Source organism: Dipodomys merriami, unplaced genomic scaffold, assembly GCF_024711535.1.
Source record: "Dipodomys merriami isolate MVZ:Mamm:240054 unplaced genomic scaffold, mDipMer1.0.p SCAF_16, whole genome shotgun sequence".
In the NCBI taxonomy this organism is placed as follows: Eukaryota; Metazoa; Chordata; class Mammalia; order Rodentia; family Heteromyidae; genus Dipodomys; species Dipodomys merriami.
In genome coordinates this window covers 12,672,212-12,793,749 of record NW_027202937.1, presented here as the reverse complement: position 1 = coordinate 12,793,749, position 121,538 = coordinate 12,672,212, and the positions used below count along the sequence as shown (strand labels likewise).

Below are 121,538 nucleotides of genomic sequence, written 5' to 3'. Positions count from 1 at the left end.
AAATGCTATTTTTGAACAAAAAAAAATCAAGGACAGAAACTCAGATGAGACCAGGCCCTGACTTCAAGCCCCTGGACTGGCACGCACACACAAAAAAATAAAAATTCTCTTCCAAAAAGAATATAGAAAAGCATGGCATAGATTGAGGTAGGAGGATTGAGAGTTCAATCTTGTCCAAAAAAAGTTTATACAAGTCTCTATCTGAAAAATAAAAAATAAGCCAGGCACCGGTGGCTCACACCTGTAATCCTAGATACTCAGGAGGCTGAGATCTGACAATTGCAGTTCAAAGCCAGCCTGGATAGGAAAGTCCATGAGACTCTTATCTCCCATAAACCACTAGAAAACGATGTGGCACAGTAGCTCAAGCAGTAGAATGCTTGCCTTGAGCTCAACAGCACAGGGACAGCACCCAAGCCCAGAGTTCAAGCCCCATGACGGACAAAATAAATATATAAATACATAATAAAAATAAAAAAGACAGAAATGAAATGGTTGAGGCATTGCTTTGTTACGGCTATTGACATCTTAAAATCTTAGAAACATTTTTTCAAAATCTTTGTTGAATTATGCCTCTATCATTTTCTAGGCAGGAACCAAGGATTTTGCCAAAAAATTTAAAGTAAATTGTAGAAGTGTTATTTAAACCTGGGCCACCTGAATTTAATGCCTTCATAATAAACATATAAATCCATGTGCCTTCCATAATTTTATATGTTATAATGACTAGTAATAAATTTTTTCCAACGGCTAGTGATAAATTTTTATGTCTAACAATTTAAATAATATTAAGAACAATATAAAATTTCACAGTAATTTTAGAAAGAAATTACTGAAAACTTGAAATCAATAACATTTTTGCCTACTGATCCTATCTCTTCTGATTTGAGTTTAAAGAAAAAACCCAAGTATAGAAATGTCAGATTTTATAAGCATCATTGCAGAGATATCATGCTAAGGTTTAATAGCCAGGATCACCTTGTGAGTTTTTCAAGCAATACCACTAGATGATTTTCAGGAACTCTCAGAAAACATATCCATTTCTCCAATATCATAATGAATGACTGAAATAGCTGACCAAAATCTGAGATTCAATGCCCAGGACTACAGTTAAACATGAAGATAACCACTGACATCTAAGTTTCTAGGAGGCCAACGCTTAGAGGCTCAATGACTTTAAATTTTCCTGTGAGACTTTCAGAAGTACATGACTAAGCTAGCGAAGTGCTTCGTCCCCTGTGGAACTCAGACCAGCAGCCCAGGCAGCACCTGAGAGCCTGGCTGCAGCTTCCTACCCAGCTCTCACTGGGAATCCCTGAATTTTCACAATTCTCTAGACACTTCATATGTCCTTTATAGTTTGCAACCATGAAAACACAAGCCACAAAATCTTATTTTTGCCAACCCACTCTGTCTTTATATGGAAATTTCAGTGATCCCAAATCCAAGTAGCAGAGGAAGAGAGGAAAGGATTTATTTTCCTCATTTGGCATGTCTGTGTTTTCAAAGACGCCACCCCATACCCCCCCCAAAAAGCCTCAACCAACCCTCGTCTCTGGGAAAACAACATTGGTAAAGTCTGTTTGGTTGTAGAAGAGATGTCAGATGTTATGACAACCTTCCATAGCTACCTGTACACCTAGAAGACAAGCGGTGAGTTTTCAAGTCTTGAATGAGGAAGAGGGAAAGACTATGACTAAGTCTTCAAATTGGTTTAGAGAACAAAGACTTTAAATTTTATCCTGAGAGGAAGCATTGCTCACTGAAAATGAGCAAATTTTACAACTCATTATTTATTTCATGTATATTTAGTACACTCATGGGCAATGAATAGAAAAACCTTTAAATTAAGAAGTACTGATATTCATGTGCTTATGCAAGTGAAAAATCTTCCAAGTTCTTCAAAAATATCTCTGAAATCAGTTGGTGGTAGAGAAAAACCTTTACTAGACATAAATTCAACTTAATTATACTTTTGTGCTGAAAGTCTCTTTGTGTCTTTTTAAAAAACCTGTTCAAATCCAGGAAATGGTGGCTCAAACCTATAATCTTAGCTACTCAGGAGCCTGAGATCTGAGGATCATGGCTCCAAGCCAGCTCAGGCAGAAAAGTCCATGAGACTCTTATCTCCAATTAAAGACCTCAAAGTTGGAAGTAGAATTGTGGCTCAACGGGTAGAACACTAGTTTTGAGCACAATAGTTTAGTGACAGTGCCAAGCCTTCAGTACAAGCCCCAGAATGGACACCAAAAAAAATAATAATAATGATAAGAGAAGGAGGAGGAGGAGGAGGAGGAGGAGGAGGAGGAACAGATGTAATAATAGTAGTCATCTTTGTAGTAATCTATATGATATAAAAATGACAGGTTAATAATCATGAGCTACAGAAATAAATGGTGATTACCAAATGGATGGCTTATTTAAATTTGTTTGACTGAGTTTCACATATGATTTCATTTTCCAGGTCCTAAATCCAACTTGTATTTTCCAAATGGCTATGACAAATGAAACAGATATTAATAGATTCCTCCTCATGGGGTTTTCTGAGAATCACAAGCTGCAGCTGTTACAAGCTTGCCTGTTCTTGGTGATTTACCTTTTGGCCTTGACAAGCAACTTCATCATCATCACCATCACAACCCTGGACGAGCATCTCCAGTCTCCCATGTATTACTTCCTGAAGCAACTTTCCCTCATGGACCTCTCCTTCATCTCTGTCACAGTCCCCCAGTCCATTCATAATTCCCTCACAGGCAATGGCTATATTTCCTATGCTCAGTGCATGTTCCAAGTGTTCTTCTTCACGTCTTTGGCCTGGGCTGAGGTGGCCATTCTCACAGTGATGTCTTATGACCGCTATGTAGCCATTTGCTTCCCACTGCACTATGAGCTCATCATGGATGCCAGAAAATGTAAGAGTGCTGTGATAGCTGTATGGGTAAGTGGAGGCATCTCAGGAATCTTGTATACAGCTGCCACATGTTCTATCACACTCTGTAGGACCAAAGTAATTCATCAGTTCTTCTGTGATGTCCCTCAAATAGCGAAGCTCTCCTGCTCCAATGATTACCTTGCAGTCATTGGAGTGGCTGCGTTCATGTCTCTGGCAGCCTCAGCCTGTTTCATCTCCATTGCCCTCTCCTACATCCACATATTCTCCACAGTTCTAAGAATACCCTCTGCTGAAGGCCAGTCTAAGGTCTTCTCTACCTGCCTGCCCCACCTCTTTGTTGTCTCATTTTTCCTCTTCACAGCCATGTGTGCATATCTCAAACCAACTTCAGACTCTGCAACTGCTTTGGACCTCGTGTTGTCTGTTTGTTATACAATAATCCCTCCAACACTCAATCCTATGATCTACAGTCTGAGGAATGAAGCCATGAAGGGAGCTTTAGGGAATCTTCCAACTTTAGCTGGAAGATTCACTGAGAAAAAAGGATTCATGTTTTGTTAGTAGCTATAAAATATTGCTTATCTGGAACTTTTCCCTAATTTTAATATCAATAAAATAAATATCAATAAAAAGTAATATTTTCTGTTGACAAACTATATGATGATTTAAATTATTAAACTCTTCATTCCAATTTCTTTTCCTAAATCACTGAAATCATTTTTTTTCCTTTCAAGGTAAGAAAAAGTTAACAATGGTCACTTTATATAGGCACAGTGCTTCCTAACCATCCCAACACACACACATATATATATGTATCATGTATACATGGACATGCTAACAACCTGAACAGATTTTTTAAACTACAGCATGGATAAATATGTTACATAAACAAGAAAAGGAAGTGATATTTACCACTTATTCCACTCGCTAAAGAAGACAAAATTTTTACAAAATCTTCTAATTTCAAATTTCTATTTTAAAAAATTATATTAATTTTACATATCAATTTTACATATTCATTCATTCCACTCACTATTCATTCACATTCATTTCCACTCACTATTATGTAAAACAACATAACTATTAACTATTCTAATTCTTTATTTAGTATAGTATTTATTATTTAGTATAATTTATGTGACAATAAATTAACAATTTCACATGCACTATTTTCAATGATTTAGTCTTAAATAACTTATAGTAAAATTTAAAATTCATCTCTTCATAATTGGGGGGAATGGGAAGGGGGAAAGAAAGAAAGAGGTAACAATGCTTGATAAGAAATGTACTCAATACCTTGCCCATGTAATTGTAATCCCTCTGTATGTTGTTTTCATAATTTTTAAAAAAAACTAAAAACAACACACACACACACAAAAGAATTGTCAGGAGGGGGAAACAATGCTCAATAGGAAATGAACTCATTACCTCACTCATGTAACTGTAACCCTTCTGTATAGTATCTTTACAATAAAAATAAACATAAAATTAAAAAATTAAAAAAAGAATTGTCAGCACATAGGATAATATTCCTGTGAAAGAACAGAAAAACATAATATACTTAAAATTGGCATCATACTTTTAAAGTATGTATAAGAAGAAAATTTTACTGCTGTGTTATATGAAAATTTTCTTATTTTTATATTTTACTTTCCCTAGATTTTCAATTATATTTTATTATCTTCAAGAACTTGTTCAAAGAAGTTACTATTCAACAAATCAGTTTATATGTACAATACACCTTGATCATTGTCACCCCTTTTATCATTCTCCACACTCCCTCCAAGCCTTCCCCTTTCCCTCAATTTTCTTAGTATTATGTGATACCCCTTAGTAAGCCATGTATTTCTATAGCAACTCTTTCAAATATGTTAAGGATGAATTTTTAACACGTGATAGCATGGCTTACAGTATAAGCTACTAATACTTAACCACAGTTGACAAAAAATCAGATCTTCTACCATCTCAATACTGTAGTTTATAAATTATATTTCAGAATTTTTAATTATATATCAATTAAATATTTTGAAATAGTTTCTAAAATATTTCTCTTATTTAAGTATTATTTCTACACACCCTGATTTTGAGTAAATAAAATGCATAAATTAGTTAGTTTGTTTTGTCAAACAAATACTTGAAGACACATATATCAAGATCCTACCTAGCATAGCAAAAACTGTGAGAGACGACCTTCCTTGTTACCAACTGACTGGTGAATAGAACATATTTTTAAATGCCATAAAATATTTAAATATTGAAGTAATTTTACTACCATAGTCAATAAGAGGAAACTGATGACTAACATTAACTAGATTAATTATAGACCAAAACAAACACATCAATATTATGTATAGGACTTAAACCAAACCCAGCATCATTCATTATAACATTCAGAGCTGATAGACTTACAATTAAACAATTAGGACACAATTCAAAATTATCAAGCTTACAAAGAATCAAACAGCGATGGGTAATAATGTTGTCCAACACCTTGTACTCATAGACTGTTTTGTAGAATGGGAATTTCTTTGTCCAACTACTTAAAGATATAATAATAAAAATGTGAAAAAATAATCTAACAATGTTTCCTTTCAGATTGTAAAATATACAGATGCCAATAATGAGAAAACATAAAGATGTTATTGTCTTACAAAGAATTTAAAGCAATTACAAAATTCTTGAACAAGTAATTCAAAGCATTTATAAAACAGTATTATGATATCTCAGTAAAGAAATAAAATATAAGCTGGATACCAGTGGCTCATGCCTGTAATCATAGCTATTTAAGAGCCTGAGATCTAAGGATCACAGTTCAAAGCCACCCAGGGAAGAAAAGTCTATGAGATTCTATACTCCAATTAACCACAAAAAGCAAGAAATGAAGATGTGGCTCAAGTGGTTGAGTGCTAGCCTGGAGCAAAAAAGCTAACGGTTATCACCCAAGCCTTGAGATAAAGCCCCAGGACAAGCACACACAGACACAAAAACAGAAAAAGAAAAGGAAACACCTAAAAAGGAAATGGGTAATTTAGGACTAAATATGCAATCGTCAAAGTGAGTAATAACTGCTGGATATAAATAAAAGGGAAAATCATATATTTTCAATAGTATCAAGTATCATGAAAGAATATTCTCTTTTTAAAAATGTAATATATTTTGATTTAAAACCTATCTACTATGGCCTGACTCCAATGGCACACACCTGGAACCCTAGATACTTAGGAATCTGAGATCTGATGAGCTTGATTTTAAACCAACCTAGACAAGGAAGTCCATGAGACTCTGATCTCTAATTAACCACCAAAAAATTCTGGAAATGGAGCTGTAGGTCAAGTTGTAGGGTGCTAGCCTTGAGAGAAAAAAAGTAAAATCTCAAGGACAGCACCCAGGGAGTTCCAGCCCCAGGACTGAAGAAAAAAACTATGTATTAAGTACTATAAATATTATTGAAAATAGTAGAAAATTTCGCATTTACTTCTCAGAACACTCAACAACCAAATCTCCAAAACCTGAAATACTAAATGCAATTACAATAAAATCCCCATCACACTTTGTCATTTGGAAATAGAAATAATCTACATGACCAATTAGAGTCAAAATTAAAAGATATGTATTACCTGATTTCAATAGTTAGTGTGTGTGAAAATGAAACTATAAAGGAATGATATCATTAATAAATTATTTGTATCCAGAACATAAAACTTTTATAATTAACTAACAAGAAGACATAATTCCAAACAGATTTGAACTGACTCTTAACCAAAGAATGATGTATAACCAATTTTCACATAGTCACTTTGAAAAATAGTTTAGCCATTTCTGGTAGGACTTAAATAATTTGTCTACCATATGAGCCATTAATCCAACTTCTATGTACTTACTAAAGAGGAATAAAAAGAAATGACCCATGCTACATACATACAAATATATTACCTGCCTGTAACTGGGACTGTTTTGGAGAGTATGGAGGAAGCTAAGGATAATAACAAAATATTGGAACATAAATAATATTGCAGTATATTGTGTCTGTATATGATGATGGCATAAGAAAACTCACTAAAACTGTTTAATACCTGAGGGGTAAAGGGAAGGTGTAATGAAAACACGATGAGAGGATTGATTTAACTAAAGTATAATATATGTATTTGTTATAAATGTGTAAATTACTATCATTAATGTATATTCAACTTTCATGGCATCCATTGGAGAGGGGGAACTTTTACTATTATTTTTACAACAACAAACAAAACCAGTTGGCTCCCACATTGTTAACTAACTTTATTTGGTCACATTCATAATCACTGTTGAGGAATTGCTCATAAGCACAAAGTTAAATTCTAAATCTCTAATCTTAGCAAGCATTTATACCAGTATAAATTGAAAATTAGAGCCATGGTTTACTGATTTGATAGAATCATTCAAAAATGAGGGATTAATAAGTTTGTAAAATATTTCAGAAAACTATTTTACTCTTCAACAGTGCTTTTAATAAATGGAATTTGACTTCTCTGTCTCAGTGTAATGAATGGGTAACTAGAAAAACTCTTAGAAGCTGAGAGATAAATGCCAAGGTACTTACAAAACTGCTCAATAAACAGCAGACCCTTCAACAGAATCCTCAAAGGCAAGGAGCACTCTAGAACAAAATAACTTACCAACCAATTACTACATCTAATAGTTATCCTCTAAAATTGAAAGATAAGGGGCTAGGAAGGTGGCTCAGTGGTAGAGCACTTGCCTTGCATACCTACAGCCCTGGGTTCGATTCCTCAGCACCACATAAGCAAAAAGAAAAAAGCCAGAAGTGGTGCTGTGGCTCAAGTGGTAGAGTGGTAGAGTGCTAGCCTTGAGCTGAAGAACTGAGGGACAGCGCCCAGGCCCAGAGTTCAGGCCCCACGACCGGACCCAAAAATAAATAAATAAATAAATAAATAAATAAATAAAATTGAAAGATAAGGACCTTCCATGATACCTATTCACTAAGGCAACTCATGAGCACTCATCCATCCACTTTTATTATATCTGGTTTTATTGTATTGGTTTGATGAAACCAATATCTCTAGCATTTGGTTATAACTTTCCCAATCCTTATTCATCTGTCAATTCATTTATCAATTACTTACCTCTCATGCTTATGAACATATTTCTTCCTCTTCTCTCTTTGTGTGTGCATGTTCATGTGCACGTGTGTCTCACAAAATGGAACTCAAAACCATTACATTAAGTGAAATATACCAGAATAATATTCTCTAATATGATTAATCTACAACTAAAGAAATGAATAAGGTGAAGGATAAAACAGAACTATCTGGGTATGACAACCAGTGGGAAGGGAAGGTGGGTAAAAAAGGGTGAATTCGAGTTGAATATGATTTTAAAACTTTATACATATATATGAAAATATAATAATCAAGCCCAATAAATGATTATATTTCTTTTACAAACAATCAAACTGATATGAACTTAATTTACTGATGATAATGTTTTATTAAGAAGAACATAAATAAAAGAAGTCCAAAAGAATGATCTAAGTAGTGAGAATAAAGAAACATGATAAACCCAGGGAGATAATTTTTTACATGCAGGAAATAAAGTACCAAGTAATGAAATTATTTAAGCAAATATTACATAAATACAGGCACCATCTCCAGAGGAAGCATTCATGAATGGAACAAGATCAACAAAACATCTAAAGAGAGTAACATTGATGTATCTGACACAGGAAAAATAAAACCTCAATAAGATATACACCTTGGGTCAGGTGCCGGTGGCTCACGCCTGTAATCCTACCTACTCAGGAGGCAGAGATCTGAAGATTGTGGTTCAAGGCCAGCCCTGGTAGGAAAGTCCATGAGACTCTTATCTCCACTAAACCACCAGAAAACTGGAAGTGGCGCTGTGGCTCAAGCGGCAGAGCGCTAGCCTTGAGCTGAAGAGCTGAGGTACAGCACCCAGGCCCAGAGTTTAAGCCCCACAACCAACAAAGACAGAGAGAGAGAGAGAGAGAGAGAGAGAGAGAGAGAGAGAGAGAGAGAGAGAGAGAGAGAGAGAGAGAGAGAGAGAGAGAGAGAGAGAGAGAGAGAGAGAAACAGCTGCTGGTTCTTAATCTAACAAGGTTATTGAGCACAGATAAGTCAAACTACCGGTTATAAGAGAGAATTGATGGCTGCCACTTTCTTCCAATAGTCTTTGCAGCCTCTTTGATGTCTTTATTCCTCAGAGTGTAGATTATGGGGTTTAGCATAGGGGTGACAACACTGTACAATACCGAGATCAGTCTGTCTTTCTCCAATGAGTAAGATGAGATGGGCCGTACATACGTGAAGATGGCGCTGCCATAATAGAGAAGGACAATGAGCAGGTGGGAAGCACATGTAGAAAAGGCTTTGCGTCTCCCCTCCGCAGAGCGGATCCTCAAGATGGTAGTGATGATGTAGAGGTAGGAAAGGACAATACACAGAAAAGGAGTCCAACCAATGAACACTCCAATGCACAGCAATGCTAGTTCATTGACAGAAGTGTCCCCACAAGACAAGACCAGCAACGGTGGGATGTCACAGAAGAAATAGTTGATCTTGTTGTTGCCACAGAAGGGCAGACGGAATGTCAGCACTGTGTGCACCACTGAGTTGAGCAAACCACCTGTCCAACATGAGGTGGCTAGCTGGCTGTACAGGGCCTTGTTCATGATGACTGAATAGTGTAAAGGTTTGCAGATTGCAATGTAACGATCATAGGCCATTGCTGCCAGCAAAAGACACTCTGATCCTACAAAGAAAATGAATGCAAAAAGTTGAGTGACACAGCCTCCATACGAAATGCTTTTCTTCTCTGAGAGAAGATGCACCATCATTTGGGGGACATTGGTGGTGGTGTAGCAGATATCAAGAAAGGCCAAGTTCCCTAGGAAATAATACATGGGTGTATGTAGATGTGGATCAGCCATGGTCACCAAAATGATGAAAATATTCCCTCCCAATGTACATATATAAGTCAGAAAGAAGACAGTGAATAATAAAAACTGTAATTCATTTAGGTTGGAGAATCCCAAGATGATGAATTCAGATAGAGCTGTATGATTCTTTCCTTCCATGTTGTGGCCTGATTTCTTCTGGGGAATTGGGTAAAGAGAAGCATAGATTACAATAATTGTATGCTGAAGTAGCAATCATCTGCAAGACAAGAAAACAAAAGATTGCAAATAAAGTCATCAAAATCCACATCAGATACCAAAATATAAGCGTATCATTTTTATTTTTAAAAAAGCCATAAGCCATATCTGCAGTCCAAGACATATGCAAATACTTTATGCATAAACCAAATGCCTGACCATTTTTAGTTAAAAAGAAGATCCCGAAAGAGTACCATGAATCCTAAGATTCTCTGTCCCTAATGGCTGTGTCCACTTGGTGATGTGTGGATGTGCATTCCAGAATAGTTTCTACAACAAGCTCTCATTCTACAAGGCTTCTTTCAGGCTATCATTTTCTCCTTATCATCTTTAATTTTTCTTCCCTTTTTTTTTTTGGTCGGTCTTGGGTCTTGAACTCTGGGCCTGGGCAGTGTCCCTCAGCTCTTCAGCTTAAGGATAGTGCTCTACCACTTGAGCCACAGCACCACTTCCAGTTTTCTGGTGGTTAATTGGAGATAAGAGTCTCGTGGACTTTCTTGCCCAGGCTGGCTTTCAACCGGGATCCTCAGATCTCAGCCTTCTGAGTAGCTAGGATTACAGGCATGAGCCACGGGTTCACAGCTTTCTTTTCCTTTTGATTACAATATTTTTTGTGTTTTAGAACATTTGGAAAATAAAAACATTTCAAATAATAATTGTTGGTATTCATCAGAGGAAAAAACCCTCTGCTAATGGCTTAATATATGTTACTCAACCAATTTTTCCATGCTTAGGCAAGCAAAATAAGAATGAAGAAGTATATATGGTTTTATTAATCATTAATTTTTGATAATTTACTGTTGCAATAAATATTCTGAAACATGACAGTGTATATAAATGTATATGTATTTTTCATCTAAATACTACAACAAATTTCATTAGATGTGGCTTAACGCTACAGAAATGGATGAAACGTGAGAAGGAATCCATTAGTGATTCTTAGCATCAGAGCATTCAGCTTGACCTAGAAATAAAATAGAACTGCCATTCTGACATTATGTGAAACAGAACATTTTCAGGGGCCTAAGGTAATTTTTTTTAACCCACAGATTGCTTTCACCCCAGTGATAACTACATCTCAGATTCTAATAATAATTCTTTTTCAAGGTTAGAATGCATGATTTAAGAATGCATGATTTTTACTGGACACCGGTGGCTCATACCAATAATACTAGCTACTCAAGATATTGACATTAGAAAATCTTTAAATTTTTGGTGTAGAATAAGGAAGAGGGGCAAATTAAGATAAACAATTAACATATAAAAGGATCAGAATTAAGTTTTGTTTTTAAGATCTCAAAAATTAATTTTCTACACATAGTAGTTGGAAAAAGACTTAGAGGGGTCAAAATAATAGTATGAACAAATGAAAGAAGCACTGAGTCACATGTATAGTATAAATGTAGTGTGATCCATTCTTAAGGAAATGGAAAGACTTAGAAAAAATATATTAAGTAAAAAGTCAGACCCAAAGAAACATAGCTTGTACAGTTTCCTTCATTTATAGGACTCAGAATGTGACTATAAATTTGCAAGTAAACACAATGGATGGAAAAAGACCAAAAAATTTACTTGGACATGATAAATTAAACAGGACTCAATAAACATTCACACAGTGAGACTAAAGGAGAATATTCTTAGGAGAGGATCACAAAGGCTCAAGAGCTATGTGCATATCATCATATAAAATGATATTTATTGAAATGAACTCCAAGAAATGGAAACGAGGTTTTTTGTTATTTTGGAGTTTTGATTTTGTTTTGTTTTGGGGGGGGTTCCCTTCTTTGTCACTGTTTTTAATTTCTGTACCTTTTGTTCTTGTATGGAAGTTTATCTGTTGTGGGGAGGGTAAGGGAGAGCACAGAAATGGTTGGACAAGGGGTAAACAAATGCAGCAATGATACTCACTACACAACATGTTGAAAATGAACCATACAACTTATGAGGGGAGGGTCAAGAAGGACAAATTGGGGGAAAATGAAGGAAGAAGTGATACTGTTCATAAAGAAATGCACTCATTACCTAACATGTAACTGTAACTCCTCTGTACATTACCTTTATAATAAAATTAATAATAAAATAATAATAATAAAATTAATTAATAAAAAATAAAATGTAGTGCAAATATAAATCTTTTTTCCAGTTCTCCATTCTCTGTTTAATTAATAACTTTTTCATCGTGAAAATACCATACAGAGGGGTTGCAATTACATGAGTAAGGTAATGAGTACATTTCTTATCAAGCATTGTTGCCTCCTCTTTTGTTTCCCCTTACCACCCCTGCCCTCTCCCCTCTCCCCTCCCACTGCTATAACTCTTTATAAATATAAGAATGCCAATTGTCTTTCTCCACTATTCCTCGTGAACAAAAAATACTTAACCTTCTGATAAATGTTTCCATCATGAACAAAAGCATTAAGTCATGATGTTGACAGTCCAGGTATCACATTAGGGACAAGGGAAATACTGAATTTTTCAGCTCTATCACCCTTGTAAATCTCTCTCCCAGAAATAGTCTGATACTTTTGATTTGTCACCTAAGATTCCATGCAGTTCTCCTATGCCTTGAGTTTATTTTTCCTCACTCCAATCATACCTTTCCTATGTCCCCATCCATGAAGAAACTGTTATATGATAAATAATTTAAGCAATTAGTGTCTTACTCTACACTAAACTTCATTTGGCTTGAAACAAGAATACATTTGTGTTGCAGAATATGCCTCTTGTTTTTAATTACTTATACCCACTTGACCTGAATAAACGTTTTTCTTCCTGTCCCCATTTCTATCTGCCAATCCTTACTGGATCCAAGCTCAGATTTAATGCTACTTTTCAGTTGAAAATGATATCTTGTCTATCTTGGGCTCTAGGGTCCTTTGTTTTTATTTCAATGATAGCTTCTATATGCCACATATCTATTTGATCGCATACTTTTCCATAAAATTTTAGCATACAAGCTCTTTCTTCTTTAAGTATTCCTAAGAGAAAAAATGAATGTTTGTAATTTAACATCTCAGATCATTCCTGTTGGAATGTCACATGTTTTTGATAAGAAAAAAAACTTACACTTCTCTTTTGCACGTATTCATAATATTACAGAACTTAGAAAAAAGTTCACGTCTACAATATTATTATTCCATAACAGCTATAATTAATAGTTAAGGAAGCTAAAAGTTACCAAAGGATTGCTACTTTGGATGAGGGAAGCGGTGCTGAGGTTTGAATTCAGGGCCTTGCACTCACTGAGCGAGGGACCAGACATTTTTTATCTTAGCTATTATTTGGATAAGGGTTCACATTTTGGCTCAGTGTCCACCTCAGATCACTATTTTCATAACTATGCCTGCCACACAGGTAGAATTACAGGTGTCGACCACCATGTCTAGCTGAGACAGAACTCTAAGTTTTTGCCCAGGCTGGTCTTCCTGTGTAACTGGGCTTACAGACATCAGCCATTACACACAGTTCAACACAGGATTATTTATAAAGTCACATGTATCATAAGTTATATAAATAAAACTAACAAAAAAATTGTCTGGTGACATACACAATACAATATGTTGGAACTGATCTGTACAACTTGGTGGTAGGGTGGGAGAGAGGGAAAGTAGGAGAAAGATGAGGGAAGGAGTCACAAGTGTGACACGAAATGTACTTATTACCTTACTCATGTAACTGTAAACCCTCTGTACATCACCTTGACGATAAAAAATATGCAAAAAAACCTATGAGCCAGCATGCAGCAATCTTAGAGTGACACAAAAGAATGTTTCTAATGAGAATGTCATAGGAGATATTGTCCTGAGACATTATATTTTGCAATTCTGTGGTGGTTCTCTTGCTTATACCATAAAGGCATGTCTTTTATTAAATGAAGAATTCGCAGCTCAGAGAAGTCCATTCTGAGTGAGATAGAAATTAACTGAAATGAAAGAAGGTCTCTTTTCCACAAATGCTAAAGCTACCAGGCCACTTATGGCACGAGACAGTTTGAATTCTCCTTCCTGGGGAACCCCTCATGTCTTTACACATTCATTGTCTCATCCTTAATCTCTCATCCAAAGACAAAGTCAGAAGAGTGTGAATCTGAGAAGAGTGAATCCATAGCTAAGCAATTAAAAAAGTATTTACTTACCTGTGGTCAAAACTGTATAGCAAAGATTACCCGTCAGATGCCTAGAACCTGATGTGGAACTGCTCTTATGAAGACAAGAAGTCATGGCAATGATCCCTGGAGAGTCTGTGTTAGCAAACTCAAGTTCTAGAGACCAAGAGTCTCCCTGAAGGCTGTATGCAACTGCAATGGGTAAGGACAATGCCCTTTAACTGCAGACAATTACTACATCTTGTGGGATACTTTTCCCAGGCCCTGGAGACATACTTCTGTGGTCTCTGAGCTCAGTGGTCCTAAGCTTGAGCATTCCAGTTCCTGCTGAGCCTTGGGCTGTCCTCCAGCTCCTCTGCTTTTCTTTAGAAAATCTCCCATGAGATCAAAATTACTCCATATGGACCATGACCACTTGGCCCACAACTGACTGAAGAAAACAGTCTACATCCTTTCTCCAATGCTACAGGAATATCATTCTCTAGTTTCTCCATATCAGACCAAATTCTATCATATCAGACCAAATTCATCTTTGGATTCTCTTACTGCCTCATTTTTCTGTTTCAAATTAAATTAATTGCAAGTATCTGATTTCCTTCTGGAGGTAAGGAAAACTTAAATAGCACATTTGTTCTTTTTATTCTTGTTATTATTAAGTAGTTGTACAAAGGAGTTTCAGTTCCAGAAGTTAGATTATGAGATGCATTCATCTTGATTAATGTCACCCCTTCCATCCTTGCCCCTCTCCTCCCTACGCTCAAGTTACATAGTTCAATTTTTACATAATGTACATTGAATATAATGACTTCATTTACTCACTCCTCATTCTAGTACACTCATTCTTAACCAAAAAAATTCTTCATCCACTGAATCATTGCCCTAAATATATACCTCTTTGTAAGCTATGTATGACTTGGTAAACTTGATTTCCATGGCTATCTCCTGGGCTAGAAGGGCTCAAACTCAGAAAAGACTTTCTAAAAACAAAGTGGAGGTAAAGCAAAACCAGCATTCAACATATTTAAAATTTTACAAATGTAATCAAAATCTTCCATCTTCCCCAATTGTACCTGTGTCACCAACAGTAGTATGTACATATTCCCTTGTTCATTTGACACAACCAAGCTTTCTAATGTTCTGTCTGACATATACACAGTAGAAGCTGCCTAGCGCTTTGTACATTACTCAGATTTTGCACACCTCCAAAAGACTTCTTTTCAATTCTTTGGCTTACTTTTACTATTGAAAACCTATGGGTATTTTTTACAAATACGTATTTATAGTTTCCCTGTCCTCTTTCTGAAAAATTCTCAGGATTTTTTATTAGACATTATTGGTCACTTCTAGTTTCTGCAAATACATTCGAATGACCTGTCATCTGTGCACTATCTAGAATATGTTTACTAAGAAAAGAACATTATTTATTTTTGTTGTGAAAAAAAATTATGTCTCAGACGGTGGGTTGTAAATGTTGAAATTTTCTTAAAAAGTCTTTCTTGATATGTCAAGTTATTTTATATTAGCTTTTTAGTTTTTTCTGCTCAATTCTAGAATTTAAACTCAAGACATTATATTTGTTAGGCACGTGCTTATCACTTGAGCCAGGCCTCCAGCATTTATTTTTGCTTTAGATTATTTTTCACATAGCATCTTGGACTTTGGAAAGGGGGACGAGGAAGGGAGGCTGAACTAGCCTCAGAACGTGATCCTTCTCTCTATATCTCCTACTTACTGATAATTTACTAGTCATATTAACTACATCAACATGTTTGTTGAGATGGTCTCTTACTAACACTTTTCCCTGCGTAGCCTCAAACTGCATTCTTCCTGCATTTTTCCATTTCTGCCTCCTAAGTAATTGGGATTATATGCATGAGGCTTCCTTCCCAGCTCTTTCAAATTAGATTTATATTTGTGAAGTTCAAGGTATTTTTTCATCAGTCATTTAGACTTCACTTTAAATGACTAAAGATTAAGTTTTCATTTCTAGTGATTGGATTTCATTTTTATACATTAAGCTCTTTTTTGTATACCACTTCTGAATTTACACCATTTGTTCTGGAACCATTTTACTATGCACTAATCTCCATGCAAACACTTGGGACTAACTCTGATATCACCATTCTAATCTGGCCACTGGCTTAAATTTTCTATTAATAGCTCTTACAATGGGCCTTAATATAAGATGTAACAGTTCTATCCTTTATTTTTTTCCAAAATCAACCTAGAAAATTGTGGAAGAACAGCATTGCTTTTGACCAATCTTTGAAAATTCATGTTCATTGCATTGTATTTATAAATAATTTGGAGTGAAATTGAAATATTTGAAGAAAATCACAGGATAAGTCAAACTGTTCAAACCTTTTTTTTTGTGCCTTTTTCAAATGGTTTGTACATAGAACACCAGATATCTGTTCAGTACATAGAGTTCTATGTGTCTGTTAAGCTTGCTCTAGATACTATAAAACTTTTATTTCTGTTACAAATTGGAACTTCTTTACTATACCATTTAGGAAATTTGTTGAGGTCTCCTTAAATAGTGGGTTGATTCATTTCTCTTTGTCTTTCTATATAAAGATTTATAGGCGTGTGTAAACAAAGAAGGTTTTGGGGGTTTTAGTTTTTGGATTTTTGGTTTGTCAGTCCTGGGGCTTGAACTCAGGGCATAGGCATTGTCTCGGAGCTCTTTTGCTCAAGGTTAGCTATTCTATCAGTTGAGCTACACCTACACCTTTGGTTTTTATTGAGGTAAAATGGAGATAAGAGCCTCATAGAGTTTCCTACCCTTACTGGCTTTGAACTGCCATTCTCAGAACTCAGCCGAGTAGCGAGGATTACTGACGTGAGCCATTGGCACCCACCTAACAAAGAAGTTTTATGAATTACTTTTCAACTCTACTAGGTGTTTCTATGTCTTTTTTTTGTGGGGGGGGGGGGTCTGGTCGTGGGGCCTGAACTCTGGGCCTGGGCGCTGTCCCTCAGCTCTTCAGCTCAAGGCTAGCACTCTACCACTTGAGCCACAGCGCCTCTTCCAGCTTTTTTTCTTTTTATGTGGTGCTGAGGAATTGAACCCAGGGCCTCATGCATGCAAGGCAAGTGCTCTACCACTGAGCTACCTTCCCAGCCCTGTTCTATGTCTTTTAAGATACTGGGGGTGAATGCTAACAAAGAATAGTGAGGAGTAAGAAGGACAGTAGAACTCATACTCTACTTACTACTCACCTTATTTCCTGTTCTCAGGAAGTCTAAGTCCTTTCTACAGCTTTTTAGTAGATAACAGTAAGTACTTTAGTTTCATTTTAGTACTTCTTTACTAGGTATTTTTAGTCATAAATATATGTTGATCTTTAACAGATGATATTTGCGGCAATTGAGACAACCATGTTTTCTTGTAGCCTACTAAATATGGTGATAAACTTTTGCTTATTGTCTTGCCTCCTCATTTTGAAACATAGTCTCACTCTTTTTCCCAGAAAGGCTTGGAGCTCACTATTCAATCCATCCTGGTCTTAACGTCATGATCCTTCTAGCTTCACCTCAAGCACTGGGATTACAGGTATGTGGCTCTGCACCATGGACTATGGCTGATCATACCTCTCCTTGTCTAGAGCAAGGCTCTATTGGAAAATGAGTCGACAAATGATGAAAGGAATGGAAGAAGGAATAAACACAGCCACAATACGCAATGTACATATAAGAAAATAGAATTAGGAAACTTGAAGACACGTATGGGGAGGAATGGTGGGGAAAAATGACACTGAATAAGAATGCATTGTACACACAAATGGAGAAACCATTTGAACAACTACTTGAAGATCATTTTTAAAAGAAAAAGAAGTTTTCTCTCTTTTCCTCAAGATAGCGACATCAGAATCATTACCAAAAATTAGTCTCAGTAACTCAAAGTGAGACCAATTCTATATATAATATAACAATTCCCATGGATGATACCAAAGCTAGTCCCCATGCTTACTTAATGTTTTCTATCTTCCATATCCTGCTCACTTTCTTCTAGTTACAGTCTCATTAAATTAAATTATTTATTTTCATACATATCTTCCCTGCAAAATCATCTTGGAAATATACTAGAGATAGTAATGTTGCAGACCTAAGTTTAAGAAGTGCAGAAACTTTAAATTTACCCTGACTCTGTTCAAAATTAACAGTACAGAAGAAGAGGGCAGATTTCTCACAAGTATCCCTTTCCTATCTCATCATGAAAAAGAAATAAAATCTGAGGTATATGCTTGCAGAAGCATAGAACAACTTAATAAACTATGTGAGAAGACCAGTAAGAGGATGGATTATAGATAAAGAAAATGTGTAAAAATAGCCAGGACTCAAAACCTCTAAAAGAATCAATGAAAACAAAACCTTCTATCCAAACATATAAAACACAAACACCTTAACATGCTCCTTCTTCTTTTTATAGCAATTTTTATTGTGATTAAGTGATTACATAAATTTCACAAAATTCATAGTGTTGTGGGATACTGATACTTAAAGTCACAAACACATTCTAACCTTCATGGGGCAAACTGTCTTTCTTCTTTGTCCTTTTTATAACATACACTAGCTTCAGACAAAGACCGTTATTTTCACATTCATTTATTGAATGTTTGCCCCACCAATTGAAAGTTAAGAACGAGGTCTCCATACATAGCTTTATTTTATCGTGGTATCCTCTGCATCTTAAACATGGTTCTCTCAAAATATATTTCAAAGGAAGCAATGAATACACCAGCAGCAACTAGACATGAGACAAATTTATAACATATGAAATGTAGGGAACATTGGTTTTAAGTTGATGAGGAAAACTCATAAAATTATGTGCAATTTGCATTCGAATGCTGCAAATTATTTTCTTCCAAGCAGAGACCTTTAGTCAAGGGGACATTGCCTCCCTGAGAGCATTACAGGACTGGTTCTTCAACAGAAGAAAGCCAATAATAGAGAAATAGGAAAGGACAGTGAAAAGCAGGCTACTATAGCTAAGCTGCAAGTCACAATAGAAATAAGCCACTGATTGATCCTTATGTCTCCACATGCCAATTCTAAGAGGGGTTTGACATCACAGAAGTAGTAATTGAGTTTCTGAGAGTGACAGAATGACAGATGTGCAGTCATCACAGAATGCATCAGACCATAGAAGAAGCTGCTGACCCAGGTCACAACTGCCATCAGAACACACACCTGGGAGCTCATGATGAGAGGGTAGCAAAGTGAGTTGCAGATGGCTATGAATCTATCAAATCCCATAAGGGTTAGCAAAAACGCTTCACTACGTGGAAAAAGTGAAGCTGAGTGATGCAGCCTAGAAGGATATGGTACTCTGCCTGGAGAGGACGTTGGTCATTAGCTTGGGCAGTGTCACTGAGGCATAGCAAATATCCAGACAAGAAAGATTTCCCAAGAAAAAGTACATGGGGGAGTGCAGTCTTGGCTCTGAGATGACAACCACCAATATGGCCCCATTTCCAAGCATGTTTATCACATAGAAGAAACCATGAAGATTACAGCCTGTAGCTCTTGAATGTACGTCAATCCCAGCAAAACAAACTCCTTCACTGTAGTGTTGTTCTCAATTGCTGTTGGAGAAAAGATAAGAGAGACAAGTAATGTTAGTCAGATAGGCATTTTTGTGACAAATACCTCACATAAGCAACCTATTGAAAATGAGTTTATTTGGCTCACAGTCTCACAGATTTCTGTCACTGTAGCTGAGCAGAATATCTCATTTAATGCCAACCAGGAAACATCAAGAAAGATATCTCCACTGAATTACTCTCTCCTTTTATCCTATCTGGACCCTCAGCCTATAGAAGGATCTTTCCTGCATTTGGAGCAGGCTTTTCTCTTGATTCCAACTTCTCTGGAAATGCTATCACAGGAATATCCAGACATACATTTCACTCTTCTCCTAAGTATTGCTGAATCCATCTAGTTGGCAATCAAGATTCACATAATATCTGAAGGATTCAAGGTTAGTTTACAATAAAAATACCTGATCACCTGAGTTCATTGCAGCACTATTCACAATGCCCAAGTTATGAGAAATCAGCCTCAATGTCCATCAAAACTTGAGTGGAAAAAGAAAATATGGGATTCACAAACAAGGGAATATTATTCAGTCAGAAGTAGAATGAAATATGTCACTTGAAGGAAAGCAGAAGAAACTGGAGATCATCGTGTTAAAGCAAAGATAATTTCTATTTTAAAAGACAAATATGTTTTATATGTGAGTCTAGATTTTTAGGACATGAAATCTGAAGGAAGATTATTTTGAGTAAGGTTAGAACAAAGAGAGCATAGAAATAAGCAAGGGTTCTGGGTGGTAGATACAATTAAAATCCATAGTATTCAACTATTAAAATGTTGCACTGAAACCCATTACTTTTTACAATTAACTATAGCCATAACAATCAGCAAATACACTCCACATACAATTTAATTTTAATTAAATCGTGTTATTACCTGGATGATCTTTGGCAAATACTTGATTAGGTACACCAGTGTTAAATTTTGCAACACAATTAAACAAAATGATAATAGTGACAAATTCTAAGTCAGGATAATACTTGATACTTAGATACCAGAAGGACATTCAGAATGCTGACTTAAACAACAACAAAAAACTTGTGTAGTTAAATGTTGATATTCAAAAAGAAAACTTAAGCCAGAACATTACTATAGTCTAGCCTCACCAATACAGTTACTATTAATACATCTAGTAAAGACCTGGCAAAGGTATAATTATGATAATTGAAGTCATTTTCAAATGAAATAATAAGTATGTGTTATGTCTACATGATGGTAGGAGCATGGCAACAGCTGAGATCCAAATCTGCCCATTTCTCCTTAAAAATGGAGCTGAAGCCAAGCACCGGTGGCTCATGTCTATAACCCTAGCTATGTAGGAAGCTGACACTGGAGGATCACGACTTGAAACCAGCCCAAGGAAGGACAGTCTCTGATACTCTTATCTCCTATTAATCTCCAAAAAAGCTGAAAGTGGAGCTGTGGTAGAGCACTAACCTTGAGCAGAAAAAGCTTAAGGCCCTGACTTCAAACACCAGGACTGGTACAAGCACACACACACACACACACACACACACACACACACACACACACACACACACACACACACACACACACACACACACACACACAAATGTAAATGTAGAATAGTGATTACCAGTGATTAGATGGCCAGTGGTTGTTGAGGATGGTAACAGGTAGACTGCAGTTGGTCAGTACACGCTATGCATGTGTGAAATGTCACACTCAACTCCATTCTTATGCACAGCTAATACGTGTTAATCAAAACTTTTTGTAAGCTGGCACTGGTGGCTCACACCTGTAATCCTAGCTACTCAGGAGGCTGACATCTGAGGATCAAGGTTCAAAGCCAGCCCAGAAAGGAATGTACATGAGACTCTTATCTCCAATTAACCACCAGAAAACTGGAAGTGGTGCTGTGGCTTAAGTGGTAGAGCACCCACCTTGAGCTGAAGAGCTCAGGGACAGCACCCAGGCCCAGAGTTCAAGCCCTACGACCAACAAAAAACTTTTTGTAATGGAAAATAAGCTCCCTGTAACCTATAACCTCAAGCTTTACTGAACCTATATTTTTCAAATTTTACAAACTTCAAATAATATGTAGGCAGAAGGAATACAAATCAGCAGAATTTGGCTGAAGAGTCACAAGACAACACCACACCAGTCAGCCTGCTCAGACGGATGGAGGAAGCCACACATGTAGAAATATTAGTAGCAAGAGAACTTTAGACACACAACAGAATAATTAGTCCACTCCATCAGAGATAGAGTATCTCATGGTGTATGAATTTCTTAGGAAAATGATAAAGAATGAGGCATTGCATGGGCTCTGATGAAGGAAAATCAGGTTATTTACTGAGATGAAAGACATAGCCACAAAATGAATCAAGACCTGAGAAGGTGCTTTTTCTGTCTGTCCATATGAACCTTCTAGTAAATTAAGCCATATGATTCAGCTAATTCACATTTAAGCAGTCAACATGAAAACATAAATCCTCATGAAGGAAAAAAATATAAAATCACAATTTCTCAATGGGCTAGTCCTCACCTGAAAACAAAACTTGTAATGAAACAGAGGAAAACTACATTAAGAGTTTCCAAATAGAAGCTATAACTTTTAATAGAATATTAAATATGCAAGAAATAGCAAATTAAAATGCAGTAAAATACCATTTTGACACAAATCAATATATGCCAATACATTTTGCAGGGTACTGATATAAGTTGATTTGATATCTGAAGAGTAATCTGGAAATGACTATCAAAAAGAAAATACTCATGACTTGGAACTAGCAATTCTACTTCTAAGAACTTGTTCTTCAAATGTATTTGTGCACACCAAAATATTATACATGTTCATGGCATTAAGTATTACAATTCAGAGCCAGGCGCCAGTGGCTCATGCCTGAAATCCTAGCTACTCAGGAGGCTGAGATCTGAGGATCTCGGTTCAAAGCCAGCCTGGGCTTTTATCTCCAATAAACCACTAGAAAACCAGAAGTGGTGCTGTGGCTCAAGCGGTAAAGTGTTCACCTTGAGCTGAAGAGTGCAGGAACAGTGCCCAAGCCCAGAGTTCAAGCCCCGTGACCGACCAAAAAAAAAAAAAAAAAAGTATTACAATTCAAAAGATGAGCAACAAACTAAATGGCTATATACTATTCAATCATTGTAAAAATATTTTAAAAGGGAGAAGGGAGAAATATTGAAGTAAAAGATGCAGCCCTCCCCATTTTTAACTTCACCAGTTACATGCACTTTATAACTGTTTATTTATAAACACACATATATAAATGTACATGTTCAACTGTGCTTACATTAAACAAAAAAAAAGATCGATTTGAATGAATTAGGAAAATTTAGTTTGGTTCTACTCTCTTCTGTTCTATCTGCTACCTGGGTCAATTTACCAAAATGATTATTTCTGTCCTTACATACTTTGATATAAATATATTTTGCATAAATAATTTCAAGAATCAGACTAGAGCACATTATCTCTTTGAATAAAATTATTAGAGATTTTTGTGTTGTCCAAAGCTTTATAAGACAACCTTCTTATATCTAAGTGTAACAACAAATGACGAAAGGCTTACTTGCCTTTGTTCCTATGCTGATGAAAAAATAAATATGCTGAATCCCCTGTGACTCTCCACAGTGCTGTCCCAGGCCTGGATGCCTTGGGATTACCTCTCAAAGGTCTTGTTAGCTCTCCTTTCCTCATATCATAAGGTTTCATCTTCATTTTGTGCTAAATTCATGAGAAGGTTTTGTTGGATCTAATGAAATGTTATCCTGAGCTTGTGTTTTTCACTAAAAGGTAAAATGAAAACAGAGTATGAACGAAAGAGAAGATACATTTTTTACCTCTGGGACTTCAACCTACTAATGGACACAAAATACATAATAACTTACAGAAATTTCAAAACACTGAATGTGTTTCGTGCACACGGAAATGTCCTTTCTGGAGGTGGTGCTAGTGCATCTCTACAATCCCTAACTATTCACAAGACAGAGGCAAAAGAATCACAACTCTGGGATCAGTCCTGGAAAAATTAATAAAACTCTATCCTCCACCCCCCCCAAAAAAAAAAGAAAAGAAAAGAAAGGGATGGTAGACATGACTTAAAGAGATAGAGTAGATATCTAGCCAGCAAAAGTCCCAGGATTAATAATCAGTAACAAATATACATACACACAATCCAACTCATAGGATTTGACATGAGAAACACATAACAAACACGCAGAAATCAAGAACTCAACAACAGCAAATATTAACAAATATGTGGGGTAAAGGAAGTCATAAATACTCTAATGGGAATTTAAGTTAGTATAGCCATTATGGAAATGATATAATGCTTCCTCAAAAATGGTTCCTCACAATAAAATTGTGCATATGATTTAGCTATACTATTCCTAGACATATATCCAAAGGAATGTAGACAACATGTAATAGATACACCCGCATGGATTGTTCTGCCCAGGATGGCTTCAAATCACAATCCTCAGCCTCATGAGTAGCTAGGATTATAGGTTTAAGCCATCACCACCGGCTTCTATTTGTCCTTTGAGAATATACTAAAGGTTCTGTGTGTGTGTGTGTGTGTGTGTGTGTGTCTTAAGCCTCCATTGTTTATTTTTCAGTTTTAGTAGACTATTTGAACTAATTTCAATTTAACTTCAACTACATATAAAAGTTATACCAAGAACAGAAAGTTTGTCTTGAGATTCTATATCTCCCAAAGCGAAATTACTCCATGAGTGGCTTCCTAAGTACTATTATTGATGGCAAATCGAAGGTAGAGAATATCTTATTTTACCATCTCCCTGACATCCTGGAAATTATATATACAAATTATAAATAAAATATTTTGAATTGTTCTATCATTTTTAAAAAATCTTCCCCCATGCTATAACCCCTGTTTTCATTTGATTCTGATGCCCTGAATCTTGTTTTTACATTTTTCTAATTTGGGGAGGGGAAGGGAAATAACAATATGCTTAAATAAGGATACAGATTAACCCATTGTAACAATGATATGTGCAAGATACTATGTTGAAAACAAACTTTACAACTTCAGGTGTAGGGGTGGGGAGGGAGGAGTTGGAGAGGTGGGGAAGGAAGGGATGGTAGGGGAAAAACAAAGGAGGGGGTAATAATTATCTATAGGAACTGTACTCATTGCCTTATTCATGTAACTGTGTAATCCCTCTGTACAGTATCTTTACAATAAAAAATTTAACCAAGGGTCAAGCATGGTCACACATGTCTATAATCCTAATTTTAGGAGGCTGAGGCAGGAGAATTGTAAATTCCAAACCAGCTTGAGCTATGCAATGAGTCCAAGATAATCCTGAGCCACTTAGTGGGACCTTGTCTCCAAAACAAAAATTTAAATAAACAAAAACTAACAATAATTTATTAAAGAGCTTTTTATTCAGTTATAAGTAAATTTGAGACTGGTAGAAGTAGAATTTATTATAGATAAATATTTGTTTTCCTTACCACTGTAGTTTAGGCATACACAAATATTCTTTACAAACCTACACAGATGTCTATAAATTACATTTCTATGGCTTGACAAATATCCACATTAAGTTGTTAGCAGAAATTAAGATTGTAACTGATGAAAATAAATGCGGGCAATAAGAAATAGAGAAGTTAAAGTAAAAACAAAGACAATCAAAATACCATGATTAACAAATATGTATGCATAATAATAAATTTATTGGAAAAATATCAGCTCACCTTGTAATTTTGTGCTAGGTACACACAGTACCGTGTGTGAATGTGTATAGATATGTAACTGTATCTAAGAACTACTTGAGGACAAAATATTTGGAGATTTTCCATTATTCATGACATTATTGGTTACTTTCACATCATTAATGTGTGCTGACATTCTTAGGCTATTATAATATTGTGGTAAATGATGTCAAATATAAGGTAGAGTATTATTTCTACTGTAGATGAAAATATTCCAAATTATTCTAGATTTTCTTTCTTATTATTCTTTATGATATAATCTCCTGTTATGTTCTTTTTTATTGGGTGGTTATTTCTGTTGTTATTTTATTCATCTTCATAAATTTAGAACTTCTCAAAATTGAAAATTAAATTTTATCTTTACTTATTACCTTAAAATTTGACTTAAGTAATGCCCAAAAAAGATAAATTATTATCATTAGATTGACAATTTGATAGTAAAGATGAAGTTTTAAAGAAATTAAACTTTATATTAACCTTATTTTATGATCTCACATATTTATTTACCCTGGCACAAAGGGGAATTCATTAATAGAAAGAAATTTTTATCACAAATTATCTTCATTATGTAGAAAACATTCAAATCTGTATCACACCTTTGATATGGTAAAAGCCTACTGCATCCATACCATAGCTATCTCTCTACAGTTAATACAGGAAAATGATCTATGCTGAATCTTATTTTCATACCATATATCTAAGCTCTTAGCAAATTTTAAAAATTCTCTGTTCAAAATACATCCAAAATGCCCTTCATTGTATTTCCATCACTATCATCTTGGTCAAAGTCATCTCCAATTCCTACCTAAAGAATATAGGGGACTACTGTTTTCAACTTTCTCCTCCACTTAATATTTGCAACATGGAATTTACTGTGATACTTTCAGCACAGGACAAGTGACAAGACCACTTATCTTCTATCATTCCCACTGCCCAGTGTTACCCTACATCAATCCTAAAGGCTTCCAAATACCAAGACGTCCATGCCACAGCCTTCTTCACTCTCTGGATTCACCTGCCATTCTCTCCGTTAGCCAATGAACTACAGACATATAGACAATATTTCTTCTCTTATGAACAACAGGTACATTCTGTTTTTTTATTTTTATTATCTTTAAGCAGTTGTACAAAAAAGTTGCAATTTAATAAAGCAGTTGATGAAGACAATATAGCTTGATCAGTGTCGCCCCTTTCAACATTCTCACCCATCCCTTCTCTTCCCACCCTTCCCTTACCCTTCTTAATTTTGGAAGATGAACATTGAATTATTGACTGCAATCTCCCCCTTCTCCTTTTCTTTTTCTTCTCCTTTTCACTCATCTACTCCTTCCCCCTTGAAGTCACCCACCCCTTTCAAATACCTGCTTCCTGGTGTCCGGTTTTGCTGAACCTTGATTTTGCCTTTCTAAGGAATTACACTATTTAAGTTCTTTCTTGACTCTATCATATCTCAGTTAATACATTTGAACATACTTGTATACCACCTAGCATATTTACCTACAAGTTTATAATCTAAATCTAGCTTCCACATACAAAGGAAATCATGCATGTTTTTTTTCTTTCTGGGCAGGCATTCTCTCTTGTTGCTCTTTACCTGATGCTGTTTCTGCAAACATATGCCCCATCCTCACATTTGCATAACTCACTCCCAAATTTCCTTCCTTATCTTGGTCAAGTGCCACTTCTTAGAAAAGCCTTTTACTAATAAAACCATACAAGCGTTGTTCACACTACCTATTTTTACCTTCCACGATACATATTACCTCAGGGAGAGATTTAATGATTCATATGTTTATTGTCTGACTCCTTATCTGAATCATGTCCTCCTGAGTGGCCTCAGGGATTCTTTGCACTGCTGTATAATTGGCAACTTATTATTTTCTCAAAAAATAATCTAGAATGATTATTATAATCAGTGAATGAATGAATGAATAATGATAGAGTCTTAATTGGGGTCATATGAATCAAAACCTAGTTATAAAACAGAACTGCTGTAATAAAGTGTAAGACATGTATTTATTACAGATTAGAAAATAAATCGTAATATGACATAGGACCTCTTTCTTTAGTTGAGTGTCATGAATGATTTGCTTTAGGCAAACAGTTTCAGCTTCCTCCTAAAGACTCTGTCCAGAGCCAACATCACTTCTTTATTTCTAAGGGTATAGATTAGGGGGTTCAGCACTGGAGTGATTGTTGTGTGTATGATGCCCACTAACCGTTGCTCTATAAAAGATGCTGCAGCAGTAGGCGGTATGTAGGTGAGTCCCACAGTACCATAAAAAAGAGACACTACCATAAAGTGGGAGGCACAAGTGGACATCGCCTTCCGGAGAGCATTACAGGACCGGTTCTTCAACAGAAGAAAGACAATAATATAGAAGTAGGAAAGGAAAGTGAGTAAACAGGCCATCATGGCTATGATGCAAGTGACAATAGAAATGAGCCACTGATTGATCCTTATGTCACCACATGCCAATTCTAAGAGGGGCTTGACATCACAGAAGTAGTAATTGAGTTTCTGAGAGTGACAGAATGACAGACGTGCAGTCATCACAGAATGAATCAAGGCATAGAAGAAGCTGGTGATCCAAGCCATAACTGCCAACAAAACACACAGCTGGGAGTTCATGATGAGAGGGTAGCGGAGTGGGTTGCAGATGGCCATGAATCGATCAAATCCCATAATGGCTAGCAAAAGGGACTCGGTACAACCCAGAAAGTGAAAGAAGTGTAGCTGAGTGATACAGCCTTGGAAGGAAATGGTCCTGTGGCTGGAAAGAATGGTGGACATTAGCTTGGGCAGTATCACTGAAGCATAGCAAATATCCAGACAAGAAAGATTTCCCAAGAAAAAGTACATGGGGGAGTGCAGTCTTGGCTCTGAGATGACAACCACCAATATGGCCCCATTTCCAAGCAGGTTTATCACATATAAAATGAGGAAAACCATGAAGATTACAGGCTGTAGCTCTTCAACATAGGTCAATCCCAGCAAAAGAAATTCACTCACTGTGGTGAGATTCTCCTTTGATTTGGGGAGAAAAAAAATGAGGGCCATTAATATTCAGCAGGCTTTGGATCCCTACAACAAAATACCTGCCATAATCAACTTATGAAAAAAAGATTGGTTTTGTCTCATTGCTTCCAAAGTTTTAGTCTATACTGGCAGGGAGGAAGCAGAGAAATATACTTATGCACTAACTGACTCTTCTTTTTCTGCTTTTATACTATCTGAACTCCATGTCTATGGAATTATGCTACTGATATTCAGGTTAAGGCTTTCCCCCTAGTTAATTCTTTCAGTAAATACCTTCACAGACATAGCCAGAGGTAGCTTTACTATTCTAAAAACTTCTCAATCTACTTAAATTGACAGTCAACAATAATTATCACATGGACCTCAAGAATGAAACTTAGCTTATAAGACAAGTGTCTACACGTGTATATTTATTAAACACTCCTAACAGTCAAGTCATGTCAATCTAGAGACCTATCAACGGACATATAGATAAATAAAATGCTATATATGCATGTAGATCTATATCATATCTATGTGATACATACATACATGCACAATAGAATATTAGTCAGTCATAAAGAAAAGCAAAATTAGAGAAAAATTGATAAACTAAAGATCATCACGTTAAGTGAAATAAACCCAACTCAGAAGGAAAAGTACCATAAAATTTGACTTAAATGTATAATCTAGATTTTTAACCAAAAAAAAAGATATGAAAAAAGAAAGGAGGTTATTCCAGAGAGAAGGAAGAAAAGAACAAAAGATTAATTGGGAAGTGAATATGTATGAATTAAATAAGATACATATACAAATAGAAAACATCACATTGAAATCTACTACTTAACTAAAATTAATAAAAATTATTGACCATCACAACAAGTAAATATGTTCTGGCATAAGGTATAAGTAAGTGCATCATCTCAAATGGTAGGAGGATAATCTATGATAAACAGCATGATTAAGAATGGCAGAATTAAACTTATTTATAGCATAATTAAAGAAAACAATAATATATGTTAGATTCTGGACCAGTTTGGTATTCAACATATCAAAGTAAAAAGGATACACAGCATACGGAGTTCAACCAAAAATGGAGCTCTTACGGATTAAAAGCAAATTTTAAGAAAACACACATACAAAAACGAGAGATAGGGATGCATGGATACAAAGTCGCAGGTACAAGTTCAGGAGGATTAGTATACAGTAGAGTATAGATAATAATTATGTTCTGTACATTTCAAAGTGATAAAAGAAGGTATCTTTAAAGTTCCACCTGAAAGAAACGATGAATATTTGGGGAGATAAATATGTTAACTTCATTTAAATATTACAAAAGCATTAAAATGAATGATGTGGTTCTGTGTATGTTACTTAGCATTTTTCTGACATTTAACTTCAAAACACACATATGTAAATGCAACTACTGTATACTTATTTTATTTTTTAAAAAACTTATTGACTACATCAGGAAATTCCCAAATTTTCCAGCTAATGAATATGCCATAAGCCAACTTGTTCTTCCATTTTATAAATTGTAAAATTTTTACAATTTATAGTCAAAGACAATTTTCAGGTACTTTTATTCCCCAACAAAAAAAAACTTCAATCTTTTCCCATGAAAACTATTTCTAATCTAATCTCTTTTTGTTCTATCTGCTATTTATGTTCATTTATCCTTTTGATTTTGTTCTGACATACCTCGGAAGGAATATATCTGTTTTCATAGAAACTTTGAAGAATTAAGTTTTGATGCATTGATTATATCTTTTAATAAAATTAATAGACACTTTGTATCATCACAAAGCTTCATAGGACAGCCTTCATATATCTAAGTGCAGCAACCAATGACAGAAGTCTTGTCTTTGTTTCTATTATAAATGGAAAATAAACACACTGAATCCCCTGTGACTCTCCACAGTGGTGTCCCAGGTGTGGCTGTCTTGGGATTTCCTCTCAAAGGTCTTGTTAGCTCTGCTTTTCTGTCATCATAAATATGTGTTCATCTTATGGTATAATTATCAGAAAACTTGGTTATATTTAATTAAATTGCACTTGCGCACAGCCTTATTTTGTTCCCTGAAAATAGATTGGAAGAGAATCTGCATAAAGGAAAGGACTCCTCTATTCCCCTTGGGAAATCTAACAATTGATACTTACACAATAAATCATCACTTACAGAAACATGGAAAATCAAAAAGAGATAACTTTACTCAGAAGCTTCTAGACACATAAAAGTTATATGAATTAGTTAGTATGGCCATCCAAACCTGAAGTTCCAGCTAGTAAGGACATTAGAGGCAGGGGATTGTGAGGTTGAGATCTGCCTGGGCAAAGTTAACAAAATACAATCTAAAAAAAATTAAAAACCAAGAGAAACATTCTAAAATTCAAGGATGTATTTTCTGGATTCTTCAGTTTCCTTCTTCAAAGCTTCATGCTTTTCAGTGTAAAGGCTTTAAATCTCACTAGTTAATTTTTACCTAGCTAGCATGAATGGAATTGTTCTCCTGATTTCTTTCTCAACCTATTATTCATTGTTGATATATAGGAAAGCTACTGATTTTTTTTTTGGGGGGGGGGGGGGGAGTCCGGGCATGGGACCTGAACTCTGGGCCTGGGCACTGTCCCTCAGCTCTTCAGCTCAAGGCTAGCGCTCTACCACTTGAGCCAAAGCGCCACTTCCAGCTTTTTTTCTTTTTGCTTATGTGGTGCTGGAGAATCGAACCCAGGGCCTCATGCATACAAGGCAAGCTACCACTGAGCCACCTTCCCAGCCCCAGCTACTGATTTTTATATGTTGATCTTATATCCTGCTACATTATCAACTGTTTTTCAGGTGTAAGATCAGAATCATGGTCTTCCAAGCACAGGATCACATCATCTGCAAATAAGGATAATTTGGATTTTTCCTTTTCTATTTGAATTCATTTCTTTCTCTTGTCTTATTGCTTTGGCTAGGAATTCCAACACTACTGTATGTGGCATAAGAGTGAGGAGAGTAAAAACTTTTTGCCATTCCAGATGTTGCCTGTATTGTAGGTCTGTTATAGATAGTCTTTATTATTGTGAGGTACATTGCTTCTATTCCTCCTATGTTCATCAGAGCTTTTTATCATAAAAGGATTGTGAATTTTATCAAAAGATTTTTGTATATCAGTTGAAATGATCACATAATTTTCCTTGACTCTGTTTATGTGTTATATTGATTTAAGTATGTCAAACATCCTCACATTCCTGGATTGAAACTTGGTTGTTATGTAGGTCTTTCTTGTGGTATGATCCTTTAAACATATGTATTGAGCTTGGAAGAACTTTGTTTATCAAAATGATCTAAAGCTTTCTTTATTTGTTGTATCCTTATCAAGTTTTGGAATGAATGCAGTACTGGACTTCATAGAATAAATTTAGTAGTGTTCCTTCCCTTTCTATTTCATGAAAAAGTTTGAGGAATATTGGTGTTAATTCTTCTTTGACTATCTGATAGAATTTGGTAGTGAGTCCATCAAATCTTTGTTGTTGTTTTTTATTAATGCTCCAATCTTATTGCTTATTACAAATCTGTTTATATGGCTTATATTCTCATGGTTCAATTTTGGTAAATCAAATGCGTCCAAAAATTTAATCATTTCTGGTAGATTTTCCAACTTATGTGAATATGTTTTCAAAGTACTCATTCATGATTATCTGTATTTCACTGATGGTTATTTTGATATCACCTTTTATTCTCTAGTTTTATTATTTAAATCTTAGCTCAGTTATGAAAACTGAGTGAGGTAGCTGATCAGGCTTCAGGTTCACCCATACATTACAAGAAATCAATATCTGTATTTGTTTATATTATACTCTGTCCATGATAAATTTTCCATTAGCATCAGCCCTATTAGATCAAGATTTCCTGATTGTTGTTTCATTTTGCTTATTGTTGCAATAATTTCATTCACTGTATCGCTGACATCTGAGACTCTTAATCACATCTCTGAGGAAAGAGCATATCTAGTGCCAATGAGCTAACATCTTTATATTTTCAAAATTGTTTAGGGTTGAAGTTAAAAAATTTAGAGACAGAGACAGAGAGAAAATGAAGAGACAATATCATGACTTTTGACATCAACTACTTAGAATTAAACCAAATTTCATAGATTGAATGCTTAGTCTTTCACAAGATAGCTCTCATTCCATATGCCATCTGCAAGTGTAGGAGCCAGAAGTGCTCAACCCTCAACCTTGAACATCTGGCTACAAATTTAAGGATATCAGGTAACCTCTGAGATTTTATAATTTGTGAGAATGACTCAAAACTCAGGAAAGTGCTATACTTATGATTAAGTTTGGTCATAGAAACATCATACACATTAGAGTCCCATGGAAAGAAACATAGGTAAGTTGTGTGAGGGCCCAAACACAAAGCTCTTTTGTCTTCAAGATGCATAATCCTCCAGAAAATATGGGCAGTATTGCCAACTGAGGAAGCCCACCTGAGCTTTGACATCAGGCTTAAACTGAGGCTTCCTCTCTAAGCATAATTGATTTAATTATTAGTTCTGTAGCTGAAATCAAGTCTCTAGCCTACTTCCCTTCATGAAGTTCAGGCAACTATCACCAAGACTCAAAGCCTCTAATCTCTTTATCATATTTGGGAGCCCATCATGGTTCTTGTCATGAACATAAACTCAGATATGATCCAAATGATTCATGAATGTCAAAAATAATTTTGTCACTTGAGAAATTTTGGTGGTCAGAGCAGCCCCCTGTCAGGAAACTAGGACAAAAACATGACGAGTTCTTATTATATATTAACAGACTCCCATCTCTTTCAATAATCTGTACCTTCTAGCCTCCATAAAAGTTACTATGTACTTTGGGTTTATGTATAATGTACCCCACCACCATAATAATTTTTGTGTTGTGATACAATAGAATTTCTTTTGCTCATTCCTGTGATTCTTGAACCTACTGCACAACCTGATAGGCTCAAATTTTCTAACAGAAAAGAAGAACTTAAGTAAACAAGTCATTTATTACAATGAAATAAATGAATGTCTTAATACAATGCAACATTGTCTCATTTGTCCTCTTGGTGCTGTAGGCAGTCTTTAACGAACTTTATCCCAAATATTTCTTTAGAGCCAACATCACTTCTTTATTCCGAAGCGTGTATATTAGTGGATTCAGCACCGGGGTGACTGCGCTATAGATGATGGCCACCATCCGGTCCTCACTCATGGATGTGGCTGAGGCAGGGCGAATGTATGTAAAACCCACAGGTCCATAGAAAAGACATACCACCGTGAAATGTGAGGCACAAGTGGAGAGAGCTTTCTGAAGAATTCTGCAGGACCGGTTCTTAAAGAGCAGATAGCTAATAATGTAGAAGTAGGAAAGGAGCGTGAGGAAGAAAGCTCCCATGGATATGCTGCCGGTGACAACAGAAAGAAGCCACTGGTTGAGTTCTGTGTTGTTACAGGCCAGTTCCAAGAGGGGCTTGACATCACAGAAGAAGTGATTGAGCTTCCAAGAGTGACAGAAGTTCAGGCGTGCAGTCATGACAGAATGCATCAGAGCATAAAAGAAGCTGATCATCCAGGCTACAGCTGCCAACAGAACACACAGCTGAGGGTTCATAATGACAGTGTAGCGCAGGGGGTTGCAGATGGCCACAAAGCGATCAAAGGCCATGACAGCCAGCAAGATGGCTTCTGTGCTTCCCAGAAAATGGAAGAAATGTAGCTGAGTGATGCAGCCTAGAAAAGATATGGTCTTGTGTGTGGACAGGAGGTTTACAAGCACCTTGGGCAAGGTTACTGAAGAATAACAAATATCCAGGCATGAAAGATTTCCCAGGAAAAAATACATAGGGGAATGGAGCTTGGGCTCCAAAATAACAATTATTAATATAGCTGCATTTCCAATCAAGTTTATCAGGTAAATGATCAAGAATATCACAAAGAAGACAGGTTGTAGCTCCTGAACAGCAGTCAGGCCAAGTAAAAAAAATTCATCCACCATAGTAATATTCTCCATCATCTTGAGGAATAAATGTAAAAATAGCAATGAGGTATATTTTCTGATTTTTTTTCTTTCACCTTGTTATTAAGTGAAAGGAGCTTACTTTTTAGAGGAATCTAGGGGTGAGCTACAGTTTAAAGAATGTTTAGGAACAGTAAAGTTAATTTACTCATGAAAAAATCAAGAAAAACCAATGTACCTGATCAATGCTGACTTGGTAAAATGGTATTAGATTAATTAAAGCAGTGGGAATAGATAAAGAGCACTTTTTATAAGTAGAATAGTAGGAGCATAACTTTCAAAAATAACATTTGCATTCAGGTTTAGACAACTCTAAAACATACAAAGCAAATAGTTGCCCAATTTATGGTTTTAGACTCTGATGTAGTCCTGGTAAATCATTCTTTTTTTTTTTTTTCATTTTACCCGAGATGTTAAAATTCAACAGGAAAGCCACCCATTCCTATTGACAATCTAAAACTTTGGAGAAACAGAGATAAAACCCACAAACCTCAAATATTATGTAAGTAGATGGAAGATATAATAAAATTTGCACTAGTACCACATGGCAGTGAAGCCACAGGTATACTTGAGAGAACTGAATTGGTGATAAATTCTGGCAAGTTTTAAAATTGACAAGAATAAAGAATAGTCAAATTCACAATCATAATGAGAAATTTTAACATACCCCTATATACATAACATCAGCCAGAAAGTCACTACGGGTCTAAAAATCTGAACCTATTTCACAAATTTTTAATACATAAAGAACATCAAACTCAACATGAATTCCTGATATTGCTAATTACCCAAAACACAAAATCAAAAATAAAATGTATCTTTTTAAAATTTTTCAAAAGATTGAATCATTCAGTGTTCTTTGTCACAACAGAATTAGAAAAGAATAAGAAATAGATGTCTTCTTTAAAAACTCACTAAATCCTTCAAGCATTGTATACTTAATAATTCCTAGATAACAGGAGAAATACAAAGAGAAATTAGAAAATATTTTCAATGCTTAAAAAGATAAGATACATTAAAATTTTTGACATATAGCCAAAGAAATAAACAGAAAAATTATTGACCATAATCATTGACCTATGTTAGAAAAGAGGAAATGGAAAACCACAAAGAAATGACAAATATTTAAGTGGCATATGCTAATTACCTTAATTCTATCATCACCTAATATGTTTAACATCATATTATACATAAATATGTACAATTATTACATATTTAGTCAGATGTAAATGATGAAAATAATAATTGGAATCATTAAATGGAACACAAAAATGCAATAAAATTCAAGTTAAAGCCAGTACTGAAAAAGTTTACAAAAGTGGTAAATTCAGTGAGAATATACATTACTAAATTAAAAATAGTATTATCATCCAAGACATGGTCACAAGAGGTTTTTCTTGGTTGTTGTTTTTAATGTACTACATGATTGATTTTTTCTTTTGTGTTTTTCCCCCTATGGTTTATCCCCTGTTGTCACTGTATGTGAGTTTGGTACTCTGGGTATTGTTTATATTTTATCTGAATTAGAGAAGGGAAGGGGAACAACAAAATGGTGAGACAAAGGACAAAGGGAGAACCAATGCAACAGTGATACTCACATGACAATACGTTGGAAATGATCTCGCACAACTTGGGGGGGGGGGTTGGGAAGAGAGAAAGAGAGAGAAAAATAAGGGAGAAATAACAAGTTGGACGAGAAATGTACTCACTACCTTACTTATGTAACTGTAACCCTGCTGTACATCACCTTGACAATAAAATTAAAATTAAAAAATAATATTATCAGATTCTATCAATGTCAAAATTTATAACATCATTACAAACAAATGTTTTGACAATGAACTTGATAATTAAATTTTAAAATTACCTCAATCCCAAACAACTCTTAAAATCTCCGGGTTGAAGAAAGAAAATTTGAATTGTTTGATATTTACATAAGAAACTGAAGCTATTATTTAAAACTTTCCCCAAAAAGGGCTGGATGCTGGTAGCTCATGCCTATAATCCTTGCTACTCAGGAGGCTGAGATCAGAAGGGTCACTGTCAGAAGCCTACTTGGGTAGAAAAGACCATCTCCAGTTAATTAGCAAACACCCAGGCTGAAGGCATGGCTCAAGGGGCAGGGCATTCCAGCAGTGAGCAAGCAAACTGAAGGAAAGCAGGAGGCCCTGAGTTCAAGCCCCATAATCTGAAGAAGAAGAAAAAAGATACACAACAATTACAGGTTTTAATGGTGAAGTCCACCAAATAACAGTAACTTACATAAAACTTCAAAGAAAGAAAAAGTACACACTTTTTAATTTCTTTTATAAGGCAAGGATAGTCTTTACACTTATAAGAAAGAACTTAACAGGAAGAAAAATCACACATAAATATAAATGAGTAAGAACAAGCAATGTCTAAAAGGAAAGTCACAACAAAAGGAAATGTATTTTAAGACAAAAGGTAATTTAATATTTGAATAGTAATTAATAGATACATAATAGATCCAGGCACCCTTGGCTCACAACTGTGATCCTAGCTACTCAGAAGGCTGAGTTCTGAGGATCATGGTTCAAAGTGAGCCCAGGGAAAGTCTGAGACTCTTATTTCCAATTGATCACCAAAAAAGCCAGAGGTGGAGCTGTGGCTCCAGTGGTAGAGCACTAGCCTTGAGTAAAAACATGTCAGGGACAGCACCCAGTCCCTGAGTTCAAACCCTAGGACTCTCTCTCTCTCTCTCTCTCTCTCTCTCTCTCTCTCTCTCTCTCTCTCTCTCTCTCTCTCTCTCTCTCTCTCTCTCTCTCTCTCTCTCTCTCTCTCTCTCTCTCTGTCACACACACACCCACACACAAATCTCCTTGTCCTTTGAGTCAAAGGTTATTTCAAACAGGCCCCATTTTTCCATTTTTCCTTAGCTACTTTCTGCAGTTCTTACCTTTATTAATCATTCTAAGTCTCTGGATGCAAATAGGTCATCTGTAATCCTAGCTACCCAAGAGATTAACATCTGAAGGATTGAGGTTTGAAGCCAACCCCAGGCAGAAAAGTCTGAGAGAGTCTATCTCCAGTAATCATCAAAATGTCAGGCTGGAGGGTTGGCTCAAATGGTAACAAGCCACTTAGGAGCAAGAAAGCCCATCAAGAGTGTAAGGCCCTATATTCACGCCCTTGTACCTACAAAGAAATAATTTTAACACTCTATAACATCAATACCAAGCATCTTAGATTCAAACTACCATCAGGTGACTTTCTCTTTCCAATATTATAGGTCTTACTTCAGCTTCTACAATCAAGTAACCTTTTTATTTAGCCCTCACTATTGTCATGCATTCCTATTTCTCTTTACTCTTCTCAAACCCAATGAAGAATAAGGGTTAAGATTGCTCTCTTGAGAACTAGGAATGTGGCTTAGTTGTAGAGTGCTTGCCTAGCATGCATGAGGCCCTGGGTTCAATTCCTCAGTATCATATAAATAAAATAATTTTTTAAAGATAGCTCTTTGAATGCATCCTTATATCCGCTGGCCAACTTGTGCTTCATGTCCTCACCTGGAAAATCCTTTTAAAAAATAAAGACTATTTACTGTGCATCTATACTTCCCTGATAAGCATGAGTGAAGGAAAATAGACATGCACATTCGTCTCTATTTAAATTCATTAATTCTCATCTGCAGTGAAATCTTGTAGATATTATGGACTCACCTGCTTACTCAGACACCAAACAGGCCTGTCTGAAAATGCTAGCAGCAAGACCACGGCAGGACACACCACATTGCTTGCCAAAAATCTCTGGATGAGCTGACTGAAGATGTTTCCATGTGAGAGCCAATCTTCAAATATTAAAAGCCTATTTCTTCAACTATGTAGATCCCAACAAAGCTAGAAAGATCCCAGATATGAAAGCTTGGAAATTTCAAACAACTGCATATTTCACTTTGTCTTGTTAGCCCATGCCTCTAACTCTTCATTCCTATTCTCTCTTAGGCAGCACATTATGTCTGAAACCTTGAAACAATACAACAGACAAAAGGGAATATCTACAAGTTTCTTGCTGATATAACTACCCATGGCCTTGCAACTGTGCCAGTTATATGAATTACATATAATGATTTAGTTATGTATGAAGATCACTCTTCCACTTGAGTGGAACTTCCTCTGTTCTTGTAAGAACAACTCCCCAATTGTTATCTCCTTCCTGTCCTAAATCATAAAATTTTTCCCTCTGGCCAGGTTCTGGTGGCTCACACCTATAATCTTAACTACTAAGAAGGTTGAAATCTGAGGATCATAGTTCTAAGCTAGCCCTGGCAGGAAACTGTGAGATTCTTATCTCCAATTAACCAGAGAGAGAAAGAGAGAAACAACAACAATAAAAAGAAAAGCCAGAAGTGGAGCTGTGACTCACGTGGTAGAGTACTACCCTTGAGCTAAAACACTCAGGGACAGTGTCTGGGACCTAAATTCAAGCCCAGCACTGGTGTTAAATAAAACTAAATAAATGAAAAAATAAGCGATGACTTACCTGTTTTCTCTCCGCCTTCACTCCCCTCTTTCCTTTATCTTTTCTCTCTTTTTAACACAACTCATCCATCTGACCACTTTATCATTCTCTCTATTGAAGACTCATACACAATCAGACATATAATTACAACATACATGTATACTTAATCACACAGACAGCAAACCCAAAACTCTCAAAAGAGTAACTATATTATCAAACTGAAAGCTTTCTAAACTAATGACTTGTGCCATGAGCCCATATATTATTAGTTCTGTCCTCCTTTTCACAGCTTTGATTTAAATAAGTTCCCAGCAGCTAAGTTTTGTGGCACCTGCCTTTAATCTCAGCATTCTAGAGGTTGAGGACAGGCCAGTCTTGACCTTACCTTATCAAAACCATGTCTTAAAAAAATAGTTCCCCAGGTACACTAACTCACCCAATCCTGTGATCTCAATGCCATTTCATCAGAAATAAAATACTACTATAGATCATTTTTGGCTATTTAAATCAATTTGGCCTTTATTCTTCTCAAAACATACCTTAGAAATGAGTATAACTTTCCACACAATATGGTTATCCAAAAACCTGAGACCCAGATTGTTTTGTCTCAAATAAAATTAACAGAGAGAGTTCTGGATGCTCAAAGTCCCATATGCATCTTTGTTACTAATATCCTGTGTCTATGTGTAATATTGAACCTCAGAAAATCTCATCTTGTATTTTGGACAGAGAAAAAACAGCTGAAAACTTCCCAAGTGGCAGGACGGGCATTATGATCTTGGGATTTCCTTTTCTCTCCATAGAGTTATTCGCTCCATATTTCTCTTCCCCTAAGTATCATTTTATTTATTCCCTTCTTTTGTTCTTGGGAAGCCACTACACTGCTATTAAAAATAATCAATCTTGACAGACTGCTTTGTTGATAATGAGGGGGGAAAAACATCTGAAAGAGAAACCACATCTCGTACCTTTGAGAAATCTAACATTTAGTGAATGCAAAAAGATAATTTAGAGCAACATAATAAAAACTAAAAATAATCAATTATAAGCTGGGTTCTACAGACATTTTGATGGAAAGATTTGGAAAAATTATGGTAAAACAGGGAAGACTGAACAGTAGAAATGAATTTGTTTAATTTATGTGTATAAGATTAGTTTTAGAGACTTTCAGCAGAAGCAACTTCATGTATGTATTAATGCATTGTAATAATGCTATTGTAATAATGCAACACATCTATTGTACTATTGTACTATTATGATTTGTAGTGTTTCCAAATTTAAATAGAGAAAATATTTCCATATATAGGTATTCCAATTCATCAACAACTAACAGTCTTATGACTTGTTAGAATTCCTGCCATACCAGACTTGTTTGCAAGCTTCTAAAGCTGTTTTCCTGTCTTTGGGGTCTTTTTCCTCCACTTCCTCAAATTTCATTGTAATGTGTCTTGGTGTGGGTCTGTTCTATCATTGTAAGAACAGTAAACCCCTGGAGAAGGCCATGAAAAATGTACATTTTTCCAGGTAAACTCACAAATTTTTTTGAGATTTTCCAATCATTCTTAATAGTCTTTATTTTTCGTGGGGAGGGGTACTTGTAAAAAGTTTGGTTTCTTTTTTTTTTTGTCAGTCATGGGGCCTGAACTCTGGGCCTGGGCGTTGTCCCTCAGCTCTTCAGCTCAAGGCTAGCGCTGTACCACTTGAACCACAGCGCCACTTCTGGCTTTTTCTGCTTATGTGGTGCTGAGGAATCGAACCCAGGGCCTCAAGCATGCAAGGCAAGCGCTCTACCACTGAGCCACCTTCCCAGTCCAAAGCTTGGATTTCTTGAGTAATAGCCTGGTGTCCTTACTATTCCAGTATGTCTGCTAATTTTCTCCACTTGTACAACTCCATGAGTCTTCCAACTTATCTATTGAATTGTTGATTTACAAATTTCTTAAGTTTCCAAGATTTATTTTTGTTATTCTAGTATAGAATTTTGTAACATTCTCTGCCTGTTTTTCTCATTTGTTTCTTATCTTTCTCATATGTTTTAGATACTGGGAATAGGTCTGTGGAACTAAGTTCTCCTGGTTCTCTGCTTGCATGATTTCTATAAGCTTGTTCTCACAGCACTTAACTCAGTAGTGACTTTTTATTCATTTTATAACTTCTACTAAATGTGCATCTCCCTCTAGTGCAAGGGTCCCATTTCCCAGGATCTTGCCTTCACTCTTTACTGATTCTTGGCTATCTAGTAGATGGGATGATTATCTGGTCACACTAGATGATGGGCTATAATTTTGGTTGAGACACTGAAATCCCTCAATCCCTTGACATCTTCCTGAGCTCTGATCCTAGAAGCGTCCTCTCATAGAATTCTAGGATATTGGAATAAGTTCCTTTGTATTTAGTGGGATTAAAAGTCAACCATCACAGAGATCAATGGAAGATGAGTCAACATGGCCCAGGGAGAAAAATCCCCTGGTCCCGCCCCATGCTCTCCAAAGCTTTGCTTGATTTCCTTTTCTCTATCTTTACAAAAGAATCCTATACTGAGCTCCTCATGGTTTTGCCTCAGGGGTACATTTTCCTCTCTCCTTACAACACATGGTATTATTACCTGACTCATACTATCTTGTCATCCATAGCTATCATTATTATATTTATTGTAGCATTTAGATTGCTGTCATTCTTTTACTTCTTTAAATCTTTGAAAATATATCTTAGAGAGTATGTGTAGTGCCTACCTAGAATAAATTCCTAGAGAATGAATCTGCATAAAAATGGGAGTATATGTAAATTGTTGATGCTATTTGCAAAAGTTCCTTTCAGAAATATCATTGTTTATACTAGGCACTGGTAGTGCACACCTATAATACCATGATCTAAAGATCATGGTATGAAGCCAGTCCAGGCAGGAAAGTCCATGAGACTATCTCCAATTAACCACCAAAAAAAGCTGGAGTGGAGCCACAAGTGGTGAAGTACTAGCCTTGAGCACAAAAATGCCAGAGCAGCACCCAAGTCCTGAGTTCAAACCCCAGGACAGGTACAAAAAAAATGCATTGTACTCACAAAGTGACGTGTGGAATGGAATTGAAAGCCCTTTGTATAACTACTTAAGGATAATAAGATTTAAAACACAATTACCAATAAATCTATACATATAAAGGGAAACATTTGATAATGAGACTGGAGCATGGTAGACAAGTAAAGACTAGAGTTCAGGGTGTGTAACAATAGCATGGAGCCAATATTTGAAAGATCAGATAGAGGCAAAGAGCTTGGATTTAGAGAACTAAGTACCCTTGACCTAAGAAATAAAAACATACCAGAGCAGTGAACAGAAAGTAGAACAAGAAAAACATCACTTTTGACTAATTCCACCAAAAAAAAATCAACCAGAGCTCTCTCTTATTCTGTTTTATTTATTTATTTAAAATCATTTTTAAGCATGACTTGCTTATCCAAAAGTCATTCTTAGGTCTTAGTTAAGTAGGTAACTTTAGTGTAACGTGAAGATTTTCGTTTGGTAGACTAATAAAAGCACAAACCAAGAGGTAGCTCACCTTAGAAGAAGCAATTTTAACAAGAACAGGTAAATTAACAAATGCCTTCACACATACAGAAACAAGGGTGTCATACAGACGTAAGCTTCTGATTCGCGTTTTAACCTTATATATTAGAAATATTTGATAACATACAAAATCTTAAGAATAAAACAGCAATGATACCAGGCACTCTTCACCCAAATTTACCATCTGCTATTAATATTTTGCCATATTTGTTTTATTATTGAAATTAACGTTTAATTCCTAGGAATTTGTTGCTAGCAACAACTAGATAGTATTACTAAACAAAACATTGTTATTAAATAAGTTATCAGATCATAGACTAACTTTTTTGATAATATACTTCAAGGGAAATTAGATTTGAAAGTAGCTATTTTTTCTGCCACAGTTCTCAAGCCCTTTCTGATGTCCTTATTCCTCAGCGTATAAATTATGGGGTTTAGCATGGGAGTGACAACACTGTATAATACTGAGATCAACCTGTCTTTGGCCAGGGAGTAAGATGAGATGGGTCTTCCATACGTGAAGATGGCACTGCCAAAGTAGAGAAGGACAATGAGCAAGTGGGAGGCACATGTAGAAAAAGCCTTTTTCCTCCCCTTGGAAGAATGGATTTTCAAGATGGTAGAGATGATATAGATGTAGGAAAGGATAATGCCCAGGAAAGGAGTCCATCCAATGAAGACTCCAAGGAAGAGTATTACCAACTCATTAACAGAAGTGTCCCCACAAGACAAGACCAGCAAAGGTGGGATGTCACAGAAGAAATAATTGATTTTGTTATTGCCACAGAAGGGCAGACGGAACGTCATGACTGTGTGCACCACTGAGTTCAGGAAACCACAAACCCAGCAGGAGGCTGCCAGCTGGCTGTACAGGGCCTTGTGCATGATGACTGAATACCTTAAAGGCTTGCAGATTGCAATGTAACGGTCATAGGCCATTGTTGCCAGCAAAAGACACTCTACACCAACCAAGGAAAGGAATGCAAAAAACTGAGTTACACAGCCCCCAAAGGAAATGCTTTTCTTCTCTGAGAGGAGATGCACCATCATCTGGGGCACATTGGTGGTGGTGTAGCAGATGTCTAGAAAAGCCAAGTTCCTCAGGAAAAAATACATGGGGGTATGTAGTCGAGAGTCCATCAGTGTCATCAAAATAATGAAAGTATTTCCTCCAAGGGTACACAGATAGATCATAAGAAAGGTGGTAAATAGTAAAAATTGCAGATGATTTAAGTTGGAGAATCCCATGATGATGAAGACAAAGAAAGAGGTTTGGTTTTCTCCTTCCATGATGTTTAATCTTGAAGACTAAGAAAGAAGCAGCACCAATTGCAATATTCAAGGGCTGGAAGAGTAATAATCTAGAAAACACAAGAAAAATATAGCTGTTATATATGCAAAAATGTTACAGTGAAACTTATTGAGATCCATTAGGGAAGTATGGGACAAGGGAAAAGGAGAAAAAGGATGAGACTTATTGAGGCACATTGCACATTTGGACATGCCAAGATGAAATCTTCTTGTACAGCTAATTGAGGCTAATACAAAAAGGAAATATAGCTGTTGTAAGTAACATGACTATTGTGTATAGCTTTTATACTCCATGACAAATCCTGGTAAGATGTAACATCATTACATTTAAACAGTTTTAATATTTCTGGTGGGATACAACTTTTAAGAAATATGAGAAACTTCATGAGGAAAAATTGACTATTGAGAAGATCACACGCAATGCCAGGGATGTGTGTGTAAATATGCGGTAACAGGCCCTCCCTCCATCCCCACTGCGTCTCAGAGATGATGGATAAAGATCACAATACTCAAAGTCATAGAGTTATTTGAGTCCCTCTTCTTAATGATTATTTTTTTCTATTTTAATATCATCTACTAGGCATTGTGAAGGAGATGGTGGTGGAGAAAGGGAAAAGGTGAAAAGCAATGGAATACCACAATATGGTATCATAGCCTTCAACAGACTTAATAAAACAAATGAAAGTGTGTGTCTTGGGACATATATCTGCCTGCATGAATTTGAGCTCAGCAGTGAGGATGCTATCAATGGGTCTGTTTGCTGGAACCACTTCTATATACTTAAGGAAAGAAAAATCACATTGTTTAACTTCCAAGTTTAGTGACATAACATATTAAAGAGTTTGTCTCATTGTAGTAAGCAGCCTTTCCCAGCCTGTGTTCTTCCTATTATCTAAGATGGAAAGTAAATTTCATCCAAAATTTGAGGTATAATCAAAGGGCAGAACTACCTGGAGCCATGCTAAAAATAAATAAATAATTAATAGTAATAAGGCTAAAGATTCACTCGGGAAGAGAGTGCACAAGCCAATGCAAATTTATGCCACCGATAAGCAAACGATAGAATATATTAGTAACTCATTCAACATTATACAGCAGCATTATGCTATTTTACATCTAGGGATAAATATATCAGAGAAAACCATTTTAAAGTCAAGTTCTCCTCTAACTGGCAAGGTCACCAGTGCCTACTTTGGCCTCTGAACAATTATGATTATGTGGCCAGTAAATTTCTACCTTTTGAATATGCTTCTCTAGTTCTTAACTATATATACTCCAACTCCTTCAGAAACACTTCTTTCTGTCGAGAGCATAGGTGTGACTCAAACCAGGTATTCCAAATCACCATCCCACATTAGTCCCTATAATCAAAAAATATTTACCTGCTTTCTAATGAGTAGCACAACAATAGTGACAAATGAAAACAGTCAAAACAATAATGGGTATGTGCTGACTTAAATTCTTAATTACATAACAATGTCAATAATCTTCATGAAATGGACATTAAGTCATCTATTGTCTGTGGCTTTCCTCCATATTCCAAGTTGCCAGAGTACTTAGTGTTCCTTCAGACTAATTTTCTGTTTGTTGAGTGGAGCAGGATTGTGTTTTTAATTAAATCTATGTTCTAAGTTAGAATACCTGTTGTTTTTTGCTTTACACATACAGAACCTATTATCTACACATGGTCAGATGTAAGAAGAACAATAGAGGAAATATTACAGAAATTGAAATTAAGGCTAAGAATGACAATTTTTTCAGATTGAGGGGTAACTTCACAGAAGTTTGAATCACTTCACAGTAGCCATATATAAACTTTCCATGAAGGAAAACCCTCCAGAGGTCACTTCAGCTTCAGTCCTTGCCTGAATTCATTGTGGTGGAGAATTTATGGAAATTCCAAAGAAATAATATTTACAAAAATTTAGGCCAAATACTAAAGAAAAGCATAAACTGTCCTCCAAAACGTCTACCAACATTGAAAGGAGAAATTTAATTCATGAACACTGAAGTCCCATTTCAAAGAGTGGTTTTACTTTGGTTGTCTGACCCACTGTGATTCACAGAGTATTCAAACTAACAGATAAACAAAAGTCTGTGACAAAGTACTTTCCATTCATCAGTGAATTCTCTAGAATTGACAAAATTACACATACATATTGAAAAAGTCACAAATAAGACAGAAATCCTATAGACCCTGCCTTAAGAGCCTTTATCTGCTTCCCTGATCTCTATCTGCTTTCCAACATCTGAATTCTGATGCACTGCTAACCATGGGTATTTGTGTTCATCACACTGTCTCTCCTGGAACTTAAACTTGAGGAATCTACGATTGCAATTTGGAAGAAACTTGTGGAAAAAATCAAGACCAGCCACTAAAATTCTCCCATACAATTGCTCTGCTAACTGACAATTCAGTCCAACTCTGAACTCTGCATGAACAGATACTATAAACCCTGCAAAAATAGATCATTCTGGGCTGGGAAGGTGGCTCAGTGGTAGAGTGCTTGCCTCATATGCATGAACCCTGGGTTTGATTCCTCAGCATCACATAAACAGAAAAGGCCAGAATTGGTGCTGTGGCTCAAGTGGTAGAGTGCTAGCCTTGAGCTGAGAAACTGAGGGACAGCACCCAGGCCCAGAGTTCACGCCCCATGACCAACAACAACAACAAAAAAATAGATCATTCCATTTATAGATGAGTCCAAGAGTTAGAACTTTCACCCATTATGATTTAATTTTAATCATTGGCAGGATGGCTAAACTCAAAACTCTTCTTCCTACTAGCTTTATCAACACTAAAAATGTCCAAGTTCTCCACCCACTTACCAGCTGTTACTTAGTGGCCACTAACAAGTTGTGAAACTCCTCCTCCCTAAATTAAAATAATGCAAGTACCAGATGTGGTCACTCACTACGTAGCCTTGTGTGTGGTACATAATAATAACAACATGGTTGGTATTGCTATTGCTTCATATTGGTCTCCCTCTGCTGTAAGTAATATTTGTTCCCACTTTGCCATAAAAGATTTGACTTTGTGAAGTTCTGACTCTCCAAACTACACAGATACATTGATTTTATGTTTTTCTCATACGCACAGACTTGATAGCTGTCGTGATACCAAAGCATATCACAGTGGAACTTTTTTAACTTTTTGTTGCCACAAACAGAAAGATTTGTCCCTGCTTTTAAAAGTTCAAATAATTATCAGAGCAGGTTAAGCCAATATGTTGGGAAGACAGACATCTTTCTTATAGCGAAAAGTTAGCACATTGAGGAAAGTGCACAGTTCACACACACATGGCCTGAATCACATACCCAGAGCAAGGACAGACCTTTTGAATACTTCCCTTTCACAGGGCTCCACCAGATCTTATTTTTCTTTCTTCCCAACCAACCATACCTTCCAATTTTCCAAAACCTAGTTGAAGAATAGCATAAATTGGAAAGATAAAGCACATGAAGATGAGCAAAGAGGAGAAGGAGGAGGAAGAAAAGAATAACATCTTGCCTATAGTAGAAATGAGGGCCCAGAAGCAGATGATAGATTTTAAATTCTCAGAGCCTGGTATGGGGCTACTTTATGGGCCATTTTGTTTTATGGAGTGGTAGAACCATTATCCCTACATTTTTATGCTATCAGAAGTACTTAATGAGAGCCAAGCATCCCTAGCTGTGCACCAATGCTCTGAGAGTTGGAGACCAGGACACACTGCTTCAGGGAGTTGAAAGAAAAATCTCAAGTGGCCTCAATGATTCTTCATGGTTTCTTCGTGGAGGACCTAAAATCCTTTATTCAGTCCTCTTCTTATGTTTATTTGCTACCTCCATCCAAGTGCTACTACAAACAAAATGAGGCCTCCATAAAATTTGAAACACTTCAGGGTCACAGAGGGTGAAAGACATCTGTTAGGTAAATGTCTCCCCCTAATCTCACATGCAAATTAGAAAACTCTTCTGAAAACTGAATCTAACAACACATCAAAAAATGTATGCCTCAGAATTTAGTGGCATTTAACTAGGTATGCAAGTTGTTAGTCGATATATACAACCAATAAGTATGACCCATTACTTAACTTCTAGGTGTATACTGCAAGGAAAGGAAATCAGTATGCTGAGATTTCTGCACTCTCATGTTTATTGTAGTACTATCCTCAATTACTAAGTTATGGAATCAACCTAAGGGTCCACCAAGAGATGACTGCATTATATATAAGTAAAATTTATTATTAATTATAAATATGAATAAAAATTTCATAGTAAAACTCACCAATATATAATTTTAAAAGGAGAAAAAAGAAAAATGTGTCATATTTATATAACGAAATATTATGATGTAGCCATGAAAAGGGGTGAAATTCTGTCATTTGTGACATTAGAAGATATGATGTTAAATGAAACAAGCCAAATATTTCATGTTCCTAGTTATGTGTAGAGAATAAAGAAGCTGATCTTTAGGAGTAGACAGAGTGGTTACCACCCGGTGGGAAGATTAAAGATGAGAGGAATTAGGAAATTATTAGTTAATAAGTTCAAAAACATAGTTAGCTAAGTAGAAGAATGCTGTGTACAGTGCTCACAGTAGGATGAATATAATTAACAATAGTTTACTATATTTTTCAAACTATATTTTTCCTAATACAAAGAAACAATTAATGTTTGAAATGATACAGATGCATATTCCTCTTATCTGACCCTTGTACTTTCTATGCATACTTTCCATGCATACATTGAAAACTCACATTATGTCCATGAATATGCACAATTGTCCAATAATTTTTTTAATCTTTCTGGTGTTTATTCAGTAAATACTCAACCATCTTTGTATGAATATATATTATGATTGCTAAATTTCAGGTAAAGAAATTCATGTTTACCATCTAAATAATAGAGAATACAAGAAGAATTTAAATTAAAAGAGTGGATATATACACAGAAAAATAAAGATGTTTTTAGGAAAATTATCCAAAAACTGTTGCTTTTCTTGAAAACTTATTCTGGAGGCAAAAAAAATCATTTAGAAGTTAAAGTTAATGCACACACACACACACACACACACACACACACACACATATGTATATATATATATATATAGGTATATATCTAGAAGAAAATTACTGAGTAATACAGATGTGTTTGTCATCTTTATCGGATGCTGCAATACACTTTTTCAAAGTGATAACAACTGATTTTCTACTAGCAATACAGGAAGGTTCCAGTTGTCCTAAACCCTCACCAATATTTGCTATTGTCCTTTTTCCTTTAGCTATTTTAGTGACTATGTAGTCAGAACATTTCAAACTATTTTTAGAAAGCATTTTCAAATGCAACACATCCATTTTTATATTCTCTTTATAACTTACATGCTTACGTGTTTGCCTATTTTTTGTTTGTGTGGTCTTTTAATAATATTGATACGATTTCTTCAGAACACCACAGATGTGTAACTTGAGAAATATTTAACTCAGGCAACAGATCTGAGGATTGGGGCTGGGAAAGTGGCTGGGAAAGTGGTAGAGCATTTGCCTTGCATGCATGAGACCCTGGGTTCGATTCCTCAGCACCACATAAGCAAAAAGAAAAAAGTCGAAACTGGCGCTGTGGCTCAAGTGGTAGAGTGCTAGCCTTGAGCTGAAGAGCTCAGGGACAGCGCCCAGGCCCAGAGTTCAGGCCCCACGACCCGGCCCCCCCCAAAAAAGAAAGAAAACAAAAAGAAAAAGATCTGAGGATCACTGAGATCATTGTGAATGCTAAATTTTGTCTTGGTGAATCCTAGATGTTTCAGTAAAACAAACCTAAAGTCTAAATGCCATGAAGGACAAGTGCTGCTGTACCTTATTAGAAGACAAGGTAATTTTTTACTGATAACTGAGGTTATTTTGTAATCTCCATCCTTTTCTTAGTAGGCACCTGCCTGTTATACCTCTTTAAGAAGGGAGGGAAGAAAGAGGGAAGGGCTGAAGGGAAGGAAAAAGAAAGAAATGGAGGGCAGAGAGAAAAATAGATGGGTGATATGTTGAAAAAAATGCATGTCATATTTCAACAGTTCTGGAGCTAAACAGAGTTTGAATGATAGTTTCACAATTCATCACAGGACAAAGGGAAATTTATTTAGATCCTTTAAGCTTCAGTTTTCTTTTTTAATATATTTTTATTGTAAAGATACTGTAGAGAGGGGTTGCAGTTACATGAGTAAGGTAATGAGTACATTTCCTATCGAACATTGTTACCTCCTCCTTTGTTTTTCCCCTACAACCCCTTCGCACCCCACCTCTCCAACTCCTCCCTCCCTCTCTCCCAAAGTTGTAAAGTTCATTTTCAACATAGTGTCTTGTACATCTCATTGTTACAATGTGTTATTTCAGCTTTTTATTATTTCCTCTCCTCAATTTAGAAAAATGTATATACAAGATGCAGGGCACTAGAATCAAATACAGTAAAAGCAGGGGTAATATCTGGGGGAAGAACATACAAGAGAAACAAAAACATCACATAGTCCATTGTAAGTACATTAAAAACAACAGCAACAAAGATAAAAACCTCTTGTGTCCCTGTCTTGTGATTCATTTCACTTAGCATCATCTTATATGGTTATATGTACATGGCCTTTGACCTTTTCTACTTGTCCTAGACATATACTAGTTATTGCAGATAAGGGAAACCATGGAACCTATGTTTCTTTGGGCCTGGCTTATTTCACATATATATATATCACATTTTCTTGATCCATTCGTCTACTGAGGGGCTTCAGTTTTCTTATGGTAGGATTGAAATAAAGAAATCTTGTCGCTGGGCTATTCTGAGAATTAAATGTTAGGAACTTAGAACAAAAGCCTACACTTAAAGTACATGTAATAAATGTTATCTATTTGTATTGTGTTTGCATAGACAACAACAAGGAGTGATTAATGTGATTCATATGGAATAAAAGAAGCATCAACAATAAACTATGAACATCTTTTATTATATTTTCATAGATGAAAGATACAGACAGTTGGCCATAGAGTTATTCAGACCATTTTTTATTGTTATTGTAAGAGTGATGTACAGAGGAGTTACAGTTACATAAGTCAGGTAATGAGTGTGTTTCTTTTTTAACAGTGTCTGTCACCTCTTCCCTCGTTTTCTCCCAGTTTTTCCCTCCTGACCTCATTTTCCCACAAGTTTTATAGTTCACTTACAACATGGTGACTAGTGAGACAGAAAGTTTTATTATCTCATGGTTCTAGCAAGAATTGAAGGTACACATTTTTTAAAAAAAAAATCAAACAACATCATGCTACTAAACAGAGAATAATATGTACTTTTGAATCCAAAAGTAGACAAAATAAATCAGGGCTTTAAAAAAAAGTAAACATTCTCTTTATTTTTCTTCTTTCTTTGCTATTCATTAAATCCATAGAAATAAATAAGTAGAGTATTATTAGTATTGTTTTGGTAATGATCAATAAAACATACTGCTTTAATTTTCATTGTCAATTTTCTTTTCCATTTTCAATTTCAAATTATATTACAAGGGAGATAAGAAAATAGATCTATGCTTTTTTTTGGGGGGGGGCAGTTCTAGGGCTTAAACTCAGGGCCTACATGCTGTCCCTGAGCTTTTGTGCTCAAAACTAGTGCTCTTCCACTTGAGCCACAGCTCCATTTCCAGCTTTTCTCATAGTTAATTGGAGATGAATCCCATAGCTGGCTTTGAGCCACAGTCCTCAGGTGTGAGCCTCCTCATTAGCTAGAATTACAGGTATGAGCTACTGGCTCCTATCTCTACTCTTAGAAAGCTCTGCTTTCTTAAGGAATAAAAGGAAAATTGTCTAAGGGAATATAGTAGGTATTGTGCCTTACTCTGCCCATGATTCTCAACTTAAAGAGCAGATGAAGAAAAAAATTGAAGAAAAAAAAAGAAACAGGTGGCTCAGTGGTAGAGTGCTTGCCTGGCATGCATGAGGCCCTGGGTTCGATTCCTCAGGACCACATAAACAGAAAAGGCCAGAAGTGGTGCTGTGGCTCAAGTGGTAGAGTGGAGCCTTGAGCTAAAGAACTGAGTGACAGCACTCAGGCCCAGGGTTCAGGCCCCAGGACTGGCAGAGAGAGAGAGAGAGAGAGAGAGAGAGAGAGAGAGAGAGAGAGAGAGAGAGAGAGAGAGAGAGAGAGAGAGAGAGAGAGAGAGAGAGAGAGAGAGGAACCAAAAAACTCCACAGAGTAATTTTATAAAACTATTTCCTGGGAAGACACCCTGTTTATTATCACAACAATGCTTCCTGGCACCAGGGACACTCTCTCTCAGGATTTTATGACTACAGAACTACAAATCATTAAGAGGCAGCAGATTTTCAGAAGCTGAGGGGGAGGTTTTGGAAGATGAGGAACTCAACCTGAAATTCTAACAAAAGCTACCATTTCAAATACTTTTCTATTATTTAAAATCACTTAGGAGGTTAGATCTGAAAAGTGACCTGATCTCTGTGATTTTGAACACAAAGACAGGTAAGAGGATGAAATTGGATAGCAATTGGTTAGCAATTGCTCATATTTTTTTATTTGTTAATGAATGATATACATGTTCAAAATGGAGATCTGGTTTGCTGTGCTATAATGGACTTCTCATGGTACAATTATGCAAACACTTTACTTCTCATATTTTATTTCCTATATTCATTCACAGTTTAGCATAACTGGTTCATCATTCTCTAAGGGGAAAAATCTGTAACCAACAAATATTAAAAGTTCAGATAAAAAAGCCATGTCACACTGAGGAACATGAGAAAGACTATTTATTCTTTGATTTATTGTTTGGAGTGTTACATATTTTACCCAATAGGGTTTTGGTACAATATTATTATTTGGAGCAGAAAAATAAAAATCTTTGGTTTATCATTTGTACTTTTCCAAATGGTAATTTATGTCATAAAGAAACTGTATGTTTACCAAAGAGTATTCTGAATTGGTTAACAGTAGTCCTCCTGGATAGAAGATAGAGATTAATTTCTCAATATCAAAATTCCCAGCAGCTCTCTAGAGGATTTCCTTTGTTTATTGAATATTTTTACTCAAATCATATGAAACTGATTTCTTCTCTCTTGTATGAATGCTGGAACCTTCAATGATTCATCCGGATTTTAGAACACCCTTATGTCTGTCTAGCTTCAGAGATCTCCAAACAGTTCTCAGCAATTCACACTTTTACAACTTCCCACAAAGCTTTTTGTTTCTTCCCTGCTAAAATACAAAAGGCAATACACTACCTCTCTTATTTTAAAAGGAATAAAGAGAAAGATGTTTGTTGCCATTATGTCTTTTTCTTTCAGTGTCACTAAAAGAGGAAATGTCATTTATTCTTTAAATGATGTTGGAGAAAAAGATTCAAAGGAATTTCCTCTTTGGTCAAGTATCAAATTTCATTGTAATTACCTTATTTCCAATATCTCAAGACTAAACTTTCACTGAACAAAAACATGATTTCAATTCTATGAAAGGAAAGAAATAAAAATTATTGCATTTATTTCATAGAAAACATGAATGTATATAATGGAAAGGAAACTCAATATAGAAAATGCATTTTGCAACTGAAGAGATAGAAACCTGTAGCAACTTTGGAGAACACAGGCATGAAGCTGCCATAGAGACATACCAGCCAGTAACACATTAAAGGATTGCTAAGTGCAGAAGATGGATTTTTCTTGAGGTAGAAAATTTCTTTTTTAAAAAAAGCAACTTTTGTTTCCATTTCAGGAAGTTCATTTAGATAAATATTATTTTCTGTGATTATGTGCACATAGCTATTGAGCCTTTGTGATCCTCTCCTAAGAATATCCTCCTTTGGTCTCACTGTGTACATGTCTAAAGAGCTGCATAACTTATGATATCCCAGTGTTTTTTGTCATTTACTATCCAGTGTGTTTACTTGTAGATCTATAGGCACATTCTAGGTACTACAAATGGGTCTGGCTTATTTCACTTAATATATTTTTTTCCAAGTCTTTCCATTTCCTTATGAATGGTGCAATATCATTCTTTCTGATGGAAGAATAGAATTCCATTGTGTATATATACCACATTTTCCTGATCCATTCTCCACTGAGGAGCATCTGGGTTCATTGCATATCTTGGCAATGGTAAACAATGCTGCGATGAACAAAAAGCAGTGGCAATGCTTTAACCATATGTGTGTTATCAGGCCTGGGGCCTTTCCATCCTCATCAAGGGGAGTGCTGACCTGCTCTCTTTTCATACAGCACTAGAACATTTCTTAATTGCTGAGGAATGCATTTATTTTCCAGATGATAAAATGACTTGAAATGTGTCATAAGAGAAATTTCAAGTGATAGAGGGCATAGATATACTCAGTGATGTAAGAAAGCAACTTGAACTCACTGGAGGCAGAAATTTTCTGATCCAGGAATTTGAGGATATGAGAAAAGACAGTTTCCCAGAGCAACTAGACACAATAGCATCTATCATTAAAGAAGTAAACTTGGATCATATTTGAAGAACATTAAGGCTTAGAATAACAGGATAAAACTAAACTGATCATTAAATATAGTATGATAAAAATTTCTAATACTTCAGATTAATATAGATTAATGTGATCTCATTTTCTACCCAAATAGGTTTCCTGACTGTCCTACTGAGGATGAGGAGAGATGAGTAAGTAAGAGAATAACTCTAGCAAATACATTCAAAGAAAAAGCTATTTGTACTAATTTAGGGCTTTCCTAGTTTTTAAAGATTTTATAGTGTAATAATTTCATCCCTGATTGTTTTTATGAAGTTAAAATTCTTCAGGTAATTTCCCACTAGGAAAATAAATAACAATGGGATATAAAAAAAATACCATGTCATATAATTATCTTAAGAGATAAAAATTATATGAGAATGTAAGTATTCATAGCTAGATAACACAGTGCATGGATAACCTGTTTTAAATCCCTAAAAGAAAGAAAAGTATTCATGGCAAAGCTCATAGTTTTTAAATGGTTGAGTCAAAATTGATAATAATAATAATAATAATAATAATAATAATAATAATAATAATAATAATGTCGACATTCAAATACCACATAGGATCTAAGGTTGATTGTGTAAAAAATAATAGCAATCTCAGACTGGAAAGACTGACCTTCATTGGGGAGAGTGTTGCACAAATTATTTTGACTCTTAAGTGATGGTGAATCAAACCTCAGTCACTGAATTTATCCTCCTTGGAGTAACAGACATACAAGAACCACAGCCTTTTCTCTTCGTTGTTTTCCTCACCATCTACTTTGTCAATGTGGCTGGGAATGGAGCCATCCTGACTGTTGTCATTTCTGATCCAAAACTGCACTTACCTATGTATTTCTTCCTGGGAAACCTAGCTTGTCTAGATATCTGCTACTCCACAGTGACACTGCCGAAGATGCTGGAGAACTTAATCTCTACAAACAAAGCCATTTCCTACTTGGGATGCATAAGCCAACTCCATTTCTTCCATTTCCTGGGTACTACAGAGTCCCTCCTGCTAGCTGTGATGGCATTTGACCGCTTTGTAGCTATCTGCATGCCACTTCGTTACTCTGTCATCATGAATCCTCAGCTCTGCACCCTGATGGCCATCACTGCCTGGACCATTGCTTTTCTCCACGCTCTGCTGCACTCAGTAATGACGTCTCGCTTGAACTTCTGTGCTTCCAACCAGATCCACCACTTTTTCTGTGATGTGAAGCCACTGCTGGAGCTGGCCTGTGAGAACACTGAGCTCAACCTGTGGCTGCTCAATACTGTCACCGGGACCATTGCCTCAGTCCCTTTCTTTCTGACACTGCTGTCCTATTTCTACATCATCATCTATCTCTTCCTCAAGACCCACTCTTGTAGCATGCTGCGCAAAGCACTGTCCACGTGTGCCTCCCACTTCATGGTAGTTATTCTTTTCTTTGCTCCTGTTGTCATCACCTACATCCGACCTGCCTCAGGGAGCTCCATGGACCAGGACCGGATCATTGCCATCATGTACAGTGTGGTGACTCCTGTACTAAACCCATTAATCTACACTTTGAGGAACAAGGAAGTGAAGGGTGCCTTGAACAGGTTGATCAAAAGGAAACTCTGCCTCCAAGAGACCTAAAGAACACCTCTGAGGTATTTAAAAAAAAAAAGCTGATAGGCAATTATATTGCTTCTGAAATTGATAAGAATACATACTACAGAGTAAATTGCATTGGACTTTATAATAGACTTTTTTCTCAAAATGTAAACATATATAAATAAGATCTAGTGATATGAATCAATACATCCTCAGGTAACAAGGAAAGCCTAGGCATGTGGAACATTAGCCACAGAACCCCTATGGTGAATTGGTTTTGGATTACAGTTGGTGATGTTGACTAGTCATACATAGAAATGTCTGTATAGGTAGTATAGAAATGTCTGTACTACCCATGTTCAGAGTCAATGAATAGTATTGAGGCCATTTTCTGTATGATCTTCTTGGCCAATGCATTTTACTGTAATCCACAAAAGTACTATGTTTTTCTCTTTTGAAGAATTTAACTATGGTTACTCAATTGAAAAGGGTAATGCCTCCACTACATGAGTTGTGGTAATTTTAAGAGATGTATCATGAATTTTTTTGTCTGATTTGCTTTGGGATTTTTTTGTCTTAACAGTATATTTTATCAAGTCTATATCAACATGTAATCATACAAAAAATTTTTTTTTTCTTTCAAAGTGTTCTAGATCTAGTTAATACCTTCTTAGTTTGTCCTAACTAACTTCCACATGCTGAATAGCCCCCAGCTTCCTGTCAAGATTAAGAAATCAGGTCCAGTCTGGCACTGGTACCTCATGCTTATAATCCTAGCTACTTAGGAAGGCTGAGATCTGAGGACGACTATTCAAAGCCAGCCTGGGCAGGAAAGTCTTACCTCCAGATGAACCACCAAAAAACCAGAAGTGGAGCTATGGCTCAAAGTGTTAAATTGTTAGCCTTGAGCAGAAAAGCCTCAGGGAAAGCTCCCAGGGCCTAAGTTTAAGGCCCACAACCGACAGAAAAACTGACAGGAAAAAAAATAAGAAAGATATCAGGGCTAAAAATGAGAATTTTCTCCATGGTTAGAGAGACATGTTTCTATCAAAACTTCCCATACTTTGCAGAATACTTGCCATCACCTCTCCAAACAAACATAAAAGGGGGTGGGGAGCTAAAGAGATTGAACTTTACAGTAGAAATCTTTTATTAAGGTGAAATGGTAAGGGAAGAGGGAGTTTTACATGTAAAGTCTCCCTCCATTGAAGGTAATGGCTTTTGTTTCGTTATAAATGGAAAGTTATAGTTTGAATATTAAATGTCCCCAACATGCTCCTAAGCACTTGGTCCCCAGGTGATAGCTTGATATTATGAGATTGTAGATTTAAGAGACAGAGCCTACCTAGAGGACATGAGTCACATGAAGCTTGTTTTTGAAAGCTATACTTGATCCCTGATGTGTTCTCTCTCTGCTTCCTGTCCACCATGAGGGAAGACTGCTCTGCCACTTGCTCCCCACCATGGCTGAACTGAAACCTATCAGCAAAATTCATCTTACCTCACTTAAATTGTTTTGCTCAAGTATTTTGCTCCAGCAACAAAAAGTTTGACTACCACAGAAAGCATGTCCTTTACAGACATAATTTAGCTTGATTTCATCTTAATGTAAAACTTCTTTTCTTTGGGTACCTTACTACAGTGAACTGGTTTTTCCTTCAGCATTGTTAGTACTTGTAATCTCTCCTATTCTAATACATGGGAGGCTAAATTAAGAACACTTGAGCTACAACACAAAAGTAAGACTCTATATTTCCACAATTTGATTATTGTTAACATTGACATCAATCCTTAGATACAGTTCAGTGTGTTGAGCTGCGTGTGGTGACAAAGACAAGCTGAAGCTAGAAGATTATGAGTTCAAGACCACTCAGGGCAAGTTTCAGGGCAGTAAAGGTTACAGAATGAGACCTTGTCTCAAAATAAACAAAATAAGATTAGTCTCTATCTATCCTTCTAAATGTCTATAAAATTAAAGCAACAATGTAATCTCACTAAATATATTCAACATATATTCTACACTACATATGTATATTTTAATACTTTGCTTTTTCTGTAAAATATATAAGAGAGACATAGAGGAAAAGAGACTAGCATATGCATTGTTATTTAATAGTTGTGTAGTTTTCATTAATTTGACATCTCTTTATTAATGGAAATAGGAGAAATTTGGTTATTTTTATTTATGTTGTTACTATACCTGCTGCAATCAACAGTCTTGCATATTCATCTTTGCCTGTTTTAGAAAATATTTCTACAAGCTGGGCACTGGTGGCTCATGCCTATAATCCTAATTACTCAGGAGGCTGAGATCATGGTTCAAAGCCAGCCCAGGCAAAGAAAGTCCGTGAGACTCTTAGCTCCAGTTAACCACCAGAAAACCAGAAGTGGTACTGTGGCTCAAGTGGTAGAGTGCTCGCCTTGAGCTGAAGAGCTCAGGGACAGCGCCCAGGCCCAGATTTCAAGAAAGAAAGAAAGAGAGAAAGAGAGAAAGAGAGAAAGAGAGAAAGAGAGAAAGAGAGAAAGAGAGAAAGAAAGAAAGAAAGAAAGAAAGAAAGAAAGAAAGAAAGAAAGAAAGAAAGAAAGAAGGAAAGAAGGAAAGAAAGAAAGGAAGGAAGAAAGGAAGGAAGGAAGGAAGGAAGGAAGGAAGGAAGGAAGGAAGGAAGGAAGGAAGGAAGACAGAAAGAAAGAAAGAAAGAAAGAAAGAAAGAAAGAAAGAAAGAAAGAAAGAAAGAAAGGAAGGAAGGAAGGAAGGAAGAAAGGAAGGAAGAAAGGAAGGAAGAAAGGAAGGAAGAAAGGAAGGAAGAAAGGAAGAAAATGGAAAGGAAAAGAAAATATTTCTGCAAAATTCATTTATAAAACTGAAATTACTGTGCTAGAGTATATGCATATTCAATATTTTAATAGGTATAATAAAATTGCTTGACAGAGTTCTCCTGAACAAGATCTTGCCCCTCTATGCCTTAATCTAACATTACTAATGAGTTTTTTTATTCTAATTCACTTGCAATTCTGGTAGCCAAGACAGATATTTTATTGCTCATACTTGTATATCTGGATTTTCTGATAAGAGCATTTTTGTATGTTTATTCTAAATTCAAATATTGTTTTCTATAACTTAACTACCTAGAGTTTTTGCCCATCTCTTCCTATTGATGATTAATCTTGTTGAGTTGTACAATATATTTTTGCATCATAGATTTTAATCTTCAATATAAAATTCCAAAATTTTCACCAAATTTATTGCTTGCTTTTAATCATGTATTTTGAATACTATCCAAATGTTATTTACCTTACACTTGGACATAATGAAAAGATACATTACTAGAGAGTTATTGTCACTCATTTTTTGCAATTGAAATAAATGAATTAAAACATTGATCATATTCTACTAATCAGCTAGTTTGTTCTGAATTTTTAATGACTGTGGGTATGTGAGCACCTAATTATTTGTCCCTTATGATACTGCATTAAAAACTCATCAGTGTAAATTATATTAATTAAAACAAATTGTTTAATTTCCAAAACAATTATAAAATCTTCTACCAACTGAATCTATTTTCCTTGATGATACTCAACTTACATTTTCCTGATTTCTAGATTCAGATTGGGAAGGAATGTATGTGATTTTCCTTTTCAAAACAAAAGAAGCTTAAGGCCCTTGGGCATTGTGAAGCACAGCCCAAATATCCTAACAGGCCACTTGTTCCACCTGGAAAGAAAGCTCTAATCCTTTCATCAATAACCCTATTACAGCCCAATTACTTTAATTGGTATGGTGTTATTAATATTCTATTTTTTGTGTTGGGCCTGGGATTTGAACTCAAGGCCTTAACGTCCTCACTGGGATTGTTCACTCAAGGCTGTCACTCTACTTATTAACTATTACCTATGTGTGCACCCTCCTATTCAGCCTGTATTTCCATGAAAACACTTTATGACCTACCAATCATATCATTAGTTAATCCAAGCCATGACCACTAACAATAGCTCATTTGCACATCTGACAAGCAATTTGATTCTGCTTTAATGATGATGACATGTAGTATAAGAAGACATTTCCAAGATCATCACACTCCTATTGTTCAAATGGGATTATAATATGAAATGATCCTCCTTATTCTCTCTGAGGAATTCTTTCCCTGGGTTCTTCTGAGCCTCTACTGCTCAAGACTAGCATCTCTACCTGAACTAGAACAATGATGATTAAGACAATCACCCACTTAACCCACTAAAAGTCAGCTATTGAATAGTTTTGTTAGTTCCAGGAGTCTCAATTACTTCAGCTCACCATTTTTAATAGAAAGAAATAACAAACATAAACATAAGTCCCTTTAATGACAATTCTGTTAGGAATTTACTTTGTTGTACTTCTAAGATCTCAACCAAGAAACAGCCAGATCCTGAATATGGTTACTTAACAGCCATACTTTTCTGGCTGCATGCTGGAATTTGATCAGCATCATAGTGAACGATCTAGGAAAGAAAAAGAAACAAAAAGCATTAAAATAATAAAGAGGGAAAGAAATCAAATTCTTCATTTTCATATGATAAGGTTCTATACTCAGAATAACCTAAAAACCTCACCAAAGAGTGTTCAAACTGATGAATGAATTCAATAACATTGCAGAAAACAAAACCAATATACAAAAACCACTTATATTTTTGCTGATTTTCTTTTTTATGATCTTTAAGTAATTCTACAAAGGAGTTTCCATTTAACAAAGCAGTTTATGACTCCAATACATCTTTTTTTTTGGGGGGGGGTCCGGACGTGGGGCCTGAATTCTGGGCCTGGGCGCTGTCCCTCAGCTCTTCAGCTCAAGGTTAGCGCTCTACCACTTGAGCCACAGCGCCACTCCGGCTTTTTTCTTTTTGCTTATGTGGTGCTGAGGAATCGAACCCAGGGCCTCAGGCATGCAAGACAAGCGCTCTACCACTGAGCCACCTTCCCAGCCCCTCCAATACATCTTGATCAATGCCACCCTTCCAAAATTCTCATGCAGCCCTTCTGACCCACCCTTTCCCTCACTCTTCTTAATTTTGTGGGATATACAATTTTGGAGGATATATGCATTCTCCCCCTCTTCTCCTCTTTATTTGTCTACCCCTTTCCACTTGACCTCACTCCATCCCTTTCAAGTACCCACTTCCTGGTGTTTATTTTGTTGAACTTTGGGGGGGGGGGTTGCCAGTCCTGAGTGTGAACTCAGGGCCTGGACTCTGACCCTGAGCCTCTCTGTCCTCAAGGCTAGTGCTCTACCACCTGAGCCACAGCACCCCTTCCAGGTTTTTCTGTTTATATGGTACTAAGGAATCAAACACAGATTTCATGCCTGCCAGGCAAGCACTCTACCATTAAGCCGCATTCCTAGCCTCTATTTTGTTGGACTTTGACTTTGCCTTTCTAAGGAATTACATTATTTGAGTTCTTTCTTGAGTCTACCATATTTTAGTTAATACATTAGGATACACTTGCATACCACCTAATGTATTGACTTATAAGTTTCTAAACTAAATCTAGCTTCACATATGAGGAAAATGTGCATCCTTGGTCTCTCTGAGCCTGGTTTATTTCACTTAACATAGTTTTCCCAAGCCTTTTGATTTATTTACAAATGGTGCAATATCATCCTTTCTAATGGATGAGTAAAATTCCATTGTGTATATCTACCACATTTTCTTGATCCATTTGTCCACTGAGGAGCATCTAGGCTGAAAAATACACTAATAATAAACTTGCTGAAAAGAAATAAAGCTATCTCATCTGCACTAGATAGATTTCCTTTAAACCTGGAAGCGAATATAACCAAGGAAACTAAAGACCTCTACAGTGAAAATTATAAACACTGGAGAAAGAAACTGAAGGAAAATAAAAACAAATGGAAAGAGCTCCCACGTTCAACAACAAAAGAACCAATAAAGTTAGAATGTCCATACTAACAAAAGCAGATTACAGATTCAAGGTTGTTCCCACCAAAATTCTTCATGGAACTCTGAGAAATATGAAGAGGTCATTTGATGGAAACTAAAACAAACCAAAATCAGCATTATTTGATCATTCCTCCTCCCCCCCCAAGAAAAAAAACAAAGTTTTGATGAGACAGGTTTCTGAATTCCCATGAGGAAATTTTTATTTGATTTTAACAACTTGATTTACTGATGCCAATTTTCATTGAAAGCAAAGTAGTAGCATAGTGTCTTTTAAGTCCTCCTCCATTAGAGAAAAAATAAAATCTTGATGGCATACATTAAAAAAAAAGGTTTTGAAATTATAGTAAGTGGGCAGGGGAATAACACAGCAAAACAAGGCCTAGACAGAAGTTGCAACAGACAGAGACAATGGATAGTTCCCCATAGGTTAGCAAACTTTAAGAACAGCTAAACTAACAAATGCATTTGGCATGATTCTTAAACAGAAAACATGGAGAAATAAGTACATCCTAGACATATAAACTTCTAATTAGCTTTTCAACCTTTGCAATTCAAAAACTTAGTGAACATGCAAGTATTTAAGAATGAGAATAATACTAAAACCATTATTTACCAGTTACCCAATACATATGCCGCTCATATTTACATCATTTGGTTTACCATTCGAATTAACAATTAGTTATTATGGTTTTATTAACAACCTTGGTGAGAAGCAATCAGGAAACATTACTAGACTAAATAATTTAATTACATTATTTATCCAAACTTGGTATTACATTTCAAGATCAATGAAATTTGAAAGTAGTTATTTTTTCAACACAGTGTTCAGGGCCTTTCTGATGTCCTTATTCCTCAGTGTGTAAATTATGGGGTTTAGCATAGGGGTGACAACACTGTACAAAACTGAGATCAGCCTGTCTTTGGTTAATGAGTAAGATGAGATGGGCCGTACATATGTGAAGATAGAGCTACCATAATAGAGAAGGACAATGAGCAGGTGCGAGGCACATGTAGAAAAGGCTTTGCGTCTCCCCTCGGCAGAGCGGATCCTCAAGATGGTAGTGATGATGTAGAGGTAGGAAAGGATGATGCCCAGAAAGGGAGCCCATCCAATGAAGACTCCAATGAAGAGTAACACGAACTCATTGACAGAAGTGTCCCCACAAGACAAGACCAGCAAAGGTGGGATGTCACAGAAGAAATAGTTGATCTTGTTATTGCCACAGAAAGGCAGACGGAATGTCAGCACTGTGTGCACCACTGAGTTGAGCAAACCACCTGTCCAACATGAGGTGGCTAGCTGGCTGTACAGGGCCTTGTGCATGATGACTGAATACCTTAAAGGCTTGCAGATTGCAATGTAACGGTCATAGGCCATTGCTGCCAGCAAAAGACACTCTACACCCACAAAGAAAAGGAATGCAAAAAGTTGAGTGACACAGCCCCCAAAGGAAATGCTTTTCTTCTCTGAGAGGAGATGCACCATCATCTGGGGCACATTGGTGGTGGTGTAGCAGATGTCTAGAAAAGCCAAGTTCCTCAGGAAAAAATACATGGGGGTATGTAGTCGAGAGTCCATCAGTGTCATCAAAATAATGAAGATATTTCCTCCAAGGGTACACAGATAGATCATAAGAAAAGTAGTAAATAGTAAAAATTGCAGGTTATTTAGATTGGAGAACCCCATGATGATAAAGGCAGAGAAAGAGGTTTGGTTTTCTCCTTCCATGATGTTTAATCTTGAAGACTAAGAAAAAAGCAGCATCAATTGTAGTATTCATGAGCTGCAACCACAGTAATCTACAAAACAAGAGATATAGCTGTTATAAACAACATAATCCTTATCTATAATATGGTCCATAGTAGGTCTTGTGTAATCTATGGCAACTCATGGTGGGGTCCACAAATAATCACAATTAGAAAAAAACAGGTGGGAAGGGTGACGCAGATAAGATGCATTCTACTCATACATTGGCATGTCGAATTGAAAGTCTCTTTGCAACTCTTTAAAGATAATAATACAAATTTAATGGATTAACAAATTAATAATTTTGACATCTCTTACAGAACACTTTTATGGGGGACAATGAAAACTGAAAAGTCCACATGTAATGTCAGGGACTAAGGAATGGTGACTCTCTCCTCATCTCCATCATGTCTTGGAGATAGCTGATGAGGATTAAAATCAGGACTGTTATAGTCAGTGTAAGAATCATGAACTTATTTGAGATTTTTCTCATGGAGGTCTTGTTCTCCTTGCACTCTTATTGATTTCTTTTTATATTTTAATGTACAGTATTAGATCTTAAGATGTTGAAGGAAAAACAAATTGAAAAGCAACATCATAAGAGAATATGGACCCAAACCTTTTGACAGATTTGTTCAATAAATGCAGGGCCACGGGTGCTTGCTGTGGGCCACAGGCCTGCGATGCATGATTCTTACATTGGCAATGAGGAAACTCTCCAAGGGATTGTTTGCTGAAAGAATGCTTAAGAACAGAGAAAAAAATCAAGACAAAACAATGCCTCAAACCTGCCATCTTAGCTACTTAAAAGGCAGAGATTAGGAGATCCAAGTTCAAGGCTAGCCTAGGCAAAAGACATTTGTAAGAGTCCATCTGAGTACAGTGACGCACTCCTGTTCTCCCAGCTACAGGAGAAGCACAATGGTGGGTTCAATGTCCTGTGCCTGTCATCTGTAGCAATCTTGGAAAACACAATTAGGAAGACTTCAGCCCAAACTGGCTCAGGCCTAAAGAAAGACCCTACCTTAAAAACAGTCAATGAAAAATGAGCTGGAGGCATGTCTCAAGTAGTAGAGAGCCTGTTAGCAATGCAAGGTCTTGAGCTCAATCCCAAGCACAAGAATAAGAAAAGGAAAAAGAGGAAGAAGGAGGAGGAGGAGGAGAAGGAAGGGGAGGAGGGGGAAGAGAAGGAGAAGGAAGGGGAGGCGGCGGCAGCGGAGGAGGAGGAGGAGGAGCTAGAGGAGGAGGAGGAGGTGGAGGAGGAGGAGGAGAAGGAAGGGGAGGAGGAGGAGGAGGAAAGGGAGGAAGAAGAAGAGGAAGGAGGAGGAGAAGAAGAAGAAGGAGGAGGAGGAGGAGGAGGAGGAGGAGGAGGAGGAGGAAGAAGAAGAAGAAGAAGAAGAAGAAGAAGAGGAAGAAGAGGAAGAAGAGGAAGAAGAGGAAGAAGAGGAAGAAGAGGAAGAAGAGGAAGAAGAAGAAGAAGAAGAAGAAGAAGAAGAAGAAGAAGAAGAAGAAGAAGAAGAAGAAGAAGAAGAAGAAGAAGAAGAAAGAAGAAGAAGAAGAGGAAGAAGAATTGGAAGAAGAATTGGAAGGAGGAGGAGGAAAGGAAGGAAGGAAGGAAGGAAGGAACGAAGGAAGGAACGAAGGAACGAAGGAACGAAGGAAGGAACAAAGGAACGAAGGAACGAAGCAGCAGCAGCAGCTGGGTGCCAGTGGCTCACGCCTGTAATCCTGGCTACTCAGGAGGCTGAGATCTGAGGATCACGGTTCAAAGCCAGCCCAGTCAGGAAAGTCCATGAGACTCTTATCTCCAATTAATCACCAGAAAACTGGAAGTGGTGCTGTGGCTCAAGTGGTAAAGCTCTAGCCTTGAGCTGAAGACAGCACCCAGAGTTCAAACCCCATGACCAACAAAAAAGAAGAAGTAAAAGAAATAAACTCTTCTAAATTCTAAGGTTGTCAACAAAATTTGTAAATATTTTGTCTTGTTTTAGTCCCAAACAGACTTCCACAGCCTGAGCTCTTTATAATATTCAAAAGGAAAACTACATTTCATCTTTATGATGAAAGAGTTGTGCTCACCTAGAGTACTGTTCAAGTTTTTAAGTAAAGTCGTACCTTACTTTAGGATGCACAGAGAGAGTGCACAGAGACCGATTCAGATTTCTGTCAGTGATAAGGTAGAGAATAGAACAGACATGTACCTACATTTCCCCTAATATTTTACAGGACTATAATGCTATTTGACATCTAGGAGTACATCCCTCAGAGGATATCTATTTTAAAGTCCAGCTGCTCTCTCTTTAACTAGTATGGTCACCAATGCCTATTTTGACCTCTAAACAATGACCATGTGATCAACAAAACCCTGCCCTTTCAATGTCCTTCTCCTCATTTAGTATGTAGCATTGTGTGTGATATATAATAGTAACAAAACAGTTGCAAAGTTATTGCTCCATGGAATGCTTCTGACTCTGTCCCATGAAGCCATAAGAAACCTTTGTTCCTTCCTACAGAAAAGACTTTGAGTCTTTTAACTTCTTTTTTGATGCATATGCTGGTCCTAAGGCTTGAACTCTAGGTCTGGACACTGTCCATGAGCAGTTTTATGGTTTGTTTGTTTGTTTAACAAAACTAGCACTCTACCCCTTGAGCCACAGCTCCACTTCCAGCTTTTGGGGGATTATTTGGAGATAAGAGTCTTATGGACTTTCCTGCACTGGCTGGTCTCAAACCATGATCCACAAATCTCAGTCTCCTGAGTGAGGATTACAGGTATGAGCCACCAACACCCACCTTGACTTGTTTGGCAAATAGAAGTTTTTTTTTTCTCTCATATAATATGAATCTGAAAACTGTCATTACACTAAACACAATGAAACTTTTTATTATTAGGAACTGAAAATGTATCCCTTGCTTTAAAATGCAAAAATACTGTGAGTCATCAAATACTTCCTTGTAGCTAAAGGCTAACACAATTGGTTTGCAGACACCTGAACTAACAAGCACCCAGAACCAGAACAAACATTTAATATCTCACTCACATACAACACCATCAGATCTTTAATTTCCTTTCTTCCTGCCCATCCCAAATAGCATATTTTCCAAAGAGTGTGGTAAAATAACTACCACAAGGTTAAGTGATAAACCAGAAGAGACGGACGAGGATGAATAGGAAGACAAGGAAAGTGAAGAGGAGGAAGACAACTTGCCTGTGAAAGCAGAAGAGTAGATGATAAATTTGAAATTCTCTGAGTCTGAAATGAGATTCTTTCATGGGCTCATTTTATTTGATGTGGTGATAGAATCATTGTCCCGCGAGTTCTGTACTAGCAGAAACATTTGATGAGAGTGGGGCCATGCCTAGCTGTGCGACAGCGCGCTGAGAGTTGGAGACTAGAACATGCAGCTTCAGGGAGTTCCAAGAGAAGAGTCTCAAGTGGCCTCCATGGTCCTTCAAGGCCACCTTGTAGAAAAACCTGTAATTCTTTTGAGACTTATATTCTGATCTGGTATATTTTACACTCCCATCCAATTACAGATCACAGCAAAATGAGGTGGCCTGCATACATTTTGAAACACCTCAGGGTCACACAAGGTCCATGGGCAAGACTCCTCACTTTCAGTCACATAGATATCTGGCCTAATTTCATGCAAACTAGAAACCCCTTCTGCTCCAGTAAACTGAACCTACTAGACCATTAAAAGGATTGTACACCATGACCAAGTAAGGTTTACCCAGAGAGACAAGGATGTCATTTAGCATATATAAATTAATAACTGATAGCATGCTCACAATGATGTCCTAGGACTTCTACGTGGCCATCTGTCTTCCCCTCCACTACAAGGTCATCATGGATGTTGGTACTTGTGCTCAGGAGGTATTGGTGTGTGGACTGGTGGAACCATCTCTGGAGTAACACGTACAACTGCTACATTCTCTGTCCACTTGTGTGGTACAAATACTATTCATCAATTCTGCGATGTGCCCCAATTCCTGCAACACTCTTCTTCCAGCTGAGAGCTGCTGGCTTTGTGCCCTTGGAGGCTTTTTTTTTTTTTTGCTTTAATTCAGTGGGACCTGGCTACATGCATACATTCTCTACCATTTTGAGGATGTTATCTGATGAAGGCAGAGCTTTTTCTGCTTTTCTGCCTCATCTATCTGTTGTGTTGTTCCTCTCTGATGCATCTTTGAGTTTCTAAAGCCACATTCTGATTCTACATCTACTTTGTGTTCACTGCTTTTTTGTACTGTTCTGCCCCCAACATTCAATCCAATTCTCTATAGCCTGAGAAACGAGGCCTTAAAAGGACATCCAAGAGTTTTCAAAGCAAAGTGTACTTGTGCTGAATCACATGCATTTATTCCTGAGAAAGCAAGAACTGAAAACTGAAACATATCTTATTACCAGAAAAGTCATATATAGAAAACGTGTCCCATGAATAGACTCTGAGCAATAAAAACAATTAAAAGAGTTATACATGAATTACTCTTGTAAAAGCAATGGGCTAAAATCTCATTCTACAAAGCCAGATGTAGGGAAAAATGAACATTTGTCCAAGCTTAACAACTCCACTTAATTTCTCTTTCTGCTTCATTTCTATCAGAGTAATAGAAAGGTAATAAATGGGAATCTTAAAACTAACAGTGATTGTTATCTTTTTATTTTACTACATAAGTATATAAAGGTTGACTTTATAGTCCCAGAAATGTGAGAACTACTAATTCTACAAAATATTTTTAATGACAAACCCATTGTCAAAATGGAAAAAAGTATGATTACTAGAAGCTATCACCTGCACACAACACCAATAAAAGTGGACCACTGCAAAAGCTAAACAAGAAACTGACAGTAAAAGAGAATCTGGTTCAGGTACTCATCTGACAGCAGGTGAAAATACAGAATATATTTTTAAAAATTGGGGATGGAAGGAATGAATAGTGGGAGGACAGCAAGGGAAGGGGTAATGATGCTCAACAGGAAATGTACTCATTGCCTTACTCATGTAACTGTAACCCATCTGTACAGCATCTTTACAATAAAATAAAATTTAAAAATCAAAATTTAAGTACTAACCAAAAGAATTATCTAATAAGTATATGGGCAAATAAATTCAAGAAACACATCTCAAAAGAAGCACCAATAGCCCAAAAAGCCTGTTGTTTTACACATAACCCAAAAAGGATGTTGCATTGTTTTAGAGATGCATACATACGTACATACTTACATATACACATGCATGCATACATACATACACATGCATACATACATACACATGCCTGACAGAGTAATTAAATGTTTTTTGGAAAGGTGGAGGAGATGAATATAGATATGATAAACAGGTGAGTTTGTTCAAAGTACACCCATTACTGGAATAAATAAATAAATAAATAAATAAATAAATAAATAAATAAATAAATAAATAAATAAATAATATTAAAAAGAGAAGGAGCTGTACTGGATTAAGGATGTCTACTTTCCCTTGAATCAGGATTAGTTTCTTCTTCCCATAAAGCTTAGTTTGCAAATAGACTATTGCAGAAGTTATGTTTTTTGTTGTTGTCATTGTTTTCTTTTTTTTCTTTTTGTTGTTTGTCATGGGACTTGAACTCAGAGCCTGAGCTTTTTTGTTCAAGGGTAGTGCTCTATCACTTTGAACCACAGCACCACTGCTGGTTTTCTTGTGGTTAATTGGAGATAAGAGTCTCATGGACTTTGCTGCCTTGGCTGGCTTTGAACCACAATCCTCAGATCTCAGTTTCCTAAGTAGTTAAAATTACAAGCATGAGCCACCAGTGCCTGACCAGAAGTTATATTAATGCTGATTATGGCTCTACCTTTGAAATAGTTGGCAGTTTTACTTTGGGTTGTTAACCATGAAAAATACAGTCTGGCTTGAGGCTTTCCTACTGAAAAGATAAATAAAACCATGTGGAGCAACTGGAGAAAGACAAAGACTCCCAACTATTGAAATGATCACAGACAAGTTCAGATCTTGTGAAGCAAGCTCAACACTTCCCTGCAGTCCCTTTCTGAGATACTTACAGAGAAAAGCAATATAACTAGGAGTTCTAAGTAACTAAGTTATCAGGTCCTAATGAGTTGTATAGCACTAGATCATATTCTTTTGGATTTACAGAAGAAGTAAACCAGAGACTTAGCAATCTTCTAACTGTCCGTTGGATAATCATTCTCCTAAACTAAAAAAATATATAAAATACAAAGCAGAATAATTTTATTGATCTCATTATAGTATATAAACCAAGGGACAGACTGATACAATTAATCATTATACTTTTACTCAACATCTGGGTTATATAGCCATATTTCATACAAGAATGCATAAGAAAGTGTAAGATATTTTATCAACAGATACCCCCCTAAAAAATTATCCTTAGGAAACTATGGTTTGTATACCATCTTCCCAATTCCCCTTATGTTACCTAGAATGTATTCTTAATATTGCTTGAATACATTTTCCCATCTATTTTCCTTTATTAGGTTCCTGTGTTATACAATCTGAACAATGATGGAAACAAAACAATTTCACATCTCAGCATTATGCTTTCCTGTTGAGTTTTCTAGATTTCTAGGTGTCATAGCTTCCTTCTGATCAATCTATTCAAGGCACCTTTCACTTCCTTGTTCCTCAACGTATATATCAGAGGGTTTAGTGCAGGAGTCACCACAGTGTACATGATGGCAATGACCCGGTCCTGGTCCAGGGAGCTCCCTGAGGCAGGCTGGATGTAAATGAAGAGAACAGGAGCATAGAAAAGAAGAACTACTGTGAAGTGAGAGGCACACGTGGACAGTGCTTTTTGAAGCATGCTGCATGACTGAGTCTTGAGGAAGAGATGGGCGATGATATAGAAATAGGAGAGCAGTGTGAGAAAGAAGGTACTCATAGCTATAGTCCCTGTGACAGTATTAAGTAGCCACTGGTTGAGCTCAGTGTTCCCACAGGCCAGCTCCAGCAGTGGTTTCACATCACAGAAGAAGTGGTGGATATGGTTGGAAGCACAGAAGTTCAAGCGAGACGTCATTACTGAGTGCATCAGGGAGTGGAAAAACCCAATGGTCCAGATAGTGATAGCCATTAGGGTACAGAGCCGAGGATTCATGATGACAGAATAATGAAGGGGCTTGCAGATAGCCACAAAGCGGTCAAATGCCATCACACCCAACAAAATGGTCTCTGTGCTCCCCAGGAAGTGGAAGAAATGGAGCTGGGTGATGCATCCCAAGAAAGAAATGGCTTTGTTTGTAGAGATTAAGTTCTCCAGCATCTTCGGCAGTGTCACTGTGGAGTAGCAGATATCCAGACAAGCCAGGTTTCCAAGGAAAAAATACATAGGTAAGTGCAGTTTTGAATCCGAGATGACAACCGTCAGGATGGCTCCATTCCCAGCCACATTGACAAAGTAGATGGCGAGGAAAACAACAAAAAGAGAAGGCTGTGGTTGTTGTATGTCTGTTACTCCAAGGAGGATAAATTCAGTGACTAAAGTTTGGTTCAACATCACTTAAAAGAAAAAAGAGGCAAAGTAACTTTACAGGCACCATGTCTAGTGAGGAACAATTGGTTTTTCTATATAACAATTTTCTTTTCAAGAAAAGCATATATTGAGGTATAATATTTTCTGTTCAATTCCCACCTCAGAACCTGTATATTATTTGATCCTTAAAATGTTAAGTATTAAAGATACATATCTTTGGTGCTGTGGCTCAATAATTGTGTGTATACATGAGTGTGTGTATATGCATACACACATGTGTATGCGCACACCAATACTAGACCTTGAACTCAAGGCCTGAGTGTGGTCCCTTAGTTTTTGTGCTCAAGATTGGCACTCTACCTTCTTAAGACACAGCCTCACTTTCAGCTTTTTAAGTGGCTAATTAGTGATGCCATGATTTTTCCTGCCTGGGCTGGCTTCAGACTAGGATTCTCAGATCTCAGCCTCATGAGTAGCTAGCATTACAGTCATGAGCCACCAGTGCCTGTCTATAATCATTGTTAAGTTTTATTATAGTTCCATTAACAATTTTATCTTAGTGATTCACAATAGATTTTGTCCTTCACTGAAAATACATGAAAGCCTTCTTCTCTGAAGCCACCTTCCCTGGCTATAAACAGATAGATAGACAGACAGGCAGATAGACAGACAGACAGACAGACAGACAGACAGACAGACAGACAGACAGACAGACAGACAGACAGACAGACAGACAGACAGACAGACAGACAGATAGATAGATAGATAGATAGATAGACAGATAGATAGATAGACAGATAGATAGATAGACAGACCGATAGAATTTTCCTTTTTCCTCTTAAGTCACCTGTCCATGGAGTAATTTTTAAATATAACACATGGCTGATATCTCTGATGAAGTTAGAAGATACTTGAAAGTTTTTAAGAAAATAAACAGGGTCGAACTTATTACATTCATAATATGTTGATGAAGAAAAATATGCCTCTTAACAAAGAATCAATTGAATTTTTTTATTTCAAAGTGCTGATAAAAATTAAAATCATTTTACTAATTTTATTCTGCCCCAAAATCTTAGTAATATCCTTAAGCATTAATGAGGTAAGAACTACAACTACATATTATATGTCACATATGAAACTGACCTGAGGTACACATCAAACTTGTGCAGTGGTAGATCAGTTGTCTTTCAGGACTTGAATTCTACCTGTTTCATGTCACTTTTCTCTCAGAATTGAAAACATTCATCAGTTCTTCTCATTCTCTATCTGCTTGTCCACCAATAAAAATACTATTCTCTTCTGGAAAAACATAGCCTTTTTTTTCTTTTCACTAATACTATAGAAATAATAAGGGTTATTTTTTTCAATTAGTGCTAAAACATTTAGGGTATTGTGAATAACTTCATTCTTTTAAGGTTTAATCTTTTCCATATATGGTGAGACGTGCTATAACCCCACCACTCAGGCAACTGAGAGAGAAGGATAGCAAATCTGAGAAGAACCTGAACAACATAGTTACTTCAAAGCTAACCTGGGTTATGTTGAGATGCTGACTTTAAAAAGAAGGTATACCATTGGACTGTGTATGCTCTATTCACTGAAAGAAAGAATTGCTTTTCTGCATTCCCACATTTCTGAATAATTTTTTGGCAGCACATTGGTCAAACCACACAGAATTATGTGAATTCGCTTCCTCCCCATCTGTCCTTGTCATTTGAAGGTATAGAGGATCCACTCCTGTAGATCAGAAGGCCGTGTGTGAAGCATAGAACTAGAAGACACTGAAAGACCTGTGAGAAGTGTCCAGAAGTTGAACAGAAATGCTGATGTTGAGCCAGACACTGGAGGCCTGTGCCTGTAATCCTAGCTACTCAAGAGGCTGAGCTCTGAGGACCACAGTGAAAAGCCAGTCCCGGCAGAAAAATTTGTGAGACTCTTTGTCTCCAACTAACCACCAAAACCTGAAAGTGGAGCTGTAGCTCAAGTGGTAGAATGCTAGCCTTGCACACAAAAGCTCAGGGACAGTGCCTAAGCCCTGGGTTTAAGACCCAGGACTGACACCAAAAAATAATAATAGTAGTAGTTGTATTATCAGTAGTAGTAGTAATAATAAAAATAAAGAAATGCGGGTCTTGGAGTGTTCCAACAAGAAGTAAACCACTCAAGGTTTGAGGAATCACTGAGGAGAGAAGAAAATAATTTCCGATGACTACAGAAAAGCAATTACTGAAGCAGGGGAGAACATCAAGAGATCCCAGGAGATTTTGAGCTGTAGAACTGGAAGAAATTCTGAGCAATGATTGAACCTCTATTCCACTTCTAAGTATAGCCCTCACTACAGAGAAGTTCTCTTTGAGAGCCAGATATAATGTGAATTTTAATGTGAATGTGAATTTGTAAAGCAGATATTATGTGCCAAAGCTGATTTATGTAATTCTAAGAAAAAATATTTATTAAAAACTCATATGAAAAAAATATGCATTCCTAACTTTTAAGGAAATATGATTGGCCTGCACTGACTGTTCACTGAAATCTCAATATTTCGAGATTGTAAATTTGCTTAACAGAGGGCTCAGAAAAACAGCAAAGTAAGATGAGACTTGGAAAACAATTTCAAAAAGAAACTGAAGTGTCTCCATAGCCCTTAAATACAATGAGCTGTTCAGAAGACAGGAAAACAGCTATAAATTCTGGGCATTGGATTTTAATTTGATTCTGGACAAGGCACGGTGGCTCTTCACAAACACAACAAAAAAAAAGGAAATATATGAGCCTTCCCAGAGGGTTTCCCATTCCATTCTCTTACCTGCCTACATATTCCATTCAGAATTGCAAGTAAGAAAGCTTCTTAGGTTTATATTCCCAATAATTATAAAAAAAATGAACAACATTTGAAGTCACAGTTCCTACTGCGATCGCAGCTTAAGGTGTTCATCTGCATCTGTCTTTCTGAAATTCTGCCGGAGCTTTAATGAGACAAAGATCTCTAGACACAGCAATCCCAAGGGAGAGTGTCCTTCAGTGCTGAGCAGAATTGATGTGAGAAGAAATGGGTAACCTTTCCACATCTACAATAGGCAGGAATTGCCTTAGGCAACTTATATGTGATATTTCCTTTTACTTCCGGCTTCCTCTTCTCTTCCCTTGCTTTGTTTAGCTCTGCGTTTCAGAACCACAGACACCCTGGCTCTCAATGGCCTAATATGATTTATTTTTATTAGCATATGTTAATATTGCAAAGTAATGGGACTCATTATGACCATACCCACATATATGTAATGTACTTAGCTCATATGCATCTCCTTCATCACCTTTCTTATCTACTTCCTTCTACCTTTCTCTTTCCACTTTTATAATGAGCCTCATTACTTTGTGTGTGAGGTGAACTGAGGGCCTGGGGACTATCCTTCAGTTCTTTTTGCCCCAGGCTAGCTCTCTTTTTGCCACTTGAGCCACAGATCCAATTCTGGTTTTAGGGGTTTTTTTTTAGTTGTTTGGTTTTGGTTGGTTGGTTGGGGGTTTTTTTTGGTCTGTAATTGTAGATCAGAGTCTCAAGGTTTTTCCTGCCTGGGTTGGCCTTGAACTTTGATCTTCAAATCTTAGCCTTCTGAGTAGCTAGGATTACAGGTGTGAGTTACCAGTGTCTGCACCTCATTACTATAATGCCCCTTTTCTCCACCCAAATTTCACAATGAGGAAAAAACAGGATACTTGTCTTTGTGTAACTAATTTATTTCACTCCATGTGATGAACTCCAGATCCACCCTTCACCCTCTAAATGTAATTTCATTCTTTTGAAGACTGAATAATACTCTATTGAATATACATACCATATTTTTATCCACTTATGTATTGATGGGTACCTAAGTGATTCTATAACCTGACTTATCAATAATGCTACAATAAATATTTTTTTTTATTTTTGCCAATCCTGGGGCTTGAACTGAGGACTTGGGAACTGTCTCTGAGCTTCATTCGGTCAAGGCTAGCTACCACTTAAGCCACAGCACCACTTCCAGCTTTTTCTGTTTATGTGGTACTGACGAATCGAATTCAGGGCTTCATACATGCTAGGCAAGCACTCTACCACTAGGCCACATTCCCAGCCCTGCAATAAATACGTTACCCCATGAGTAAAACAAAGAATTATAATTCACTACATAGGCATATTCTTCATCTGTCACCACAGAATACGCTAGTCCAAACTAGCATTCCTCCTCTTCCTAGAAGAAGACTACAGCTCCCAAGTGTAATTTCTGCTCTCCTCTACCACATCAGCCTCACTTGCCACCACCTGTGTCAACTATTTTCTTAAGTTCCCAACAATCCTCAAAGTAGTGTCTCAGTAAGTGAGTGGGACCTTGGAGATGTAAAAATTGAAAGGATTCTCTTCACAGGTGAAAAGTTTGACTGCAGGAGTTTTCAGCATGAGCCACCATGGCACCAGTGAGCAACCAGAGAACACAGCAGGCACCTGCTTTACCACCTTCTTATGGTACAGATTGCAGATAGTCGGCCTTAAACTGGATTTTGGCAGAACGCTATATTGTGCACCTGTCAAGCTCACTGTGGATTTCCTTTTCTCTTTTGCTTAAAGCCTCACTTAGGGAAGGGATACTTTCCCTATGTCTACTGCCTTTAAGCTGGAGTCCACCATTTTTCTTGAAGATCTACAATTCACTATTTCTGAATTTTACCTAGCCTTGACCTACTATTTATTGTTGTATTCCAATGCCTTTCCACACTACCCATCTCTCCTTATAACCATACACCTGATATTTACTTCAGACTTGTAAAGATTTAGGGAAGTTCTTAGTGTCTCTCATCTGCCAACTTGCCCTTTCCCCCGTTGTTTATTTTAATCATTTATCAGGTAGCCTATTTGAAGAAGAAATAGAACATAGTTCTTCATTTTTCTTGACTCGTGCCACTTAGAAATTACTTTCCCAATTAAATGCTCCTAATCCTATTATAAAGTCATCAAAACACAAATGCATTATAATAATGGGTTATATTACAGTGTGTTAGCATTGAAGGATCTACACACAAAATAGTAACTAAATATTATCCGTTTACTCAATTCTCTTGACAGCGTAGGTAATTTGGGTTTGTTTTTTTTTTTTATTGTGAAAATACCGAGCGTAGGTAATTTGTACAATCGATTTTATACACAAACACATAAGAAACAATGCAAGGTAAATCTTGTCACTTGACACCACCCAAATTCATAATTAGGGTTTGTACACCTGGTATCCCATTCATTCCTTAACCCCTCTCATTGATTAGAATAAAAGTAGAAAATAATTCCCCATTATCCAATTCATCCCGCAATACATATTCTAAGCAAATTAATGAGCAACATAATGTCATGTCTCAGTGTTCTCATTGCTCTTCAATTATACATCCAATGAATTAAATAAATTTATTAAGGGACAGTTTTTTTCCTGATCATCCTGTTCAAGGCACCTTTAACCTCCTTATTCCTCAGAGTATATATCAGGGGATTCAGTGCAGGAGTCACCACACTGTAAATGATGGCGATGACCCGGTCCTGGTCCAGGGAGCTCCCCGAGGCAGGCCGGATATAAATGAAGAGAACAGGAGCATAGAAAAGAAAAACCACTGTGAAGTGGGAGGCACACGTGGACAGTGCTTTTTGAAGCATGCTGCAAGACCGGGTCTTGAGGAAAAGATAGGCAATGATGTAGAAGTAAGAGAGTAGTGTGAGGAAGAAGGGACCCATAGCTATAGTCCCTGTGACAGTATTAAGTAGCCACTGGTTGAGCTCAGTGTTCCCACAGGCCAGCTCCAGCAGTGGCTTCACATCACAGAAGAAGTGGTGGATATGGTTGGAAGCACAGAAGTTCAAGCGAGATGTCATTACTGAGTGCATCAGGGCATGGAAAAACCCAGTGGTCCAGACAGCAACAGCCATCAGGGTACAGAGCCGAGGATTCATGATGACAGAATAATGAAGGGGCTTGCAGATAGCCACAAAGCGGTCAAATGCCATCACAGCCAACAACATGGCTTCTGTGCTTCCCAGGAAATGGAAGAAATGGAGTTGGCTAATGCATCCCAAGAAAGAAATGGCTTTGTCTGTAGAAAGGAAATTCTCCAGCATCTTCGGCAGTGTCACTGTAGAGAAGGAGATATCTAGACATGACAGATTTCCCAGGAAGAAATACATAGGTAAGTGGAGTCTTGAATCAGAGATGACAACTCGTAGGATGGCTCCATTCCCAGCTACATTGACAAAGTAGATGGTAAGGAAAACAGGGAAAAGAAAAGAGTCCAATTCTTTGTTGTCTGTCACTCCCAGGAGGATAAATTCAGTGACTGAAGTTTGATTCACCATCACTTAAAATAAAAAACAAGGTAATTTGTGACACATTATTCCAGGTGTGGGAAGTTTTTCAAACCAAGGAATTTTTAGCAAGGACAAAAATACTTTGAGAGTATTGTTTTTGTCATAAGCCTACTAAAACCCTGTGTAGTATGTGGCCATTAGGCCTTTAAGCATGAAGATGACATATCTGTTATGGATTGTTGCTCACACATTTTTAATATCATATGCATCATTAATATTCTTCTTAATTTAGGGTTTGTATCAAGGTTCTTACTACCATCTTCTATGGCTGTTAATGCTTACATTTGATCCAACCTTCCTTTTATAAACCTTTAGATAATTAAATTGATAGGTCTTAACTAAAGAGAAGAACTAAAAAAACTAAAAATTATACAATTGAAAATTGTTAATCTGAGCAAAAAAATGGTCAGGTATTAATTCATTACAATCACAGCATCTTTAAACAATAGGTTTTTAATGTAGTGGTAACTGCATTTCCTCATCTTAGAATATAAATGGACTAAAAATAACTTCTTACTCATTTTTTTGTTATTCATAACCTTGAAAACATGAAACCCTAACAGGAAGAAAAATATGAATACATTAATCACATAAAGTGATTAGTACCAGATATATACAGAATTTTTGCAGTACCAGATTGTGATGATGGGCTTCATGTCTTACCATAAACTCAGGCATTAAATATTTTATAGCACATTGTGACTTATTGTACTTCTGTTCTATAGTTTCCCTGAGACATTTTTTTACAGTCATTTTCCACATCTCTAAATCCCTGGATAAGAAAGTTCTTCCTCTGACTGACTCAACAGTTTCTCCCTTGTTTCATTATAACTAACCTCTCCTCTAAGTTTCTATTTACTTGATGCCTTCCTTTATGGTTAGTTTCTTAAGTCCTATCTTTATTTTTGCTGAAATGAACACATTTTTAATATTAAGAAAGTCTACCTTCCTCTCGTTCTAAAGACACTGATTATGGTATTATAACTATAATTGTGTAATTATTATAATTATAATTGTTCTTATAATTATAATTATTACAATTATAATATAATTGCATTATATTTTATAATTATAAAATTCTGTCTGCCTTTTTTCTTTTCATTATTTGCAGAGTACCTAAAGTATCTCTTTAAAGGTACAGTGGATTTGCTCCAGTGTATCAGAGGGGAAGAAACAAGTCTTTGTGGAAAATATATATCTGGTAGGCTCTGACAGAACTGTCAGGAAATTGGGCACAGGATATGACTTTGGGTAATTCCTATAAAAGAGAACCATTCAAGTTTGACAAAGTCATTGAGAGAAGAAAATAATTTGTTGTGAATGCAGCAAAAATGAAGAAGGAAGAAGAAGGAGGAGGAAGAGGAGGAGGAGGAGGAGGAGGAAGAGGAGGAATAGGAGGAAGGGGGAGGGGGAGGGAAGGGGGAGGGGGAGGAGGATCTGCTAGAGGAAAGTTCTAGAAATCCTATGGGATATAGCTGTAGAACCAGAAGAAATTTTGAAAAGAGTATCATACCTCTACTCCACATTTTTCAAAGACTGTCTTCAAATAATTCAGAGGGGTTTTCTTTGATAGCCATGTGTTTTGTGTATTGTTACACTAGTTGGCATTCCTGTTTAAAATATAAATCATGCACCAATATTATTTATAATTATCTTACCCAAAAAACAGATGTTTAAAAAATGAAATGGGAAAATAATTTTTTCTGGGTAAGGAGAAATTAACACTCACATTAGTCTTTAGTAATGATTGTATTCACTGAAACTTTAGTATTTAGACATTTCAATTGGAGTAATATTTAAAGAGCCAAGTATTTTGTTGTGATGACACATGGTGGTTAAAACATGGAAAGGATGTTTTTCATATCCTCAATCTCCATCAGAAGTCCATCATTGTACAGTAAAATCATCCCTAAATCTTGTGGAAATGGAATCATTGCAAACAGACAGATCACTCACTAGCAAAGAGAAAACACAACTTCCCAGCCTACTCCTCGTCCATTCTCTTACCTGATCAAGTGTTCATCAACACCAGCAATAATGTATTACTTGTTTATATTGCCAGCAATGACAGACATTCACAATTACTTGAATTGATTCTTTATGTTGTAAGTCCTGCTTACATCTATCTTTAGACATCTCTCCTTGTTATTCTGCAGTTCTTCTGTCATCTAATTAGAAAGTGATCCCTAGACATGGAAATCTAGAGGGAGATTGTCCCTTGATAATGAATAGGATTTATGCAAAAACAAACAGGATACTTATGAGGAAGAAGGCTTGGACAATTCCTATGTTATGTTCCTTTTTTTTCTTTTCCTCTTTTACTCATTATGCTGTTTCTTAATTTCAGCTCTGTAGTTAACACAGGTTTCAGAGGGCTAACATAATGTCTTATTAATATTTCTTTGGAAGTATTAATTCACTTGCTCACCTTGAGGACTTCCCTGAAAAAAAGCATGATGTATAAAGTGAAAAGAAAGATGTCAATAACAGTTAAGAAATTATGTATAATATGATATTCTTTTTTCACATTTTAATTTTATTTTATTAATATATATTTTTATTGTAAAGATACTGTACAGAGGGGTTACAGTTATATGAGTAAGGCAATGAGTACATTTAATATGATACTCTTATTTCTACAGTTCTGAGAACATCAAAGAAAGTAAAGTAGTTTTCTTTTGTTTCTTCTCACTGTTGGTGATTAGTAACTGCACAAAATTATTTTCTTAAATTTTGTTGTTAAGAAGCTCAATTTCAGGGCTGGGTTGGTGGCTCAGTGGCAGAGTACTTGCTTTACATGCATGAGGCCCTGGATTTGATTCCTCAGCACCACATAAGCAGAAAAAGCTGGAAGTGGCACTGTGGCTCAAGTAGTAGAGTTCTAGCCTTGAGCTGAAGAGCTCAGGAACAGCACCCAGGCCCAGAGTTCAGGCCCAATTACGGACAAAAAAAAAAAAAAGAAGAAGAAGAAGAAGAAGCTCAATTTCTCTTTGTTTGGGTGAATAATCTGCTTTCAATTGTGTATGTTCATATCTAGTGAAAACTCTCAAGTAAAAAAAAATAATAATAATAACAAGCCTTTGTGATTAATCCCAGAAATTTCCACTGTGACTTCTCATGTCTCCCAGCATTCTTAGTTATTCATACAATGAAGTTTACCTTTGTTTTTTATTGGGGGGGGGTGGCTTTTGTTGTTTTTGTTGTTTGTGGGGATATTTTTGCCATGGGGTTTGAGCTCAGAGCCTGGGTACTGTAACCAAGTTCTCTTGCTCAAGGCTAGCACTCTACCGCTTTGAGTCACAGCTCCACTTCCAGTTTTCTGGTGATTAATTGGAGATAAGAGTCTCATAGACTTTTGTGCCCAGGCTGAGTTTGTACTGTGATTCTCCAATCTAAGTTTCCTGAGTAGCCAGGATTATAAAAAAAACAGAAGTGGGGGGAAGACTCAGTGGTAAAGCACTATCTTCAGCTCAGGGACAGCACCCAGGCACTGAGTTCAAGCCCCAGGACAAGCACAAAAAAGAAAAAACCTAAATGGATGACAAATATATATCTTCCTAACCCAAAATAAAGAAAATAGGAAGAGCTATGTTAATTTCATACACTGAAGTGTTAAAAGCAATGAAAATTAAGAAGAAATTAATTAAAATTAAGTATAACAATCCTCCAAAAAGACATCACAATACTTAATGTATATGAAACTAACAACAGAGCATTCAACTATATAAGGCAAAACTGAATTGAAAGAGATAAAGATAAAACTGATACATTAAAAAAAAAACTGAGACATACTGGAAGACTTCTGCACCCTTCTACCACATGTTGACATCTCCAGCAAGCAGAAAAACAGTAAGAACAGAGTTGATAGTGATAGCAATAAACTGCATATAATTGATGGCTGTAGACGACTTCATTCAAACCAACATAATACACATTTTATCAAACTCACATGGAACATTCACAAAGACAGATGACACTCTGAACCATAAACTAATATCACAGGCATGAGCCACCAGCACCCAGCTTGAGCCATAAACTTATATTTAAATTTTTTAAATAATACAAATCATACAATATTCTCAGACTATAATGTAATCTAACTAAAAAGCAGTAATAGAAACACAAGTAGAATATGCCAGTATTTGGAGGTGAAATCATCATTCCAATGTTACTTTAAAGAAAAAATAACTTCCATTGTTTATCGATACATGCAAAAAGATGTACCAATTAAATAATACGATATTTTGGATTTGCTTTGGTATAGGGAGTAGGAGGAGGAAATATAAATGAAAGAAAATTTGGAATCAATTTGGGATTTTCCATAAAAAGAAAAGGAAATAAAAATTGATATCTAACATTCCCCTTATGTACACTGCCTAAAGAAAATTTTCATTACTCTAGTCATACTTGAATCTCACCTTCTGTGGAGATTCTCACTACACTGTGCTCATTTCCTAGATTTCCTAAGCTAGATTTCCTAGCTTGAGGGTTAGAGTCTACAAATAAAAGTGGATAGCATCATGCTTGTAGAACTTAGTCTTCCCTGAATGTGGCCAAAAGTTCTGGTTCTTCTGTCCACTCATAGATCTAGTCTTTAGTCTCAGATATTCTAAAATCTGGATGATGACAGCAGAGCCTCTCAGTATTCCTTCATGACAACAACTTAGCATGAAATTCAGAATTTGACTTGCTTTATCCTCCAAGATAGTCTGTGAACTGCCAATTATGACTAAATAAATAATGGTCAGTTTAAACTAGCCAAAGTGAATTATGCTATTTGTAAACAAAAAAAAAGTCACTTTCCTTCTTGTCATTCCTCCTTTTAGTTATACACATAGGAAACTGAACCTTAAGGACTTTAGCATAAGCATCTGGCTTGAAACATTTCTTTCGTGGCAATGGCTCTGTTTTAGCTGAGAAACTCTATCTCCAGGAAAGGCTCTTGTTGATTCTGTATAATTGGCTTCCATACTCTATATTTTACTTAAGGCTGACTTATCAAAATGTAACTCCATCATTAATCAAGAGTAATTTTTACTGCTTAAGAGAAACATCACCCATGCCTGCCATGTGAATTGCCACATTTATTCTCTTGAAAGAATTAAGAAAATACTGTCTTACATATAAACTGTCCTGAAATAAAGTCACTTGAAAATTGGAAGGAGCAAGATTATTCTGGCTTCTTTTATAATTCCCATGTCAATGACATACTTTCTGTTCAAGAGGAAAAGGCAATATTTTATCTTTAAGGAAAAGAAAAGGATACTAAAATAATTCTTTGAGGAGATAGATGGAGCTGGGATAGATGTGAAGGAAAATGATAAAAGGTGTAACATTGATCAAGATGCATTGTATTTATAAACAGACATGTTGAATTGAAACCCCTTTGTAAACTACTTATGATCATTTAAAAATAAATAGGTAAAAATTAAAATTAAGAAAAGAATCCTTTACAGATTTTGTTTAAAATAATTCTTATTTTTTAGGTTTCACACATAATTTCATAGCTTCTTCACAAATTACTATTCTTTGTCCAATTCTGTATCTGTCACTGATTTCTTTGATTGTTTTCTTGTGAAGGCTTCCTGGCTACATTAAACATGCATTCCGTTTATGTTTTTCTTCTGTTAGTCTGTCTTACATCATTTGGTCTTAAGGCCCAGCTCTAGGAAAACAGATAAACAAGAATGAATCCCCAAAAATAAGCCTCGTAAGCCAGATCCAAAGAAAAACACGTTGCATGGTTTGCCTCAGTTGTTATAACTAGATTGTGCCTATAAATCTACAAGCAAACACTCTGGATGGTAAAATGCAAAAAATTACACTCGGACATGATAAATTATATGGGACTTTAAACATTCACACAGTGGAACCAAAGGAGGATACTCTTAGGAGAGGATCTCAAAGGCTCAATAGCTATGTGGGTATGATCATATAAAATGATGTTTATTGACATGAACTCCAAGAAATGGAAACAAGAGGTTGTTGTTTTGTTTCTTGTTTTTTCTCCTTTGTTGCTTGTAAGTAAGTTTCTATATTTGAGGGAGGGTAAGAAGCAGCACAGAAATAGTGGGACAAAAGGTAAACAAATGTAGCAGTGATACTCACTAGACACTATGTTGAAAATGAACTATACAACTTGTGGGGGAAAGGGTCAGGAGGGAAAGTCTGGGAGAAAATGAGGACAGAGTGACACTGTTAAAAAAGAAATGTACTTATTGCCTGACTTGTGTATCTGTAACATCCCTGTACATCACCTTTACAATAAAAAAATTAAAAATAAATTTTAAAACACAAGATAACCATAATGCTTTCCATCATTAAAAATGTAATATCTTAGATATTCAAGTAAATAAATTTGAGTAAATAAAATTGGTTAATAAAGTTTAAAGAAAAAAGAATGAATCCCAGAAGTAGTGCATTTCCAGATGACCTTGAAGATACACACTGTATGTGGGAAGTCAGAGGAAGCTAAAGTCTCATGGTCTTGAGATTTACTACATCCACCCTATTGTACAAAGTTTGGAGCATCTTCTTTATGAGAGAAAATTAAACTTTTAAATAAGTAGCACTTTATGTTGACAATCTCTAGCACTTAAAGGTGATTTCTATCTGACTTCATAAACAATATTCTATAGAGACGTTCATTAGGAAATAGTGACTATTGGAAGAGAAATAAGGTGGATAAAAGGGATTAGAACAAATATTTTCATCTGTATAAAAGTAAGTTATCTAAGCCAGTGGCTCACACCTATAATCCTAGATACTCAGGAGGCTGAGATCTGGGGATTGTAGTTCAAAGCTAGTCCTGGCAGAAAAGCCTGTGAGATACTTACCTCCAATTAAACACCAGAAAACCAGAAATAGAGCTGAGGCTCAAAGTAGTAGAACATTAGTCATGATCAAAAAAGCCCAGGGACAGTGCCCAGGCCCTGAGTTCAACCCCCAAATATGACACCACCCCCCCCAAAAGAAAACGTTATCTATCCTGTAAGACATCTATGCGTAGATTGCAAATGGGCAGTCTAAATCTATATTTGTTTAAGATGGCAACCCAAAATACGTATTAAGATACATTAATTACATTTGTGTTAATATACATTAATATACATCAATTCAATCTTGTGAAATGTTATAGCAGTATGTCCACCCGTTCTCACTTTTCTGACTTAAAGAAGCAAGGCAATGACTGGATATAGGCTGTGCATTTTAAGTAATCATTCTGATATCACTTCCAAATAATTATTCATATTTATGCTTCTGTTTCACTAGTGATTTTATTTCATAAACACCATCTACAAGGAATTTTCTCAATGGAAAATTCCTTCAAGTTTGCTTCTAATGAGTAACTCTGGGAACTAGGTCTCAAAGGCCAAGACGGATTTCTTCTACAGCCAAACTCTTCTGATCCCAAGAGAGATAAGGAGCATGCTCAGTTCCAAATGATATCATTTCTACCGTCATAGCTGGTTTCAGCTATGTAGGCAAAAGACCTATATTCTACCCTTTCCCATTGTCCCATTGTCGACTAAGAGCATTCGAGAGACTGGATATTTCTCTTGTCATCAGTCATGAAGTAGGAATTAAAGAAGGTAGTAGGTAAGCATGGACAGTGGCATCTGGGTTCATATTTCATAACATAGAAAAGAAAATAGAGTTCCTACTCGAAAATAATCTAACATTTAACTAAAAAGAGAAAAAATGTGTATGTCAGAGAAGGCTGAAACTCCTTCAGACAGTATCTAATTAAAGGCTATGCCATCCTATCTATATACTTAAGAAGAGATGAGAAAATAAAAACTAGAACATTCAAAGACAGTTTCATTGTGAGGAAGAAGGTAAGAATGTAATTGTGACCTGAAGGCTGGGTAATATCTGAGTGAATAAGGAAAGACATCAGGAGAGAAGGAGAGAAGAGGACAGTGGATTAAAGTAAACAAGAATGTGTTGTCAGGAGTTTGTATGGAACTATAAATAATAAAACAGAGAGGAGAAGCTTGATGAGGAGGAAGTCCTCTCTTCGACGTAGGTGGATCCACAAGTTTGTGATAAGCAGGCACATGTAAAGTATTTGTGATCAATAGGAAATAAGACATGTTACAGGTACATAAATAGAGGAAAGTCAAGCCAAGAACAGTTCTGTGATATACTTGCAAAATGAATCATAGTGCATGGAGCCAGTTAATCTACTAAGGAAAATAAAGGTAAGAAGGGGACTGAAATGAGAAACATGGTGTAAGGAAGAATGTTACAATGTTTTCCTGGGATGTGAGGAAAATAAGAGAAATCAATGAACCAATGTTTCTAACCGATGTTACTAAGACAATACCTGGAAGAAGAGTTTGATTATTGAAATGTTGAAACAGAAGGGAACTACTTGAACATGGCAACTCTTCCTTCACTAGAGTCTTCAGTTCCTATTAATTATTTATTCACTTTTGTGGCAAATCCTTAATGTCTTTTGTATGTCAGGCACTAGGGATACAAAAAGCAAGAAAAACTAGGTTCTGTCTTTGCTTTAATGTAACTTATTGCCTTGTGAAAGAGACAAATATTACTTAAATCTTTTCAAGTTATATAATATACATAAGCAATGGCATCATATGTATATTTATATTGTTTATATTACAACTGTGATAATCTATGAAGGCACAGGAACAGGATATAAAAGGTAGATCTGATAACCAAAAGAAGGACCTGACTTTCTTTAGCAATATTAGGGACTGTAAATTTTTCATAACTCGTATGTGTGTGTGAGAGAGAGAGAGAAAGAGAGAAAATGAGAGAGAGAGAGAGGAGAAGAGAGAGAGAGAGAGACTACTGGGGTTTAAACACAAGTCCTCAAGCTCTTGCTCTGCTTTTTTAATTATGGCTGACATTCTACCACTTGAGTCATGCTTCTTTTTGCTGGCTAATTCGTTGAAGAAAAGAGTCACTAAGATTTTTTTTTTCTTTCTGGATGGCTTTGAACCAACATCCTCAAATCTCAACTTTTTGAATAGCTAAGATTATAGGCATGAGTCATTAGAATCCAGTTCAGGTACCTACTTTTAAGTAAACAAGGAACATGATTATATTTTCTTTTTAGGAAAGATGATTCTGGCTACAATTTGGGCAATCTATGAGATGGGACACCAGTAACAATGATAAACCAGTTAGAATGCTACCAGTAGTCTGTGCATAACTTCAACTGCAGTAATAAATAGGCAGATGAACAGGAACAGTTCTTAAGCTCCTCCTATGTGTCAAGCACTAAAGTAAATACTAATAGATAGCCTCAAAGATAAATAGCTCCAAAGAAATCCTGGTCAAGCCAGGTGCCAGTGACTCACTCCTATAATCCTAGGTACTCAGGAAGCTGATTGCTGAAGGCTCCCATTCAAAGCCAGCCCAAGCAGGAAAATCCATGAGACTCTAATCTCCAATTAACCACAAACAAAACAAAAGCCAGAAGTGGAGCTCAAGTGGTATAGTTGCTAGCCTTGAGTACAAAAGCTCAAGGACAGCACCCAGACCCCTGAGTACAAGCCCCAGGACTGGCCACCAAAAAAGGGGGGGGGAGAAAAACAAAAAGAATCTTGGTCAAAAAGAGATTGCCAAACTCATACTTATCCCATCACATAATACAAAGACGAATACACACAGATTATTCACACTTAGAGGGATTCCAGTCAGCCTCTGTTCTTTTATTGTACTGTCTTGTGTCTCCTCAGTGGACCATCCTCTGTGAAGTTCAACTCTTAAACCTCACATGGATATTTTAACTTCTCCATTGATGATGTGAAGGACCCCATTGCAAAGGGTCAGGATCCAGGCGGCTGCCCACCTCAGTGTCTGTATTGGGTGAATCCTCTTCCCATCAGTTCTATCTTGAAACCCAACAAGGGCCACCATGAACTGCAGCCAGACTCCTGACTTTGTCCTCTCAGGATTTCTTAGAGATCCAGACAAGTGGCAATTGCTCTTTAGTGTCTTCCTGGCTCTCTACATGCTCGGCCTCCTAGGGAACCTATTGCTTTTGCTGGCTATTGGTGCTAACATCCACCTGCATACTCCTATGTACTTCTTCCTCAGCCAGCTCTCCCTGGTAGATCTCTGCTTCATCACTAGCACAGCCCCTAAAATGCTAGAGGATTTGTGGACCAGCAATGGAGCTATCTCCTTCTCTGAGTGTCTGACCCAACTATATTTCTTTGCTGTTTTTGCTGACATGGACAACCTGCTTTTGGCCGTCATGGCTGTTGACCGCTACACTGCCATTTGCCATCCACTACACTATCCACTCCTAATGACTCCTTGCAGATGTGGGGTGCTGGTTGGAGGGTCCTGGGGAGTGGCCCACAGCATCTCTCTTGTACATACCATGTTACTATCCCAGCTATCGTTTCGTACTAGTCAGGAGATTCCTCACTTTTTCTGCGATTTGGGGCCACTCTTCTCGCTTTCCTGCTCTGATACCCATCTCAATGAAGACTTGACAATGGCTCTGGCTGGAGTTTTAGGAATCAGTGCTCTCCTCTGCATTGTAAATTCCTATGCCCATATTTTCCATGCTGTGGCTAGGGTTCCATCAGCACAGGGGAAAAGGAAAGCCCTGGCCACCTGCAGCTCCCACCTCTCCATGGTCATCCTCTTCTACAGCGCCATCTTTGCCACCTATCTGAAGCCCCCATCAACTTCTCACTCCTCTGGGGAGATGGTGGCCGCTGTCATGTACACCATGGTAACTCCCACTCTGAACCCTTTCATTTATAGTCTGAGAAACAAGGATGTGAAGAGTGCATTGAAAAGGACCCTGGCCATGGAGAACTCTTGGAATTAGGAGTTAAAACCAAGAACACTGGGAAGGATCATTGGATAGTGTTACAGTTATAAAGTGAGTTAGTTAGAACATGGTCTTCATTAAACATTACATGCTCTGATGGAAGGAATTCTGGACTGACTAGCCCAGTACCAGTGGCTCCTGCCTATAATCCTAGCTACTCAGGAGGCTGAAATCTGAGGATCGTGGTTTGAGTCCAGCCAATGTGGGAAAGTCCATGAGGCTCTTATCTCCATAAACTACTCAGAAAAAAGCTGGAAATGATTCTGTAGCTCAAAGTGGTAGAGTCTTGAACACAAAGAGGCTCAGGGACAGAGCCCAGAACATGAGATCAAGCCCCAGGCCTGGCAAAAAGAAGGGGGAGGAAGAGGAAGAAGAGGAAGAGGAAGAAGAGGAAGAAAAGGAGGGGGAATCATCACCTTTACTCAATCTCTGATTGAGTAAAAAGTCCTCACTTTTCAGAGTGTTTTATATGTGTGTGTGCACTAGTGCTATGAGTTTGATTCTATGGCTAAGAATTGAAAAATAGCAGAAAGTAGGATTTTTTTAATATTCTTTCTTTGGTAACCAAATTTAAAAATATTTCCTTCAGATGTCTGTGTGTTTAAGCTAATTTCAAAAAAACATAAAGTGGTTAACTCATCACTCAGTGGATAAATTCTTCTCTCAAATCAACTGGCAAAGGGTGAAATAAATATTTGTTGCATTGCATTTTTTTTGTCAGTCATTTGGGCCTGAATTCTTGGCCTGGGTGCTGTCTCTCAGCTCTTCAGCTCAAGGCTAGCACTCTACCACTTGAGCCACCACACCACTTCCAGCTTTTTCTGCTTATGTGGTGCTGAGGGATTGAACCCAGGGCCTCATGCATGCAAGGCAAGTACTCTACCACTGAGCCACCTTCCCAGCCCCTGTTGCATTGCATTTTAAAGAGAAGGCACACTAACTAGTTCAGGCACTATAACATTCCACTTGTCTTCCAACATAGATAATGTATTATACCAAAGCACAGACTACATATTGTAGTATTATCCCTTATATTCCATATATGTTGTGAATTACAAGGTCTGCTTAAATACTTGATTATTACTCAGAAATATAATTTGATGCATAGGTTAGATAAATTTAGCCTTAGGAAGAATATTCCTCACCTCTTCTACTGGATTCTCTTTTCAAGCATCTGTGTCTGAACTGTTTAGTGTAGACTTTCCTCCTGGTGCATTTAAAAGTTGATTTCTTTTTTTCCTTTCCCCTCCCACCCCCACCCCTGTCATGGAGCTAAAACCCATAGCCTAGGTACTATCCCCTGAGCTTTTTCTCCCAAGGCTAGCACTCTACCACTTTAAGCCACAGCTCCACTTCTGGTTTTCTGGTGGTTATTTGGAGATGAGAGCCCTGGCTAGTTTTGAACCACAGTCCTCAAATCTTGGCCTTCTGAATAGCTACTAGTGCCCAGCTAGAAGTTGATTTCCCTTTAATTCTAAGTTGACACCTTTTCTTTTTTTTGTATATTTTTTATTATAAGAATATTGTACAGAGGGGTTACAGTTACATGAGCAAGGTAATGAGTACATTTCCTATTAAGCATTATTGCCTCCTCCTTTTTTTACAGTGTGGTTATAAGCTGTCTTATTTAGAACTCCTTGAACACAGATTTTACAAGTATATTCCAAATATCAAGCCAAAATACATTTTAAAAAGCTAGGCATGGATCATTAACTTTTACCAACAGGTGAAAATATTAGGTTTAAAAATATTGGGTTGTAAAAGTTAATTGGAACATGAGAATAAATAGATTCAGCTAATATCATCTTGTGTCACTGATCAGTAATATAAATTAAGTCAATAGAACTGTATTTGATATTGGTATAATTAGGGGAGGAGAAGAAAGAAACAAAATGTTTAAATAGGGATACAGACTGACCCATTGCAACAATGAGATATACAAGACACTATGTCAAAAAATGAACTTTACAATTTATGTGGGGTGGGGATGGGGGGTGGAGAGGCTGGGGCATAATTGAGGAGGTGGAGGGACAGGATGGTAGGGGATAAGAAATATACTTATTACCTTGCTCATGTAACTGTAACCCCTCTGTACAGTATTTTCACAATAAAAAACTTATTTTAAAAAAAGAACTAAAAGAAACAACTGCCCAATAAATAAGTGGGCTAAAGACTTAAAGAGAAACTTCTTTGAATAGGAAAGAAGGATGGCCAATAGACACATGAAGAAATGCTCAACCTCCCTAGCCATAAAAGAAACGCAAATCAAAACAACATTGAGATACCACCACACCCCAGTTAGAATGGCAAAAATCAAGAACTCTAATAACAACAGATGTTGGAGGGGATGTGGACAGAAGGAAATCTTATTGCATTGTTGGTGGGAGTGTAAACTTGTTCAACCACTTTGGAAAGTAGTATGGAGGTTCCTCAAAAGACTACACATAGAGCTCCCCTCTGACCCAGCAATCCCACTTTTGGGCATTTACCCAAATGATCACAAACAAGACCATACTAAAGCTACCAGCACAACTATATTTACTATAACTAAGATATGGAACCAACCCCTCAGTAGATGAATGGATCAAGAAAATGTGGTATATATACACAATGGAATTCTATTCCTCCATCAGAAAGAATGACATTGCCCCATTTGTTAGGAAATGGAAAGATCTGGAAAAAATTATAGTAAGTGAAGTAAGCCAGGCGCAAAGGAACATAGGTCCCATGATTTCCCTTATTTGCAATAACTAGTATATGTCTGAGACAAGCAGAAAAGGTCAGATAAGTTGATGTTAGGTGAAATGAACACCAAGATAAGCATGCAAATGTTTTTTTCTTTCATGCAATTGTTTCTAACATATTTATAAGATGATGTCTTTGTTGCTTTGTATGTCCCTCCCCCACGGTATAACCCATGCTTTCACTGTATTTGATGTTGGTATAATTTGTGGAGGGTAAGGGAAAAAAACAAATCGTTTAAATAGGGATACAGGTGGACCCATTGCAACAATGAGATGTACAAGTCATTATGTTGAAAAACTAACTTTACAGCTTGGGCGGGGCTAGGGAGGGGAGTAGAAATGGGAAGGGATGGGAAGGGGAAACAAAGGATGAGGCAACAATGCTTGATAAGAAATGTATTCATTATCTTGCCCATGTAATTGTAACCCCTCTGTACAGTATTTTCACAATAAAAAATAAAATTTTTAAAAAGAACTCTAACAACCAGGCACTATGTGTTTTATGATGTAATTAAATTGTTTTAAAAAATTTAACCAGGCATATATTTGCCCTAAAAAAAATCCAATTGTGATTCTATTTCTCTATTTTGATAGATGATAGATAGATAGAATGATAGAGACAGACAGATAAATAGAGGACATATAATAGGTACCCATTTAAAAAGAGGATTCATTCAACTTTCAGGAAGCCAATGCAGAAGAACTGATGCCAAGGTGGCATACACAGTGAGTTCCAGGCCAGCCTGGGCTCTATAGTAAGACCTTGTCTCAAATAAATCAATTTAATTAAATAATTAATTTATAGTACTCTATTGTGCTATTCTACTTTTTTTTTTGGGGGGGGGGGTCCAGTTGTGGGGCCTGAACTCTGGGCCTGGGCTCTGTCCCTCAGCTCTTCAGCTCAAGGCTAGCACTCTACCACTTAAGCCACAATGCCATTTCCAGCTTTTTTTTTTGTTTATGTAGTGCTGAGGAATCGAACCTAGGGCCTCAAGCATGCAAGGCTAGTACTCTACCACTCAGCCACCTTCCCAGCCCTCTCTACTTTTTTATATTTCTATTTTTTCTGCAATAAAAAAATCAAAACAATAAATTCACTTCAGATTTTCTACAATAAATTTTCAAAAAATATTTAAGAAAAGTGAATGTACTTCCAAACTTTTCAAAATATACTTATCCTTAGCCTAGCAATTTATATCCTAAAAATGTGTTATAGAAAAACATGAATGTACACAATGTTGAAGTTGTTCATAGTCATGTGTCAGTGCCTTCTGCCTGTAATCCTAGCTACTAAGGAGGCTAAATCTGAGGATAGGAGTTTGAACCCAACTCAAGCAGACAAATCCTAAAGACTTATCTCCAATTAACTAGCAAAAAGCCAGACTGGGGTTCAAGTGTCAGCCATGAACAAAAAGAGAGAGAGAGAGACAAGCAAGGGTATGAGGCCAAGTGCAAGCCTGGCATCATCATACACACACACACACACACACACACACACACACACACAGAGCTTTGGCAAAGTAGGTTACAAACTAGATTACAAACTAGATAGATGATAGATTGATAGATAAATAGATTATGAAATGCCATAAATAATAATATAAGCAATACTTCTACATTTGTTTCAATATTATTGTTTTATTTTATTATTATTACTGTACAACTATTATGGGGCACACTATGATAATTAAATACACCTATTAGTATATGGTGGTCAATTTCAGCATTAACATTTATAACATTTATATACAATACAGAAATAAGAGAATTTTAAATAACTTTTTAACTAGCACTTGGAAATTATTGCTCTGCTTTTTTAAACTGTTCTTATAATGGCAGAAGAGCTCAAGTATAGACCGATGGGGGAAAATAAGCCAAGTTAGCTGGGCACCAGTGGCTCATGCCTGTAATCCTAGCTACTTAGTAGGTTGAGATCTGAGAATCACAGTTCAAAGCCAGCCCTGGCAGGAAAGTGAATGAGACTCTTATATCTATTTAACCTCCAAAAAGCTAGACATGGAGCTGTGGCTCAGATGGTAGAGCAGTAGCCATGAGCATAAAAGTTTAGAGACAGTGCCCAAAGCTAGAGTTCAAGCCCTAGGACACACACACACACACACACACACACACACACACACACACACACACACACACACACACACACACACACATACACACACATACACACACGTGCAAAGAGAAAATAACAAAGTTATTCCTTTTCACCCAATCCTGGGAGAGTTCCTGATCAAAATGTCCCAAGTCCAAACTAAAATCTTCACTTCCCTCCTTTCATCACACTTCAATTGTTTTTAAGGCAGAGGAGCTTCCGTAGTGCTTGATGAACCTCTTTGTTCCTTAACGTGTAAATCACAGGATTAAAGATGGGAGTGACCACCGTGTAGAGCAGGGCAAAGACCTTGGAGAGGATCTGGGAGTGGACAGCAGAGGGCGCGATGTATAAAACCATGAGAGTTCCGTAGAATGTGGCCACTACGGCAAGGTGGGAGGAGCATGTAGAGAAAGCCTTCCTCCTGCTGGCCCCGGTAGGAATTCTCAGCACAGTCACCACAATCTGAGCATAAGATGTCAGAATTAGTCCAAAGGGAACTGTTAGAAAGATGACCGAAAGGACAAATGTTGTTACCTGAGCCACTCTGGGATCTGAACAAGCGAGGCCCACCAAAGGCATAAAGTCACAGTAAAAGTGGTCAATGTAGTTGGGACCACAGAATCTCAGCTGGGTCATCAGAACCACGATCAGTCCATCTACTATAAAACCAGACAGCCAGGATGTGATCACCAGCCCCAAGCACCATTTAGGCCCCATCAGAAATGGGTAGCGGAGTGGGTAGCATATTGCCAGGTAGCGATCATATGCCATCACAGCCAACAGAAAGCATTCCCCAGTAGCTAGAGAGCCAAAGATAAAGAACTGGAGCAAGCAACCAGCCAAAGAAATAGCTGCCTCCCCCAGGAAGCCCTCCAGCATTTTTGGCACCACGGTAGAGGTGTACAAGATCTCCAGGAAAGACAGATTCACCAGAAAGAAATACATGGGTGTGTGGAGCCTCGGAGAGCTGACCACAACCACAATAATAAGCATATTTCCAATAATGATGGAAGCATAGACACCAGTGAACACAATAAAGAAAAGGAGATGAAGTTCAGGAATGTCATGGAAGCCAAGGAGGATAAATTTGGTAATGGTCCCGTTTCCTGTGAAGACACTTTCCATATGGGTCATCCAAGGTTTGCTTGCTAGTAATTGAAGAGTTTTTAACGTGCCTCTAAATCTTCAATCGCAAGCCTAAAATCAATAGGGATAAAGTGAAGCAGAGAAAAGTGAGTCTAAAAAATGAGAATCGCTTAAGCAATTCCTCATCTGTCCTCCTTAGAGACTGCCACCCAGATCTCTCATCTTACCCACCTTTATTGTGCATATCGGAAGAGTTTAACCAAATTCACAATTTTCACCTTTGAAACCCTTTAGCCTACCTACCACTTCGATCATATAATGTATTCTAGCATCCTCATCCCATTTTCAACTCCTTTGCCCACTGTTGCTATACAAATCATCAAAAACCGACTATATGTTCCACTTCTTCCTTGACTAATGGAGGCCCTTATCTCTTGAGCAACCATATATTGTGTCTTGTATACAGAAGATATTACATTAGTTTCTGTGGATATCAGGTCATATAGAACCAGACCATCATTTTAATAAGCCTACAGTCTTGCATAATGAATGTGTAGATCAACAGATAATTGTAATGTGCTGAAAGCTGATTAATTCAATCTGGACAAAATAATTTGGAGAGGACGTAATGCTAGGATACCTTACCATTGTGATGGAAAAAAATGAAAAATCAAAAAGTGGGTGAAGGCATTTCAGGTAATAAAAAAGTAGGTACTGGGCTGGGAAGGTGGCTCAGTGGTAGAGCACTTGCCTTGCATGCATGAGGCCCTGGGTTCGATTCCTTAGCATCACATAAGCAAAAAGAAAAAAGCCAGAAGTGGTGCTGTGGCTCAAGTGGTAGAGCGCTAGCCTTGAGCTGAAGAGCTCAAGAGACAGCGCACAGGCCCAGAGTTCAGGCCCCACAACCGGACCCAAAAAAAAAAAAAGTAGATACTAAGGCAAGAAGCAAGATAAACTATAAGAAAAAAAAGAGGATAAGTAGCTTGGGGTAATTTTTTAATCCATCTCTGAAGAGGCATTAGAATGCAGGTGAATAATGAGGGAAAGGAAAGCTAGAGAGGGAGCTAGTATGAGTGCATGAGGCATTCTCCTGTCATAAGCAGGATCTGGAGCTTTATTTTGTGCATACACCTGATGGTTTTTCAACAGTTCAGTGGTGGGTTCCACCTTGGATCTGATAGTATTATGAAGGCTTGATCCAAGACAGCAAGAATGAAAGAACGGATGGCCCCACATGCCGATGCTGGTGCATAAATGCATGCTGCCTGGGGTGGTTTTTTTCCATTATTTTATTCTAAGCAGTTTCTCTTTTCCAAAAGATTATGAGTTCATTTAGCATGGGAACTAAATTTTTATATCTACTTTGGTATCCGACAAAGTCTTATGCCAGCCTTGAGCAAAAAAGAAAAAACAAAGGAGGAGGCAACAATGCTTGATAAGAAATATACTCTCAATTTTGCCCATGTAATTGTAACCCCTCTGTATGGTATTTTCACAATAATAAAAAAAATAAAACAGAAAAAACAACAACTACAAACCAAGAGAGCAAAACCCTGGATTCAAGCCCTAGTACCAGAATTTTTTTAAAAAGATGAAATCACAAATACCAATAACTTTATATTTAAGACTTCCTCTCCTCTAACTTAAACCCACGTGATTGATCAGAGAGGGGTTCTCTACTTTATAGACCATAAAGTCTGACAGATTCAGTAACCATTCTTCTTCTCTAGAAACTTTTCATTCCCTTACCATCTTCTCCCATCTACATTATTTTGTGATGTGAACTTAGCAGTCCTTCTTTAACACTAAGATTATTTTATGTAGTTCAGAATCATCCTGTGGTTTGAACTCTTTCTACGGCACCCAAGCCCAGGGCAGAGGTATGTACAGAATCAAGGCTCAATGAGCTCCAGCAATGGACCACCTCCACCACCCTGGAATTCAATACATCATTAGCTCATACTGATCCTTAAGAATGTATCTCTATAGGAAGCCAGGATTTGCCTTTTTTTTTGGGGGGGGGGGGGAGTTGGGCTTGAACTCTGGGCTTGGGTGCTATCCCTCAGCTCTTCAGCTCAAGGAGAGCACTCTACCACTTAAGCCACAGCACCACTTCCGATTTTCTCATGCTTTATTGGAGATAAGAGTCTCACAGACTTTCCTGCCTGGGCTGGCTTTGAACCTCTATCCTCAGATCTCAGCCTCCTGAGTAGCTAGGATTACAGGCGTGAGCCACCAGCGCCTGGCTAGGATTTGTTTTTTATAGCTTCCACTCAGTCAGGTTCTAGTATAAAAATTAAAGAAAAGTACTTTTTGTGACAGACCTTCAGCCGATTGAAAAATGGAACAGGTGGGAGACAGGATAGGGTCATAAGGGCAAACATAAATTCCATGATTTTGCTGTGCAGCTGGCATGTTTTCATTCTGGACATGATCCACTGCATGGCTTTATTCAAAGAAATACTTATCAGCCTTCTCCTTTCAACCATTCTGGGAAATCACTCTCAAGGAATGCAGAATGAATTCAAGCACAAGTCAAGGAAACTAAAGAAAAGAAGTTCCATCAGCTTCTAAATGTGTAAGCATTTCTTCTTTCCTCCTGAGTAACAATCTTTAGGACATCAAAGGAGGGCAGTGCTTGCAAATCCCATTTCTCTCTCCCACAATCAAGTATAGAAAGAAAAGAGCCAATTACAAAATCCCCAGGTACTTACCTTTGGTGTGCTAAACAATACCAATTTGTCCAGAGAAACTAGAAAAATAACAGTTTAGGCATGTACGAAAGCAAAGACTGAAATATAAATATTATGGTAGGCTTAGGATATAAAGCTATGTTTTTCAAATGAGACCAAAGTGATACAATCTCTGTGTACAAGTGTTATTTATGTGGCCTCAAACTAAAGAAAACTTCCTCTCACCAAAATTAGATTTCTAATTTGTGTGTGTGTGTTCACAATGGAATAGAAAGATGAGTGTATTCATTTCATAATCAGACTCATTTTTAATCTGTTCTAGATATGACTTCCATCTATGAAAGAAAATATAGAGAGAGTTATATGCACATATACACAAACATGTGAACTAAAATATGATATATGCAGGGGAGGATTCCTATAGTGTAATTCCTTTGAACAACTAACGTACAGTTTAACAAAATGACTACCAGAAAGCTGGAATATGATTTGTCAAGAGAGGAGGAGAAGTCAATGAGAAGGGCAAGCAAATGAAGAGAGGAAGGCTGGGTAAATGTAGTCATGATATTCAGTGTAGAGATGTGAAAATGGAGCTCAATAAAAGAGGATGAGTGGAGTTGGGAGAGATGGGGAGAAAAATGAAAGGGGTAACACTGACCAAGATGCATTGTACTCACCAACTGACATGTTGAATTGAAACCCTTTTACACAACTACTTATGGATAATAAAGAATATAATAATAATAAATATTTTTTAAAGTTCTCCTATGAAATCTATCTTCATGTAAGAAAGAAAAGTCATCCTCGATTTTCAGAACACTGTTATCCACAAATCTATTGTTCAAAGAGTGAGGGAAAGAAGAAGTCAAAGAAAATGAGATTTAAAGACTATTTTTTAAATGGGGAGGCAGGCACCTGTGGTTCATGTAATCCTAGCTACCCAGGGCTCTGAGATCTGAGGTTCATGGTTCAAAGCCAGCCCAGGCAGGAAAGTCTATGAGACTCTTATTTCCGTGGCACTGTGGCTCAAAGTGGTAGAGCGCTAACCTTGAGCAAAAACAGCTCAGGGACAGCACTCAAGCCCTGAGTTCAAGCCAAGGATTGGCACCAAAAAGGCAGGGACCAGGGAAGAAAGACATTGTAACTGCAGGTGGATGATAGATATTCTTCTCCTAAGAACAGAGAGGCATCTTAGAACAGTGGAAGTTTGCTAAATTTAGAGTTGCAAAACTCCAAGGAGATAAGCTAATTTTGAAGTTGGAAAACTAAAAAAAAAAAAAAATTGCAGGAAGAGTTTGAAAATAAGATGAATTTCACCATATTAACTTATAGTACAAAGTACCTACCTGTTATCTGAAGACTGCCTAATCATAGGTAATGCTAAGACAAAGCTGCAGCTCTTATTCAGCCCAGACTCTTAAAGAGGCATATACCAAACTCTTAAGTTTTAATTCATCTTTAGGAAATTTTCTTAAATGGTATTCATATGTACTTCAATGTCTGCTGAACATCTTCTTATAAAACACATTATAAAAACAAGCAGTAAATACATTTAACTTAGTTTGATAGTTTTTAAAGCTGTAGCAAATACTACATAAGAAAACTAAGGATGTATATTAAAAGCTTTTGTAAAACAAAAAATACAAAAAAGTGTGATTTTTTAAGCATATCTTGACTTTTCTAAACCATAAGAAAAAAGTACAGATGTCAAGATGAAAAAGCTGATGTCAGAATGACCTCACACTATTAGGGGTATAGCTCAGTGGTTAGCGAATCCACCCAACATGCATAAGACCCTGGTTCATTTCCTCAACACCAAAAACATAATCACCAGTCCTGAGAGTGTCCATAACATACAACTAAGACTTGGAGAACATGGATATCTATTTTCCCCCATCTCTAAGAGAGAGAAAAGAAAGGAGATAATCTGTTGTCTACAGCAAGGACAATTGGAAAGTATCCTTTAAATGCTCAATTTGAAGGAAATAGAAAGACTATGCTGTTGGGGGATTTTTTTTTTGTTTTTTTTTTTTTTAAGGAAGACCATGGGATTTTCTGAAATCTTTCTTTAAAAGAGACATTTGGAGTCTCACTGAAACCTGTTACTCATCAGAGGAGGAAGGACTATAAAGACCAACCTTTGAGCTTTTGTTAAAGATCTATGAACAATGCTATAAATAGTTACAGGAAAGAATTCAACATACCTGACATAGCCCTGTGCTCTAATGTGTTACAATTTGCTGCAGGTTCAGAATGGTGGAATTTCCTATCTCCTGCTCCCTCCTTTTGGAGATTCAATCTGAAATAATACAGAATATTAACTAGAAATATTACCCTTTCCACCCTCTGCTCCTGAGCCATTCTCTCCCTCAGCCTCCAAACCCCCTTTTTTCCCTAACTCTCAAACTATTCTGCCATTTCATTCTAAGTCCTTCCTTTTATTTCAAGGAAGGTCTGACTGTTGCCAAGAAGGAAGAGGCCCTTGAGAACCAATTATAGCTTTGCAGTAAAATAATCTTAAGTGAACAAGACACAGCAATACCCTGAGACATTTGTCTCTTTTTTTTTTTAGAAAGGTTCCTGAACAGTTAGCTTGACCAAAAAGGGAACAGAAACAAAGAGCCTATGAAGACCCTCCTTTCCATTCCCTAAAAATCAAATGCTCTCTCTACTTCACCAGACATCTCATCCCCAAATTCCACCTCTATGTTACAGCATAGGAAGAAAAAGACACTCCCAGTGATGTCCCTCCACAACACATAACTCTCCATCAAACTCAACTGTGATTCGCAACATCTCTAAACCTCACACCACCTCCCTTTATCCAACTCTCAATTCTCATTTCCTCCACGTCCAACCTCCACGCCCTCTCAGCACCTCAGGCATCTGTGGCCTTCCATAAGAATGTTTCATCCGGATCATCAAAGCCTGGCCAGTGCAGAGCGTGTTTGAAGGAAGGAGGAGGAAGCTAGCATCATGGTATACTCAGGAAGTAGAGTCAAATAGCTATGTGGTGTCTCAGTACTCTCTACTTTCTGCTGTCTCATAGCTTTCTCTCTCCTTGTTCCTTTGAATCTTCCACAAAAAAAAAATCAGGCTGTTCTATTTCTCTGCCCTCACCAGAAGTACATTCAAAGCATTTCTTTGTCATTTATCATACTTAGACCCTCACTCAGTCTCACTCTCTCCCTGAACAATAGACTGACAGAAAAACAAAAACACAATTATTGAGAATAATGTAGGTCTACTATCTATATCCCACAGTGAATGCCACCCAGCTTTATTTTTGCCTCATTATAAATCATTTATTCCTTCAATTCCAGCATTAAAGGTTGCATAAAATGACATGCATTTTGGGCTGGGAAGGTGGCTCAGTGGTAGAGCGCTTGCCTTGCATGCCTGAGGCCCTGGGTTCGATTCCTCAGCACCACATAAGCAAAAAGAAAAAAACCAGAAGTGGCTCTGTGGCTCAAGTGGTAGAGCACTAGCCTTGAGCTGAAAAGCTGAGGGACAGCGCCCAGGCCCAGAGTTCAGGCCCCACGACCGGACCCAAAAAAAAAAAAAAAAATGACATGCATTTTGAAAACAGAAGTAATGGAAATGACAGTGATTTTTAACTATCTTGAGCTATTATAATTTCACTGACAAATTAAAAGTTGTGGATGTTTGTAGTGTATAACGTGATGATATATGTGCACAGTGTGGAATGACTAGATCAAACTAATTTAGATATATGTTACTTCACATGATTATCTCCGCCACCATACTACATGTCATTTTTGGAGAACACTTAAAATCCACTCTTCTAATAATGTCCAAATACATAATACATTGTCATCAATGATGGTCAACTTGTCGTTCATTAAATCTCATGTCTCCTTAAACTTTCATATCCTCCTACCAGTATCTCTCCAAACTCACTTTATTCCTGGACCCCAGATGCTGGTAAATGTCTGTTCAAGTTCCTTGCTCCTTTTCCTTACTACTAATTTATTTTGTTATATTTACTTTCTTGCTATTGATTTGAGTTCCTTATATATTTTGTATATCAACCCCTCCTCATGTATGGACCTTACAAGTATTTCCCTTCAATTCTTATATGTCTGTTCACTCTATGAATTGTTTCTCTTTTTTCTTTTCTTTTCTTTTTCTTCTTTTTTTTTTTTTCCAGTCAGTCCTGGGGCTTGAACTCTGGGCCTGGGCACTGTCCCTGAGTTACTTTTGCTCAAGGCAAATGCTCTACCACTTGAGCCATAGCATCACTTCCAGCTTTGAGTAGTTTATTGGTGATAAACCACTCGTGGAGTTTCCTGCCCAGGCTGGCTTTGAATGGCAAACAGACATGAGCCACCAGAGCCTGGCGATGAATTGTTTCTTTTGCTCTACTGAAGCTTGTTAATTTGATTTAGTCACATCTACTTATTTCTTTTCACGCAAATAGATTCACAATATATATATGATACCGTCAAATATCTTCTTTCATTAGAGATAGATAACAGATAGATAGATGAGAGATAGATTTATAACATAATTATTCCTATAATGTAATAAATACAGATTTTCCTATATTTAAGTTTTTCATAAAGCTATTTATAGTATATGATTTTTATAAATAGTATCATCATATATGTCATAAAGTTGTTGAGAATTATTTTTTATTCTTTTTTTGTATGTCTTTTCCTTCCATACATTATTCCTAGTCACAAATAAAGCCTGAGGTTAAAAACTCCCCACAAATCTAGGTGTCAGTGGCTCATTCCTCTAATCCTATAATCCTCCTATAATCAGGAGGCTGAGGTCTGAGGATTATGGTTCAAAGCTAGCCTAGGCAGAAAAGTCCATGAGATTCTTATCTCCAATTAGCCACAAAAAATAGCTGAAAGTGGAGCTGTGGCTCAAGTGTTAGAACATTAACTTTCAGCACAAAAAAAAGCTCATAGACAGTGCCCAGGCCCTGAATCCAAGTCCCCCGTTCTGCAGGAAAAAGAAATTGCATATAAATCCTCTTCATGTAACCCATACTCAGAATCAGTTGAATACCTTCTGTACTTTTCTCCATAAGAAAAAACGAATTTATAAATATATCCTCACACACATACACAGTTGCTGCTGTGTTGCTTTAATATCTGATTTGAATCTATAATATGAATATATAATATTGGACTCACCCATTTCTCTAAGACTACACATTTAGTTTATCTTTGTATTAAATTACAAATGATAGTGTAATAGCACATCATGGATTTTGACAAACAAATTCAGCCATGATTCCATCTTACCTCAAGAGAATATTTTATATTCTTCCTTTAATTTCATGCGTTTTCTAATTTTGTTTTTCACCAATTTTGTGGTGAGTATAAGAGAACCTAATCTTAAATGAAGCAACGTATACACAATCCAGACTGAAGGAAATTCAAGATATCTGGCCTCACTTTTATGATCTGAACATGGAGGAAGTCTAATCCATAAATAAAACTAACAGAAACACTTGTGGGAGAGGAATCAAGTTTACCTTGAGATGCCTATGACTACCAAAGCTTCTTGAAGCTGGGTGCCAGTGGCTCACACCTGTAATCCTAGCTGCTCAGGAGGCTGAGATCTGAGGATAGAGGTTCAAAGCCAGCCAGGGCAGGAAAGTCCATGATAATTTTATCTCCAATTAACCACTGAAAAACTGGAAGTAGTGCTGTGGCTCAAAGTGGTAGAGTGCTAGCCTTGAGTGAAAAAGCTCAGAGACAGTACCTAGGTCCCAAGTTCAAGTCCCAGTACCAGCCCGCATCCCAAAAAAAGAAGAGTACTGTGAGCACTGTTAGGGATATAGAGAGGGAAATCCAGGACTCAATAGAGAATATCAGAGAGGTACTCTAAGAGGTGAACATGTTCAAAGTACGTTATAGGCAATTATGAAATTTCATAAAGGATCATTACTTAATACAAATAATATGCACTATTAAGTAAACAAAGAAAATATCTTATGCTATTGATGTCTGTGTTGTTTATAGCTCTGAAACTAAGGGACAAAATAATAAACAAAGAGAATAGGAAGGTTTTTGTAAAAATGGAACACCACGTATTAGATGTTTGAGGCAATTTCCATATACCACAGGGGTAGAAAGATTTCCTGTTTACTCTTACATCACTTCGGCTCAGCCCTGGGGGACAATCTTCTCTTGAGATTTTTATGTCTAGAGATTCATGTCTCACTAAAACTGAGACTTAATTTCAGTAAGACAAGGAGAGATTTTTGAAGATGAAGAGTGCATGTCACAATCACGGCGTGAACTATCATCTCATATGCTTTTCCACTTTATTAATTACTGCGAATGCAAAGCTCAGAGGCTGTCTTACTTGTGTGGTTCTGAACTGAAAACTAAATCGGGTAAGAGAATTAAAAATGGAAACAGATGGGGAAATCTGGTGTATTTTCTAATTTTTAGCAAGTAATCTCATTGTTTAGAATTGAGAGCCAGTTTTCTGTCTTCTGGTGAACCCATTGTATTTGAGAGTTATGAAGACACATTCATTTCTTTTTTTCTTTTTTTTTTTTGTTGCCAACTCTCATCTCAGTTCAATGTGCCTGTTCCTCTAAATCTTCTCCAAAAGCGTGACCTATGACTCAAGAGGTAGAGTTTTAACCTTAAAGCTCAGTCAGTACATTCTGAGTTCAGCTTCAAGACTGGCAAAAAAAAAAAAAAAATTAAGTTTTCTGCCTTTCAGTAAACAGTACAAATGTAGTGGAGTATTAAGCCTTTTAGTCTCACTATATATCTTAGAGTAACCTCAGTCTCAAGTCTTTCTGCCTCAGCTACCTGAGTGCTGGGACTATAGCTATGCCCCCACTACATCTGCTCAATACTACACTTTTAAAAATTAGTTTACAGCTGCTACTTCAATACTATGAATGACATTTTAAAATATACTTATTTAGGAGAGTGAATGGGAAGGTCCTGTCACAAGGTCCTGTTCACAGCCTGAAAATTTGCACTGAATCCCTCAAAAGAAAAAAAAAAAAAAAAAAGACACCGGTGGCTCACGCCTGTAATCCCAGCTACTCAGGAGGCTGACATCTGAGGATCTCAGTTTGAAGCCACAAGAAAGTCTGTGAGACTCTTATCTCCAATTAACTACCAAAAAGCCAGAAGTAGAGCTATGGCTCAGTTGGTAGAGAGACAGCCTTAAGTAAAAGTGCTCAGAGCCAGTGCTTGAGACCCTGAGTTCAAGCCCCAGAACCAGAGGAAAAGGAAATTATCATGTAATACATTTTAAATGGTTGAATCACTGGTCATAACAGATATGTAAGATTATTCTAAGGGCCAAACATTATATAAAAACTGTGGTGGATGGGCTGGGAAGGTGGCTCAGTGGTAGAGTGCTTGCCTTGCATGCTTAAGGCCCTGGGTTCGATTCCTCAGCACCACATAAGCAAAAAGAAAAAAGCCGGCAAAGGAGGAGGCTGCAATGCTTGGTAAGAAATGTATGCATTATCCTGCCCATGTAATTGTAACCCCTCTGTACAGTATGTTCTCAAATAAAATAAAATAAAATATTTAAAAAAAAAGAAAAAAGCCGGAAGTGGCACTGTGGCTCAAGTGGTAGAGTGCTAGCCTTGAGCTGAAGAGCTGAGGGACAGCGCCCAGGCCCAGAATTCAGGCCCCACGACCGGACCCCCCCCCAAAAAAAAAAAACTGCGGTGGAATTGTGTAAAACATAGTATACTATCTTAGAGTATTTTTCTCTTGCCAAGAAAACCTGATGTGGAAAGATCAATTGATTCTCATTAGAGTGTTCTACAAATCACTGCTGTCTTCTTTTAAGTGATGCTGAACCAAAGCTCAGTCACTGAATTCCTCCTCCTGGGAGTGACAGACATGGAAAAATTGAACCCTTTTCTCTTCGTTGTTTTCCTCACTTTCTACTTTGTTAACGTGGCTGGGAACGGAGCCATCCTAACAGTCATCATCTCCGATTCGGGATTACACTCGCCTATGTATTTCTTCCTGGGAAACCTGGCTTGTCTAGACATCTGTTTCTCCACAGTGACATTGCCAAAGATGCTGGAAAATTTAATCTCTACCAACAAAGCCATTTCCTTCTCAGCATGCATAAGCCAGCTCCATTTCTTCCACTTCCTAGGGAGCACGGAGGCCCAGTTGCTGGCTGTGATGGCATTTGACCGCTTTATGGCTATCTGCAAACCCCTTCATTACCCAATCATCATGAACCCTCAGCTCTGTACCAGGATAGCTGCCACTATCTGGACCATTGCTTTCCTCCACGCCCTGATGCACTCAGTAATGACATCTCACTTGAACTTCTGTGCTTCCAACCAGATCCACCACTTCTTCTGTGATGTGAAGCCACTTCTGGAGCTGGCCTGTGGGAACACTGAGCTCAACCAGCAGCTGCTCAATACTGTCACCGGCTCTCTTGGCATGGGCACCTTCGTTCTGATCCTTCTCTCCTACTTCTACATCATCGCCTATCTCTTCCTCAAGACCCACTCTTGCAGCATGCTTCACAAAGCCCTGTCCACATGCGCCTCCCACTTCATGGTAGTTATTCTTTTATACGCTCCTGTTATCTTCATTTATGCGCGCCCTGCCTCCTGGAGCTCTCTGGACCAGGACCGGATCATTGCCATTATGTACACGGTGGTCTCTCCTGGACTGAACCCACTGATTTACACTTTGAGGAACAAAGACGTCAAGACTGCCTTGACCAAGATGATTAGAAGGAAATTCTGAGTGTAAACAAAAAAAAAAAAAAAAAAGCTGGGCACTGGTGGCTCATGCCTGTAATCCTAGCTACTCAGGAGGCTGAGTTCTGAGGATCGTGGTTCAAAGCCAGCCTGAGCAGGAAAGTCCCTGAGACTCTTATCTCCAATAAACCACCAGAAACCAGGAAGTGGTGCTGTGGCTCAAGTGGTAGCATGATAGCTTTGAGGCTCAGTGACAATGCCCATGCCCTGAGTTCAAGCGCCATAATTGACCAAAAAATGGAACTGTTCACTTCTTCTAAACATATAAATAAATAAGTAGTTAATGGGAAAGCCAAGATTTGAAATTATATTGCTCCAAAATTATTTCGAATTTAGGAAAAACTGATGAAAAATATATGGGAAAACGTTCCTGCTGTATTTAACAATGTATTGCAGTAAATAATATAAGAATATTTTGAATAATGGGCTACTACTCTAAAATCTTTACTGTGACTTTTTGGGGGGATATCAGTTGATAAAATTGATTTGGCATACTTTCTACATACTCTTATATGAAATCAAAAATGTAAATATGACTGTTAACCCAAATTACTGAGTAGATAGTATCCAATGTTATTGGATAATAGTTGTTTGTATCTGTAAGTCCCATTAGGTGCACACATTGTAAAGTGATCAATAAAATTATAATACTTTATATTTTAATGAGTGTAATATATGAGAGTAACTATTCAACTGGAAAAGTAGATAACAACTGATACATGAATTAAAGATGACTTTTTTAATTTTGTAATTGTTATTAGAAAGGTGATATACAGAGGGGAAAGATAACATTTTTAAAGCATGCTGAAAATTAGGAGGCAAACAAGCAATAAAGCAAATAGCTTTATAGTTCCAAATTAACAAAAATATAGTGACTCATAGTTCTTCTATCGATTTCTGGAGCCTTTCTCTCTGATCTGGTCAAACTGTTTATAAAAAGATATTACTGAAAAATAAAGAAGATATTACTGGAAGCAGGTGTAATGCTCCTAACTCAGCTGGGAACAGTGGTTTATAACTATAATCTGAGCTGCTCAAAAAGCAGAGATCAGAAAGAGCACGGTTTGAGGCCAGTCCAGTAGAACTGACACAAAACTCCAGCTCAACCAATAAAAATCTGGACACAGTGGTATACATCTGTCATCCAAGACACACAGGAAGCATAAACATGAGGATCACTGTCCAGTCTAATCAAGCAAAAAGTGACTCCATTCAAAACTAACAAAAGCAAAAAAGGCTGGCATGGTTCCAGTGACCGAAGGGCTATGAAACAAGCACAATAAAACTGAAATGAGCAAAAAAGACAAATGAGAGCATGATGCGCTGAGTTCAAGCCCCAATACTGACATGGATATTCATGCATGCATGCGCACACATGTGTGCACACACAAACACACACAGAGTAAATTTTTCAATCTCTGTGTATTTGTATATTTCCTGTAGTCTCTTGTTATTGACTTCTAGTTTTATTCTATGTGGTCTGATAAAATACAAACAACCATTTCAATTGTATTGTGCTCATTAAGACTTGAGTTATATACTAAGAGGTGATCTATTTTGCAGAAAGTAAGATATTCTGTAACTATTGGGTGTGATATTCTATGGTTGTCTGTTAAGTTCACTTGGTCTATTTAATTCTGATTTTGTTGCTGTTTTTTATATCTTTTGTCTATATGACCTCCTGTTGGCTACAGTAAGGTATTAAAGGCACTCACTATTTGTGTGGTGGTGTTCTTCTGTGTTTTCTGTCTGGTAGTGTCTGCTTTATAAAAACCAGGTGTGTGGACCTTAAGTGCATGTATGTTTACAATTTATCCCCTCCTACTGGGTTGTTCTTTCTATCAATATGAAGTAATCACCTTTCTCTCTTCTAACTAATTTTGTTTTGAAGTCTACTGCTATTCCTGCTTGTTCTTGGGCTCCATTTACTTGGGAAATCCTTTTTCTCTCTTTTCTATGTTTATCTTCACCATGAAATGTGATACTTGTAGGCAATAAATGACTTGAATGTTGTTTTTTAACCCAATCTGCCCATCTGTCTTTTGACTGGAGAATTAGGACAGTTAGGCATTCCTGCTATTTTACTGGGTTTTACAGTGTGTATTTGATTCTTCTTTGCTCCTCATTTTCTTATCTAAAGCTCTAGTCAGATTTATTCCTTTCCCTATGTTTATAGCTACATTTGTCTTCCTCGTCTGTATATAGGAATACCTTAAGATTTTCTGTCACACTAGTTTACTTGTCATGAATTCCTCTATTTTTTTTATGATTATGGGAGCTTTTCCATTCTCCTTCAGTTACAAAAAATAGCTTTGATGGATACAGTTATCTAGGCTGGCAATTGTTTTTCTTTCAGTGTTTGAAATGCACTAGTTCATGCTCTCCTTCTTTGTATACTGGAAGCCATTGCCCACTGCAGAGAACTTTATGCCTTGTAGACCAAGCAGGTTCCCACTGGCTCCACAAGCCTTCCAATTGGTATCCCAAAGGTGGACGAATGTCCAAGCCTCAGGATGACTGCTGAAGGCATCAGAGACACAAATGATTGCTTGTGGCTTTATTAAGAAAATAGAAAAAAGTGAATTTTTTTGCTTATCCAAAGTAGTTTACTCAGATTCCAAATTATAAAAGTATAAAAGTTTACTTGTTTTTATGAGATTTGCATGCATTGTTTTATTATTGTATTTTTGTTATCTTCCGATAGTTGTACAGAAGTTTTTCCATTTAACATATCCATTGATATATAAAATTTTCTATTTATCTTTATCTACCTTTGTTTTGTCTTTGAGATTAATATTTTTGAAGAATCTATATCAGTTAGTTCACTTTAAAACATACCATCTGTAGCCAGGTGTCGGTGGCTCATGCCTGTAATCCTAGCTACTCAGGAAGCTGAGATCTGAGGATCACGGTTCAAAGCCAGCCCAGGCAGAAAAGTCCGTGAGACTCTTATCTCCAATAAACCACCAGGAAACGGGAAGTGGTACTGTGGCTTGAGCTGAAGAGCTTAGGGACAGCATCCAGGCCCAGAGTTCAAGCCCCACAACCCACCAAAAAAAAAAAAAGTCTTGAAAACTTCTAACATGTAGAATATACTGTCTATTAAAATATGTAAGAACACAGAAAAATATAAATCAAATAATAAATTCAGTGATGAGGATGTAAATAAAGCCTTTGTATAACAAATTTTAAGTCAAAGCAAGAAAAATTAGGAACAATTTTTCTTTCAAGAAAATATTTTTAAGCTCACTAGGTCAAAAATGTTTTTCTCATATTCTTAATTCTCTGTAAAATGACTGAAATAGGCTCTCCAACTACTAGTTAGACAGTAAATTGATTGCCAGGTACCAGTAGCTCACAACTGTAATCCTAGCTTCTCAGAAGGCTGAGATCTAAGAATCATGGTTCAAAGCCATCCCAGGCAAGTAAGTCCATGAGACTCTTAGCTCCAATTGACTACAAAAAGCTGGAATCCATAGAGGTGTGGCTCAAGTGGTAGAGCACTAGACTTGAGCACAAAAGCTCAGGGACAGTGCCCAGATCCAAAGCTCAAGCCCTAGGACCAGCAAAACAAAAAAAAATAATAAATTGAATATACCAATAAGGTAGGCAAAATGAATTGTTAAGTTGTGTAGATATACTAGAATGTCTCCAGCGATAGAAAAAAATCATGAGAGAAAAATATTCAGAGATATTATGAGGGAGCTAAGAGAAACCAATAGCTGCAATGTTCTTGACAGGTCATCCTAAAATTCTTATGATCAAGGGAACAGACTTTGAAATAACAGATTAATTAGTTATGTGAAAAGTTCTCCCTGTTGGAAAATCAAATAGGCTTGGAGACTCAAGTCCTCAGAGACTTGAAGAGACACCAAACCTACTCTCCTCATGAGGGATCTCTTATGTAGAAAGAGGAGAAAATAAGTAAGTCATCAAGTGCCTTTGTCATGAGTTATCTCTCCAAATAAAAAAGTGCTGTTCAAATCCCATCCCAGAAAACACTGAACGTGGACCCAAGGTGGGTGATCCAAGGACTCCCAATGAAAAAGTAGCTATCCATGTGTTGGCTTATATTTCTGATGTACGGTTGTATCTTTGCACAGAATTTGGATTTATGTGTCTACTTAAGCCTGTCTTTTGGTGTTTATGTTTTTATGTTACATATATTTTGACTTTTGTTATTTGCCATGATGTTTTAATATGTACAAAAAGTGATTCATTTGTGATTATAGATGAACTTAATATCCAAGGATATTGGGTGATTCTCTTGTGCTTAGATCTATAAACGCAGTATGTCGGTGGGTGAGATTGGTGATTTCATGCGTGTAGTGCTGGGTTTGAGTGTACATTAAGATAGAAAGGGATGATGTTTCTGAAGCTGTAAGGTGCAAAAACAAGCAACTGAGGAAGAGTCTTCTCCTCCTCCAGCGTATTTTTTTTAAAGAATCTCACTCCTCTGGGTAACTGAACTACTTGGCTGCTTACAAGAGAATGAAAATTGTTAAATTCATCTGGTGGTAAAATGAAATAAAATGTAGAGAGCCTGGTAATTGAAGTAACAACCAATAAGAGTAAAGGCAGAGAGCCAGCGGTGAAAATTGAGCTGAGACAGACAGACAGAAAGACAGACAGACAGACAGACCTAGAGGGAGAGGAGGAGGGAGAGAAGGAGGGAGGGAGTGGGAGAGAGAGAGAGAAAGAGAGAGAGAGAAACCAGCTGAGAAGAAAATCACATAAGGAGAAAGAAGAAAAGGAAAAGAAGTGCAAGATTGGCAGGGACAAGAACAGAAAGGAAACCTTGATTTGCTGCAGGATTTCTCGTGTCCTCAACATGGAACAAATGGTGGCTGTAAGCAGAAACCTTCTGCTGGGAGGACACATTCAGTCCCCAGCCCTGGGGCAAGGATGGGGAAGGGAGAAAGGAGTGAAGGGGGAGCTGGAATAATCCAACTCTCCCTCCAGGAAGCGCTACACACAATTCAATGTGTCCTGAGAAACAGGCACGGGGGAGAAAGATGAAATGACAGGGCTGGAGTGGCAGGCGTGCGGGAGCCTGGGTGGAACGTGGGCCCAAGGCCTCTGAGACTCTACAGGAAGGAAGGGCCAGTGCTTTGAACCAATCAGCTTCCTCCGCTTCGCCACCCCCCACTCCCTAGCCACTCTCTTTGCCATCTCGCGGTCCTCCTGCCAGAAGAGATGGGCGCAGGATGAATGCAAACACCTCCACGGTGACGGAATTCATCCTGGTGGGCTTCTCCCGCCTGGCCCACCTGCAGGGCTTGCTCTTCTCCCTCTTTCTCACTGTCTACCTGCTCACCGTGGCCGGCAACCTCCTCATCGTCCTGCTGATCTCCACCGACGCCGCCCTCCAGTCGCCCATGTACTTCTTCCTGCGGATCCTCTCGGCCCTGGAGATCTGCTACACCTCTGTCACCGTGCCCTTGCTGCTGCGGCACCTGCTCACGGGCCAGCGCCGCATCCCTCGCACGGGCTGCGCGCTCCAGATGTTCTTCTTTCTCTTCTTTGGGGCCACGGAATGCTGTCTCCTAGCAGCCATGGCCTACGACCGCTACGCGGCCATCTGCGCACCCCTGCGCTACCCGCTGCTGCTGAGCCGCCGGGTGTGCCGGCAGCTAGCCGGCTCCGCCTGGGCCTGCGGGGCCATGGTGGGCCTGGGCCACACCTCCTTCATCTTCTCCTTGCCTTTCTGTGGCCCCAACGCCATCCCTCACTTCTTCTGCGAGATCCAGCCCGTGCTGCAGCTGGTGTGTGGGGACACGTCCCTGAACGAGCTGCAGATTATCCTGGCCGCAGCCCTCATCATCCTCTGCCCCTTCGGCCTCATCCTGAGCTCCTACGGGAGAATCCTGGCTACCATCTTTCGGATCCCCTCGGCCACGGGCCGACGCAAGGCCTTCTCCACCTGCTCCTCTCACCTGATCGTCGTCTCCCTCTTCTACGGCACTGCCATCTTTATTTACATCCGTCCTAAGGCCAGCTATGACCCAGCCACCGACCCCTTGCTGTCCCTCTTCTACGCTGTGGTCACTCCTATCCTCAATCCCATCATCTACAGCCTTCGGAACGCGGACGTCAAGGCTGCCCTAAAGAGAACCATCCAGAAGATGAGCCCTGCAGAGATTTGACACCGTAAGGATATGGCCCTGTGATGACTGCCACACAGCACTCGCTATTAGCCCTAAACTACCAAGGATCAGAGTGAGGGGAGGCTTGGATCTTCCAGACACCTGCCTTTGAAGAGCTCCCCAAGCGCCCTAGATCCCCCCTCCACCACACACTCTATCCTATCTTCTGTTGGAAGAAACCAGGACGATAGATCCGTTTTACAAGCAGAGTAACCTGACAGCTAAGAAAAGTTACAGAACATCAGCCTCATCAGACTATCAAAGCTGTGCAATTTTCAGCCCCAGCAATAATGCATAAAGTTCTCTGATTTGTGTACATCCTAAGGAAAAGTGTTCTTCTTTTTCTGGGGACCACCCCTGGTTAGTATGGTAGCACATTTAATTATACCTAACGAAGTTCTATGGTGACAAAAAATAAATAAATAAAATCTCTAGAAGTCAAGTAAGATCAGAAACATTTCCAGGAAGGTAAGTTCGTATGGAAATCAGTATGACAGTGGTTATGAGAATAGACTTTGGTATCAGACAGACCTGAATTCAAATTAATTCTTCCAAACTAATTGTGTAATCACCAGCAAATGATGTAATCTCTGAGCCTTAATCTCCTTATCCAAAAAGTTAGGATAACTATAAAGTCCTTTTTATTGTACTTTGTGATGATTCACTAACTACCTGAGCAAAATGATGTCTCAATATGCATCATCATTAGTGAATTAGATCAGCACAGAAGATAATGTCTAGTTCACACTGTGTACCTTCGCTGGGGGCAAAGAAGGGGTGTTCACAGAATGCCCATGGGCACTGGGAGCCAAGAAACCCAAAGGAAGGTAGAAAAAGATACCACCATAAAAACAAAGCTAAGGGAAACTATCACCAAGCAGAGGTTAAACCAAACAACAAATAAAATAGCAGTTAACATTCAAGGGGTTAACAAACAAATGAGATAAGCTAAAGAGGTTCATGGAAAAAGAGATGTTGCAAGAGAAGATATTAAAAATGCATATTAATTAATTGACTAAAATATGATCTACATACTGTTTATTAAGCTCCACATTTCATTTTACCAATATTTCTTCAATATTTTCAGTGTGCCCATTGCTTGGCTTGCTGCTGCAGGGAAAATCAGATAAATATCAGGTACAATTTTTTTTATTATTATTCCAGACAACCTTGGTTGCCTGGTTGGAGAGAACACACTGATTTCCAGGAAATGCAGAGAACAAAGCAAAATAAGGAAATATCCTTGGATCAAATATTAAAATGAAGAGACATAAAAGTGGTTATTCCTGCTGGGGGCTGGTGGTTCACACCTGTAATCTTAGCTATGCATGAGGCTGAGATCTGAGGATCACTGTCCAAAAACGAACCCCAGCAGAAAGGTCCATGAGATTCTTATCTCCAATTTGCACCAAAAAAGCCAGAAGTGGAGCAGTGGAGCTGTGGCTCAAGTAGTAGAGTGCTATCCTTGAGGGAGGGGAAATAAAAAGCTCAAGACCTGAGTTCAAGCCTCGGGACCAGCACAAAAGCAAATAAATAAATTATAAAATTTCAGGTGGTTGCTCATTAACTTCCCACAGCAGCAGTGTGGCCTTCCCCACACTCATTTTAACAGTGAGTTTAAGCCTCAACACTATTGCTCTTCAGGAGAGAGGAATAGCATGTGGAGCACTGTCTAAAAGATGGTCAAGACGCTTTCCCTCTAACCACTGAAAATCTTAAAGCCAAGTATATTGTCATATGCCTGGAATCCCAGCATTCAAGAGACTAAGGCAAGAGGATTGTGGGTTTGAAACCAGCCTGGGATACACAGAAATGAAAAGGGGAAGCCGGGCGCTGGTGGCTCACACCTGTAATCCTACTCAGGAGGCTGAGATCTGAGGATTGCGGTTCAAAGCCAGCCCAGGCAGGAGAGACCATGAGACTCCTATCTCCAATAAACCACCAGAAATCCGGAAGTGGTGCTGTAGCTCAAGTGGTAGAGCGCTCGCCTTGAGCTGAAGAGCTGAGGGACAGCGCCCAGGCCCAGAGTTCAAGTCCCATGACCGACAAAAAAAAGGGGGGGGAGAAAAAAGTTAGCCCCAGACTAAAGCAAACCAACACAGAGTTGAACATTTAAAATGTATTGTTTTCTATCTCTTAATTATCCCCACTTACTCTTCATAGACTTCTCCTCACTAACAAGGTAATTTGGCATTCTTCCATTATTCTCCACTAGGGAGAGTATAAGAAGAAGCAACCTTCTGGAACTTCTAGAGAAAAAAAATGTAACTGACATCTCCATGATAGAAGTAACTGTATTTTTCCTATCATATAAGCAATCACGTTTCCTCCCCATTTTATGGAAGCATATATGTAGAAGGAAATTGCATGCTATGAAGCCATTGGCATAATTATGAAAACATTTCTGCCCGTCTCCAAATTTTCTTCGTGTCCCATTGTAAAAGCTCTCTCCCACCCATCCCTGCCTTCCTCATTTCTGGGCACCCTTCAATCTGCTTGCCATCACTTAATTTGCCTTTCCTAAAATTTTATATAAATAAAATAATAAAAAATATGACTTGGGGGAAGCTGACTTCTTTTATTCAACATAATTGAGATTCATCTGTATTTTAATTCCTAAGAGATAGCCCCATTGTATAGTTATACCAAAAGAAACAGAAAGAAACCTCTTAGGAGTTGTGGCTCAAATGGTAGAGTATGTGCCAAACAAGCTGAGGTATTAAGTTCAAATCCCACTTCCACCAGAAGGAGGAGGAGCCTAGGTATACCACAATCTACCCATCCACCTGCAAATGAAAATTTGGATTGTTTCCAATTTGGGGTTGGATAGTTAAAGTCCTACAAACATTTGTGTTCACATAATGGATTGTTTTCATTGGTCTTATGTGAATACATAGATGTAGAATGTCTACATCACATGAAAACAAAACTAATCATTTTTTCCTCTTTGCCTGCCAACCAAAGAACTTGTTACTCATCTTCAGGAAGTGTGCAACTCCTCTCCGTGTCGTTTTTAGATACTCACCTACTTTCTGGCTCCACCTCATTTTGTCTATTGTTTTTCTTTGTCCAGTATCCCTCATCCTTATTTTCTGTGTACTTATGGAAGGCACATTCAACTCTTTCTAGAGTAAAGCTTAGGGCCATCAATAGAAAAAGAAATAAATGAGAGGTAGAGGTTGTGTCCAGGTGAACAACAAAATTTGTTCTGGGCTTGTGGGTTGGCAGAATCTCATCTCTTCTTATTCCCTAGGTTTCCTAAACTTTCTCCGCTGACCTACAGAAAGGATAGATAATTTAAGAGATTGCCCCCTAGTGGCCACAGAATTGTAACAGCCAAAGCACTTGGATTTCACACACTCCAAGAACTTTTACCTGTGGTGATGGTGGAGCTGGGAACTCAAAACTATTGAACTGTCCTCAAAATGTGATCCCTGGCGAGCAGCAGCCATCACCAGAGAATCTGGAAATGCAAACTTTCAGAGATTGTTCTAGACACATGAATCAGGAACTCAGTGGATACGATTCAGTTTAAAAACTTGACAATGACTCAAGAAAATAATGCTACATTTCAGCATTAGGGAAGATGCAGTTTCCCAGTATGGCCACATGGTGGCATTACAGTTCTAATATCCTGACATTGAGCAGTAAGGAGTTTTATGAGCCCTGCTAGAGGAAAGGGCCTTTGCCCAGAAATTGGTACACCTGACAGTGTATTTGAAAGGCAAGGTAAAAGTTTTTGTAAACAATAGCTTTAAACCCATCCTGAGACCGCACAGAAAACTGACATTGATCCAAATAATTCATATAGAAGGAGAAATGCTGGCTTCCATCAACCACAAGTCCCATAGCAGCCTTCATCCAGTAGAAAGCAAATCACTGCAAGAAATAATTGGGGCGCAAGAAAATAGATGGGTGGTTCTATATTCCAGAAGGTAAATCCAGCAGACTACGAAAATAGCTTCACCCCAGGAAGTCCAATTTCCAAGTGAGGGATTGGGGAAAAGATGGCAGGCCAGGCTCTGGGATGACCTCCCTTCTTTCCTGCTCCCTGCGTCTGGAGCCCCTCTTTCTGTGCACTGTTCCACTGTTCATCTAGCCTCTGCAGCTGCCAGTGAGATGATAGTTTTCTTCTGGAGGAAGCTCTTGACACAACACCCAGCGGCTTTAGGATTTCTGAAGCCCTTGTAGCAAAAACTACAATGGAAGGGCAAACACCCTTGAGCCTTCTCTACTGAAAGATCAGACGCAAACTCAGGTTGACACTCTTCTGGCCACTGGGAGCCTCTCACCAGTTGTGGGTGGGTCCAGCGGCTAACCCGGAAGTACTTGCTGTCCTCACCTGTAAGGCTGCTCCCCCAATGTGAAGGGCAACAGGGTAACAGCAGCACAATGTTGCAGCTAAAGCTGCTATTGCAGTTGGCACCACAGACCAGCATAGACACACTGGCCAGGCCTCAAGCCTGAACTGTTGATGAACCTTTAGTGATACTGCAGGGCCACTGGAGGGGTGAGGGTGCATGCTCTTATCCCCAGCAGTCCTGCCTGAGACCGAGGCCACACAACCAACAGCAGAAAGGCAGCTGGCTGCCTTTGTGTCAACACCAGCGGCTCCTCAAGTTCCAGCTTCACCCAGGCACTGATTGCACTGCAGAGACTAAAGGACATCCCACACCTGTGGCTTCTGTAACTCCTAGAGTTGGAGCTATGGCTGAAGGCCTTGCCACATTGCAGGCACAGGTTAAGGCCTGAGCAGAACAAGGAGACTGCCAAGGGTTAAGTCCACGGCAGCACAAAGAACCAGTCCTGTGCTCAACCAATAAAAAACCAGCCTAGGTGGTTCATGCCTGTCATCCCAGCTACGCAGGAAGCATTGATAGGGTCATCCACGCCAGCTAGGCAAAACTGTGATCCTATCCCAAAAATCAGCCTGGGGCCAGTGGCTCATGCCTGTAATATTAGCTACTCAGGAGGCTCAGATCTGGGGATCGGGATTTAAAGCTAGCCCAGGCAGTTTCCTGAGACTCTTATCTCCAATTACCACCTAAAAAGCCAGAAGTAGAGCTGTAGCTCAAGTGGCAGAGTGTAAGCCTTGAGCCAAAAAAAGCTCAGAGACAGCACATAGGCTCTGAGTTCAAACTCATGATCTGACATAAAAAGGGGTGGGGGGGGAGGGTGGCAGGAGCTGGGCCCTGGTGGCTCATTCCTGTAATCCTAGCTACTCAAGAGGCTGAGATCTGAGGATCATGGTTTGAAGCACAATAGCTCAGGACAGGGGTAGGGGGGAGAGCTCAAATGGTAGAGTGCTCAAAACAAAGCTCTTATTTCAAACCCCAGTAACTCCTACACATAGAATAGTTCCTAAACCTCAGCAAGAATAATGAGATGCTGTAGCATTTTAATCTAGAGCAGTTCCCATCATCCATCAACTCTGGCCTCCACATTCAGCCAGAAAAGGATAAGCCATGAAGATAAGTGAGGAAAATAATGAAGAAACACAAGAGAAAAAATTCCAAGCCCGGGGGGATTATCAAAAGATAGTAGAGAGAACCCTGAGGCAATGCACAGCTTTGAATTTCATTTAGAACATTTCTTTTCAAATGAATTCACTTCTCATAAATTTGATGTGTGAAGGTCAGGACCAACAAGAAATAATTTTCTTAGGGGAAGAAGAAAAAAACAATTTTTGATTATTTGGTTTGGAAGAAGAAAAAAAAAGCCTGAATTTAATTGGTGTAGACAAACCATGCGATAAGAATTTGTAGAAATTTTTGGAATACCTACAGCAGTACTCCCTGATGGAAAATTGGGTATGTGGTTTTTTGGGTGTTTGATTGTTCTTGTTTTTGTTTTGTCGGTCATGGGGCTTGAACTCTGGGCTTGGGCACAGTCCCTGCACTCTTCAGCTCAAGGCTAGCACTGTATTGCTTGAGCCACAGCGCCACTTCCATTTTCTAGTGGTTTATTGGAGATAAAAGTCTCACGGATTTTCCTGCCCAGGCTGGCTTTGAACTGTGATCCTCCAATCTCAGCCTCCTGAGTAGCTAGGATTACAGGCTTCAGCCACCAGCTTTCTTTTGTTTTTTTTTTATTTTGTTTGTTTGTTTGTTTGTTTTTTGGGTCTGGTCATGGGGCTTAAACTGTGGGCTTGGGCACTGTCCCTCAGCTCTTCAGCTCAAGGTTAGCACTCTACCACTTGAGCCACAGCGCCACTTCCGGCTTTTTTCTTTTTGCTTATGTGGTGCTGAGGAATCGAACCCAGGGCCTCAGGCATGCAAGGTAAGCGCTCTACCACTGAGCCACCTTCCCAGCCCCTCTTTTTGTAGGGAGCCGAGGCGAGACTCCGCCCACTCCCTTGTTCCCTAGACTGGCTGAGTCTAGGTGCTCGTTGCTGGGATGGCTTGTCCCAGTTGGTATTCAAGATTTGAACTCAAGGCCTGGGCACTGTCCCTGAGCGCTTCCGCTCAAGGCTAGCACTCTACCACACTGAGTTATAGTACCACTTGCAGAGTTTAGCTGGGAGATGGAGTCTTAGGGATTTTTTAGCCCGAGCTGGCTTTGAACTGAAATCTTTGCCACAAAAGCCCTTTATTATTTTCAATTAAAGCAACATGGAGATCAAGTAGAATAAGTAGAGCTTACCTGGTTCTTATCAAGAATTGACCAACAAATATTCTGAAATGACAAAACTCATTAGATGTGATGAAAATTTTAGCATAGATATGCCCAGTATTTTAGAACCATTTAGTCAGTAGTAGAATACACAACACAAAACAAAAAAGGCAAAACTTGGGCGCCACCCTCCATATTTGTCTGCCACGTGCTCCGCCGCAGCCTCTTCTAACTCTTCACTATCAGCTGGATCGAGCTGCTCTCCCTCCTCCTCTAACATTTCTTCCTCTGAGTCACTCACAAGATTACTATATTCTTGGTCCCGCCCTTCCACATGTAGGGCTGAGAACCGGTTTGCTTTTAAAGAAGGGCACGGAGGTCTCCTTGAGACCCCCTCCCTAAAACCCTTCTCCTTTTGTGAGGGCTGCAGCCCCTCTCGCTTCAATTCTTTAGGATCCTTCTGTCTTTTTTCCCTTTTTCTTTTAGGCCTCTTTTCCTCCCCATTACTGTATACTGACTCTGATAGACTATCCTGATGCTGCGTTAGTACTTTGCGTCCTTCCTGGATTAAATCAAACCCTCCCTCCTCGAGGCAAGTGCGCACCATCAAAAAAACAAGCCACAAGGGAAGAAGCAATGCAAGCAACCAATAAATATCTAAATCTACAGTGGACAGCATACCGGGGGATATTTACCAACGTCTCCTCTCCGCGTGTTGAGTTCTGGCTCCAATTCGGCCTCTCGCGCGGGTCCCGTCCCAGGTTCGTTCCCGGGTTTCGGCACCAGTTGTAGTGACCGCCTACTCGACCAGCGAGGAAAAACGACCACCACTCCAGGAGTCTTCTCAGATCACGCTTCATTGGAGAGCCTTTTAGTTGTAGGAGAGCTTGGGCGCGAGAGAGCGTGCACCCGAAATACAGCCGCTTATATAGGGAATTCGAACACGGGTCTTTTCTATTGTTGGTCGCCTGCCTTTTACCGTCACCAGGTGTCATGGGATTGGCTGGGGACACTACCTTGCTCGCGCACGCGCACAGCCCAGGCGTCCCGCCAAGCACCGTCTGGAGTGGTAATCCTCAAAACTGCAAGGGAGTGGGCGGAGTCTCGCCTCGGCTCCCTACATCTTTTGTTTTTTTTAATCAAGAATAAATTTGAGGCCATGTAGGCACAGTGGCTCCTGCCTCTGATCCTAGCTAGAAAGCTTGTCAATAGAGGCCACTCAGGGAAATGCACAGGCCCTACTTAAATAAAGCAACTAGTTGCTGGTGCCTCCTACCAGTGATCCTAGCTATCAAGAAGCTGAGATCTGAGGATCACAGTTTAAAGTCAGCCCCAGCAGAAAAGTCTTATCTTCAATTAACCAGCAAACAGGCAAAAGTGGAGCTGTGGCTCAAGTGATAAAGCTTCAGTTGTTAGCAAAAAAGCCAAGGGAGAGCCAAAGGCCCTGAGTTCAAGCTCTGCTACTGGCACCAAAATAGTAGTGGTAGTAGTAATAATAATAACTAAATAACAACTCAAGCAAAGAAGACTGAGATGCAGCTAAAGTTCTAGAGCACCTAAGAGTGTACATAGTTGACAATATACATACACAACCTATGACTTTATATGTGTACAAAAGAAAACCTGAATTATTAGTCTTTTTTCAGATGAGGATAGCACCCTTTTGTAGCTGAAGTGAATTATTTTTGTTCGTTTCTTTTTGTTTTGTTTTGGGAGCTGGTCCTGGGGCTTGAACTCAGGGCTTAGAGACTGTCCCTGAGCTTCTTTTGCTCCACTTCTGGGTAGTTTAGTGGAGATAAGAGTCTCACAGACTTTCCTACCAGGGCTAGCTTTGAACCTCCATCCTCAAATCTCAACCTCCTGAGTAGCTAGGCTCACACGCATAAGCCACCAGTGCCCTGCTCTGAAGTGAATTCTTATTACAACAATCTCTCATCAGAGAGCACAGAGCTGGCCCCAGAACTGGCTCTCCTCCTTTACAATGCCTTTCATCATAATGTTCCTTTTTATAGGTCTGTATATAAAGACACACAATGACACTTGTGGTTCTATTTGCCTTAGTAAACACCATTTCAGACCTACAGGAGGTTTTAGCAACTTTATTTTTGACAATTCTGTCCTACCTATCTGTTTTCTTACACATCTCACTTCTTTAAAAACACACACACAGAGAGAGAGAAAAACAAAGACGAAAACTTATCTTGCTACAGGTGTGGCGTTGGCCCATTCGACTTTTAAAAGGTTCAAGGTCACCAGGAGCTGCCCCGCACTCGGCCTCAGCTGCGCTCCGGCCTCCCAGCAACAGCGAATGAGGGTCTCAAGCTTCTGCCCCAGGAACGAGTCGGTGAAGACAGTCTTGGCCAGGGAGGGGCGCAGATTGGAGGCCACCACGGAGTAGAGCACGTACTGCCGATCCCCGGAGTAAGGCACGTCCCTGGTCACCATTTGCCAGAGCGTGATGCCAAAAGAATAGATGTCAGCTTTGGGGGTGATGGGGTCTCCGATCAGTAACTCGGGAGCTCGGTGGGTGTAGGTGCCCCCGAGAGGGGGGGGCCGGGCCCGGGACCCGTGCAGCTCTTCCAGCTTCTCGGAACACCCAAAATCACCAATTTTACAGACATCCTGCTCGCTGATTAAAATGTTGGCCGGTTTCAGGTCCAAATGCACGATGCTCTGCGAGTGTAGGAAAAGCAGGCCTTTGGCCACGTCAAGGGAATACTTGAAACTCTTTTGCACGCTCAGTTGCTCTTCAGGGCAGCACCCAGACTCCCCAGCCCTCTCCTCGGGGCCGCTGGGGGCACCATAGATGACTTGGTGTAGAGTGACATCGCCCCCAAACTCCATGATGATGGTGCCGAGACTATTGGAATGCGCAGGCGTGCGGGTGCTGGCGGCCACCACGCGCACGATGTTGTTGTGGCGCAGCCTGGCCACGTTGAGCTCAGCCCAGAAACTCCGCTGGGACGCTCGCAGGTCCTTGGTGCACTTGTTCACTTGCTTTATGGCCACCGGAACGCCATAATAAGTCGCCTTGTACACCGAGCCAAAGCCT

The 121,538-nt window shown here is 37.9% G+C and overlaps 14 protein-coding genes and 2 pseudogenes across 14 annotated transcripts in view; 5 read left to right on the top strand and 11 right to left on the bottom strand.

The window, feature by feature from the left end:
- The first annotated feature begins 2,491 nt into the window (after window positions 1-2,491).
- On the top strand, window positions 2,492-3,454 carry LOC138827947 (olfactory receptor 14J1-like). The gene has a single exon (XM_070023526.1). The coding sequence runs from the start codon at window positions 2,492-2,494 to the stop codon at window positions 3,452-3,454; it is 963 nt and encodes a 320-aa protein (XP_069879627.1).
- Window positions 3,455-9,032: 5,578 nt separating this feature from the next.
- Window positions 9,033-9,986, bottom strand: LOC138827946 (olfactory receptor 5V1-like). Its single transcript, XM_070023525.1, has one exon. It carries the CDS (start codon window positions 9,984-9,986, stop codon window positions 9,033-9,035), a length of 954 nt encoding a protein of 317 aa, XP_069879626.1.
- A 9,068-nt stretch (window positions 9,987-19,054) lies between these two features.
- LOC138827945 (olfactory receptor 12D3-like) lies at window positions 19,055-20,773 on the bottom strand (annotated as a pseudogene).
- Window positions 20,774-27,581: 6,808 nt separating this feature from the next.
- LOC138827944 (olfactory receptor 12D3-like) lies at window positions 27,582-28,550 on the bottom strand. Its single transcript, XM_070023524.1, has 2 exons — window positions 27,964-28,550; window positions 27,582-27,852 (listed from the first exon to the last, which is right to left on the bottom strand). The coding sequence occupies exons 1-2, from the start codon at window positions 28,548-28,550 to the stop codon at window positions 27,582-27,584; spliced, it is 858 nt and encodes a 285-aa protein (XP_069879625.1).
- Window positions 28,551-33,585: 5,035 nt separating this feature from the next.
- Or12d3 (olfactory receptor family 12 subfamily D member 3) lies at window positions 33,586-34,532 on the bottom strand. The gene has a single exon (XM_070023404.1). It carries the CDS (start codon window positions 34,530-34,532, stop codon window positions 33,615-33,617), a length of 918 nt encoding a protein of 305 aa, XP_069879505.1. The 3' UTR covers window positions 33,586-33,614.
- An 8,389-nt stretch (window positions 34,533-42,921) lies between these two features.
- On the bottom strand, window positions 42,922-43,872 carry LOC138827943 (olfactory receptor 5V1-like). Its single transcript, XM_070023523.1, has one exon. It carries the CDS (start codon window positions 43,870-43,872, stop codon window positions 42,922-42,924), a length of 951 nt encoding a protein of 316 aa, XP_069879624.1.
- A 10,157-nt stretch (window positions 43,873-54,029) lies between these two features.
- LOC138828547 (U6atac minor spliceosomal RNA) lies at window positions 54,030-54,131 on the bottom strand (annotated as a pseudogene).
- Window positions 54,132-55,057: 926 nt separating this feature from the next.
- On the top strand, window positions 55,058-55,999 carry LOC138827942 (olfactory receptor 12D1-like). The gene has a single exon (XM_070023522.1). It carries the CDS (start codon window positions 55,058-55,060, stop codon window positions 55,997-55,999), a length of 942 nt encoding a protein of 313 aa, XP_069879623.1.
- Window positions 56,000-62,696: 6,697 nt separating this feature from the next.
- LOC138827941 (olfactory receptor 5V1-like) lies at window positions 62,697-63,620 on the bottom strand. Its single transcript, XM_070023521.1, has one exon. It carries the CDS (start codon window positions 63,618-63,620, stop codon window positions 62,697-62,699), a length of 924 nt encoding a protein of 307 aa, XP_069879622.1.
- A 6,616-nt stretch (window positions 63,621-70,236) lies between these two features.
- Window positions 70,237-71,163, bottom strand: LOC138827788 (olfactory receptor 12D1-like). Its single transcript, XM_070023403.1, has one exon. It carries the CDS (start codon window positions 71,161-71,163, stop codon window positions 70,237-70,239), a length of 927 nt encoding a protein of 308 aa, XP_069879504.1.
- A 5,401-nt stretch (window positions 71,164-76,564) lies between these two features.
- On the bottom strand, window positions 76,565-77,497 carry LOC138827940 (olfactory receptor 12D1-like). The gene has a single exon (XM_070023520.1). It carries the CDS (start codon window positions 77,495-77,497, stop codon window positions 76,565-76,567), a length of 933 nt encoding a protein of 310 aa, XP_069879621.1.
- A 9,904-nt stretch (window positions 77,498-87,401) lies between these two features.
- On the top strand, window positions 87,402-88,331 carry LOC138827786 (olfactory receptor 1f45-like). Its single transcript, XM_070023401.1, has one exon. It carries the CDS (start codon window positions 87,402-87,404, stop codon window positions 88,329-88,331), a length of 930 nt encoding a protein of 309 aa, XP_069879502.1.
- A 5,049-nt stretch (window positions 88,332-93,380) lies between these two features.
- On the bottom strand, window positions 93,381-94,316 carry Or11a1 (olfactory receptor family 11 subfamily A member 1). The gene has a single exon (XM_070023519.1). It carries the CDS (start codon window positions 94,314-94,316, stop codon window positions 93,381-93,383), a length of 936 nt encoding a protein of 311 aa, XP_069879620.1.
- A 10,471-nt stretch (window positions 94,317-104,787) lies between these two features.
- On the top strand, window positions 104,788-105,714 carry Or12d2 (olfactory receptor family 12 subfamily D member 2). The gene has a single exon (XM_070023518.1). The coding sequence runs from the start codon at window positions 104,788-104,790 to the stop codon at window positions 105,712-105,714; it is 927 nt and encodes a 308-aa protein (XP_069879619.1).
- Window positions 105,715-110,935: 5,221 nt separating this feature from the next.
- Or10c1 (olfactory receptor family 10 subfamily C member 1) lies at window positions 110,936-111,874 on the top strand. The gene has a single exon (XM_070023400.1). It carries the CDS (start codon window positions 110,936-110,938, stop codon window positions 111,872-111,874), a length of 939 nt encoding a protein of 312 aa, XP_069879501.1.
- Window positions 111,875-120,682: 8,808 nt separating this feature from the next.
- The window catches only part of Mos (MOS proto-oncogene, serine/threonine kinase), a 1,062-nt gene continuing 206 nt past the window's right edge, over window positions 120,683-121,538 (bottom strand). Inside the window, exon 1 of the mRNA XM_070023516.1 lies at window positions 120,683-121,538. This exon is cut by the window's right edge and continues 206 nt beyond it. Within this exon, the coding sequence (XP_069879617.1) occupies window positions 120,683-121,538 (856 nt within the window).

Bases quoted from the DNA above. Each gene is read 5' to 3' on its own strand.
- LOC138827947 (XM_070023526.1), top strand. From the start codon at position 2,492: ATGGCTATGACAAATGAAACAGATATTAATAGATTCCTCCTCATGGGG.
- LOC138827946 (XM_070023525.1), bottom strand. From the start codon at position 9,986: ATGGAAGGAAAGAATCATACAGCTCTATCTGAATTCATCATCTTGGGA.
- LOC138827944 (XM_070023524.1), bottom strand. From the start codon at position 28,550: ATGGCCCTCATTTTTTTTCTCCCCAAATCAAAGGAGAATCTCACCACA. The intron at 27,853-27,963 runs ATGTGGTGACAT...TATTGTCTTTCT, and splicing joins AAGCCCCTCTTAGAATTGGC to TCTGTTGAAGAACCGGTCCT.
- Or12d3 (XM_070023404.1), bottom strand. From the start codon at position 34,532: ATGGAGAATATTACTATGGTGGATGAATTTTTTTTACTTGGCCTGACT.
- LOC138827943 (XM_070023523.1), bottom strand. From the start codon at position 43,872: ATGGAAGGAGAAAACCAAACCTCTTTCTTTGTCTTCATCATCATGGGA.
- LOC138827942 (XM_070023522.1), top strand. From the start codon at position 55,058: ATGGTGAATCAAACCTCAGTCACTGAATTTATCCTCCTTGGAGTAACA.
- LOC138827941 (XM_070023521.1), bottom strand. From the start codon at position 63,620: ATGGAAGGAGAAAACCAAACCTCTTTCTCTGCCTTTATCATCATGGGG.
- LOC138827788 (XM_070023403.1), bottom strand. From the start codon at position 71,163: ATGTTGAACCAAACTTTAGTCACTGAATTTATCCTCCTTGGAGTAACA.
- LOC138827940 (XM_070023520.1), bottom strand. From the start codon at position 77,497: ATGGTGAATCAAACTTCAGTCACTGAATTTATCCTCCTGGGAGTGACA.
- LOC138827786 (XM_070023401.1), top strand. From the start codon at position 87,402: ATGAACTGCAGCCAGACTCCTGACTTTGTCCTCTCAGGATTTCTTAGA.
- Or11a1 (XM_070023519.1), bottom strand. From the start codon at position 94,316: ATGGAAAGTGTCTTCACAGGAAACGGGACCATTACCAAATTTATCCTC.
- Or12d2 (XM_070023518.1), top strand. From the start codon at position 104,788: ATGCTGAACCAAAGCTCAGTCACTGAATTCCTCCTCCTGGGAGTGACA.
- Or10c1 (XM_070023400.1), top strand. From the start codon at position 110,936: ATGAATGCAAACACCTCCACGGTGACGGAATTCATCCTGGTGGGCTTC.